Source organism: Crocuta crocuta, unplaced genomic scaffold (genome assembly GCF_008692635.1).
Source record: "Crocuta crocuta isolate KB4526 unplaced genomic scaffold, BGI_CrCroc_1.0 scaffold116, whole genome shotgun sequence".
Taxonomy (NCBI): domain Eukaryota; kingdom Metazoa; phylum Chordata; class Mammalia; order Carnivora; family Hyaenidae; genus Crocuta; species Crocuta crocuta.
The window spans coordinates 3,391,991-3,499,278 of NW_027531562.1; the positions used below are offsets into that span (position 1 = coordinate 3,391,991).

Here is a 107,288-nt window from a genome sequence, read left to right on the forward strand (position 1 = left end):
AGCAAGGTGAAGCAAAGAACAATAGCGAATAGGGTTTTAAGGAGTAAGGGATGGGGGTGTTACAGTACATGTAGCATCATCACATAAGCACCAATTACAATTACAGCTTTGACCATTCAGTGTCTGTGAGGTGTTCATTACTTTTGGTGGGACCCAATCATGACTTTTGAGAATCCTTTGAAAATGACCAATTGTGAGGTGAGTTCAAAGGGCCCACGTGGGGTTCAGACAAGCAGTCAGGAATTGGCTAGTTTGTATCTGCAGTTTCCAGCCTTGACTCAGACCATAGGAATGTTTCTTTTTCTTTTTGATTAACTGAACTGAGGGCCGTCTGAGGATGGCTTTAGCCTTGAACAGTCTGAGGCTTTTCCTGGGACTGGGACTGGGGCTACGTGCAGCCCGAGGTTGCTCTTAATGGAGGCCTTAATTTTTGGCTCTTCAAGCAGAAACTCATTTGTGTGTGAACTGGATAACTTACAGAAATAACAATGCAAAGCATATTTTAGTAGCACAAAAAGTAGTCCAAAAGCAATCTAATCAGTTTTAATCTCACAAAGATGTATAGTTGTAGACTTAGTGTAACTGTCAACATAATAAAAATCAATGAAAATTCTGGTCTCTAACAGACTGGAAGGTGTTGAATTGTGGCTTGTATTCTCTGGGCACATCTCAGTTCTGAATCCGTGTCCACTTCAGCATCAGATTTTAACAGTTCTTTGAAACAGAATTTGTTTCCTCAAAACCAGTTAGACTGGTAGATTGTCCAGAATTTGTCAACTATTTCATGTTTTTTTTTTCCCCTGGCAAATGGCAGAAAGTTCTCTTGAATTGTCTTAAACCAAAAAGTGAACTTAATGACACAGGTAATTAGAAAGGAAAAAAAAAAAAAGAGCTTCAGGTATGTCTTGATTCTGCCAGTCTATGTTTATGGTCACAAAAAATACTTAAGGAACAAAATATATTTTTGTTTAAAAAGTTGACGGTTCACTAAACTTAATCTGGAAAACCTAGTTCTTCTTAATGTTTAAATTCAATTTACAAATGAGATTTACTTTACAGATGTATCTAACAGGTTTTTCATCTTAGACCTTTAAGTTCATTTCTAGAAGTCCATTTGGGTTCTTTAAAAATATTTTCTATATTAAAAAATGTTCTACCTTCTTGGATATATGTAATATAGTTATAATAATTGTTTTAATGTCTCTATTCTGTCATCTGTGGCATTTCTGGGTCTGTTTCTGTTGAAATGTTCTCATGATGAGCTTTATTGCCTGTGTCTTATCTGGTAAGGTTTGACTGGACTGCAGACACTTTGTTGAGTGTTTAGATTATTTCTCTGTTCTTGAGCTTTTTTGCACATGGTTAATTGTAATGGTTTGATCCTTTTGGGTTTTGCTTTTAAGGTTTGTTACTTGGGACCAGAACAGTATTTAGTCTAGGGCTTAGCTTCCCCAGCACTGAGGCAAAAGCCTGAACTTTGCCAATCCTGGTCCCACTTGGTCAAAGATTGTTCTTCCTGCCTGTGATCCTTATAGGTGGTTCCTTCCCTAGCCTCAGGTGGATTCTTCCCTACCTGCACGGATGGGCATTCATCTGACCCTCTGTGGATGGATCTCTAGAGCTTTCCTCTCATGTAGCTCTCGACTCCCCATTATTCTGCCTTGTGACTGCTAGCTACCTTGACTTCCCTAGATGCCCAGCTTTGTCTCAGCAACGCCAGGAGCCCTCTCCCTCAGCCCTGCCTGTGCTGCAGCCTGGGAAAAAAAAATCTCACCAGGAAGATGGGGCAGTTGGATTCATCTTGTTTGCTTTCCTTCTCTTAGGGATCATTGTCCTGTGCTTCCTGATGTTCAATGTCTGAGAATCATTATTTCTTCTATTTTGGTTGGCATTTCTTTGGCTCTTTTAGGATATTTAAATCATCCACTGGATTTTGTATCTCTTTCAATGCTTTGCTGCTGGCTGCAACACTCAAGTTACACTAGTGAAAGACCCGGGAGTTCCAGTGATGTCGTCTCTAAGTGCTGCACTGTCTTCATTCTCAGGTGTCTTGTGGCCATATCTGTAGTCTCATTTTAAGGCCCTCCAGTTTAAGTCTAGCAGATGGTTGCTCTCTTGTGCCTTTCAAATAGTGACCTCAGCAGGAATCTAATAGTTTCTCATTGGGTGGGTTTGACTGCTCAGCTATCCCTTTATCAATTTTTGCTGTTGTCAGGAATAGTTAGCTCCACCGGAGACATGAATGAAGAAGACAAGTTCAGGGTAACAAAAATCAGGGAGAATGATGCTGATCTGCAAATCAGTATTTTAGTCACTAGGCCAAAATCCTTCAGAAGATCTTAGAGTTCTTGTGGCCATCTCTGGATTTTTAGGATACCATGTCATCTTGGTACATGGAACTTGCTTTTTTAGTACCATCAGCTGTTCCTATTGAAACTGAGCCACGTTGATGGGGGCTGATGCTGGATAATTTAGAACCATCCCGAGGTTTCTATTGTAAAAGCAGCTATAAATATTTAAAGTCTGGTACATACTCCTCAACATTCAGGGATCTCTTTGGATATCAGTTTGTGAAATTCCAGGATTCTGTAGAACCCAGAGTAATTGAACAAAGTGAAGTTGAATAGTTTCTAGTTCTGCTTAGTTTATGTTTGTTTTGATGTGGTCACTACAACAACTGAGAAATTCAGGTTCTCGCTTTATTCCCATGTCACATCAGTGCCATCTCTTCAGCCTCTAGAGACAGGTTGCTCTGTGCCTTGCAATTTTAACACAACCAGAAAACTTATGTAAGTGTCCACCATCTGACCTGGATATATTTAACTAAATTTAAATCTTCACAGCTTCAAATTCTTTTGAATATTACCTAAAAACTGTAAGTTTTAAGGTCATGATTTTGATCCTACTAGGATGAGTTGGTCTTAAAATTCGTCACAGTACAATGTTACCTGACGGAGATGAAACAGAAGCTTCTGTTTCAGGACAAATTTTGTTTTGACTTGAATTTCCTTTCAATCTTTTTTTTTTTTTGCCTTTTCCTTTTAGTTTAGGGCCCCATCTATGCCAAGCGAATGGACCTCTCTCATGTTTATGCCAAACTACTCCAATTCTCTCAGTCAGGTGGCTATTCCTGCCAGTTCATGTGTGTGAGCTCAGTAGTAAGATGGTTGTTTTGTTGAACATCCCGAGCTGGCTGGCATTACTCTGAAGGCTCCACGTTAGATGCCCCTACTCTGCACTACTCATTCCACACAGAAGAACAGAGAGGTAGAGTGGCTGACTCAGGTTGATCGTGAGGTGTGGTTTGGCAAGACTTCAAGCCTCCTGCTTCCTCAGCTAGGCAATTTCAAGTAGTGGAAAGAGAATGGATTTGGAGCAGACAGATGTGTATTCCATCTTTGGCTCTACCATATATCGGCTATGACTTTGAGCAGGGTGTTTAACTTCCTGAGCTTTGTTTCCATCTATAAAATTGGTGCTATACCATGTATGTTAGTGCTGTTGTGAAGATTAACTGATGTAACTTTTGTAAATCACCTGGCACAGCATTTTCCTTTCCTATTGACCTCTATTCTTGATCTGTGCTTCAGCGTGGCAGTAGTCAATTCCTCTGAGAATCACCCCTGGGGGTGGATAAAATTGGTTTCTGACTCAGCCAAGCTGGGGGTTTGTGGGACACACCTCCTGAGCTGCCAGCCCAAGAGAGCATCAACAGTGACCCAGACTAGGACAGCAGGGCTAGGCTTTGGACAGTTTGAGCAAAGTCAGGGTTTCCCCAGATTTTTTTAAAGGCCCCAAATCTTTATAGGCTCCACAGAAAGGTTCTGTCACAGAACCTCAGAAATGACCTTCTTTTACATGACCCTGAGGCAAACCTGAAAAAAAAAATGCATCGAGGAGACTATTTCTTATTTTTGGCTGTAAACACAACATAAGAGAGACTACCTCCTGTGTCGTTCATGCAGTTTTAACCTAAAAAATATTTTCTGAACATACATTAAAGTCTAACTTCTCTGTTACTAAGGAAACTGGGACACATTACTTTATCGTCTCTGGAGTTTATCCTCGATTACCATTGTTGTCTCTCTAACAAACATTTTCTCCTTAAGCCCTGACCAGGCACCACTTTGAACACTTTGGCAGACAATGTGGTGCTAGGACTGAATGTCTGGGTTCCCTACATATTCTTTGAAGTTCTAACTCCCAATGTAATAGTGTTTAGAGGTGGGGCCTTTGAGGGGTAAGAGGGTTTGCATGAGGTCACAGGGGTGGAGCCCCATGATATATTAGTGCTCTTACATGAGGCAAAGGGACTAGGACTCGCTACTAGGTGAAGATACACAAAGATGTCTGTCTGTCTGCAAACCGGAAAGAGGGTCCTCACCAGACCGACGTTTTGGCACTTTCATCTTGGATTTCCTAACCTCTCAAGTTACGTGAAATTTGTTCAAGCCACTGGTCTGTTGTAGTTTGTGATAGTAGCCCAAAAAGACTTGACTTTGTTACACCCCAGGACAAAGTTGGGTCACTACCCAAAGAGAATTCTTTTTCTTGGCCTATGCTTTATACTATGGCACTGACTCCTGAGGGGTAGGAATACAGAAAGTCTGTATTGTGAATTTGGGTGTTTGTTTTATCTATTATCTGGATGTTTATCTATAACATTACAGATTCTTCTCAGTGAGGCTCATTAGGAGCAAAAGCTCCCTGGCCTTGAGAACAGTAAGAGTTTTTTTTCTCTGAAGCAATTGGCTTACTTTTATCTTAAAGCTGATTTTCATGATTGAAAAAACATTCCTTCTTGGTGCTGCATACCAGGAAGGTTTGAACCAAATTTAAGACTTAATTTTGTGTACTTTTTAGATCTTCATGGGATAAATGTTTTGTATTTATCCACTCTACATGTTGTTATTTGTTGCCATTACATAAACAAGGGATTTTATGTGATAAAATGTACATGAGCGTGCTAGAGGAAGAGAGACTTCACAGTACCCACTTAAAGCCTCGAGGCAACATGGGAGGCCAGAAAACCATGGGGAGTAATTTTACCATTAAAGTGCATACTAGAAAAAAACATGCATACAGGTAGGAGATTCATTAACCAAAGTAACATTTGCCTTTTTTTTTTTTTGAGGATGCAAGTGAATGAGAGGCAGAGAGAGAGCAGTGGGATTCAAACTCATGTACCATGAGATCACCACCTGAGCTAAAGTCAGATGCTTAACTGACTGAGCCACTCAGGTACTTTTTTTTTTTTATAATATTTGCATATTTCTTATTTTCAGTGGCTTCAAACATAAAAAATCTGTTATATTAATATTTTAACATATTCAGGCAGAACTTTTCCTTCCTATTTTCTCATTTGTCAAACATAATAGAAAAGAGAATGTACAGTGTTAAAAATTTATTTCTGAAAGGCTTTATTCTTTTAATCAGTATACATTATATTAAGTATAGAATTTCTTTAAAAATTAACTCTAAGTTTCAATGTTAGGACACTGATACGAAGAAGAAAACATCTGGCTCTTTTGACTTTTCTCTTTACATTTATCCAAGTAGTTCCTCATATTAAGGTTCTTCTATGTTATTTTTGTCCAAGTTGTGACAGCTAAAACAAAACATAAAAATAGCTTTATTTTAGTCACAAAAGAAATACACCTTATTTCATTCACTGCATTTGTATCTAGAAGAAGAAATTTTCCTCAAAGTTCACCACCAACTGAAATTCATTTAAAACTGAATAGTAATAAATGCTGTCATGATTTAAAAAAATGTATCAACATTAGAGGTGCAAATTCAACTAATGGAAAATAAACATTGAGCATAAAATCAATATTAACTCAGTATGAAAATGTAAAGAAAAATTTCATGTGCAACTTCACTGCTGACAGTTTACTTTTCCACATATTTTAAATAAGTTGTTATTTCTAAAACATTGTTAAAAAGAAAAAAGGCATTCAAATTCTAGAAGGCTGGGTAAACTCCTACTGGACGAATTCTTTCCAGGGACAGCAATTATAAACTGTAAACAACACACACAAGCCAACTGCCTGAGGGCAGGGGAGAGCAACTGCAAGCTGGTGGGTTCTGTAACAGAGGTAACACTTGGAAGGAAAGACCCACACTGGTTGAGTTCCCTGGTTCAGTGGCTCTTACCCAGAGGATGGGGACAACTAAAGCCACTGAAGGTGAGGAGGAGACCCCAGAAATGAGAGGTCCAGAGTGCAGGGGCCCTCTGCACATAAACTTTTCCGGTATCTATGGTGAAACCCGGAACCATGCACAAATTAGAGACTAAGACGCAAGATGTGAGCTGATGTCCAAGCGACAGAGTTTGACACATGAGTTTTATCAAATTAACTGCTAAAAGCCCAAATCAACACTCCTCAGGGAAAGAGAATTCAGTTTCCAAAACAACAGCAGCAATGTTAAGGATACAATCTAAAATTAATATATGAAAGAACAGAAAAAACCAGACCCACTCTCTAGTGGGACAGACAGGGAAGAGAGTGAGCTAAATGGACTTTGTGTTGAAATTTATAGACAAGGGTTTAACAGCACCTATGACAACTATCCTCAATTAAACAATGGAAAATATGCTCACAATACAATGACAGAAAATTCAACCAGAAAAACAAAAACTATTCTTAAAAAAAAAAACAACCCAAGTGAAAATCTGAGAGCTGGTCAACACAACATTATTCAAATGGTAGAAAGGAGATGATAAGAAAGCAGAGTGAATCTGGAGATGATTCGCTTGTTATATTTGAGCCACACAGTGGGTAGAGATTACTAAAAAAATAAAAACAAAACACCCCCCCACCCTGAATCCTCAGAGATTTGTGGCAGAATATAAAATGTCGAACATATAGGTGACTGGAGTCCCAAAAAAGAGAGGACAAAATTGGACATAGAAATATTTGATGAAAAGCACAGCAAAAAATTCCCTAAATTTGGTGAGGATACAAACATACAGATTCAAGAAACTCAGTGATCCCCAAACAAATACAAAAGAAGTTATATATAAATACATCATAACTGTTGAAAACCAAAGATAATGAGGAAATCTTGAAAGTAGCCAGAGAAAAATAACCTATTACATATAAAATTGATCTGAATACTACTGACTTCTTATCAGAAACAATGACGATTGTGGAATAATGTCTTTAAAATTTTGAAAAACTATCAATCCAGAATTATATATTCAGCAAAGATATTTAAGAGGTGAAATAACCTTTTCATATAAAAGAAAATTAAGTGAATTCACTGCTAGCATACCTGAGCAGCAATAAATGTTAAAAGAAGTTTTGCAGTCAACAGATGGAAATCAAAATCTACTAGAGGTGGGGATGAAGAACACTGGAAATTCTATTTGTGTAAATGCGAAAGATTTCTTTATGATATAGATAACTGATGTGCAAATGATGACACTGTCTACTGTGGCTTAATGATGTATGAAGACGTAAAATATGTGACAATCACAGAATAAATGCTGAGGGAATGGGTCTATGTACTATTTCTAATCCAAGTGGTACAATATTAACTCTGGTTTATGAGAAGTTAAAGATGTGTATATGATCTCTAGAGCAACTGCTAACTTAGTAATACAGAGATACAACTAAAATAAAAAAGTGTTCAAATAATACAAAGGAAGGTAGGAAAGGAGGAAGGCCAAACAGGAGACTAATAGAATGCAAACCGTACAATGGTAAACCTAAACCCAATCATAACAATAACTACATTTGATGTTAACAGAGTAACAGACACTAATTAAAAGGCAGAGATTATCAGAATGGTTTAAAAGAAAAAAAAGTTTCCAACCATATCCTATCTACAAGATAAACACCTTAAATAAAAATTCATAAGCAATCTGAAGCAACCAGATGGAAAAGTTATGCAAACCGTAAGACTAGTGGCTGTATTCATGTCAGATAAAGTAGACTTCAAGATAAAGAGTATTACCAGATACGTAAAGGAATATTGCATAATAAAAGGATCCATTCATCAGGAAGACACAACAATCCTAAATCTGTATGTACCTAACAACAGAGCTTAACAATCAGTTGACCTAGTACTTAAAGGAGAGAGTGACAGAACTGAAAGGGGAAAGAAACAATTTCACAAAAATAATTGGAGATTTTAATACTAATCTTTCAGTAGCTGAGAGAACTAAACTAAAAGAGCCCCACAAAACCACACATCAGTAAAGACACAGAGGACTTAAGTAACGGTGTCAACTACCATGACCAAAATGAAATTTGTAGAACCCTTTGTACCACTTCTGCATAATGCACGTTCTTTTTAAAGTGCAGATGGAGTACTCAGTGAGAGAGACCATAAAAGAGATTTAGGTAAATTTAGAAACAGTCAAATCATGTGCAGAATGTTCTTAGACTACAAGGGAATTAAATTAGAAATCAATAAGAAGATATTTAGAAAACCCATAAACACTTTAAAATAGATTTCTAAATTACACATGAGCTAAAGAAGAGAAAACCATCAATATTTGAAATTTTAGCAAGAGTTTTTAATTTTATGGCTTTAAATGCTTATTTTAAAAAGGAAAAACTGAAGAATTTAATATCCCAAGGTAATCAAAACAAAAGAAAGAAACCAATGAATACAGAAAATCAGCATAAACATCTGCTTCATTAAAAAGATTAACTGATAATCCTCTAGTTAACCCAAGAAAAAAAATAATCCATTTAGTTTTGCCTATTCTAGAACATTACATAATCTAAGGTGGAAATATCAAAAATATCAAGACTTGTTGGGGGATTAAATATGGACAAAGACTGACTGGGGAAGACCATAAAGGAACTCTGTGGTAAGATGGTTCCATAGCTTATTTGGCTTATTCAGGTGAAGACATCTGACAACCCAGGAATGTACACTTAAGATCTGTGTTTTTCTGGTACAGCCCCTCTGGAAAACAGTGTGGAGGTTCCTCAGGAAACTAACAGTAGAACTCCCCTATGACCCAGCAATAGCACTGCTAGGAATTTACCCAAGGGATACAGAAATGCTGAGGCATAGGAGCACATGTACCCCAATGTTCATAGCAGCACTCTCCACAATAGCCAAAACATGGAAAGAGCCTAAGTGTCCATCAACAGATGAATGGATCAAGAAGATGTGGTTTATCTATACCATGGAATACTACATGGCAATGAGAAAGAATGAAATCTGGCCATGTGTAGCAACATGGATGGACCTTGAGGGTGTTATGCTGAGCGAAATAAGTCAGGCAGAGAAGGACAAATATCATATGTTTGCACGTATAGGAGGATTAGGAGGAACTTGACGGAGGAACAAGGGGGAGAAGAAGGGCGGAAATGGTGGGGGAAAGGGAGAGAGGCAAACCATGAGAGACTCTTGAATGCTGACAAAAACTGAGGACTGATGGATGTGGGGGGGAGGGGGGATGGGCATAGAGGAGGACACTTATGGGGATGAGCACTGAGTGTTATGTGGAAACTAATTTGACAATAAACTATTTGTAAAAAAAATAAATCAATAACCGAGAAAAAAAAAAATCTGTGTTTTTCACCATTGTAAATTTTATGTCCAAAGGGTACAAAACTAAAACCCCTAGACAATGAGGTATTAAAGGGGAAGTGCACTGATACCTAAAATTTACTTTGAAATTAATGAAGTTGTACTAAAGAATAGAAAGAACAATAGATAAATGAGTCAGTATCTTATAAAGCAAGTACAGTAAAATGTTACTGGGGCACGTACATGTATTCACTGTATCATCTTGAACTTTTCTGTATTCTATCAGCAGGCAACTAACTACATTATGGTTAAAAATACAAGAACCACATGATCAGGATGAAAGTTGTGCTGGGAAATAACGCTAGTAATAGTCGATAAAAGTGAGAACAGGGTGCTGTTACAATTTTTATGGCAGCCAAGGCAAAGGTGAGTGAACATTATTGGTTAGCTTAGTGAACATTCCCAACAGTTAAGCTTATTAAAAAAGTTAATTAGGAACACTAGCAGGAACAATACTAAAAGAATGTATAGCTTCTGTACATCTCAGCTACTACTGTCATTAACTTTCAAGTGAATGTAATTCCTCTGAATTTTCTGCACACAACTATCCCCCCACCCTCATCTAGAAAGTTACTTAATTTCTCAGCCCAATTTGTGATATGGTTGGCAAAGTCCGATATACAGACAGTATATAAGAAAATGATGAACTGGATTTTGCATGATTGAGTATACTACTTGCAATTTTAAAATTTCTGAATTTATCTTCTCATAGATGTGGGAAAATGGAAATAATTTTATCACAGCTTTCTTTACAGTAGACCATGGAAAAACCTTACATTTTTATAGTTCTATGGTTTTTGGCTTCAGCTGGTTCAAATGAATATGATCATTGTCTTGCTCTTTTAAAAAATATCAACATCAAGTTATGGTATGTTACAAGCAACAAACTAACAAGGTACACACTACCTGTTTTATGAACTGTGTAGCATTAAAAAGTTCACTGCAGCCATATAAAATGTGTTTGCCTTGCTTCCCCTGTAAAAATAAGAGACAGAACTCAGATACAAGTGCGTAACAAGTTATACTTTTTTTTTTTTAATTTTTTAATGTTTTATTTATTTCTAGGAGAGAGAGAGAGACAGCGTGAGCAGGGGAGGGTCAGAGAGACAGGGAGTCACAGACTGAAACAGGCTCCAGGCTCTGAGCTGGCAGTCAGCACAGAGCCCGACGCGGGGCTCGAACCCACGAACCGCGAGATCATGACCTAAGCGAAAGTCGGACGCTTAACTGACTAAGCCACCCAGGTGCCCCACAAGTTATACTTTCAATATTACCAAGATGAGTGATTAAGCCTAATTAAGACTTTCTGTTATTTCTTAAAGACCTTTTTTGGGACAAGGGAAGGGGTTGTTGAATTTTACTGTACACTTCTAAAATTGCAAGGAATAAAGTGACTGCCACATTTCAAAGGAATGATTATCTTTAAAATCTAAGGCCAACATTCTTCCAACAGAGGATCTGTATCACCTGAAGAAAACATCGCTAGTTTTGTTATGCTAGTAGTAGGATATGATACAAGTACGGCAGGAATGGTCACTGCAGTCTCATTTGTACAATATAGTATTTACAATAATTTCATTCCTAACTTCGGCAGAATACTATAACCTAATTACAGCAGTCAAAACTTCTACTAAATAATTCTGTAAGTCCTTAATCCTGAAATTATATGTATTGTATACTTGAAGAAAAGTTCACTTATTCTCTAATATAAAAAGTTTATTCCATAACAAAGCAAATATAATCTGGTTGGTTGAATAAATCTTCTAGCTGGCCATCTCTGAGAACAACAACAAAAAAAGTCACACCTCACTCTCAATTTTTTCAAAATGAGATGTTACACGCAACAATTACACATGATTGGTCATGTAACTGGGTCATATAATGTCAGGATCTACTCAAGACATTAATAAAAACACAGGTCGCAGCATAGGATAAAGAAAGCACAAGGCAACATTAGAGGGGTCCAAATACTCTAGGCACAGGCCTCAGGATCCCATCTCAGAACACATTTTATTTTCAATTGTGAATCACTGAGTTACAGTGTAGATACCCTGGTTGCAGGGAAGCCCAGTCTTCTCCAAGGAGGGGTCTTTATACCTCTCTGATCATGTAACCAAAGTCAGGCTGCATAACCAGGTGCAAAGAGCAGATGCAAGAAAGATGACAAATGAGGTACAAATCATCAATATTCTATTTCTTTTTTTTTTTTAATATTTTTTATTTATTTCTAGGAGAGAGAGAGACAGCACGAGCAGGGGAGGGTCAGAGAGAGAGGGAGATACAGACTCTGAAATAGGCTCCGGGCTCTGAGCTGGCAGTCAGCACAGAGCCCGACACGGGGCTCAAACTCACGAACAGCGAGATCATGACCTAAGCGAAAGTCAGACGCTTAACCGACTAAGCCACCCAGGCGCCCCATCAATATTCTATTTCTATTAAGCAGTGCTGACAAGCTAGTGTAAGTTGTCCTCGATGTATCTTGGACTCTCGCATAGGCCTATATTAATCACTAGTTAGGACATTTCATTCACAGACGGCAAAATGTTAGCACCACGGCTTCGAAGACTCACCAAGAAATAAACTAGCAAAGGAGATAAATCGTGTATTTAGTACAGACTCCCTGCACCATCCCATTCCCCCCTTCATCAAACTTTTATTACTCATAATTTTTCTTTTTGTATCTTCTACAGCATTTACAGACTAACATTAACACCAAAATACTAATTGTCTGTATCATCCAATGAGGAATAGGTTTAAACATTGCAGTTTGCCAGTATTTCAGTGCATCTTACTCTTAATTATGCATAACTTGATACTTCCTCCTTTCATTATGTAAGTGCTATATGGTATAAGAGTGATTTATTTAATGAAATTAATTGTAAGAAAACTTGCAGAAATATTAAAAGATGAGAATGCCTGATCATGCCAGTTTTATTCAAAATTGCCGCTAGCTCTAGTGACCAGTCATCTTGCTGAACACGAAAGTCTTCTAAACCAGGGGCCAAATTCTGGGTGAAAATGACTCTCTGAAAAAGCCAGTAAGTGAATAAATACAAAAGAGTAAAGCTAACATTATCTCTGTACCTTGTAAGAGGCCCAGAGCAGGAGAATAATACTCTGAACTGTATTTACAGATGCCCACAAGACCTGCAGAAACTGCCTCCTTCATTTGAAGCTGAAGGTCCAAGATGTGTTCCAGAAGTTTAAAGAATGATTTAATCTGCAGTTACCCATGTCGTATGTTGTGATGATGCTAATAACATCTAGGGAATAAACCCTTACAGTAATTCTAATCCTCCTTTTTCTTTAACGGGTTCTTTATATTCTAGAAGATCCCTCTGCGGAGGCAAAATTAGGATAGTATTTCCACTAAAATGCATACAAAATAATCTGCTTAACAGCAGAGCCAAAGACCAGTGTGTAACTATTAACCTAAGTGATGACCTGTTAAGAAAGGTGCTTGGATACAGGAACTTGAAATGTCTGCTGCCTGCCAGACTAGTCATAGTATCCTGTGTCCTTCTGCCTCTACACCATTTTTTGTGGGTGGGGAGTAATAATCAAGGAAAAACTACTTAGTAAACTGAAACCAAGTAAAAGATAAAGGGCTTACATACCTATCACTGGTAGTGTGTTCTTCTGATGAATGTGACTGGTCAAAAAACTAGACTTAGTTAATAACTTACACAGAATCAAATTAAGACATTTCACAAAATTAAAATTTCTATAGTAGAAAGGGGTAAGTTGTCAAGCTTATACATGATTAAAAACAAGTCTGCAGTATTTGGTAGACTACCATGTTTCTTTAAAATTATGCCTGCATTTCACTCTACTCCACAAATGATTAATATTCTGGTGTTTATCCTTCTTGTTTTTCTTTTCTATAAATGTTAAAAAAAAAAAAAGATGCAGAAAGAAGAATGCCGGTAAGTGTTATTAAGAAAGCTTAACTAAGACTGGGGTGTGGGGAGTGTATAAGGATGGATTAATTTCAGCTGGTCTATTGCAGCCCTGTTGTTACCCCCGGGAACACCTGGAACACTCGTGTTGCTAACCCTTTGCCAAACCTGAATGAAATAGATCAACTAGTGATTAATATGGTCCCCTGCAAGGGTCACAGACAGATTAGGGGACAACTTCAAGTGGCTTGTCAACACTGTTTACAGAAATTCTACAGATTGATGGTTTGCACCTGGTTCCTGTTATGTTTCCTTGATTTCTGCTTTTGAGCCTGCTCATGCAGCCTGGTTTTGGCTATAGGGCCAGAGTGAGGTATAAAAGCTCTTTCCTTGTACAAGATGGAGGTTCCCCAGAGACCACGGCATCTTACACAGATCCTGGTGGTTCACACTGTGAAGTATGTGCTCTGCAAATGAAATAGGGTCCCAGGAACTGTGCCTGATAGTTTTGAAGCTCTGTGACATTTGTCTTGTTTTTCCTTCTTGTACCAAAATCTCCACCTTTTTAAAGCCTTATGTAACCTAGAACATAAGGAATGATCATTATTTAATGTTAAGTGAATAAATGAAGATTACAAAATGTCATTCCAACAACTGATAATTCTGTTGCCCCTACATTTTAAATGGCATTTTTGCTCTTCCTAATCCTTTTGCTTAGTTGTCTGTCTCTCCCTGCTGCTGCTGTCAGCTTTGAATAGCACTCTACTGCTAATTTGCTACCTTCTGTTTGCTGAAAAACCAGACATTCCAAGTGTGTTGCTGATTTAAGTCAACAAGATGGGAGAAGAGTGATTATTCAGGTAAATGGATTTGCTAAATCATTTCACCAAGGTAGACTTTTTGGAAGAGGAGCTTATTTGAGCTCTCTAAACATTTAAAATCAAACTAAGACAGATAGCTGCCAAATACATTACATCAATAAGATACATTATTTTCCAGATCAAGTAAAATTTCAGGCCAGAAATGTGATAGGAATAGGAAAGCAATGACCATATGGGCATTTTTCCCTATATGAGAACTTTTAACCTACCTCTAGAAAAAGGACTGAGCATCAAAAGAGCGGCCAGAGAAGGCCAGTATTCTAGACACAGAACTGTGAAACATCAAATGCTTAAGAAATTAAAAGGCCAACATGTACCTTTATATAGTCAACAAGATTTTGATATTCAATGTAGTTGCCTCCTCCCACCACAAAAACAATTGCCTAAAAATGCAAACAGAAAAAAGATATAGGTAAGTTGAAAGAAATAGTATTTTAACTTTGAAGCAACATGGTTTTTAATTTGGAGCATATCCACAACTTAAGTAAAAAAAAAAATACAAGCTGGCAAGAGGTCACATCCTAAGCACCGATGCTACTATCAATTTTAAAAAAATGTGTCTCCAAAAAGTGTATAGAAAAAAATAAACCTCATCTTCATGAAGCAATAGCAAATAAATCTAAAGGGCTTTCTCTAAAGGGCTTTTTAGAATTTGACATTATTTACTGCAGGTAGGAAAAACAAAATTATCATTTATATAATCTCCAATATATGTTCTTTACTGTATTTTTATTGAGAAGATTGTTGTATTTCAAATGAAAAGACAGTCACAGTATCTTCACAACTTTTGCCACAGTCTTAGACTTCTTTTTCTGTGAATTACCTAATTTTGTATCAGCTTTTTAAGTTTCTATTTAAATTCCAGTTAACATACAGTGTAATATTAGTTTCAGGTGTACAATATAGTAATTCAACACTTCCTTACATCACCCAGTGGTCATCATAGCAAGTGCTCTTCTGAATCCCCATCACCTATCCATTCATCAGTCAATAGACATTGGACACTCACATCAAAAGATGCTCCACATCACGCATCATCAGGGAAATACAAATCGAAACTACAATGAGATATCACTTTACACCTGTCAGAATGGCTAAAATCAACAACACAAACAACAGGTACTGAAGTGAGGATGTGGAGAAAAGGGAACCCTCCTACACTGTTGGTGGGAATGCAAACCGGTGCAGCTACTCTGGAAATGTGTGGAGGTTCCTCAAAAAGTTAAAAACAGAAACTACCCTATGATCCCTGAGCAATTATACCTCTAGGAGTTTACCCAAAGAATACAAAAACACGAATTCAAAGGGATACATACACCCCAATGTTTACAGCAGCATTGCCTACAATAGCCAAACTATGGAAACGGTCCAAGTGTCCATCCACTGTGTCAATTATTATTAAGCTTAAACTCTTAAGCAGTTTTATAAATCATGAAAATATGGTTACTAACAATTTTTTAAAAAGATTCTTGGGTACAAAGAATTGGAATTATCAAGATTACCAGAAAGTAACTGTAATAAAGCCATGTTTAAGATGGAGATAATTCTTCAAAACCGGTCATCTTCCTTCCTTTCTAGAGGCAGATAATTTTTATATAGAACTTACCTCTTGGAATGGATTTTTGTTCCTTGGAACAGAGCTGTAACAAAGAAAAACGATACTGAAAATTTCACCCAAGGCATTATGGATAAAAGACATATGGGAAATACATGCATATATACACACACTAAATACAAAAATGTATTTACTTCTTCCTCCTTCACTTTCTTTGAGGGTGGGTCCTTTAGTTTTGTGTATCCAAACAGTAAATGCAAAAGAACATGCTAGAAGTAGTTTATGTGTCAGTATCTAAATGGGAGTAGGGCAATCTGTTAACTTTAAAATAAAATTTGAGGGGCACCTGGGTGCCACAGTCGGCTGAGTGTCTGACTCTTGGTTTTGGCTCAGGTCATGATCTCACGTTTCATCAGTTTGAGCCCGACACTGGGATTCCCACAGTCAGTGCACAGCCTGCTTGGGATGCTCTTTCTCTGTCTCAAAATAAATAAACTTAAAAAAAAAATTCTAGGAGAAAACTGAGGAGATGGAAACACTGAGCAGCAAGCAGCAGCTCTTGTAAGGAATAAAATCTGGGTATAAGGTAAGTTGAGAAGGTACATATTTTAGTGGTAAATTACATAAAATTTTACCATACTCAACATAATTTCAGTTTGTCAGTATCTACATTTGTGAAAAAACTATGTCAACATGTGGGGCAAGGATAACAATTTAGTGGGGAGATGGGAGGAGGGATTTCCATTTTGCTGCTCTTTGTATTTATGCATACCACTATTTATCATTACATATATTAACCGCCATTTCTATATTCTGTTTTATAAAGACTTATTTGGTGTCCAAGGGATCTTTTAATAAAGGTATTTTTCAAAGCTTTTGTGCATCAGATATATATTTGTTTTCAGTGCTAAAACAGGCTATACAAAGACAGCTTAGATTTTTGAAAATCCCAACCAAGAGGAGAGAGCTATTATACCTTCCTTAATTACTGAAAGGCTGATTTCACAGCTCTTTCATCTTTTCTTCATTTCTATGTCCTGTCTGAATATTCTATTAAAAGAGCCAGAAATCCACCTGACTGAAACACCTCATCAGTGTTTAACTTCCTTCTGGAGTACCTTAAGTTTCTCTGAGAGTAGACATGGAATGAGGAGAGGGGAGATGTAAATAACATAGTGTTACTAGTTATTAATAACCAAGATTAATTGTGACAAAATAGCTCAGAAGAAAGCTGAATCTATTAAAAATGAAACTGAGCTCTGTCTTATCAATGCTAATACTCCTTATTATCCATAAACTACAGGTAGAATTAAGAGTTTCTCAGTAAGTTTCTAAGAAGCAAAATGTATCTACCTGTTAGCCATATGCAAATACAAGGAAGACTAAAATGTAAGCTGTAAACTGGAGAATATCACAATAGGAAAAGAGTTGTAAATCCACTCTTTCCAAGTGTACAAATTAGTGGTTTTTAGTATACTTACAGAGTTGTACAACCCTCACCACAGTCTAATTTCAGAACATTTTTGTCTCCTCCAAAAGAAGACCTATGCCTATTAGTTGTCACTTCTCATTCTCTCCCTTCTATAATTTATTCTTTGTTAAATTCTTTTGCCAAGGCTATTAACTGCTGCTTTTGCAACTGTGGTAATATTTCTTGTAAGCTAAGAAAAGGATCTTTTAAGTTACCAAAACAATCTAATCAACATCTATCTAGTGACTAGATTATTTATTCTATCTACAAAGATGTAAAAGCTTGGAATAAAGCAGAAACAAAGTTCTAAAGATCCCAAACATAAGATGCAGGCAAGAAACCAGTTTCACCCACATTTTGGTGCTAAAGAAGATCATTTTAAGAAGGTTTTTTTTCTCCTAATTCTGCCTATTCTTTCTCTATGTCTTGTAGGCTATTTTTCAAACTACCATGAATTATACCTTGAAAAATATCAATAATGAAGTAAACAAGTACTTTTCATGCCATGTTTGTTATAAAATAAGAGAAATTATTTGTGGAGTGTTTCATTGCCATGAAGTATTTGCAACAATCCACAGGGGCTTGGATTTTATGGACCAGTTAAAAACAGAACAAAACAAATCAACAACTGGTATTCAACATAAGGTTCCCAGCTTTGCTTTGGTTCAATAAGAATACTCATTTAAGGGGTGCCAGGGTGGCCCGTTGGTTAAGCGTCCGACTTCGGTTCAGGCCATGATCTCACAGTTCATGGGTTCGAGCCCCACATTGGACTCTGTGCTGACAGCTCAGACCTGGAGCCTGTTTCAGATTCTGGATCTCCCTCTCTCTCTGACCATCCTCTGCTCATGCTGTCTCTCTCTCTCAGAAACAAATTTAAAAAAAAAAAAAAAGAATATTCATTTGAAAACCCATTATTCAAATTCCCCTCCTCCACACACTTTGTAATATTGCCATCTCGTCATTAAGAAAAACCAAAACAACTAATATGTAATTTTTTTTTGGTGTGTAAGTGTATATACTTGAAAGGAAAAGAACCAAAATGCCAAAATGTTAAGTACGATTAGCAGCGGTTATCTCTAGGTAATGAGATTATCATACTGCTACTTACCAGTTTTCTATATAGTTTTAATATTTAATAAGCAATTACTCATTTATTACAAAAAAAATCAATTTTTCCATTCATGGTGGGGTGGGAAACCTATAAACAAATTACACAAGAGCTGCTTACCTGTCATTGCCCCGTAGCATTTTGGGATCAAAATATCTATAGTCATCAGTCTCCTATTAAAAAGACAAACAGAATTTCATTTCTCTTTATAGTTTGGCTTTGAGTATTTTATTTAATTAAGCACTTAATATGGTAATTAATTAAATAAATCTGTCACCACCACCAACTGAACGCTTACTACATGTGAAACATTATTCTAAATGTTTTTTTTTTAAATGTTTACTTATTTTTGCGAGAAACAGACAGACAGAATGTGAGTGAGGGAGAGCTAAAGAGAGGGAGACACAGAATCCAAAGCAGGCTCCAGGCTCCGAGCTGTCAGCACAGAACCCAATGCGGGACTTCAATCTGCGAGTCATGAGATTAAAAGATTTTTTAAGAAGATTTTTTTTTAAGAAGATCTTCTTTTTAAGAAGATCTTTTTCTTAGAAGATTCTAATAAGAATTCAATGAGATGTGAAAAATGTTTTGAGTGGTTCCTGGCACATAAAAAGCATGCAATAAAGGTTAGCTATTATCTTTATTATCATTATTATTCATCATCCCAACTTCAAGATTAGGGTCATGTAACAAAAAATCTTAAACTTAACTTCTTTATTAACCCCTTGTGGATTTGGCATCTGCCTAAAATTCTGCATTTATTCATATTTTTAATCTTTATTAGTGTTTGGGATAATACCTCCCACACATTTACAGCTTATTATGAATTACTGTTCTCTAAGATAACTAGTTATAACTATATAATTCTCTTAGGCTTTCAAGCTTTTCAAGAAGAGCTATTTCTTCATATATTCTAGGCTGTTTTAACAAAGTCTACTGCTACTACACTGTATACCATTTTCTATCATTTCCTAGACAGAAGAATCCAATCCTTGATATCTTATCATTACAGACAATTATTGTCTCATTACTTTCATAATTATAGTTACCCCTTTTGGGGATTTTTTTTATTACACTCTTTGTTTCCACATAGGCAGATTTTTAAATATGTTTTTGTTAATTCCCTTTACTATTATTATAACCATGTTTTAACAATTGCAAAAAGTGACACATTGGTCTGAAGGTTCTATCTTTCTTAGCATGAGGTCCTAAGCCTTGCTGCCAAGTGTACAGAGGCCCAGATCAATCCAAACTAGGGATTGGATGCTGCCTTTCTTGATTCTAGACTCTTGTGATAACTGCATTCCAGCTGCCACAGAAACAGGATGGGCTGTTTTATGAAACAGACTGTTATGATTTTCACATTCCCTTAGCTTAGAAACGCAGTAAATGCTAACAGTATTTACCCATTTGTCTATTCATACAACAATTTCTCTCTCTCAATTTACTTTTCACCCCAAAACAATTTGGTACTATCTGAACACATGCACTTAAAAATTTCACTTCTCTCCCAATTTTCATAAAGTTAAATTGCTCTGGTACTCTTTATACTACATCAATTGATGCCCACTAGTTCTTTGTCAATTACAGAAACTTGCTCCTTAGGATATATTTTATCTAAATTTAATTATATAAGAAGAATATAATCTACATTTAATTTGGATGAGAGCTGGCCAGAACAGTTACAGCAGCAGAGAAAACCAATTCTCATTATCTGTGATAATGACTAAAAACAAAAAGGGTCTTTGAGAAGAGCATCGACTCTTTCTTTCCCTCATAGAGTCTGCTGTGATTAAGCCCACAATGAACACAGATTTTATTATCTTTGATAAACTGACGAATTTACAAGCACAATGTTACATGCTACTCACAGGATTTGTCTTCATCTCCATGAGATTGTCTAAAATACGAGTAACAGGTAGATTCTGTAGAAAAAATAAGTATTTTGTTAAATATCCGAAGAATAACCAAAGTTGTTCTCTATTAACAAAACAACCGAATCAGTCCACATTTAAGTATGCTCACTTTTTGATTTAACACATTCTAAAATTAAGTATTCTGTGAATGGTGTCATAGATGTAAATATCCTTGGTACTACTCAAGTTTCCAGGAAAAAAAAAAAAACATTAATTCTAAATCAAAAGGTCCTTTTAATGTGAAAGTGTAACCAGGTTTTAGACAAACACATTTGGGCTTTTCACTTTGTTGGGTGTTTGCTTTTTGCTTGTAATTGCAAACTTTTGACCAAATAAGAATCACATTTCCCCCCCTTTCTTTTCTGCAGATAGTAAGAGTTTCTTTAAACAGAGTAACTTAGGTTGCCTGGGTGGCTCAATCAGTTGAGTGGCTGACTTTGGCTCCAGTCAAGATCTCACGGTCCCTGAGTTTGAGCCCCACGTCAGTCCGTGTTGTCAGCAGAGCCCACTTTGGATCCTCTGTCTCCCTCTCTTTCTGCCCCTTCCCCACTCATGCTTTTTCTCAATAAACATCAAAAAAAAAAAAGTAACTTAAAGTTTGAAAATGTATGAGATAAAAGAATTTCAAGAGTCTCTCATTTCTAATGTATATTCTAAGCCAAAAAGATACTTGTGCTCTTCAAAAAATGGGGAAATGGATACACACAAATTTTATTGACCATTTTTGTTTTGCTTGGGAAAAATTCCAAATTTCCAATGACATACTGCACTGTCTTCTTATAGAGTAAATTCCACTTTTTTTTTTTTAAATGTTTTATTTATTTCTAAGAGAGAGAGACAGCGTGAGCAGGGGAGGGTCAGAGAGAGAGGGAGTCATAGACTGAAACAGGCTCCAGGCTCTGAGCTGGCAGTCAGCACAGAGCCCGACGCGGGGCTCGAACCCACGAACCACGAGATCATGACCTAAGCAAAGTCGGACGCTTAACCGACTAAGCCACCCAGGCGCCCCGAGTAAATTCCACTTTGAACATGTAATGTTTAACACTGGTACTGGCAGAAGACTGCCTCCTGACATGCCCACATGCCTTGGGATAAGAAATAGTATTGTTACATTTTAACCTGATGATTTTTATCATTATTTTGAACATAACAACACATGGAATACAGAAAATTTATTAAGTGACACTTATGCCTGTTCAAAATGCTTTCCTACTAGGATGATATTCTGCCTACTTTGATCTGATAAATTCCTTTGTGAATTGTACAGGATGCTCTGTAAAGAATATTTTGAATCTTAGAGACTTCATACAACAAAGGCAATATTAAATCTGATTACTTAAGTAAATGAAGATAATAAACACATTACTATTTTCTAAGTGTTTTGCTTTCTTTAGGTCATGAAACATTTTGTTACTAAAATGGATTATCATTATGGAAAATGCTGCTTTTCCCAGACAGAAAATATGCATTTCTTTCTTCTTTCTCTAGATTAGCAAGTAAAAAACCTTTTAAGACGATCTTACCAAATAAAATTAAAGCGATTTCATTATTTCCTATTTGTGTTGGCCAGGAACTTTTTAATATAAACAAAAGCACCAAAGGTTCAATCTAACTAAATGTACTTCCCGAATTCTATAGTTTAGAATTAAAAAAAAATAAGGTGGCTCAAAATTTTACCTTTTTTTGTTTCAAATACAATTGACTTTATTCATGCAGAAATAAGTCTAAACCATGACTTTCTCTGAAGAATGACTGGGAGCAGATTTAAATCTATAAAAATGCTTTCTCCAAAAGAAAGAGCTTCAGTTATATATTTTTTCTGAGTAACAATAACAAAAGATGATGAAGTACTTTGCAAAATAAGAGGAGGGAATAATTTTTTAAAAACATCTGGAGCAAGAACACATTAAAATTATAAAATTTTACTAAATTAATTTCATGCCAATTTCTTAACTTACATACAATTCTCCATTGAGCTCCCTGAACTGCACTACTAGGTCTGTAAAACGGAGAAAAATTCAGGAAAGATGTTATAAAATGACTAAAACCTTAAGAGTCATAGTACTGTTATATTTGTGAAAATAATTGGAAATTTGAGTATTTATATCAATATCCTCTGATAAATCCTCAGTATAAAAATGAGATTTTTCTAAAAGGTATAACTAAATTTTGCTTTCTATTTTATAGTTCTGCAATACCTAAAGACAAGCCTGCCAGTCAACGGGTCATTAAATAACGTAAGAAAAATTTCTTCCTAGCAGAATAGTTTAAAAGTTCATGAGCTCAGGGACAGTTCTTTGTTTTTGTCTGGTCTTTCCAACTATGTAACACCCAAAGAATCATTTACCACTGCTGCACCAGAGAATATTCACATATTGTCAATGATTAAGGAAAACTTAAAGTGTAGAGAATGATAAAGGAAAGACATAATCAGTACAACTACTAAGATCTTTGTCACCAAATAATGCTCTACCCAGGTTCTGTTCTTTGCCTACATGAAGGCTTGAATTGAGTTAATCATTAAAAAAAAAATCAATATTAATAATAATTTACATACAAGACCAATAAACTTTTACTGATTGAAAAATACTGACCTGTGGCAGCTTACTGGCAAAGAGAAAACATCAGAAAGAAACCATACAATTTTCTATGTTCAACAAATGTTACCTTCTTATTCATCTTTAGAAACACAAATTCTGTAGTTCAATAAAAGATATAAATGAAATATAAATAAGTAAGAAACTCATTAACTGTTTAAAAAACTCCCAAGCACAGGGAGGCCTGGGTGGCTCAGTCTGTTAAGTGTCTGACTTCGGCTCAGGTCGTGGTCTCGCAGTTTGGGGTTGGTAGCCCCTCGTCGGGCTCTGTGCTGACAGCTGAGAGCCTGGAAGCCTGCTTCGGATTCTGCGTCTCCCTCTCTCTCTGCTCCTCCCCTGCTCACACTCTCTTTCTCTCAAAAACAAACAGTTAAAAAAAATTCCCAAGCATATTTTTCAATGTTTTTGGAAACCGTTTTAGAAATGAAATGTAAAATATTATTGTGTAGGTTAGCAACCAAATCTTTATTAGCAGAGAGCCTCACTATAGATTTGAGAGATAAAAGTCTCACACACATGGATATCCTAAATTAAGGATCACTATTTCTAAAATCCTCAAATTTAGATACATAAACTAGAAATTTTATTTGGAGAAAAAAATTTAAAAAGTGGTTTCTAAAAACCCTTATTGGTTTTACGACCACAGTCATGTTTTATGATTTTAGTCACTGGAAAAGTCTGAAAAAAAACAATGTTAATCTTATCTCTGATGATGTAACTGCTTAAAAACAAACTGAAATAAAATAGGCACAGGAATTAGAAAACAATCTAAGTGAAGAAATACAGCTTTATACCGAAAACCGTTAAAAAAATTTTTTTTTCCTGTAGTTCTCCTAGATTAGCCACTTGTTGCCTTCTATTGCCAACTGGTCTATGGTAACTATTTCTAATTCTCCCCCGGCAGCCTTGGCCTTAGGATGATATTCTGATGCTGAAGTCAGCACTGAGGTTGCAACAAGAGCTGCTGCTGTCTTGATTATCAAAACCCCCGGGGAATAAAAACCAATTTGTGGACTTCCTTGAAGAGAATGCTTATTTTATTTTTTTAAAAGTAGGCTTCATGCCCAACACAGAGCCTAGCACGGGGCTTGAACTCATGACCGTGGGATGAAGACCTAAGCTGAGATCAAGAGTCATACAACTTAACTGACTGAGCCACCAGGTGCCCCAAAAATCCTTATCTTGGAAACTATATTAGCCAAGTGACGAATCAGATGAAATGTGTGGATACCAGAAACACACTGGAAATGAGGAATTATCAATGATAAAAGGGATGGAAAGCTGTCAGTGAAGTAAAGATAGGAAAAGAGAGAAGTAATAAGATGGATCATCTACTTCCAAAAGTTTAAAATTATATACCAAAAAGGGATCTATGGATGAATACAATATCGACATCAATGTCTTACAGATGAGGAAATAATAAAATATAAAGGGGTATTTTTTCCAAAATCACAGCATAGTAATGACAATAAAATCAAGAAAATAAGATTATATGGACCCAGTAACATCCAGTCCTCTATCACTCAGCTTCGACAATTATCAACTCATGGAAAATCTTGTCTACTCTCACCTAGTCCCCACTTTCCTAGGTTGTTTTAAATAAGACCCCAATATAAAATCATTTCAGTCATCAATATTTCAATACATATTTCCAAAATATAAGAACTCATAAAAAAACTATAACACTACTAGCACAACTAGAATAATAATTTCTTAATACAGTAATATCCAGTCAATGTTAAAATTTCCCTATTTCAAACATTTATTTAGTTTTCTCATTCAAATCATAACCTTAAGGGGGTGCCTGGATGGCTTAGTCGGTTAAGCCTCCGACTTTTGCTTAGGTCATGATCTCGCGGTTCGTGGGTTTGAGCCCCGCGTCGGGCTCTGTGCTGACTGCCAGCTCAGAGCCTGGAGCCGGTTTCAGAGTCTGTCTCCTTTTCTCTCTGACCCTCCCCTGCTCATGCTGTCTCTCTCTCTCTCTCTCCTAGAAATAAATAAAAACATTAAAAAAAAAAATCATAACCTTAAGGGTCATACACTGTAATTAGATGATACATCTTTTAATTTATTTTTAAACTACTGGTTTCTACTGCTTGCAATTTGTTAATTCACTTTTTTTAATGTTTTATTTATTTCTGAGAGAGAGAGAGAGACAGACAGACAGACAGCGTGAGTAGGGGAGGGTCAGAGAGAGAAGGAGATACAGAATCTGAATAGGCTCCAGGCTCTGAGCTAGCTGTCAGCACAGAGCCCAACACAGGGCTCGAACCCATGAACCGTGAGATCATGACGACTTTCGCTTTCGGATGCTTAATAGACTGAGCCACCCAGGCACCCCTTGTTAATTCACTTTTTAAAAGAGGGATTATTTTAGCAAACAATCCAAAATGAAATAGAATACTTCTAAATTATGCAACTTTGTGCTATATTATTCATCACCTCTTGTACAATTATCCTCACACAAATAAATTCCAAATCTGTGAATATCATTCAAATGGTTTTATGTGATAGCTGATACTTGTGATGCAGAAAACTTACGTTGCCCAAGAAACAAAGTATAAAAAACTCTAATAAGCAACACAGAAAACTGAACATGAGACATCCTATTCTCTTTATTTATAATTTAAAACATTTATTCAGATTTTTAAAATGCAAAATAATAGAGATTTTAAGAGTCATAAAGTACTCAAAACTTTACAAGTGTGAGAGTGAGAGTTTATCTCTAGCAGTCTCTTCTCTGGCTATCTCTTTCCTCTTAGTTCCCAAACTGACCCAGATCTCCCACTGCAGTACTGCGAAGTTTTAGAACATTAGGACGATGTTATCCAGGTGGGGATATCTTTCTTACTGTTCTTTCATAAGTGTCCTGAGTAATTTTCTCTTTAACAAGTGCTAGGTTAAACTGTAAAGTACAATACATTAATCTCTAATGTGCCCAACTTCCTACTTTGTACCTTCTCACCTTCTGCAGAAGAAAGATAAACTGACTCAGGGAAGTACTGTAAACTAGTAAAAGAGTGGATTAAGTACTTACTAGTGGCTCTTTACCGGAAATGAAAAGAATTCCTAAGAGAGATAATGACGCTAAAAAGCATTCCCAAGTAATTAGGAGATAATGCAATTTGGAACGTATCTTAAGTAAAGTTTGGAAAGTCAAGAGCCTTTTAACTAAATAAAGCAAATTAGAATTTTTTCACTGTTCTTTATTTATACTACATGTTTTTTATAATAAAATGCTACTCAAAGAACTGAATACTTACTGTGTGCAAAGTGCTATGGAAAATTCTAAGATGGGTAAAATAAAATTCCTTGCTCTCAAGTATCTTATCAAGACCCTTATCAAGAAGTAAAACATTCTATGTCAATTATATCTCAATAAAACTGGAGGGTGAACAGAGTAAAATATAACATCAATATAAAATAGTCCATGTAAATATTGTAAGAAAAAGTATGACGAAAGCTCAGAGAAAGAAAAGATCAACTTTTTTCTGAAAACAAGTAAAGACTATTCACGTTTGAATAACCAATAACTAACTCTCTTAAAACTCTGGCCTTTAAAATCTTTCACATTATAAACTGAAATATTTATGTACAAAATGTCTTAGACTTTCCTTCAACTATCTCAGGAAAAATAAGTAAAATAAAAATATGTAATAGGAATAATGAAACAAGAATGACAGGTGTTGAGTACTGAAGCTTGGTGAAGGGTTCAGGGAAGATTCCTATATTAATGTTTATTTGAAAATTTCCATGCTGTCAAGTAAAGAAACAAATCCTAATTGAAAACAAATGAAATTAATGATGACTCTCTGAAGCAGAAAACTTATATATTAGAATAACAGAAAAAAAAACAAAAATCACTAAAAAGTGTCTTCTGTATAAAACTAAGGCTGTTATTCCAAAATGAAGTATAAAATGAAGCTAGTTTCATTACCCCAAAACATACATTGTATTTAAAATATTTTATGGTAGGGGCGCCTGGGTGGCTTAGTCGGTTAAGCGTCCGACTTTCGCTTAGGTCATGATCTTGCGGTTCGTGGGTTCGAGCCCCGCGTCGGGCTCTGTGCTGACTGCCAGCTCAGAGCCTGGAGCCTGTTTCAGTCTGTGACTCCCTCTCTCTCTGACCCTCCCCTGCTCATGCTGTCTCTCTCTCTCTCTCCTAGAAATAAATAAAACATTTAAAAAAAAAATTTATGGTAATTTACACAGACCTTTAAGTTCATTTGCTTACTCTCTTAATATTTGTTAAAATTGACAATTATATTAGGTAGAAGTTTATTATTCTAAATAAGGTAAGTTCATTTTTTCAGTTAATGTACTTTTATAAACCTGACAGTAGTTAAAGGGAAATGAAAGTGTCAATAAAGTCCAAATGAACAACAACAACAAAGCCTAAAATAACAGAGCCCTGAACTACACATGTGAAAAACCATATTTTTTAATTTTTTTTTTTTTTTAATTTATTTCTGAGAGAGAGACAGTGTGAGCAGGGGAGGGATAGAGAAAAAGGAAGACCCAGAATCTGAAACAGGCTCAAGGCTCTGAGCTGGCTGTTAGCAGAGAGCTGGATGCGGGGCTCGAACCCACGAACCGTGAGATCATGACCTGAGCCAAAGCAGGACGTTTAACCGACAGAGCCACCCAGGCGCCCCAAAACCATCTTATTTTTTAAATATGGCAGAAAAAGACCCCTTGATTTTACTTTATTCCAAATATTTTTAACTTGAATATATCTAGAAGGTATTCTAGGTAAGCAATCAACCTGTCAACATTTATGTTCAAAAGTTACCAGAATGTTTTCTAACAAGTATACTCACTTGCTGTTTCAATACCAGGTTCTTCACTCCTTCCATCACAAACTGTGATCCAGTATTCATGACTCGTGATAAGAGACTAGGGACAAAAGAAGAGGATCATGAGAAGTATAAATTATCTTTCCAATCTGTTACAGATAAACTATTTGCCTATTACACATGACATGCTGATGCTCACTGTACCTACCACTTTTATTCTCAATAAATGTGACTCAAGAATTTTTGCTTCTAGAGATCCTGGCTGTAATTTTATCTAACAGTAAAACAGTGATAAAAGATTCTATCAATAATTATTAATAAAATATAAAAATAAAAGCTGCCCTCAAATATCTTAGTTTATTTTTTAAAGTGTATTTTTTTGAGAGAGAGAGAGAGAGCGAGCGAGCGAGAGAGAGAGCAAGCAAGCATGAGTGGGGGGCAGGTGCAGAAAAATGGAGAGAGAGAATCCCAAGCAGGCTCTGTGCTAACAGCACAGAGCACAACACAGGGCTCCATCTTATGACCTGAGATGAAATCAAAAGTTGGACCAACTGACCTATCCAGGCGACCCTCAAATTAAACATTTTTCCATTAGGATTTGTTCACTTCATGTCTGTGTGTCACATTTTGGGAATTCTCACAATATTTTAAACATTTTCATTATTATTGTATTGGTTATGGTGATCTGCAATCAGTCATCTTTGCTGTCACTACTGTAATTATTTTGGGGTTCCACAATCCTTGCTCATGTAAGCTAGCAAACTTAACTGATAAATATGGTGGTGTGTTTTGAATGCTCCATCAACTGCCTGTTTCCCAGTCTGTCACCCTCTCCTGGTGCCTCCTACTCCCTGAGATACAACAATATTGAAATAAGGACAATTAATAGCTCTATAATGGCCTGTATGTGTTCAGGTGAAAGAAAGAGTTACATGTCTCTCACTTCATTTTTCTGATGTCTAATCTTATTTGTTACTCTAAAAAATCTCCTTTTTGACTGGACTCTGAGAGGTAGAAAGACGTTCTCAGAGGACAGCTTCTGTCCCTTGACAATCTGTTCCTGGAGGTTTTCTTAGGCCTCCTTTACTCTCTTGGCCAAAAGTTGAGCATATTCTGTAGCCTCTTCCTTCTTTTTCTTAGTATGCGGTTTCTTCGGGGCACTACACTGACATTTGTGTTGCAGGCCATGGGGAGCACCAAGACTGTTGAAACTTGAGCACTTTGGTTCCTGGTTTCTTACCGTCTCTGTTTAGGGGCTTTCTCACAACATACTGGTGGATATCATCTTCTTTAGAGAGACTGAGAATTTTGTGGATTCTGCTAGCTCTTTTGAGTCCCAGGTGATGAGGCACAGTAATATCAATGAGTCCAGGAATATACCACCCCCCTTTTTTTATAATGACCAAGTTGAGAACCCTGAGACTGGCACCCACAATGCAACCTTGAACAGATTTGTACTTTCCTTCCCCAGTCCTCCGTGGTCTGTAGCAGAAATGACTCTTACTCAGCAGCAGGCAGACAAAGCCATGGGTCAAAACACCCTGCTCACTGGGAATCCTTGTTTGTCACTGCCCACACTTATTCCGACTATAATTCTCCTTCATCCAGAGCATCAGCAGGAATTTCTGTGGCCATATGCTTCTCATATACGGTATAAACTCTGTGTCTGCTGTCTAGTTCAACAAGTTTCTGGCAGCCTGTAGCTGGGAAAGAAATGTTCAGCTTTATCCTAAAGCAGCCTGTCTACCACCTCTGAGGCACCACAAAAAAGAGCCCATGTCTCTCACTTTAAATCAGAAGTTAGAAATAATTTAGTGAGGAAGAAGGCATGTCATTTTTTAGCAATAAACTATGTAAAAAACTCATTAAGATTTTTATTTATTTTGAGAGAAGGTGCTTGCACATGGGGAGGAGTAGGGGGGGGTGAGGGGCAGAAAGAGAAGAGAGAGTATCCCAAGCAGGCTCTGTGCTATCAGCGCTGAGCCTCACACGGGGCTCGATCCTATAAACCATGACATCATGACCTGAGCCAAAATCAAGAGTTGGATGCTCAATCGACTGAGGAACCCAGGCACCCGAGCAATAAACTATGTTTAAATTAAGATATGTACATTTTTAAAGACAAAATGCTATTAGACCCTTAATAGACTACAGTGCAGTACAAATGTAACTTACATGCATAGGAAACCAAAAAATCAATTTTGAATTGCTTTATTATGATATTTGCTTTACTGCAGTGGTCAGGAACTGAACCCCCAATATCTTTGAGCTATGCCTATGGGTTTTAGGCAAATTATAATTTGAAGAGAACTCCCTGCTTTCCTGATTGCCTTAATATTAAAACAATAAAATTAAAGATAGTAAATTAAGGTAACTTGTTTTAAGAATTCACCACACCAACATGCTGAAAATATGTATGAGTGTGAGTATTATGAGTAAGTCAAAAAGTTACTGTATTCTCTACATCACAGCAGTTAGACCCAGTCCTGTGTCTCTACGATCTCTCCACAATACATAAACTCTATCAAATAAAAATGTGCAACACAACACACCTGGTGAATTTTACCTCAAGTATGAAGAAATGTTTAGTTTGAGTATTTAGCAACAAAAATAACACCACTAAATGACCTGCACATTGGGCATACATTTGTGGCTCAGTCAATCTCTCACCTGGGATCAAGGGATGCTTTGTGGGACAGAATGGTATTCCTGTATTATCATATCAGAAGGCTAGGGATATCCTTCAAATCATCAAGATTTTCTTACAACACATTTTATTAAAATTATCAACTGTGAAATCCACAAGAAATCTTTAGGCTTTTAATATTCAGTTAAGATTTTAACACACGAAACTGAAAGTCTACTAAATATATCAGAGTAATTTTCTAAATAAATTTCCTTTTCCCTATCTTGCCTTTACTCCTCTGTGAAAGGAATGGATGGACAAGATGGAAATCCTGTTTTTAGCAGAAACAAGGAAAGTAATCTCTGTTAGAATGAAGGGTTCAGAGGCAATTCCCTGGTACCAGGCAACTCTGAGGGAGTGCTAAGCTACATAGCACTGTATGAAGGAAGGCTGGTTGGATTCATTTTGTCAAAGGACTTAAAATACTTGCCTTAGGCTAAATGTCTTTGCTTTATGCAAACTGTTCCATTAAAACCAGAAGCTCAAGGTGAATCTAGTATAAAACTGTTTTCCTCTAGGCTGTACACTTTTATTCTAAAACTTTAGGAATTTGAAACCAGCATGGTATAAAAAAGAGTAGTTAGAATTACCTTGTTTAGTTACTTTGAAAATCATGCACACTATAGGATTCTCTGGAGTCAGGAGTCAGAACTAGATCTGGAGACTCCTTCCCTGTCATTTAATAGTATGCCTACATCTAACTCAAAGCCAAGTCTTGAGTGCCTAGCTCCCAATCTATACTGCTTATCAGCAGTGATATAAAAGTAGTTTTAACCTTCATATAACTTCTGAAAATGAAAGATGTAATGTTTTAACAAGGAAGCAAAAGAAGTCAATAGCTCATACCATGTAAAATATATTAATTTGCACTTAATTTATTTAAAATACTTATTTTAAAAAGCATTGTTTTTAATTATTACGTTTTATGTTTGTTTTTTGAGAGAGAGAGAGAGAGAGAGAGCGAGTGAGCAAGCTGGGGAGGGGCAGAAAAAGGAGGAGGGAGAAATCCCAAGCACACTCCATGCTCTCAGTATAGAGCCCGATGGAGGGCTCAAACTCCCAAACTAGGAGATCATGACCTGAGCTGAAACTAAGAGCCGGGCGCTTAACCAAATGAGCCACCCAGGCACCCTAAAGCGTCAGTGTGTTTTTAGGGCTTGAGAGTTTAATTATGGTCTGGAGTACCGACTTACTCAAACAGAATTATTAAAAATACTTACCCCATTGGTTTAGTAGTAGTGTTACCATAGCTGGCAGGAGCTGAGGCCATCTTGGCAAAAGCCCTATGAAAAAAAAAATGCTATATTGAAAAGTTGATTATGAGAGCAACATTCAGCAGCACTGTATTGAAAACTCTATGACTTTTACTATGCAGACATTTCTGAAAAGAGAAATCATCTTTCAACTATATAATACAAACTTTCAGTATAATTAGCACTGAAACAATGATATAAGTGTTGACTATATGATATGTAATCATGTAAAATGTTGTCCAAGTACAGTACAATTAGTACTAAAACACTGAGATTCTTTTCTTTTAAGTTTATGTATTTTGAGAGAAAGAGAGAGCACAAGCAGGGGAGAGGCGGGAGAAGGAAGGGGGAGAGAGGGAGAAGGGGAAGAGAGAAAGGGCGAGATAGAGAATGAATGAATCCCAAGCAGGTTCTGGACCACCAACACAGAGCCCAACGCAGGGCTCAACGCAGGGCTCAAACCCACGAACTGCAAGATAGTGACCTGAGCAGAAGCCAGAAGTTCAACTGACTGAGTCACCCAGATACCCTTGAGATTCTTTAAAATAAAACACAAATGCATTCACTTCCCAAACATCAAGACTTCTTCCTTTTATTATATCTGGTCACTAGCATGAAACAGACTTGCTGCCTTAAAAGAACAATCATGAACTGATTAAATTTAGTCTCTTTATTGGTCTCCACATTCCATATTCCCTCATTCCCAAGCACATGCCTTTGCTCATGCTGTCCTTTGAGGGATAAATGGACTGCCTTCTTCTCCAACAGAAATTGTATATTTCCTTTTAAGATTGCTCAAAACTACTTTTTTCTTTTTTTAGATTTTTTAATGTTTACTTTTGAAAGAGAAAGAGAGACAGAGCACAAGCATGGAAGGGGCAGACAAAGAGAGGGAGACACAGAATCCGAAGCAGGGTCCAGGCTCTGAGCTGTCAGCACAGAGCCTGATATGAGGCTCGAAGCCACAAACTGTAAGATCATGACCTGAGCCAAAGTTGGATGCTTAACCAACTCAGCCACCCAGGTGCCCCCAAATCACTTTTTTTTTATTAACACCATTCTAATTCTGCTACCCAATGATTTTTCCTTTTTAGAGGAACACACACTTTTATACCCAATTGCCTGTAGTCATTTATTTTCAAATCTTTCTAAATGTCCAGAATTCTCTTTAACTAAACTATAAAAGTTTTGAAGTCTGGTCAAAAAGATGGCACTTCGATGTGTTTTTAAAAATATTTCCCTTCTGGGAATATGTTCACTATAGAGATCTGAGAAAATAGAATGATCCACTTTGAGGATCATTATCAGGAGTTTTGTGTATATTCCTCTAATGTCTAATGTCTAATATGTATGGACATACATATATATGACATACATACTTTTAAAAACAAAGTTAACATGCTGAAAAACTATTCTGTAACATATTTTAATAGCATACCAGAAACATTTTTGCATGACTCAATATTATGATTCTGAATTATTTCAATTGTTTTTGTAAAAGAAAAAAGCCTACCTAAGTATGAGAAAATCTTATGAGAGTAAAAAAAGGAATGGAAATTACTAACATGTGATAATTGAAATGTTAAAAACACTCTATTTTGATTGGGACAAAACTCACCAATAATACCATTAGAGAAATCCCAAATACAAAAATCACAACCTTATTCAGAAAGGAGGATGTAAATCAAATGTTTTCAGAAGTAGACTAGAATTTCTGCCTTCAACAAATATTTATTTTTCACTATAATCAACTATATCTAAACAATATTAAAGAATTAAATAAAAAATGGTATTTGTTAATGGTTAAACATCATGCAAACACTAAATAGTACCAGTGAAGAAAATTTAATGAACACTATTAAAAAAACCTTTTTTTTAAATGTTTATTTATTTTTGAGAGAGAGAGAGAGAAAGCAGGATAAGGGCAGAGAGAAAGGGAGGCAGAGAATCCCAAGGAGGCTTCTCCAGTGCAAAGCCCAACTTGGGGCTTAAGCTTACCAACTGTGATACCATGACCTGAGCCAAAGGAGGACATTCAACTGACTAAGCCACCGAGGTGCTCCAAGAAACACTATAATTATTTAAGAAAATGGACTGGTGAAATGAGTTAACAGAAAACTAAAATATAAAACTGTATAATAATAATTTCAAATAAAAAAATGTAATGTACATATAAAAAACTATACATTACTGTTTAATTGTAGACTCTGGATGATAAGATTACAGGTGAATTTTTATTTCCTTTCTAACAGAGTTTTCTAAAATTTTCTTCAAAAAGCTGGTATTACTCTTATAATTAGAAAAAAAATGCTAGAAATTACATACTTTATAACCATATAAAATGATGTCCAAGACTGGCTTTACTCTTATAACAATAAATGTTTGATTTAAGGAGTTCCCCACAAATCATAATGTAAAGAACAACGACATATGCCACACATTCAATGTGTAAAGGTATATATTATAAAAATTTGGAAAAGGTAGTTTTCAGTTTCTCTTTTTAAACAGAGGTCTACTGTATATTTTCTTCTTATTGCAAGAACATAGTCAAATAAAAAGAAATTTGAAAAAGCAAGGGCACCTGGCTTGCTCAGTCAATAGAGCATGTAACTCTTGACCTTGGAGTCATGAATTCCACACTTACGTTGATGGTAGATATGACTTGAAAACAATAGCAACAATAACAACAACAAAAAGAGGCACCTGACTAGCTCTGTTGGTGTGCATGGTTCTTGATTTCTAGGTTGTAAGTTTGAGCCTCATGTTGGGTGTAGAAGATTACTTAACAATAAAATACTAGGGGTGCCTGGGTGGCTCAGTTGGTTAAGTGCCAGACTCCTGATTTCTACTCAGGTCATGATCTCACTGTTTGTGGGATTGAGCGCTGCGTCGGGCTCCATGTGCTGATGGCATGTAGCCTGCTTGGGAACCTCTCTCCCTCTCTGCTCCTCCACCACTTGTTCACTCATAATAAATAAATAAATAAAGATTAAAAATAAAATCATTAAAAAAACATATTTGAAAAAGTACTCAAACTTAAAACCTCAGAGATAACCACTGTTAACAACTTGGCATACAGTTTGCATACAGTTGGCATACAGTTGAGCTTGGAAAGTATATTCAGTATTGTAGTCTTCAACCAATCATTTTAAGAAATATTTTTTAAGTTTATTTATTAATTTTGGGAGAGAGGGAGAGTGGAGAGAGAGAGGAGAGAGAGAAAGAACTCCAAGCAGGCTTTACACTATCAGCACAGGGCCCAACATGGGGGTTTGACTCCAAACTGAGATCGTGACCTGAGTGGAAATCAATAGTCAGATGCTTAACTGACTGAGCCACCAGGCACTGCACCCCATTTTAAGAAATATTTTGACAGTAAGGTTTGTTGTAAAAAATTTGGAAAATAAAGATAAGCACACGAAAGGAAGGAATTCTACCACCTGGAGTTACCCACTATTAACATTTTAATATAATGTCAAGCTATGTAATTGTATGTGTATAGATACGTGTTAAGATATACATACACATACAGAAATGGATGGATAACAGAGATGATAAGGTAAAAACTGTCATCTAAGTTTTGGCTCAAATATCACCTACTCAGAGACTTTTTGTGATCTTCTCAACAAATTTAACTTTTACTCCCAAGTTAAGATCTTATCACTCGGTGTTATTTTTATCACTGAGTATCATTTAATATTGTTCTGTCATTTGTTGGCTTATTTGTTGATTTATTTTCCCCTCCACACAAATGTAAATTCAATGACTGAAGGGGACTTCCACATGTTCACTATTATATTTCCAAAATCTAGAAGAGTCCCTAGGCACAAAGAGAGAAATTAATCGTTGTAAACTATTTTTTCACTATCATATACAGACATTTTCCAGTGTCATTAGTTTTCCTCAACATGATTTTTAATTTTCAATTGTATCTTATGGAAATGCTTACTGTTCGACATTTAAGTTAGCTGCTTCTAAGATTTTACAATTCCAATTATTTCTTTGGAATAAATCCTTAGAAGTATGTAAAGATTTAGAAAAAAAATTTTAAGTTATTTTATTTTATTTTTGAGAGAGAGACAGAAAATGAGCAGGGGAGGGGCAGAGAGAGAGGGAGACACAGGATCTGAAGCAGGCTCCAGGCTCTCAGCTGTCAGCAGAGAGCCGGACGCAGGGCTCGAACTCATGAACTGTAAGATCATGACCTAAGCGAAAGTCAGTGCTCAACTGACTGAGCCACCCAGGGGCCCTGCGAATTTTTTTTAAAAAATTATTTTTATACATCGAGCAAAATGGTGACAGTTTATATTTTAATAGCAGAATATATGCTCACCAATTAATCTGCCTGTATCCTTGGAACAGCACTTTACTATATCTATGCACTCTGTTCATCTGAACTTCTCTATCAGTGAAATTAAAATTTTCTTTTAATGTTTTTGAGACAGTTGACCCAAAACATTTCAGTCTTTATCATTCTTACCGAATCAGGGAAGAAAATATCAACTTCTCTAGGAAAAAAAGACATCACCATTTTTTGTAATTTTAGATTATGGATAGGGAAGGCCAGATAGGGAAATATTTATGTCATTAAATTAAAAAAAATTACTAAGGCACTGTTCAACTTTCTTAGTAACATTCTTATCTTCTTGGGACTTCCATTGTACTCTCTTATATAAGAAGAAAATAAAACTTACTTCCACTGTTTGATATATTGTAAGGGATTAAGGTTGCATCCTGCATCAGTTAATGCTTTTTTGTATTGCTCCAAATCAGCCTGAAATAAGCAAAGAACGATATAAAAAATTTTATTTTTGTGAAAGAGAAGACCACTTTGTTATTATTTTATGAATTAAAAAGTTAGATGAAAGGCATGAGTTTGAATTCCAGGCACCCAAATATAATGGAATCATATTTTGAGTATATAAGTTAGCACTGAGATAAAAATCACATCTAATGAAAATTGCCTTTGATAGATTCCCAAATCACCTATCCAGTACTCTGTCATCCCTCAGTGAGTCAGTTTTTTCTCCACTTTTGAAGTTGCCTTTCCTCAGGATAAGCACTAAATGAAACATTTGGCTTGACCAAGAATATTTCAGAACCAGAAGCACACGGGGCATGACACTGACTGAGGGGAAATGCAGATTCAGGTTTTTCCCTCTCATATGCACTCCAGTGGTCCAAATGCACTGAGAATCAGGTGTCCTACACTTTTTAAACTGTTGTTTTCTCTTTCTTGCTCTTTTTGTTTCCTGATGAGTAAGTCCAATTGAATTCCTATAATTTATAGGAGGCTACCATGATAGTGACTCCATTATAAAACTTTTACAAGATAAATTTTTTTAATATTTACTAATTTTTGAAGGAGAAAGAGACAGAATAAGAGCAGGGGAGGGGCAGAGAGAGAGACACACAGAGCTGGAAGCAGGCTCCAAGCTCCGAGCTGTCAGCACAGAGCCTGACACAGGGCTTGAACTCACCAACCATGAGATCATGACCTAAGCTGAACTTGGACACTTAACCTACTGAGCCATCCAGGGCCCCTTACAAGACAGAAATTTAAAGCTCACCTTCAACCAGAGAGGTTTACTACTTTGCAGTTTTGAGGCTATCCAGGCTGACATCAGGAGTCATAATTTGCTTTAAGCCTCTTAATGATTGCTTAAACTTATGAAAAGACATAGTCCTTATCAAAAATAAACGAAAATAATATGGTCAAATTAATACTGAACTAAGTTTTAAAATCATAAATTCTGAAGAAAATATTATAAATAGGCTATAAGCCTTTTTATACATAAGCCATATATATGTGTAAGAATCCCCTAAGATATAGGTATGAGTTGCTTCTAAAAAGAAAACTACACTTTCTTACTAAAGTATAAGATGTATCCCAGAATAAAGCAGAATTGGCCTAAAGCAAACACTGGGTTTAGCTTACTGATTTAACATGCCAAAGATTTTTGACAAAAAGATGCATTATGATCTATCAGACTTCTAAAAATACATGCTATCGGCAAAGGAAAGAAGTTTATAACTACCTTGTCATCCTATATATCTTCTCCAAAGTTCTAATGCTTGTTGCTCACCAGTAAAATTTTACTGAGTTAATAGCAGAGAGTTAGCAGGTCTCTAATCTGGCAACAACACTGACACTAAAATTGCCATTTGCCTTCAAAGTCAATTACCTATAAATACTTAAAATATTTTTTCTTCTAAAGCAACTGATGGCCCATCACAGAAAAAGAAAAGAACAAAATTATCCACAATCCACTTTCCCAGTGAGAAAAAAAATCTTCTAGAAAGGGAAATTTGTCATTTTCTCATTTTGAGACATTTATTGATATAAAAGTTATTTGACTGCAATACAAAAATCTCTCAATTTTATTTTATTTAAAAAATTTTTTTGAAATGTCTTTATTTTGAGAGACAGAGAGTGAACAGGGGAGGGACAGATAGGGAGACACAGAATGTGAAGCAGGCTCCAGGTTCTGAGCTGTCAGCACAGAGCCCGATGCAGGACCCGAACCCACAGACTATGAGATCATGATCTGAGCCGAAGTTGGATGCTTAACCGAGTGAGCCACCCAGGCACCCCTCAATTTTATTTTTTATATGAATCATATGACAGATATAAATCTGAAGTGTAATCTAATTAAATTATAATATTTACATAGCTTTTTGGAATTTTGGTTATTTTCCTCTAATTGACTTGGTATGTTCTATAATGGACATTAATTTTTAAATAAACTTAAAATATTACCATATTTTTACTTTAGGTTAAAGATAAACTCACGGGAAAGCATTAGTGGCTATAGCTTAAAGACATGGAGCTTTTAAGATTATCACATAATAAGAAATAAGGCCAATCTTTCAAAAAGCATAGCAAACTTGGTTAACTTATTTTATAATAGCTATCTTCCAGAAATAAGAATGTTGGGCACTTGAATTCAATTCATATTCTAACAACTTAAAAATGGTCAGACATTTCATGAATGGGTAGTTCTCTTGGTGACAATAAATATTGCTATAAAACTCAGCAGTAAATAGAACCAGCCTTACCAAACTGTTTTTTTTTTTTTTAAAGAAAGGAATGAGGTAGTTATTTGGTCACAGTGATCTGTCTTCCATTTTTGAAACAAACAAATATCTCCCCTTCTACCAATAACTGAACAAAGAGGACATACCTCAGAGGGTGCTTGCTGTGCACTTATATAATAAATAAGAAACAGCCTCATTTTATCTTCTGGAGTTCCTGCTACATAGGGGGAAAAAAAAATCTTTCAGAATTCTGGTTAAGTGTTATAGTCAACACAAGTTGACTATAAAATTTAAGGCATATATAAGCATGATTATAATATTTAAGGCATATATAAAAAATTTAAGCCATATATAAATATGATGAGATAAAATGTGGTTCTTGATTCAAGGTTATAGGCACGTTAATTATGACTAAGTAAAATACAGATATGGAAAAAGATTAAATGTTGTAAAGGAATGGGATATAGGAGTATCTCCATTCTCTCTTCCAAAATGTCTGTAAGAGATGTACCTTTTAGATATAAACTCAGAAAGAAAGGTACAGGTAGGATAATCATACAATTCTAAAACAGTATACTTCTGAAATGGAAAAAGGATGTCAGTACTAATCATATAAAGGCAACAAATATAAAAATGAGACTGTCCTGGGAAACAGCTATATGGTCATTCTAAGTGTTAGGATATGAAACCTAAGTATGATATACTTCTCAAAGGTGGGACCACAAAATATATAGGTCTCCTCTTTCTCGAGGGTATTCTATCACTATATAAGATTTGAGTAAAGAATATACTTAAATTAAAATAAACACCATTGTATTATGCAAAATATATTTGACTGAAACTATACAAAATGTAAGATATCAAAGAAATTTCTTGCTTGCAGTGAGTTTGAACTGCTATTCCCATTACCCAGAGCCCAAAACTACAGAGAAACTCTAGTTTCATTCTCCACTCTGCTACGGGGTGTACACTGGTGCAAAGTGATGAGGCACTGGTCACAGACTCACCACCAACAAATAACAATACATACTCTCATTTCAAAGTGTGTCCTAATACTCAAGAACTTGGCACTGTTATACTTCTTATAGAATAAAAACTAGGAAAATTTTTTCAAAATGTGACTAATGAACCATCAATTTTTAAATATGGTTTAGAATCCAGATAACCATTCTCAAATTATCCTTAACTCCCTGAATATGACAAAGAATGGTAATAAAGATCAATGATGGGTTCTCCAAAGTTCTGATGTTTACAAATAAATACTGTATCTTGGACACTGATTATTAGGTTATGAAATTCAGGGTCTTGTTTAAATCCTAGGAGAAAGCTGCTATTTTTGTTTAAGCAGGTAGTTAGTCTGGCTGGCTATCTGTGGGTTGTGGTTCCATCATCGATTTCTATTTTCAAAACCTGCAGTGCTACTGGGATCTGTCCAACCATCTAGTGGCCAGTGTGGAAACTGGGAAATCATATAGCCCTTCAACTCTTAGTCTTAGGAACATTGTTTAGGATCAGATTCACTATGTGCAGCTTAGGGGTGAGCCCAGGAATTCATAAACAACTTTATTAGCCTGCTTTCCTGAGCTCCTTCTTCTCTGCAATCTCCCTGGTACTTTCCAATTCCCTTGGCTTTCCCTTTTTGGTACTTCAGCCAGAAAGCTTTGGCTTTAGTTATCCTGTTCCATTGTGCATTCCCTGCAACTATGACTAAGCAGCTAGAGGACAAAGAGAAAAAAGAGCAACCAGGCTTGTTGTACGCTCTTGGGACCACCACTCCAAAAAGGAGAAAGGCTCCCCTCTGAGTTTTAGGGGCCCGCAGATCCATGTTACCATTTTTAATACCCTCAGCATCTACCATAGGCTTTCTAAAAGATGGCACTTACCTGCTTAGAGAACAGTTCCTACTCTTCTTTGAGAAGAAACATATTTTTAGTTGCTACAGTGTTAATAAATGTTCCTGAAATTACTCAGGTTTTAAGAATCAGATGATGGTAAGAAGTGGAGAGCATCCTGATGCTTATGATGATATTAATCATCGAGGAATCAATTGGTTATTATAAAAATGTATCCTTTACAAATTGTAGCAAGTACTCTAGGACTCTACAACAACAGCCTGGATCCTCCTGTCACACCTAAGTTTCCACTATAACTGTTTCCAATTTTATTTTATGTATTTTTAAAAAATGTTTATTTATTTTGAGACAGAGACAGCACGAGTGAGACAGGAGCAGCAAGAGAAGGAGAGAAAGAATCCCAAGCAGGCTCTGCACTGCTGGTGCTGAGCCTGATGTGGGGCTCGAACCCACAAAGCCATAAGATCATGAGCTGAGCCAAAACCAAGAGTCAGACGCTCAACCGACTGAGCCTCCCAGGTGCCCCTGTTTCCAATTTAAAGTCAGTTTCCTCACTGAGTGCTCTGATAGGTCTTAGAAAAAGTTTTAACTAGAATTCATAAAGCTTTTTTTCTCTCTCAACAATTTGAGAGGAAGTAGGTGACCTGCTGTCCCATTACTCCCAAACATCAGACATCCTCCAGTATAATAAGCTCAATATAGTAACTATCAAAATCAGAAATATTAGCATTAATATATTAGTAACATCTAATCCTCAGATGACATTTCAGGTTTTGCTGTTTGTCTCTATATCATTCTTTATGACAAAAGGATCAATTTCAGAATCATGTGGTAAATACAGCGGTCAGGCATTACATACAGCTGTCTTCTGTATGTAGACAGCTCCTCAGTCTTCCCTTGACTTGCGTGGCCTTGGTGTTTTTGAAGATTACAGGCAGCATTTTTTGTTTATTGGTTCCTCATGATCAGATTCAAGTTATATGTCTTTGGCAGAAATATCACAAAAGAATACTGTATTTTTTGTCTTGTATCCCCTGGGTGGGGCATTATTTCAGTATCCACATTACTGATTATGTACACACTGTGATTACTTAATAAGGGATCTATCATGCTTCTCTCCACTAAAAAGTTAGTTTTTTTCTCTTTGTAATTAACAAGTATTTTGTAGACAGGTAATCTGAAACTATTCTGGAAAATTTCTATTTATTCATTTATTATTATATCTCTTTGGATTCATGTCTTCTTATTTCATTCATTCATATATATATGTATATATGAATATATATACATACATATATATGGGTTTTTATCTGTTATCATTATTTATTTTGATGTTCATATTGTCCTGTATTTGATCAGTGGGAGTCCCTTCAGGCTGGCTCCTGTGTTCTTTTGACATATCCCAATNCTACCCACTGGGGGCCTCTTCAAGCTGACTTCTGGGGCCTTTTGACTTGTCTCATCACTTTCTGAGTACTTGTTTTCTGACAAAACAAAATGTTCCAGGTTCATTTTGTACTTTCTTTTTTTACCTCAGCCCTGGAATCAACTACTTCTCCGAGTCCTAGTAGAAAATGGTATTTATAAGCTAAAATCTTAACACTGGGGCACTGCTGCTCCCAGCCCTGCTCAGTTGAATGAATACATACATATATATACACACACACACACACATATATATGTACACACACGTTATCTATATTTATTTCTGTATCTGACAAATATATAGTGAAAACACAAACTCTACAATACTTCCAATTCCAACCCCACATTACATAGCTCATAATTTTCTGCCTTTCTATATTTATAAATTCCTTCTCTGACAAGAGGAAACCTGGTGCCATTTGTACCATCTGACATATATACTTATTTATCCTATCTCTGCAGCCAACCCCTTGCCTGTATGGATGCCTTCTCACTCCATTTGGGCTCTGGTTCCCTACAACAGACTTGCTCACATGCCTGGCCACACTTCTCACCCCACTTGGGCTGATGCTGGGTTGCTACTGTGTATGGTCACCCTCCTCAATCTGTTAGGGCTCTTACAGCCCATGCTTTCACATGTGGATTCTCTGCTCAATTCACTGGGACTCTGATGCTTCATGGTATTTCACCAACCTTTCCTGTATCCCACATGTGGATGCCCTTCTCACCCTGCTTGGGTTCCAACAACTTGTTTTGTGCTAAAGTGGCACCAGACTTCGACTTTACATGATTGCCTACCTTGTTCTCTCATAGTTAATGTCCTTAAAAATAAACTGAGAAACTAAAGGGAAAGAAAAGAGAAAGGTTCTGATTGTTTTTTAAGATATTATTATTTGCTTCAACTTTACTCAAAACTTATTATAAATAATAAGGAAAAGCTCTGAAATGATGGGCTTATATATTTTGCATTTTTTCATTGTAAAGTGCAAATACCTCCAAAAATACTATGTTCTCACTACAAATCTAGCTTCTTAAAAGTGTGAGCAATACCTAAAGTTTCTTAGAAGTTTCTGGGAAAAGAATCTTTAATTACAATTTGGTATTTATTAGTTTTCAATTTGGAATAAAGTCTAAAAGTTATACCAGAGTCTAACTCAAAAACCATCATCATTCAGCTAGATAACTTGTATGCAAAATATAAGCTGAATAGCTTATATACTTTTTATTCATGTTGGAAAAGCAGTTCACTTAGATTTGAATTGAAAATTATTCTGAAATTATCACCAAGTCTCTAGGGTTTAGATAATTTTAGAGGATAAAACCTATGTAGATCCCATGATCATTATAATTGAAAGGAATAATTAAAACCCATTTTCTAAGTACAAAAGAGTCATATCTTGTTTTAAGAAAATCTAACACACAAATCTTTAGTTAAATGTAAATATGAAAGGGGTTGATTAAGGAGTTTCTTTAAAAGCAAATTCACTAAATACTTAAAACAGAATTCAGTTTTAGATATATCTTTTTAAGATACTCTTTAGGGTTAAATCAAAGTAATTAGAAAGTGTATCATTTAGAGACACATGCTTTGAATGTTATACTTCCAAGTCTTCCTAAACTCAGCAGAATTTGAGATATATCACTTTATTTTTCTTCCAGATATAGCGCTTTAAATAAATGAAAGTACCAAGTTCTTAAATACCATCAAAGAGAAGTTCAGTGAAATAAAATGCAAATCATTTCCCCACTTCAGGAACTGCTATGCTACAAACTTCTCAAGAATAAATAGCTCATTTAATATTCTCATTATTGGCATGGATTACCAGAAAAATAATAATTCTATTCAGCTTTTACTTATACTGAACATGCTGGATGCATCAGCTGTGAAACTTAACATTAACCTCAAATTATGGTACATACCATCAGGGTCTGATATTATATCTAGAAGAGACTTATCCAGAGTAGTTTTGCTCATTATTTTTTCTTCATATTCAAAATATACATCTAGTTTTCTTGCCTGTTTCAAAATAAATATTAGATTAGACTACATCAAGTAATAAAGACATACTAGGGGCCTTTCAGCTTACAAGTTTCTATTTTCTATGATCAGTTTTTAAAAACAAGTTTTCATTTACTGAATGAATTTATTTTCAAGTTTCTTACTTCTGATCATACACTTAGTTTAAAAAATTACAGATTGACTATTTCACCATATCTGACTTATAAATTCAGAATTAACTCTGCATGTCATATATATATATTAGCAAAGATAAAAATCACACCAATATCAATTACTGTATTTATTAGTAACTAGCAAATAAATCATTGTATTCCATGCAAATTAATGTTAGGTGGTCATGTTATGTTTACTTTTTTAGTGCACGAATCCACACATTTTCAACTTAAACTGGACGGAAAATTACCCTTATTAAATTATTTTCAGTGGTTTTTAAATAAAGCTAACTTCTTCATTAATTTTCCTACTTAATACTCTGAAATTTTAGGTAATGAAAAGGTAGTCAAAGTTAGCTTTCCTATAGGATACCTTTTCTGATTTAAAAGTTATTAGAATTATCCAAAGGAACTTAAAATGTTAGAATCCTCCAAAGTAAATACAAATTATCACTATCATCTACTAAATTATGCTCCAATAATACAGAAGAGAAAAGAACATGATTTCTATTGGAAGTGTTAAGAATCTGAGAGTAGGAACCGTTCATGAAATAAATTAGAATTCTCAGAGATACCAATGAAGAACCAAAATATAAACACAGAACATAAATATATTGAGCTAAGATGACAGAACAAAATAAACATTTAACCAATTGTAGAGAAGGAAGTGACGAATTTTTACTTGAGATTTCAAAGTGACTTGGGACAGGAATAGAGTTCATTTCAGTGAAAGGGATCAGAGCATGGCACAGTGGAGAAGTCTGAATGGCAGGCTAAGGAGTGATTTCATATATAAGGCCACAGAAAATCAGAGTTCCTCAATCCCACTCCCCCACAGTGGCACACAAGGCCAGTTTTATACAGCTGAAATACTTTAAAAATCAAAACAACATAAAAAGGTATTTTGAGACCTGTCCTCACCCTTGTTCTCTTCTACCCCTATTCCTATGGATATTTACTTCAATTATTTCCTCTACAGTCGTCTAGTTCTTTTATGCAAAATGTAAGCAAACAGGGTCTATATCCTAATATCCATCTGCTTTCTGACACAAAAGGAATATACTATACTCTTTTGTTCCTTGCTTTAACTCAACAATATATTCTACATCAGTACACAGATAATTCTCGTCAGTCAACTCTTGTAAAAGTATAATAAACTCTCTAAAGATTTTCCTTTTTTATAAACCCTTCAGTCCTTCATATTCTTCAGACTCCCTGATACAGGAACTATTTTCGCTACTGTGTAATGTTACTCTGAATACTACAGATGAAGAGGTGAAGTCCTAGGAATGGAAAAATTTAATATCAAAAAAGGACAAAAACGAATGGAAAAGAGATCCTAGGAAAGAGACCATGGTAGTGGCTGTGGGAACAGAAAGAAAGAGACACATTTAATAATTAACATGTGAATGGATATGGGAATCAAAATAGTGAAAAAAGTCAAAGACAACTACAGGGGAACTAAAATGATGGTAGTAGAAGCTATATTAACGTGAACTAAATATGAGACTGGTAAAGGCTAATTATCTCTAGAGTAAAGCCTGGAAAGAGAGTAGGGGGTGGAAGATATAAAATAAGGTGTTAAACTGACTTCCAGGCCCTCAAGATCTGCTCTAGCCAACCTTTTGTTTCACCCACCACTATTCACTTAGTCACATCAAATACCTCAATGACTTCTCATTAAACACTGTATACCTGCCGTCCTCTAGGTATAAGCTTGGGTTATTCTCTTAGCTTAAGAATATATTCCTCTTCTATTACCTGAGCACTGAATTCTACTTATTCTTTAGGGACCAGCTCCTTGCAAGTCTTTTTAATCTCTATTCTTTTCCCCCTTCTACTCCATCAATCTCCTTTTTGGCTGGAAGAATTTATTACTGCCTTAAATGTGTACCATCAGCATTTTACACACCTCTCCATGATAACAATCTTCACACTATATTACTCTCCTTTGTTTACATGCTACTCTTCTAAAACGGTAAATTCCCTAGACTGTGTTTAGTCATTTAACCCTAGGAATGTAACATAGCTCATAACAAGTACTTGACAAGGTCTTTATTGAATTTCTCAATTAAAAGCAGGACGTATACAGATCAAGTAGTCATCTTTAGAAGACATGAAAGTAGATGAATGAACTTCTAGGAGTGAAAAATGTAAAGAATCCAGTCTTTACTGATTTAATATGTAAAATTAAGTAGGTTAAATGCCACAGTGGACTATATAATGTCTGTACCTGCAGAAAGAACAAACATTGTTCACTGATTTTTGTGCTACAGACATTAGATTCATTTTGCTCTGTCTTCATGTATTAACTTATTCACACTTAAATTTCTAATAAGCAATGTAAATAGAATCTAAAAGTGTTAGTTTAATTGCTAGTGAGTAGGGAGTTTCTTTTGGAGGTGATGAAAATGTTATAAAAGTACATTTTGGTTGTGAATGCTGTAACTATACTACAAAAAACACTGAACTGTACACTTTAGACAAGTTAACTGTATGGTATGTGAACTATACCTTGATAAAGCATGAAAGAAAAGTAACTTAGCATTTCAATATACTGATTCCCATGAAGGAGAGAAAAGAGTGGAGATTTTCTAACTTGCATAAGAGAACTAGTATATGTTCAGGATCTATTTATGCAAGGCACTTTACTTACAGCTATCACTTTCAAATGTTTTTAAACAGAGAACCTCAGGACCCTCTTTCTCAAATCAAATCTTCTGCAGAACCCTAAACATAAAATAGATACAAGTGACCCATTAAATGCCTCTATAGTGATCTAGGGTGCCAGAGAACAGTGTTTGAAAACTACTAACTTAGATAATGTCATTTAATTCTCCAAAGTAACACTGTGAACTAGGAATTATTAGTCCCATTTTAAAGATGAAGAAACAGACACACAGAAACATATATTTATTCAAGGTTACCAGAGTAGAAGTAGTAGAGAGTTGAGATTCAAATCCAGGTCAGACTCCAATGTACACCACAGATAAAGAGTAGGGAAAATTATATTTTCCTCAAGTATAATTTATTGCTTCTTTTGTATATGCTTTATGAAAGAAAGTATATTTGTCAATTAGTACATATTTGGGTTTTTTTTTTGTAATACACATAATATATGTATATGTGGCAAAAGGTTATTTTGGCCAGATATATAATATCTAGAAGTTCTTTCTCAATCTCTTAAAGTAAAGGAAAATACTAAGAGAAACAATTTCTGTAATCCCAAAGATTAATTATTCTTATATGAGTTCAAAGGAGAACACAATTTGGATAACAATAGTTACATAAAAAACAAATTAAAAATATAAAACAAAGTAATAAGGTCAAGATAATAAACAGATTTTTGGTAACTTCAATAAATATCAAGAATAAACAGTAAGAAAGGAATATTACAGAGACCCAGAGGACTACGCATGGAATACAACTTTTATCTAGTGAACATAATCTGAAAGCCATGAATTTCTTAAAAGTCTCTTTAAAAGGGCTAAGGGAGGAATGTGATTTTTAAAAAATCCTAGTGTTTTTCTCCCAATTTCAGAGAAATTAAAAAATCAGGCTGACGTCTTTTACTTTTTAGTATACTACCTCAACATTTATATTAACATAACCCCCACACATAACTTTTTTGACTACGAAAGCCTACTGGATTGAAAAGAACAAAGGGGAGCCCTTTTAAAAACTAGCTTGTCCCTTCATTCACAATAATGGAGAACTCTTCAGAGTCATCTGCGATGTACAAGTGGTATGCATACTTTCTCTTTTGAAAATCCATTACCGACATTTGTCAGATGACCTACACAGGGCATGCAATGAATTTCTTTCTCTTTCCTACAACTGCAAGGGATTTTTCCTTCTCTTAACCATTCTTCTGTACATTCCAGCTACCAACATGACCATTCTGGTACTCCCTACTCACTGCTAGCTACAATTCTCATTTCTTACCTCAGTCTATGAGTGGTTGATGACAAAGTCTAGAATCGTATTTCTTGACCTTCCCTCTTTTTCAAGCCCCAATTCTATCCCCTAGCACAAGTCAGCAGTGAAAGTAAAGGCAAAAAGGGATTAGAGTTATAATTCTTTTTACTATTAAGAATCTCAATATTCCTCTCCTACTTCTCACAGGAGAGAAAAGGGATGATACGCTCTTCTCTGTTGAAAGACAATACTAGGAATATTCTACATAATAAATTAAATATGGTTTGTAGGACAAGGATCTATCACATTTTACCTACACTAAAGCACAGCCTAAGCTAAAATAAACTTTGAACTGTATTTTTAGGATATAACCTATGCCTAAGTTGAAGATCATTTATACCCCAGCTTTTCCTGTTCTTTCTTCTTCACCTGTTTAATCCCTTTCATTTTTAGAGCTGTATTTACATATTTCATCCGCCAGGTGGCAGCACTCATACACTGTATTATAACAGTCTGCAGTTGTTGGTCACTGGAATATGAACTCCTTGTTACTATTTATTTATTATTGTGTGCCTTGTGCCCTCCCTGCAAGATAACTGGAATTCTCCAAATCTCAAGTGCTTTTTATAATATTACAAAATAGCATGTTAATTTATTTTCCGTTATCTAGGTGTGCATTTTGCTACACTTCATACTGGTAGGTTTGAATGATTTGCCATCGTAAAAAATTATGTGGTGCAAAAACCAGATAATACATTAAACTGTATTTGAAGGTCTTCTATAACACAGGTGGATGAATATATTTACTCCGGAGTACTTGTTCATATGACAGAGCGAATAAGAAATCTTGAACAAAATTCATCCTTATACTTCTACCTCATTTCTATGCAGTGATGGACACTGCACTGTCAGGGTGAGGAACCTGGTTAGGATCTTCAATTTTTACAACAGGCTATCAATTTTATTACTTGTTTATCTTATTTCTAAACAGATGCATTTTTCTCTCAACCAATCTCACTGAATTTCTAGCATTTTAGGTCCAAGTCAGAGTATATAATTTCAACTTCTCTGCTTATCTAACCCCCTACCAAAAGATCAACTAAATAAAGTAGTAACATAATACTTAAAGAATATGCAATCTTTCCATTCTAGACACTATAAACTCTACATTGGAAACTCACAAAACACCCTCACTGAATTTTATTTTAGTATTACACCTTTGACTTTCATTAAAGTTACTATATAAAATCTGAGTGTAAAACTGATAACAATATGCTGTATCATTATATCACTCAATTTATTCTAGATAATGCCCAGCATGAACAATGTATTTTGTACTATGATGCTAAGCAACACTTCTCTTAGAATAAAAACTATACTACTTAAATAAATAAAAACAATTCAAGGGGTGCCTGGCTAGCTCAGTCAGTAGAGCATGTGTCTCTTGATCTGTGGATAAGTTCAAGCCCCACACTGGGAGCAGAGCTTACTTAAAATAAGTAAATAAATAAATAAATAAATAAATAAATATTAAAAGAAAAAAAGAATAAAAAAAGAATTCTCTTTCTGTTGTTTTTTAAACTTAATTACATCTTTTAATCTTGGTTGCCTGAAAATTCAAAGCCAAATTTGAGAATTATCATTATAACTATATAGCAATTATTCTCAGTTTTTATTTCATTATTTTTGTTCTATGTGCTATTTGTGAAAGCTGCTTTAAATCTGTTTTAGAATACAGATGCAACTTTAATCTACGAATTATACTGTCTAATGACTCCTGAAAATGAATTCTGACTAAAGTATTCTATATAATAAAAAAATTAAATGTACATGAAGCAATCTTTATAGATTTATATGAAAAGTATTAACAATAAAAACATTACCAACCTTATTAAAATGAACCCTAAAAATTGATTTGTTAATATTTCTGGAAAAATATTTACATGGCATTTATAAACTATAAGCCTTATTTTACTATAATTCTCAGAAGCATTTAGTTTTAATTTATACCAACAGTGTGTTGAACTCTTAAAATATATACCCAGAAAAATAAAACCAAATTTAAGTAAGAAGAAGTAATAAAAATTAGAGCAGAAATCAATGAAATTATAAACAAGAAATCAACAGAGAAAATCAATAGAACCAAAAGCTGGCTCTTCAAAAAGATCAATAAAATTGTTAAATATCTAGCTAGGATAACTAAGAAAAAAGGAGAGAAAACACAAATGAAAAATGTCACAAATAAAAGACAAGCTATTATTACTGATCCTATGACATCATCAGGCTAATGAATAAGTATTTTGAACAGCTCTATTCCCACAAACCTGGCAGTCTACATGAAACGAGCTACTTCTTTAAAAGACACAGTCCACCAAAACTCACTAAAATAGATAATTTGAATAGGTCTGTATCGATTAAAGAAATTGATCAATAGTGAATACTCTTCCAAAGCAGAAAGCATAAGATCTAGGTAGGTTCACTAGTTAATTCTACTAACTTTTTAAGGGAAAAATTTAACAATTCTCTGCAATCTCTTTTAGGAAACAGAATGCAAATAATGAGAAACTAGATGCTTTCCTGCTAAGATCAGGAATGAGTCAAGGATGCCCCCTCTCAAACTACTATTTAACACTGTACTGGAAGCCCTAGCCGATGCAATAAATAAGAGAAGGAAATCAAAGATATAGAGATTGGGAATGAAGAAAAAAAAACTGTCTTCATTTGTAGATGACACAATCGTCAAAGTGGAAAATTTCAAAAAAAAAAAAAAATTTCTGGAACTAATAAGCAACTATAGCAAAGTTGCATGATACAAGGTTAATAATGAAAAGTCAATGTCTCTAGTAAGAAAAAGGCAAGGATGTCCCCTCTTGCACTTTTCCAACATCATAATGGAGGTCCTAGCTAATGCAACTAACAAAGAAAAGGAGATAGAAGGAATTTAAGGACTGGGAAGGAAAATATAAATCTGTTTTTGTTCACAGATGACATGCTTGTCTATGTAGAAAATACCCAAACAAACAGCAACAAAAACTCTAGAAACTAATAAGTGATTATAGAAAAGTTGCAGGATGCAAGGTTAATATACACAAGCCAACTGCATTCTGATAAGCTAGTAATGAACAACTGAAATCAGAAATTAAGCAAAAATATTTTCATTAGTACTAAAACATAAGTAAATGAAATAACTATAAATCTAACAAAATACATACAAGATCTGTATGAGGAAAACTACAAAACTCTGATTTAAAAAATCAAAGAACTAAATACATGGAGAGATAGTCCATGTTCTTCCCAACTTGACCTATAGATTCAACACAATCTCCATTAAACTACCAGCAAGTTGTCTTGTGGCTATCAACAAATTCATTTTTTTAAAATATTTTTTTATTTATTTCTAGGAGAGAGAGAGAGAGAGAGACAGCATGAGCAGGGGAGGGTCAGAGAGAGAGGGAGACACAGACTCTGAAACAGGCTCCAGGCTCCGAGCTGGCAGTCAGCACAGAGCCCGACGCAGGGCTCGAACCCACGAACCGAGAGATCATGACCTAAGCGAAAGTCGGACGCTCAACCGACTAAGCCACCCAGGCGCCCCATCAACAAATTCATTTTAAGGTTTATATGGAGACAAGAAAGACCCAGAATAGCCAAAACAATATTGAAGGAGAAGAAAACAGATGGGAGGACTGACAATACCTGATTTTACAACTTAAAATAAAGCTACAATACTTAGCCATGTGCTACTAGCTGAAAAGTAGGCAAGGGACAGAAAAGAGTGCAGAAATAGACCCACATAAATACAGTCAACTCATCTTTGACAGGACAACAAAAATAACTGAATGGAGAAAGGACAGTCTTTTCAACAAACGGTGCTGGAACAACCGGACATCTACATGTAAAAGAAAAAAAAAATCAATCTAGACACAGACCTTAACTTTCACAAAAATTTAGTAAAATGAATCACAGACTAAATGTAAAATGCAAAACTATAAAACTCCTAGAAGATAACACAGAAGAAAATTCAGATGACCTTGGATATAGTGAAGACTCTTTAGGTACAACACCAAAGGCATGATCCATGAAAGAAAAATATCAGTAAGCTGTACTTAATTAAAATTAAAAGCTTCTGTTCTGTGAAAAACACTGTCAAGAGAATGAGAAGACAAGCCACAGAACCAGAGAAAATATTTACAAAAGATACATCCATTAAATGACTTTTTCCTCAAAAAATACAAGAATGCTTAAAACTGAACAATAAGAAAATAAACAGCCCAGTTGAAGTTAGACACCTCACCAAAGAAGATCCAGATGACAAGGAACCATATGAAAAGATGATCCACACTGTATGTCATTAGGGAACTGCAAATTAAAGCAATGTGACACCACTATACATATTAGAATGGCTGAAATCCAACATGGACAACATCAAACGCTGGTAAGGATGTGAAGCAACAAGAACTCTCATTCATTGCTGGTAGAGAGCAGAGCCACTTTGGAAAGCGGTTTGGCAGTGGGTAGTTTTGCTACAAATCTAAACATACTCTTACCATATGATCCAGCAACGAACCTCCTTGGTAATTACCCAAAGGAACTGAAAACATATCCACTCAAAAATCTTCACGGGGACATTTACAACATCTTTATTTACAACTGCCAAAAGTTGAAAGCAATCAAAATGTCCTTCAATAGCTGATTGGATAAACAAACTGGTATATCCAGAAAATGAATGTTAACGATGAAAAGACCTGGAGAGATCTTAAACGTACATCATTAAGACAAAGATGCCAAACTGAAAAGACTACATACTTCAGAATTCCAACTATAAGGCATTCTGAAAAAGACAATATGGTAGAGAAAGTAGAAAGGGGTGACTGACAGGAACTCAGGGGAAGGGAAGTAGGGATGAGTAGGCAGAGCACAGATGATTTTTAGTGCAGTGAAACTAATCTGCATGATCCTGTAATATGAGTATGTGTCATTATACATTTGTCAAAACCAACAGAATGTACAACTAGAAGAGTGAACCCTAATGAAAACTATGGACTTTAGTTAATAACAATGTATTAATATTCACTTATGAATTGTGATAAATGTACCACACTAATGCAAAATGTTAATAATAGGGGAAACTGGGCGTCGGTGATAAAGAGGTATATGGAAATTCTCTGTACTTTTCACTTATTTTTTTCTACAAATGTAAAATACCCCCAAAAACAGTCTATTAGTTATAAAGCAAAATCCAAAACACATGCATATAGTGGTAAACAAACATAAGGGTCACATTTAATAGTGTTACAAAATCTTGGGAAAATCTGTGTAGCTTTAAATAATAATACCTTTCACTATTACTTCTTCATAGGTGTTAAGTAAAATGACTCAATACAATACAGAGAGGATTTTGCATGCACTTAAAAAAAAGATATGCTTAACACTCTTATACCTGTAGTGAATACACAGAGTACCTAATAAATTTGTGTGTGTGTATTAACATTTGCTATCAAAGTCAGTATGTAACTCTAGCATGGAATTTGATTTCTGAGGTACTAATCAGTACTTCCACATAACTGACGTTTAAAAAAACCCATTGCTCTAAAATCACGTTTGTTTTAAGAAACAATTTAAAAGCTGACCATTAAACTTCCACTTCATTTTTAAGCATTCATGGACATAAAAGACAAGAGGATACAGTAAATTTTATTTCTGACTTTATGTGACCAAGGAAGAAACCTCACTATTAATTTGTGCAATCTATTTAGAACTCCGACCCAAGGTTCCTTCTGGTTTATTTCATGTTCCACAGAAGTTTCAGGAAGGACTATGGAAAACAGGGGCCAGAAATTTTTTACGGGCAATTTCTGATTTTGACTTTAATTAATTATTCTCTCTTTGGCTATTCTATGTGCTTTTATTGTAAGTTACCTCAAATTCTGTAGAACAAGCTGAGGTATAAACAAATGTGAGAAATTTATGGAAAAAAATAAGAAATGCACGTGCTTTTAGACATTTTACTCCTCATCTCAATTCACTTTACTCTGCATTTATTCTGCTTCATACTTCTATAAGGGGGGGGGGGGGGGTGCCTGTNAGCATATCCTGTTTCTTACTTTTCTAGGTCACTTTAAATCTAAAGCCAAAAAATTCACATTACCAAAATTAATCACTGGCTTTCACAATGACTTAAACAAAAGCCTGTTTTTGTTTTGCTATTTTTTATTATTCTCAAGTGAAATTAACATACAGTGTTACATTAGTTTAGGTATACAATATGATGATTCAACAATTCTATCATTACTCAGTCTTCATCATGGTAGGTGTATGCTTACTATCCTTTACTTATTTCACTCATCCCCCCACAAACTTCTCCTCTGGCAACTACTAGTTTATTCTCCGTATTTAATAGTCTGTTTTGTCTTTTTTTTATTTGCTTAAAATCTACATATGAGCAGAAATTACATGGTATTTTTCTTTCTTTGACTTACTTCAATTAGTATTATACCCTCTAGGTCCACCCATATTGTTGCAAATGGCAAGATTTCATTTTTTTTTAATGTTTTATTTATTTCTAGGGGAGAGAGAGAGACAGCGTGAACAGGGGAGGGTCAGAGAGAGAGGGAGTCACAGACTGAAACAGGNGGTATGTGTGTATCTTCTGGTATCTTCTTTATGCATTCATCTCTTAATGGACACTTGGTTGTTTCTATATCTTCACTACTGTAAACAATGCTGCAATAAATGCAGGGATAAAACTGTCCCTCCAAATTAGTGTTTTTGTTTTCTCTGGGTGAATACTCAGTAGTGGAATTACTGGCTCATAGTGTAATTATATTTTTAATTTTTTGAGGAACCTCCATACTGTTTTCCTCAATGGCTGCACAAATTTGCATTCCCACCAACAGTGCACAAGGGTTCCCTTTTCTCTACATTCTCACCAATACTAGCTGTTTCTTGTGGTTTTGATTTTAGCCATTCTGACAAGTAGGAGGTGCTCTGTCATTGTGGTTTTAATTAGCATTTCCCTGATAATGAGTGATGTTGAGTATCTTTTCATGAATCTATTGGCCATTTGTGTATCCTCTTTGGAAAAATGTTTGTTCAGGTCCCCTGCCTATTTTTAAATCAGATTATTTGGGTTTTTTGGTGTTGACTTGTGTAAGGTCTTTATATATTTTGAATACTAACACTATACCAGATATGTCATTTGGAAGTATTTTCTCTCATTCAATAGGTTGCCTTGTTGTTTTGTTGATAGTTTCCTTTGTGGTGCAGCAGTTTTTTATTTTTATGTTTCTTCAGGTAAGGGAAACAAAAGCAAAATTAAACTAATGGAACTACACACACACATACACAAATCTCTTTTTTTAAAAAAGATTTGAAATAGATGAACACTAAGCTCTGTTGGAATTTTTCACTTCTATTGCAATATAACTGACCTATAATACAAAATTTGTTAAGTTTTAACATATGTATGTGCCCATGAAATCATGAACACTATCCAGATAATGAATCTACCATTCATTCCTAGAAAAGTTTCCCTGTTATAATGCCTCCCTTTTGGTCCTCTAACACTCCATTCCAGGTACCTGGGCAAGCAGTGATACGCAATTTGTCACTACAGATTAGCTTGTATTTTTACGAATTTCATGTAAATGCAATCACAGATCATGTACTCTTCTTTTAAAATACTGTTTTTTGATGTTTATTTTTGAGGGGAGGGGGAGAAGAGTGTGAGGAGAGGAGGGGCAGAGAGAGAGAGGCAAACACAGAATCCACAGCAGGCTCCAGGCTTTGAGCTGTCAGCACAGAGTCCAACACAGGGCCTGAACCCACGAACCATGAGATCATGGCCTGAGCTGAAGTTGGACACTTAACCAACTGAGCCACTCAGGTGCCCCTATGTACTCTCCTTTAATGTGGCTTCCCTCAGTGTATTTGAGATTCATCCATATTGCTGTATGTGACAATAGTACTTTCCTTTTATTTCTTAATAGTATTCCATTGTACAGATATACTATAATTTATTTATCCAATTCAGTTGTTGGTGGATATTGGGTTTTGTTTCCAGTTTTTGGTTATTACAATGAAGCTGCTGTGTACATTAAACGACAAGCTTTCATTTGTTTTGGGTAAATGCAAACATTCACTTGGTAAGTATGCCGAGCAAGAAATCACTCTAAAGAGATCAGTTAAAATACACCCAGAGAAATGTTCTCATTTCTAGTACAGTAAAATTTCTTCCCTACTGTGATCAGGGGAGTAGCAGTCAGTTAATCAAAGTCTATTAATGTAAAGAATAACAACAACAAAATTTGTGTTGTGTATAAATACACATTTTAAACACTGCCTTTTAACTGAAGACCTAAAACATACAATTGTCTGCCAGTCTTGTTGTAGGTACAAGACCTTTTGAGTACAGAGGTTTCACTAAGTTTTTTTTTCTTCCTTGCATAAAGCACACCTGTAACGATCACCTATAATGTCCAGTTTCAGTTTCTTTATAGTGGAACCAAAAAAGTTACAGACATTTGCAAAGCAAGTTTAGTGTTTCTCAAAATTTCCTAATCTTTTAATTTTTTTTTTACTACTAATTTTAATGTTTATTTTATTTTTGAGAGACAAAGAGAACAAGAGAGTGGGAGAGGGGCCAAGAAAGAGGGGGACAGAAGATCTGAAGTGGTCTCTGTGCTGACAGCAGACAGCCTGATGCTGGGCTCAAAATCTGAGCCATGAGATTATTACCAGAGCTGAAGTCAGACACTCAATTGATTGAGCCACGCAGGCACCCCTTTTTACTACTAATTTAAACAACAGTTAAATCATTATCTTCAGTAAGTCTTTCTAAGGTGTACAACTTAGTATTAAAGAAACAATCCTCTTTTCCTACTCAAACAATAGACATAAGTAGATTGGAATCAAATACAAGTAACTCTTAGGTAAGCAAAAAACTCAACTTGTGAAGTATATTAGCTGCCAGTTGTACGCATGTCATAATGTGGCCAGCAGGTGCTATGTTTTATAAAAAGAATAGAGGGCATCAGTTAGTTTGGTGTGCTGACTAGTGGAGATCAATTAAGGGAGCTCCTACTTTATTTTTAAAACTTATCTTCCCCTAGAAAAGATAAAGAAGTTGGGCCCAAGAAAAGTAGAAAGGATCCTCCTCCCCCTGAAGGAGACGCTGTAGTTAAAACCTAGTATTGCTAACAAGGGCTAAGTCTTTTTCAGAGTATAAACCTAAGGCAGTACACGTTTGCTTGACCAGATGAAGTCTGTAGATCTACTTCAATACCTCTTAACTTTCTCTACAAAAAGCAGGAAAACAAAAATGAGAATTCAGTACCAATGACGCCTCAATGCCTAACAGCTTATTAACAGCTTGTTTTTTGCCAGCTGTATCGGGATGGAGTGTTCAGATGTTAGAGCTCTTCCTTCAGGTGGGAGCATTAAGGGGAAAGAGCACATAATGCCATTTCTATTTCTCATCCACTATGACTTACACATAGGTTATCTTTTCCTTTTCCTAGGTACTTGTTAAAGAGTACTTAATTAAGTTTGACTTTGCAGGTGGGACAAAAATAATTGAAATAAAGTTTGTCTATAAATTAAATAATTTAGGTAATCCCAGGAGCAAGCAAGCGGTTTTGTATTAGAAATGAAATTTGTATTACAAATGAAAGAGTTGATAAAAAAGATATTTAAAATATGGATTACTCAAAACAAAGGAGAATTCAACAACTTACTCTTTAACTCTACTAGACCAAAGTTAACCACCCAACCCACTTATCAATAAACACAGGTAATAATATTTGCCAGAGTTGTTGTAAACTGGTGTGCTGTTTCTGGCTTTCCACAAAAACACCGATTGACAGATAACTGCCACAACTTCTAAAGAAATTATTTTCTTCTAGTATTCTGCTCCAGAAAATGATCTAATGAAATGTAAGAAGCAGCTATTATCTAAACATCCCCAAAGAAGAAATATGCAAAACTGCAATGAAGACAAATACCAAAAGATATGTTCTGAGATCTCTTCATAAATATCTGCTGCTTAGGTGAATAAAAGTTTGTGAAAAAATGAAGCTCAGTCAATAAATTCTAGTGATAAGAGCAAGAGATCATGAAGGAAAATACTTAGTAACTTTATATTAACATTATAGCTAGAGGTAGATGGTGTAGCTCAGTAAAAGTACAAATAAACATGTCATTTAAAAGTAAATACTATAAAGTTGGAAATTAGTAATTATGGAAAACCTTAAAAAGAAATTTTATAACTAGGAGTAATGAGAAATAATGGGAATAGAATTTATGTGCTAATTTTGACAAGAAATACCTTAAAGGAGACAGTCAACATTACAAAGACTCTTCATGGAAAACATTCCAATTTTTCTATACTAAAAGAATTTTTTACATCAAAATATTCCTTAGAGTATGTAGCTTATTAAATCCAACTATATATAATTCATAGGTAAATATTTAAGATAAACATGCTCCTTTATCAATGATATTTAAAAATGTTCTGATTGATTGGTTTCTTAGAATGACTCCGAAGGAGGAACAGTGTATTCTACAGGGGACATCATTTTCCTTCTGCAAATGAAATGTCCTTTATAGCACCGTTTCTTTCAATAAGATCCTGTTAAGAGTGTCTTCCTTGAATTACAGCATAACAGTCATCCCCAAATGTGTAGCTTTAATGTAAAATCACTTAACACACTGAATAACAAATTAGTTTTTTTAGCATAAAATGTTCTGCCAATCAATGGTCCTAGAAGGAACAATTTCTTTTATAAAGAAAACCAAATTACCAGGTCTTAAAGCAGAATTACGTGGGTCATGCACAGGGGCATGTTGAAGTACTTCAGACAGATGGCCTCTATTACCACAAACTGATTTTGAAAAACTCATATAAAATTATTAGTGTAACATTATAAACAAACATCATAAAGAATTTACAGTATATTTTGCCATAAAAAAGAAACAACCCACAGTTCTTCATCTAGACAGCTATAATAACTGTCTTCCAATTCCACACTTATTTCCAGAACTCACCCATCATTCAGACTCATTTCCCATTTAAAACATAAATCACATCATGTCATTAATCTCCAATGACTTCGCATCACACTTAAATTCCTATTTCTCTTGATCCCATAGTCTATCACTTTTTCCTCCTTACTATACGCACATTAATTTTACTTTATGTTCTTAAACACACCAACTTTGTTTCTTGTCTTAAGGCCTTGCACCTTTTAGTCCTTCTGCCTGGAATGCCTGGCCCTGAAATTTTCACTAAATGCCTCCTTGTGACTGAGGTCTCAACTCAAACATCCCCTTATCAAAGGTGATTTCCCTAACCACTTACTCCTAACCACTGAAGGCAGCCCTCTCAGATGTTCTCTATCACCTCATATCACCCTGTTTTTGTTGTTTTCATATCACCTAAATGACTGAAGTTATCTTGTTTTCTAATTTGGGTACTTTATTTATTGGTACTATAATATAAACTCAAAGAGACTAGAGAACTCATTATTTATCACAGAATTTTCAGCGCTTAGCACAACACACAGTCACTCCATAGACATGACTGAGTAAATCAATCACGTCAGCTAAAATTTTAAACCATAAGCTCTAGTCTCTGACTTGGAGTGATTAATATAAATTTGTAGCAGGATAATGTTTGTAAAGTTTTAAGAATAGGATGAAACTATGCTTTCCATAGTATAATAATTAGTTACTTTGGTTTACACAACTCAAATTTGGTAATTTTACTGGTATTACAGCTATGAGAACTGAGGTCAGAGAGTAAAACGTAAGAATCAGGAAAATTTACTAATGAAAAAATAAATAAAAAGAAATTAAAGTAAAAGGAAATCCACAGAACAGTTTAAATCTTAGAGACCACATGGGACTATTAACTGTTATGATTTTTTAGAATTTGTTTTTACTTGTCCACTTACTTGAACGTAGCACCTGGCACACAGCTAGTACTCAAAAAATACTAGTTTAATGGATAAGATCCTCAGTACATAATTATAGGTTAATAGATATAAACCAGAATTTATATTTTGTTTTGATGCAATAAGTTTTTTAAAACTTGTTACATTAGATTCAGTTTTCACCAGCAAAGCCCTTTCTCTCCTACTGAAGGATATTCTCAATATAGCTCTCTGTTGTATTTCACATGATATATATTATCTCCACAGGAGACAATAACCTCAGGTAAACAGATCTGTATAGCCTTTCCCCATTTTTCAGAGATGCTATGTATGAAAGGTAAAATATCAGCAGAGTCATCTATAAACTGCACAATTATGTTTCTATCCCTATAGAAATCAATACCAATACCAATATTGAGATGTGGAACAAAAAGAAATTATACAGGTTTAAATTCCATGATGCACAATGTCCATTATCTATCTATATTAGTTCCTTCCTATTCTCTGACTTAAATCATTAAAAATGAAAAATGTTTAAGTCCCTTTTCTATAAATTCAGGGTGTTACCAGTATCTCTGACAAGCAGTAAACATATTTGGCTTTTTTACACTGCTTTTTCAAATATATCATATCACATGGAAAGCAAGGGTCAACAATAACCACGACCTAGTGTATGGTCAATCTATCACTGAAATTCTGCTCCACATCCAAGAATAAGGGACAGCAGAATACTGAAGGACTGATATGGGGTAATCATGAACAAAGTAATGAGATAAAAGAACTATGATAACAACATATAGAAGATACGATCTATTTATTTCAAAATCACAGTACAACAGGAGACAGTAAGAACTTTTAACACTAAAAGACTCTTCTAAAACTCATCTAAAACTAAAAGTTAATGGATATTTTACACAGTACTATAGTAAAAGGGGTGGCTAAATCTCTACTGATGGTTAGACACGGGTCTACCATTAACAGGGTAAGTGTAGAGACAGCACTGAAGCAATATGGAGACAACATAATAGAAATATCACAGATATAACTTTTATTTACTAAATGTGTGACCTTTGCAAATCACTAATTTTTCTGGATTTTTAAACTTCCTCATCTGCAAAAAATGAAGGTAACAATGTTGCCTTTGATAATTTTATCTCGGTATTATAGTGAAGCCTCAATGAGATAATGAATATGAAATCATCTTAAAAAGTGTAAAAACCTACATAAATAGAATACATAAATACTGGGGGAAGGTTAAATTTACCTTTATATGTTCTAAAACAGCAGTGGCAACATTTGTGTGGAGATCAATAAGTCTTTTTTTTTCAAGGAGTTCTGGCAAAGAACTACAAGTATCAAAAAATTAAAAATTAACCGTTAGAATTTACAAGAAAATAACATAGATCTTAATAAAATACACACCTAGGTATTTACTCTGAGGAAACAAATAGTGATAAAATGACAAATTAAACTGATATCAAGCAAAGTTAATCTCTAGGCTTTAATGCATACAATATTCACTACCTTAATGCAAGTGTACCTTAATATAAGTTTAATCAACCAAAGTTAATCTCTACGCTTTAACACATACAATACTCACTACTTTAATACAAGTGAAATGCTTCTTAGTTTAAAGTAATCTCCCTCCCAAATATCATTATTCCACCATTTCACTTTCTGATTCCAAAATCTGGAGGTTTAGAGTAAAATCAGATTAATGGAAATATGATTTTACCTATACATTTAAAACACATTTTCTCTCTCCTTGATGGTATTTCAAGTACCAGAAAGAAACTGCTTAACCTTTAGTTAACAAAATAATAGCAGCAATGATAAAATAAGTTGCATTATTTTATCATCCATACTATCTTCTTGGTAAGATTATCCCCATTATACAATTCTAACTAGTGAAAGAAGCAAATGATCTGTTATATAAAAGAGGTAACTTAAATCAGCTTGAACATATTAAAGAGGAAATTTAGTTTTTTATATTTAAAGGTCTATGCCATTACCTATCATTTCCTATCATTAAAAATATTATCCAAACTTTTAGCCTTCAAGATAGATCTTATCAACAGAACACTTCAAGGGCATATACTGCCTACTTACCTAACAGCTGATGTTAGCTTAGCGGTATTGTCGGAAAGCATACTTATGGCTCCTTCATCTTCCCCTTCTAGTCCCTGAGAAGGAAAAAAAGATCCCAGAAGCATAAAAATCAATATATTCCTCAGATTATTGATAAACACTAAGATCTGAGTCACCTAGAGTAATGATTCTTCTCCTCTAAGAAACAAACACCCATCTCAAAGAGTTACATTAGAGTTCTGGTTACCGCCAGTCTAATATATAATATAAGTGGACGCATGACCATGGAGCAGTGGGTATTTTCAAATAAGGAAATAGGTGCAGAGGCTTGGCACAGGTCATGAAATAATAAACAGTAGAGCCGCACGCTGAGGTCAGATCACATCATAGTAGAGTGCACAGCAGTGGAACACAGATCTCTAACATGAAGCCACATTCTATATTTTTTCAGATTATAAATTCAGATTAGTCTTTGAAAAAAGTTTGATCTTCTCAGTATTTACATTTCTTTTGAAAAAGATATGTAAGTTGACAATACTTTTTTGTTATTAAAATAATGAATGGTTCAAAGTTTCATGAGGGAAAAAAGTTAACCTCTTCCTCCTTCCAGATGTCCTACTTTCGTATAATTCTAAGATAGCAAACAGAATCTTACCATTATGCTTTTAAGTCGTTTAACTTCATCTTCTTGTGCTCGGTAAGATTCTAATTCTTGCTGAACTGATTCTGCAACTTCTGGGAATGGACTGAAACAGGATTGAACAAGATGAACTATGAATATGACATTAAACTATTGCTTTTTGTGTGAATTCTGAAATATATAACATGAGGATTTATTTTTATTTTAAATGCACCTATGGGATTTGAATATTTTTTTATATATAGCATAGGCAGAAAACATTCAGAATAAATACAACTTTATATCCTCCTACTATCTATAAGTATCATTTGTTTAAAATGCATATAATACTTGTACATCTAAGCAAACTTAAATTTTATTTCTATTATTTTCATTAGCCATATCACATTTTTCTTTACCTATACGCTGTTAGGAAAAAAATTAAAATATTTAAGTGACTGAAAAACAAAGAGGGGTCGTGGTATGCCAAACATCAATTAAATATTACCAACCAAATTAACACAGATTATCAAAGTGTTCATATAAATTACACGTATTTAAAAGATATTACATGCAAGTAATTGTGGAAAAAATGCTTTAATTCTGTACGATTACTATCTTAGAACACTGTTAGTAAAAACAGAATACAGGCCATAAATTTGCTGGTCTAATGTGTGATGTCTTCTTCCAGGCAAATGCGGTCTAACAGTAGTATGCGTAGACTTGAGACTCAAGTGATCTGGAATCATTGAGCAGCTTTCACATGGCACTAATCTTGAATAATTGTAAATAAATATATGTTTGACCACGAAATAGTTCCTAACATAAACAACTTCATATACAACTTTAGCAGAGGCCAGAAGCTTTGCTTCCTTCAAAAAAAGAAAAGGCAACGAGCAGCAATGAAACAAAAGCCCTTTGCCTTTACAACTGGTAACACTTCGGTAAGGATCAGCGCATTTCATCCAATGGAGACTGAGAGAAATGACCAAAGTCCCTGAAAGTATTTTGAGGAAAACACTCCAGTTTTACATGACAACTGTAGGCACAAACCTCAGCTTCAGCAAACTATGCTGGTAGAAAATAACACTGAGCATGTTAAAATGTGCTGATTGCATTAGATAATCCTGAAGTCTCCAGTATCTTCTGGCCTTAGCGCTAACAAACAATAACTGCTGACATTTATGGAGTGCTCACTGTATGCCAAACACAAGGCTAGAAATCTCTGTTTCTCATCTAATCTAACCACAGACTTGGTGAGGTACACACTATCAGTAAGTAATTAAGACTAGGGCCTTTAGGATCTGCCAGGACTGGCCTTTACTCTTGCTTTTACCAGTGATAACTAGTTGACTCTGTACAAGTTACTTCTTTATATTTTTCACTTTGTCTTCAAAACAACCTTCTGAAATAGGGCAACAGGTAGAATTATCATTCCTACATTTTGTTGATGAGAAAAATGAAGCTCAGAAAGATTTACGTTACTTGTTTTACTGTACACAATCTCCCAGCATATTTGCATCTATATTATTATTACTAGATTTCTCTAATAATGTAGTACAATTTTTAGAATAAGAGTTACTCAGGGCTAATAATTACTTACAAACAAAGAATTAAAGGTCTTACTATTCAACTGACTTCTTAGATTATTTCTAAAAATATAAAGAAAATATTCAAATCTTCCATATTTGAATGAAGAGATTTTTTTCTTAACCTTTTTTTCTATTAGGAAATGTGAGTCTTTTTGAAGTTTATTTATTTTGATTGAGAGAGTGAGATAGAGTGTGGTAAGGGCAGAGAGAGGGAGAGGAAGAATCCCAAGCAGGCTCTGTACTGTCAGCACAGAGCCCCATGTGGGGTTCTATCTCACAAACCATGAGATCATGAGCTGAGCAGAAACCAGGAGTCAGATGCTCAACCAACTGAGCCATTCAGTCACCCCCCCTCAAAAATGTAAATCTTCCAGTTAACTTTAAAATATTTTGCATCTTCTATAAATAATGTAAAAATAATTTCTTGTACTTTGTCATTATGGAAAAAAATATAGACTGTGGAATTCTGAAGAGATTCAGCTGACTGAATCAATCCTATTATCTTACTTCTCTTGAAACATAAATGAGGCCAAAAGGAAGAGCCATATCAAGAACACGGACACATATATAGGTACAATAATCCTTGAAATACTCAAAATAATAATAATAATAATAACAATAAACATTATACATCTGTAATTGTTGATGAGCAGCATTCTTTTTCTCAGAGAAAGGAATATTTGGTTTGTTTAGAATGACTTCCCTAGCCATAAGGACCACTAGATAACTTTTATAACAATTACTAAGCCCATTAAATACCCTAAAATTTAAAGGGACATAGCAACACATGGGATCTATATCTATACCTCTAATGATAAATCACACAGCAAATTATTATTTTTAATGTACTTTAAATAAATCTGATTTTCAGGCTTAGTCATTCTCTCTCCACAGATACCTAAAACTGTATGAAGGCAGACATGGAACAAAGAGGGAAGATCACACTTCAATGTTTTCCTGTCACAAAAACCTATTTTATTTATTTTTAATCTTTTAATTTTTTTCAATGTTTATTTACTTTTGAGAGAAAGAGAGAGAGAGACAGGGCGTGAGAGCAAGGGGCAGAGAGAGAGAGGGAGACAAAGAATCCAAGCAGGCTCCAGGCTCCGAGCTGCCAGCTCAGAGCCCAACACGGGGTTAAAACTCACAAACTGTGAGATCATGACCTGAGCTGAAGTTGGTCGCTTAACCGACTGAGCCACCCAGGCGCCCCACAAAACCCTGTTTTAATGAAAGGCAGAAATGGCCTTGTACAGGGTCAATGGACAGCAACAAAATTTAGAAAAACTATCTATAAAATCTACAAAAATCATATGCTATGGCCTTAATGAACAGGCAAGTGGTCCCTAAAAAACTAACAAAAACAACCTAGGAATCAGGAAGAAATCAAGCAATAAAGATCTATCTCTACAGACTATTTAATTATGGCTCCTACCCATTGTGTAGATGAACTATCAAGATCTTTTTGATTTTTTAAATCAAATTCACTAAGTCAGATAACATCTTCTTTTCTTTTTAAGGGGTGAGTCTTTCACTTACTGATGTTTTTCTTACTTACCTTCCTTTATGTTTCTGCCAAAATTTATCAACTGGAGTTAAATCATAAGACTTCTTGTTTTTTCTCTTTGGTCGAGCACCAGCTGGAGAATTTTCTACTCCTGAAGATTCTTCCAAATTAACTCTGTTTAAATGGAAATCCTAAGAAAAAGTAATCCTTTTTAAGTAACAGTTTAAGAACTATAACATTTCTTAAAAATAGGAAAATAGTCCACACAGATTCTTGCTGCCTTTTCTAATATATCTCATAAGGACAAAATACACACCTGAAATTTAAAGACTTCCTTTTAATGTTTTGCTACACAAAATGTACTTTCAAATGTTTACATATTTTAATTAAAATAGTATATGTAACTGATTAAAACTTCAAAAAATATATAAAAATCATGTTAAGGTTGTGTATCATCCTAGAAAAATATTTTGGCATATGGCAGCATAGATATATCCTTTTAAAGAAAAGAATTAGATTACATCATGCATATTTTGTACCTTGCTTTTCTCATTTAATAAGGAATTTTATTCTTTTAAAATAACATATTCTTTTTCTAAGTCTATTTATTTTGAGAGAGAGAGAGAGAGAGAGAGTGAGTGTGTGTGAGCACAGGAGGGGGAAGGGCAGAGAGGGGAAGAGAGAGAATACCAAGCAGGCTTTGTGCTGTCAACATATAGCCTGACATGCGGTTCAGTCTCAAGAACTATGAGGTCATGTCTGAGGCAAAATCAAGTGTCAGAAGCTTAACCAGGTAAGCCACCCAGGTGCCCCAATAATGTATTTTAGAGTTTTTTCTCTACCTCTGTATTTACAGCTATCTCATTTTTACCATGGTTATACAGTAGACCAACATTTGGACATATCCATTTATTTAAGCAGGCCTACTAATGCTTAGTTGCTTCCAGTAACAAACATAATCTTAAATATAATTTTTAAACTTTTAGAGTCTTAACATTCTGATCCGTTGACTGATGGGCTTCATTAAAAAAATTACAATGGAAGCTACAATAATAACAGCATTCCTTTTCATACAAATTCTACGAGCTATTCAGACCAGTACATAGTTATAAACTTTTCTGCCTAGAACTAATTTTACTCATGTGAGGCTTAAATTTTTGTTTTTCAGAAAATGTACACACAAAGAACAAAATAAAATTATTCTTTTTCTATCCTCCCCCTCCTTCTTGCATTAGACCCAGATGGTTCCTTCAAGTAATAGCAGTATTTTATGGTTCAACTCTACTTGGAAGAATAAGCTAAGGACAAAATATGGCTATCAAGTAAATGAGTAAATGAATGATGAGTAAAAAAGAAATTATATGGAGAAATTATATAACATGACTGCATTATTATCATCTTGGTTCTAAGACAGAAGGTGTTTTTTTTTTTAATGTTTATTTATTTTTGAGAGAGAGACAGAGCACCAACAGGGGAGGAGCAGAGAGAGACACACACAAAGAATCCAAAGCAGGCTCCAGGCTCTGAGCTGTTAGCACAGAGGCCAACGTGGTGCTCAAACCCATGAACTGTGAGATCATGACCTGAGATGAAGTTGGACGCTTAAATGACTGAGCCACCCAGGTACCCCTTGAAGTTTTTAATTAAAATTAAACTCTTAGGTCTTAGCAGATTAATATACTGATTACAACCTACTCTCTTTTATTTTTTTAAATTTAAATTCCAAGTTAGTTTAGTGTAATAATGATTTCAGGGTACATGAATGATTCATCACTTACATACAGCATCCAGTGTTCATCCCAAATGCCCTCCTTAACACCCATTACCCATTTGGCCCATCCCTCCACTGAACACCCCTCCAGCAACCCTCAGTTTGTTCTCTATATTTAAGAGTCTCTTGGAGCAATTGGGTGGTTCAGTCAGTTAAGCGTATGACTTTGGCTTGGTCATCATCTCACAGTTTGTGGGTTTAAGCCCTGCATTGGGCTTTGTGCTGACAGCTCAGAGCCTGGAGCCTGCTTCATATTCTGTCTCCCTCTTTTTCTGTCCCTCCCCCACTCATGTTCTGTTTCTCTCTGTCTCAATAATAAAAAAAATAAACATTTAAAAATTTTTAATTAAAAAAAGAGTCTCTTATGGTTTGTTTCCCTCTGTTTTTATTTTTGCTTCCCTTCCTTTATGTTCATCTGTTTTGTATCTTAAGTTCTGCATATGAATGAAATCATATGATATTTGTCTGTCTCTGAATTATTTCACTTAGCATAATACACTCTAGTTACAATCATGTTGTTGCAAATAGCAAGGCTTCATTCTTTTTGATTGCCGAGTAATATTCCTGTGTGTGTGTGTGTGTGTGTGTGTGTGTGTGTGTGTGTGTGTGTGTAATCTGGCTACTGTCAACAGTGCTGCTATAAACATCAGGCTGAATGTGCCTCTTTGAATTAGCATTTTTTAATCCTTTGGATAAATACCTAGTAGTGCAACTGCTGGGTCATAGGGTAGTTCTATTTTTAAGTTTCTGGGGAACCTTCATGCTGTCTTCCAGAGTGGTTGTACCAGTTAGCATTTGCACCAGCAGTGCAAAAGGGTCCCCCTTTCTCCTCATCTTCACCAATATCTGTTGCTTCCTAGTTAATTTTAGTCAGTCTACTTAACCTCCTCTTGATAAAAGTAGATCAACAATACAGGGTCTAGTACATTAAACCATACCCTGCAACTTCCTATGTTTTGAGAAATAACATAATAATGGTAAGAATACTTTCACTGTTTGCATTAACAGTCAGGCAAATAAGAAAAATTCTGGTATTAAAAATTGGGAAATTAGAACATTCTGTGCTGTAGTCATTAAAGAAACTGAACATTTATATACAAATACAAGACAACAGATTTACTTTTAACAGGTAGAGTCTAACCTGTTGCCTCTGATATTCATATTTCCTTAACTTAGAAGACTGGAACACTGGTGTCCCCAATCACGGGTTTTAAATAAATAACACTGAGAAGTGCTAAAAACATGGATAAGTCTTTAGCAGTCTTGGTTCTCTTTTACAACTTAAAGGAGACCAGCAGATCCAAAAAGAGCTAAAGTTAACAAAATTACATTTTGATGAAATAGGTGACACCCATTTATGCGGAGCTAAGATTTATATTCACATGAGAAAAATAGCAAAGTAAAATAAAATTAACTTTTATTTTGTCAAAGAATTGAGACAAATCTAATCAAGTGTCTAGATCTATCAGTTTACAGAAAATATTGGGGATAGAGAATCATATCATGTCAAACTGATTTCCGTAAGAAGCAAACAAACACAGAAATGTAGGAAATTCTTTAGAAAATGATTCCTATTCCTTCAACCAAAAAATGGCAATAAAAAATGGAGAGAGGAATTACTGTAAACTGAGAAACTTAAAGATGTATCAACTAATGCAATGTAGAGATACTAATCGGACCCCTGTTTGAACAAACCAGTTGTAAAGATGCATCTTTGATGGGCGCCTGGGTGGCTCAGTCGGTTAAGCATCCAGCTTTGGCTCAGGTCATGATCTCATGGTTCGTGGGTTTGAGCCCTGCATCGGGCTCTGTGCTGACAGCTCGGAGCCTGGAGACTGTTTCAGTTTCTGTATCTCTGTCTCACTCTGACCCTCCCCTGCTCATGTAGTCTCTCTCTCTCTCTCAGAAATAAAAATAAAAACATTTAAAAAAAATTAAAAGAAAGATGCATCTTTGAAACAATTAGGAATTGCTGAACACAGAAACAGTATGAAATACTACCAAAGAATAATTGTTAATTTTGTTAGGTATGATAATAAAATTATGCTATTTTTTTAAAAGATAAATGCTGAAGTATTTATGCATAGATCATATAATGCCTGGGATTAGATGCATATTGCCTGGGAAACTGAGTGATGCACATGGGGTTAATTATAGTATTCTGTAACTTTGTGTTTTTGTATGAAATATTCCCTGATAAAAATCTTAAAATTTTATTCACAAAAATGAATACAATCCACAATTTTTTGCCCCTTGCCACAGTGATTGTGAAAGTACGTGTTGAGATGGGGCCTCATCACCCTTAATTTGGGAGTTCCTCCTTGCGCATCCACATTGGACATGAAACAAAGAATACTGTGAACAAAAATAGATATTTATTATTTTAATACGTGGAGGTTCAAGGGTTCTTTAATACTGAACAGCACTACCTAATATATCCTAATTCAGATGCCAAGGTATTCTGTACAGATTCAGCAATGCCAGTGACACTCTGATAAGCTAGTTCATTCTTATTAAAGCAAAATTCCTTCTTACTCTAGGAATCATGGGCTAGAAAAACTCCTAGAGATACACCGCTGACTATATGCAACATTTACAATTTATTCATTCTCTAAACGAGTAAAGAACTTGAGACGTAACGATTTAGAAGCAGGATGTCTAATACAATTGATACTGATCACATGTGGCTACTGATTGTCTGGAAAGTGACTAGTCTGAATTGAGATGTAATACAGGTACAAAATACACCAAATTTTTAAGACTTAATATATAAAGAGAGTATGAAATACTTTTAAATTGATTACGTATTAAAATGATAATAATTTGCGCCCCAATGTTTATAGCAGCACTATCAACAATAGCCAAAGTATGGGAAGAGTCCATACGTCCATGAATGGATAAAGAAGATGTGGTATGTATATACAATGGAATATTACTCGGCAATCAAAAAGAATGAAATCTTGCCATTTGCAACTATGTGGATGGAACTAGAGGGTATTACGCTAAATGAAATTAGTCAGAGAAAGACAAATATCATATGATTTCACTCCTATGAGAACTTTAAGATACAAAACAGACAAACATAAGGGAAGGGAAGCAAAAATAATACAAAAAAAGGGAGGGGGACAAAAACATAAGAAACTCTTAAATCTGGAGAAAAAACAGAGGGTTACTGGAGGGGTTGTGGGAGGGGGGAAGGGCTAAATGGGCAAGGGGCATTAAGGAATCTACTCCTGAAATCACTGTTGTACTATATGCTAACTTGGATGTAAATTAAAAAAAAAAAAAAATTATAAAAAAAGAAGTTGCCACACAAAATTTCAATAACAAAAAAATGCTAATAATTTGGATTTATAGTTATGTAAAATATATTATAATAAATTTCATCTATTTCTTTTTATGTTTTTAATGTGGCTATGGGAAAATCTAAAATTACATCTGTAGTTTACACTTCATTTCTGTGAGATAGCACTGTTTTTAGAAACTCTGAACTTTGGTCACTGATGACAAGAAGGGAGAAAAGAAAAATAAGTGAAGACATTAAGACAAAAGAAAGAAAAAAACCTAACTTAGAATAGTTCTAAGAAACATTTAATTGAAAAAGAAAATCTTTCTACAATGCTCCATCATAAACATAAATGTCTCAAAATCTTATGTACTAAGCAAGTGCGCTGTAAGGGGAAAAAATGGTAGCAACCTAAAGCTAGATTAGTAAATGTAAGTAATACATACTCTTCTTTCCCTTAAATAAATTTTTTTAAGTTTACTTATTTATTTTACGAGAGAAAAGAGAGAGCATGGGAGGGGCAGAGAGAGGGGGAGACAGAATCCTAAGCCAGGCTCCACGCTGATGGCATGTTCAACATGGGCTTGAACTCATGAAATGTGAAATTATGACCTGAGTTGAAATCAAGAGTTAGATGTTTGGGGTGCATCTGGGTGGCTCAGTCAGTTAGGCGTCCGACTTTTGGTTTTGGCTCTGGTCATGATCGTATGGTTTGTGAGATCAAGCCCTGTGTTGGGCTCTGCAATGATAGCACAGAGCCTGCTTGGGATTCTCTCTCTCCCTCTCTCTCTACCCCTCCTGCAATAGTGCATGCTCTCTCTCTCTTTCAAAATAAATAAATAAATTTTTTAAAAAATCAGAGCACTAAAAACAAGAGTCAGATTCTTAACCAACTGAGCCACCCAGGTGCCCCTCCCTTAAATAAAATTTTAATCCAAGTTCAGAAATAGCAATGAATACAGAAATACACTCAAACGATCTCATTTTTAAAAATGAATGAAATCAAGGATGATTTCTCGGCTTTTATATAGTCTACACACCTTTAGTAAAAGCTTCCTATGAACAACTTAGATTGAGTAAAAGTTTACATTATTCTTGACTTTCAGGCAAATGCCTAAAATTAATCCAATTTAGTGCTGTCCAAGATGTTTTGTGTTAATAAAGACTACAGAATCAACACAGCATCAATCTTCAAAGCATAAAACTTTGAACTGCATTTAGGCATCCATTATACTGTAATCACACATCTTTAAAAAAAATGAGTGCTTCTAAAATGCTTTTCTAATAATCTTTTAAAAGTATGTATTTGGAAACTACTTCCTTTTTTTAAGTAGATAAAAAACCCTTTACATATTAGTATAACTTGTGATTTAATGTTTCAAATATTAAGAGTCAGTAGCAGAGACCAAAGACACAAAAAGGGCATCTAAGATATGAAAAAATAAAGCCCAAGTAAAGAACAAGATACTAAGATGAAATAATGCCCGTCTCCCTTTGCTCAATGGGAACTACTCACCGCAAACAATTATATCCACCCTTCCGATAACCAAGGTATAATAAAAAGTAAACATGACTTTGTATTATTAATTGTGCTTCTTATATCCCAGTAAAAGGAAGGGGCACTGTAAGGCTTTTCACTAGAAGAGTATATTTCCTATATTAAATGCCAACAATCTTTCTGGCACACAGGGAAGCTGTCTGAATTTTCAGTCATTTCCAAGGTCTAAATATATAAATACTATCAGTGTTCCAGATTTTCAGACAAAGATATTTAATATAGAAAGCAAGATCCAGGTGCGCCTGGGTGGCTTAGTCGGTTAAGCGTCCGACTTTCACTTAGGTCATGATCTCGCGGTTCATGGGTTCGAGCCCCGCGTCGGGCTCTGTGCTGACTGCCAGCTCAGAGCCTGGAGCCTATTTCAGAGTCTGTGTCTCCCTCTCTCTCTGACCCTCCCCTGCTCACGCTGTCTCTCTCTCTCCTAGAAATAAATAAAAAAATATTAAAAAAAAAAAAAAGAAAGCAAGCTCCAATTTCAGGTTAACCATTCCTATCTAGAACTTTTACTCCATCTTGTGGAGGTAAAGGGAATAATTACTAAGAATGTTAAAAATTCCAAGGAAGCTTCAAAAGCAGCAGTTTTAATTAAAAAAAAAAAGACATAACAATTTATGATATCCCAGTTATAGTTTTTTCACATTTAGAAACTGCATTAAAATTAATGAACAGGTGAAGGGGGGGTGATGGGTATGGAGGAGGGCATTTGTGGAGATGAGGACTGGGTGTTATATGGAAACCAACTTGACAATAAACTATTTAAAAAAAATTAATGAACAGGAGTTACCATATGATCCGGTAATCGCACAATTGGGTATTTACCCAAAGAATATGAAAACACTAATTCCAAAGGATATATGCACCACTATGTTTACTCAGCATTATTTACAATATTCAAATTATGGAAAGAGCCCACTGTCCACCAACAAATGAACAGACAAGGAAGATATGGTATATATATACAATGGATTAGTCAAACAAAAAGAATGAAATCTTGCATTTGCAACAATACAGATGGATTAGAGAGCATAGTGCTAAGTGAAATATGTTAGAGAAAGAATGAATTCAAATACCTTATGATTTCACCCATATGTGGAATTTAAGAAACAAAACAAATGAACTAAGGAAATAAAAAAGACAAACCAAAGAAGAGACTCTGGACTATAGAGAACAAAGAGACGGTAACCCGAGAGGAGGTAGGTGAGGGGGGATGGGTTAAATAGGTGAAGGGGATTAAGAGTACACTTATCTTAATAAGCAGTGAGTAATATATAGAATTGCTGAAACTATACTGTACAACTGAAACCATAACACTGTATGTTAACTGTACTGGAATTAAACTTTTATTAAAAAAATCTTAAATTAAAAAAGAAAATTAATGAACAGGATTAAGTCAATACCAATCTCTTTAAAAAAACTATTTTCATAAGATCTAAATGTTCTCATAGTAATGTTGAACAAAGACTGCTTAAAGGTAATATGGAATCTGAGAACTTAGCCTAAGATAGTTAACTAGACAAGTGCTCTATTATTTGTAAAAACAACAAACAAAAAAACACTAAAACCAAGAATAACCCAAAAGTCCAGAGGAATCCATTACTCCAACCTCCATGCAATCAGGGGTAGTATTTGTTCTGTTTACTATATACCCCAATGACTAGCATGGAACAGACACTTAAAAATATTTTTTTGAGGGGCACCAGGGTGGCTTGGTCTGTTGAGCATCTGACTTTGGGTCAGGTCATGATCTCACCATTCATAAGTTCAAGCCCCACATCACGCCTTCTGCTGTGAGCAGAGAGCCCACTTCAGATCCTCTGTCCCCTCTCTCTGCTCCTCCTCCACTCATGCTCTCTCTCTCATAAATAAATATTTTAAAAAATACTTTTTTGAACTGATCCCACCCAAAAGCCAGGACACCAACATACAAATCTAATTTGAGATAATCAAAACTATCTCATCATGCCCATCTCTGTCTGGCTCCCTATACTATCCCTCTTAGATCCATCTGTCAGTCTTAACCAATTCCTAAAACCCTTCTCTCATACCCTCTGGAACTCACTCAGTCCAATAGCCAAATCTCCTATTCTGAACATCTACTCGTAACTTCCACTGTACTTTCTTGCTCTAAATGAACTCCAACTGGTTGGACCCAGGATTGAAACAATGGTCTTCCTTGCTACTCCCAGATTCTTAATGTGACCTCTTTCGTAAAACCACTCCACCCTTGAAATTCCTGCTATTAGTCTATGACAGCAGTTCTCACTCAGAGGCAATTTGGCCCCTCTTTATAGCCTGGTTATGGCACTGTGTGTAAACGCTTTGGTTGTCACAACTGAGAAAGTGCTATTGACATCTAGAGGGTAAAGGCCAGGGATGCTGCTAAACATCCCACAATGCACAGGGCAGCCCTCCACAGCAAAAAGTTATCAGGTCCAAAATGTCAATGCTGGGGCACCTGGGTGGCTCAGTTGGTTAAGTGTCCGACTTCAGCTCAGGTCATGATCTCGTGGTTCGTGGGTTCGAGCCTCACGTAGGGCTCTGTGCTGACAGCTCAGAGCCTGGAGCTTGTTTCGGGTTCTGTGTGCGTCTCTCTCTCTACCCCTCTTCCACTCATCCTCTGTCTCTCTCTGTCTCAAAAGTAAATAAACTATTAAAAAATTTAAAAAACAAAAAAACAAAATGTCAATGCCAAGGTTGAGAAATCTTGGTCTATACCCATCCTGACCATTAATGCCTCCTACAGACCTGCAGGACACTCTCATGTCCTGGACCAACTTCTCTCTTTTGATCATTTCCATTGATACACAAACGTGCTCTAATTTTTCTCATTTAAAAATCTTTTTTTACCTCACCCTTTCAGCAACCACAACTTTTCTCAATTCTCCTATACAGCAAAAACTCTCACAATTTGTCTATATTCATTCTGTCTCTTCTTTCAATCGTCTTAAACCCACTTCAGTGCTTTGCCCCTACACTACAGAAGCTGCTTTTACCAAAGTTACTAATAACCTTGATGTTGCCACACACACTGATGACTTCTTAGTCCTGAGCATTTGTCTAAATTCCTGCCTCCTCTCTAAAAACAGTTAATTCACTGCCTTCCAAAACAACACAGATCTACTTCTCCTATCTCACTACTGATTATACTGTTAGTTCCTATTCTACACCCTGACCTCTAAACGTTGAAAAATGCCTCTGAGTTCAGTTCTTGGAATCTTCTCTCTTCTATCTATATTCATCCCCTTATTGACCTCATTTTATCTCTTGGCTTTAAATACCATCTATATATGGACTACTCCTAAATTTATTTCTCTAGACCAGGTGTTCTTCTTGAACTCCACTCATACATCTATCTATCATACATCTATACATTTCAATAGTTTAACAGACATCTCACATTTAACATGTCTGAAACTTAACATCTGATCTCCCCCCTCCCCCCCCAAATTTCTCCTTCCATGTCTTTCCTATCTCAGTAAATAACATCTGTCCATTTGCAAAGGGAATACTCTGGACTTACCTTTGACTCCTCTCTTTCTCTTAGATCCCATATCCAATCATCACCAAATCCTATACTCTACATTCCAAAGATAATCACGACCCTCACCATTTCCATCCTGTTGTAGGCCATTATTATCTCTTGCTAAGATAACTGCAATACCCTCCTATTGGTCTCTTGACTCTTCATATGCCCCCCCCCCAAGGAATTTCTTTTCAACACAGCAGCTAGAGTGATACCCTTAAAATGTATATCAGATGTCACCTCATTTACTCAGAACTGCATGTGGCTCCCCATTTTCCTCAAATTAAAAGTCAATATCCCAACAATTGTCTATAATGTCCTATGCTACATTACTTCCCATATACTATTTAACTTCATCCCTTGCTATTTACCCCCTGCCTTACTTTGTTCTGGTCATCTTGGCTGCCTTGTTATCTTTTAAACATGTTAGGCATCTTTCTGCTTAGAATGCTGTTTTCCCATATAGATATGTAATTCACTACCTTACCTCCTTTAGATCTTTTCTCAAATGTTTTGTCACAGAGTAGGCCCTCTAGTAGTAGTTGAATTCTTTAGCCTCTTACATGACCTCCTAACTAGTTTCCATGTTTCCTTACTCAAGGTTTAATTCAGTAGTCCCTTTGATTCTTCTTGCCCTCTCTAGTGAATGAGAGTTGCCTACTATTTCATCAACACTCATCCTACAGTCTAAAATGACACAGGACTCTAGGAGGAGCACCTGGGTTGCTCAGTTGGTTAAGTAGCTGACTCTTGATCTCAGAGTCCCTGAGACCAAGACCTGCAAATCCCCAAGAGGGGATTTTCTCTCTCCCTCTCTCAAAATAAATAGAAACTTTATTTAGTAGATGAATATATGTGTGTGAACATAAATACAGATTTTTGCTTCAGGCATGATTTTACATATGTGGAATTAGTTCTGAAAACATATGATATAATATAAAAATTACGATTTCCTTTTACCATAAAATGAGGCTAGGTGATTCCCAGGAGAAAGGGAGAATTACAGCTTTCCTGCCCAGGTAGAAATATATTATTTATTTACTTTCTCAGTATGGCAAAAAATTAAATAAATAAATAAAATATTTGGTATGAAATATTTTTTAGAAGTCACTCATTTTCCTCCATTTCTTTCTTCTCCATCTCTGGCAACAATACAAATGATTAATCTTGTACTTTAAAGATCATAAATTTGGAACTTTAAACCTCAGTACTTCACTATTCTCCATCATCCACATCCAGTAATACCAAATCCCATCACTTTTTCTTTCATATTTCTCAGCTCCATCCTTCTCATCTGTGTTTTGGCAGCCATGACATTAATTTTAAATTAAAAGGACCACTGAATGTTACTACACTTTAGTAAAAAGTAGTATATTTAGCCTCTTACCAGTACATCATGCACCAAGGCTTGATATGTCCAAGTATGGTGTAAAGGAGTTGCCAAATCTATGTTTCTGTCAACAAGGACTAATAAAGGCCTTTGGAAGCTGTAAACACATTTAAAAAATTATGTAACTCTTGATAACAGTATCTACCTCTCCATTTTTCTAATACTTTTCAGTATATATCATTTTGATATGAACAGTAAGTATGCTAATATTGACATTCCATATGGTTTGCTCTAAAAATTTTTTTAGCATAGTCAGTCAAGTAAAGTAATGCTTTGGACTACTCAGAGCCTGTATATAATGCTAGATTATAAGTCTTGGGGAACTGTCTTAAAGGAAATAATCTATACAACTACTTTTACAGAATAATTGTATAGTTATCGAAGTAAGAAAGTTGCTTCTACTCAGACCTGTACTTCACACTTCTGGAAAAAAAGAACAGTTATTGTCAGCTTCAGGGAAAATTATCAGAGTAGGATCTTACAAACGTACACAAATGTTTGACAGTTTCAAATAACATACAACTTTTTTTTCTGTAAACACAAATTGAAAAAAGCAGACTCTAGAGAAGAGCCTCATGAAACCCTTTCCCATTACAATATATAAAACTAAAGCATTAAGCCGAAATGGTACCTAATTATATTATTATTCACCTACCAGCCACTTCATATATTAATGATCTGCAACAGACCTAAACAGAGGGGAGGCACCAAGTCATCTGGTTGCCACTTTGGCACTACTATATCACGAGTATACATCAATTTTCACAAGCTACTGTTATCTGATCAATTATTCATGTTTCTCCGGATAGAGACCTTTGACCACTTTAGTAGCTCATTATACTGCACTGATTATAAATGCACTGCACTGACTATAAAACTCTGCAATAAATAAGTAGGAGTGGCACAGTTACCACCTACTCTCATTCATTACTCCAGAGATAGGTGAAAGGCAAGGAAGGATTGTCTATGGCAAAGTTTCTTAATTCAGCACTCCTAAGATTTGGGGTTGGGTCATTCCTCAAATATGGGGCTTGTTCTGTGCACCTTAGGATGTGCAGCAGCATCCTATAGTGTAGCCCACTAGATTCCAGTAGCATCTACCCAGTTGTGACAGCCAAACATGTCTCCAGACATTGGCAAATTCTTATGGAGAATCATTAACTTACAATTGGATTCAAATATTTTTTAACAACAGTCAGTAAGGCTGCTGACTCCTAATTAAAATAATTTAGAAATTCATCCAATAAATTAAAAATAACTGTTATAAATTATTTATTTATTTATTATTATATATATTATATTATATATGTTTCTAAGGCTTTTATGAGAGCACTTATAAGAAGGGAACTGTTAAGTAAGATATGCTATAGTGGTTCTTTCTATTGAAATAAAAATTAGATGAGAATGTGGTGTTTCTGCTCTCTTTAAAGAGAAACATTTTGAAGAATACTTAAGGCCAACAATGAAATCACAGAAGAGTTTAAAATAATGCAGAAGCTGAGACAGTTGAACAAACAACTGAAACACAATGTTAGTATAAACTGCAAGTTATAGGATAGCACAGAAGACCAGAGAACCGATCTAAATTAACTTGAAGTCTATGGAAAGTTACCATGGAATTATTATTCCTGGAGGGCATTATACTAAGTAACAGTTTATTTTCACAGGCTTTATTAATTCACCTAAAAGTGGGGGTAGGAATGAATTTTCCAAAATAGTGTCCCTTCCACTTGACATAATTCTCAGCCATCTGTGTGGGTTTCTTTACTTCTTACACCAATATTGCCCATTAACTTTAATAACCAAGTATTTCAAGGCAAAAATGTAAATGAGATGATAGCTCAAAACATACAAAAGCATCACAAGTTTGTCACTTAGTTTTTTCATTACTAAGAGGCTTAATGATATTCGAAATAAAATGGCTTCTGACCTTCAAAGCCATATAACCAGAAAAATTTCTCTTACAGATGACAAAAATGCAAAAGACAAAACTCTAACAACAGAACATAAATTAAATAAAATATTCCACTTGTGTTTCAAGAAAAATCTGAGTCAAAACCATGATAGTGGTTACCCAATTAGAAAGAAACAAATTTCAATTACAAGTATAAGCGTATTTTATAACATAAGAAAATAACCCAAGAAACTCTACCAATGTTTCTTTTCAAGTCTTACATTAACATAATACCTGAATTGGCCAGCTCCAAGTGTGTCACCTGTAAAAAGACTGTTTCTTGCATCTCTGAGATTTTCTCGAAGCTTCTTATCTAGTTTCTGAAAAATCAAATTTGATAATAACTTTTAAAAAAACAACTTCACAGAATTTTGTTCAGGATAATACATAGTATGTTCTTAGTTTCATAATTAAGAAACTTGGAATTTCTTTACAAAACAGCAATTCTAAAATCTAAATATTTTAGCTTCTTTACTATTCAGTATCATAACTTGGACTTAAAAAGACCAATGCCTTTTCTATTCTGACTCAGTCCTGATTTCACTACCAATCACTTTTCATTCACTATTTTTACTTTAGGTACAGGAACAATTTGCAATAATGAGCTACCATCTTTCCCCAATCAGGACTCTGTATTTACTGAGTGATGATGCAAGAGGCTCCAGAATAGAGATGAAATATGTGAAAGGAAGCAGACCATCAGTCAATGATTCATTTTGGCTAAGAAAACTAAAAATGTCAGTGTATCTTCCATTTTTCCCAACCACTTACCCTGTTTCCTTTTCACTAATTCAGTAACTTCTCTAATCCCTTATTTTTCAATTTTTAAAGCAAACTTTTGAGTGCTCAATTTAATCCAATATAGTGGGACAGCAAAATTCACTTCATTTTAAAAATGTCAATAGACATTTGTTACATGAAGTTAAATATAAAACGATTTGGAGGATCAAATACATGTGTAATACTACTTGTAGACACAAAGTGGAAAGATGAACATATGTTTTAGTAAACAAGAAACAGCTGAAACAGCACATCAGAATAAATAATTTCTCTCAATCATGTAAAGTACATAATGATTACTTTTTATTTTTGGTGGAATCCCAATGTTGAAAAATAAAAATACTTGCTTTTGATATTTAGTATATAACCCACAGCAACCATATACATGTAATACTAACAAAAACACTTGAGTTACTTATTGAAAACAAATGATACATTACTATTTATCACCAATGGATATCTGCATGAACTCACCACTGCTACCATTTCCGCTGCTGTTCCTCTTGAACATCTGATTATAGGAACAGCACCTATTTTAACAATAGTTGGCAATGATTTCAGCTCTTAGTAATTAAAGTGGATACTTATAAAATACCCAAGCATCAAAAATACAATAATAGTATACAATTTCAGGCTACAGGCCCAACAAGACTTATTATCTCAAGAGTAAAAGCAAGGTTTTTTTTTTAAAAAAAAATCAGGGGTGCCTGGATGGCTCAGTCAGAGAAGTGCCTGACTTCGGCTCAGGTCATGATCTCACGGTTTGTGGGTTTGAGCCCCGCATCGGGCTCTATGCTGACAGCAAGCTCAGAGCCTGGAGCCTGTTTCAGATTCTGTGTCTCCCTCTCTCTCAAAAATAAATAAAAACATTAAAAAAATTTTTTTAAATCAGGGAGTCAAAAAAAGACTATTTTTTTTATATGGCATTGGCCAATCAGTGTGACCAGAGATTTTTTTTTCATGAATTAACTAAATCGACATATGACTCCCTACAGACAGGTTCAAAGAGTGTGCTCACAGGATTCACTTTAATTTGATTTAAAGAAAAAGAGTGAAAAGAGCTTAGTTAATTTAGTGGTTTGTTATTATTCTTTATTTTACAAATTAACAATTAAGGGTTACAGTCTTAAAAAAATTTTAAAGATAACACGTTCTTCACATAACATGAAAAGCTCCTAAAAGGTGGCCTCAGTTCATTATTGAATCAGCTCTATTAGACCTCTTAATTTCTCTCTTTATTACTCCAAGTTTTATAAAAGGCTGAAATCCTAAAGTCATAAAAAAAAATCCAATTGCACTGAAAAACTCAGAAAACTGAGAACACTGTCATCTTTATATGCTGAAACTGTTGCATTTTAGATTCTATACAAAGCATGTTCAGTCAACTGGAAAAGTAAAAATGTAGATTAGCAAAATTTTTAAAGTTCTTTTCTTCTAATGACTAATTATATATGCTTGTTATAAAAATTCAAATTATATTAGAAATATATAAAGTTAACTCTCTTTGATTCCAGCACCCTAAAAAAATCCCTACTAAGAATTCATGAAGACATGGATGTCTTTAGGTTATTTTCTACGTAGTCTTATCAAGTGCATTTATGAAGAGTACAAAAAACAAAAATAGGATATTATACATACTGTTCTTAAATTTGCTTTTTTTCATTTAACAGCTTCATGTTGACACCCTCCTATGTTAGACTGGCAGGAATTTCAATTTTTCTTTTGAAAAAATAACTTTCTGACACTGTATATAATAAAGGCGGCTCTAATACTTCAGGTGTCTTTATACTTAACTGCTCTTTTTCAATCTACCTTTATCATGAAAATATAACTATCATCAGGGTAAAACAATCTTATATTCAAAAATACCCTAACATTCAGCACAATTTTGGAGAATGTGTAGGATGGCAAAATAGGAAGGTTAATTATGTCTGTTTAATGACTGAAAGTTACACATACACGTGCTTTGTTTAAAACAGTAACCACCCCATTTGAAGGTACTTGAAAGCAGGCAGAAGGTGGAGGAAGGTAAAACTCTTGAAAGAAGAGATATATTTGAAAAATGAGACACACTTTTAACCAGCTTTCCTTCTGAAACTACCTTCTAGTTTGCAAGGTCCAGGGGAGAAAGAGCTCGGGGAGAAAACATAAGACCTAATGAGCTAAGGAATCAGACTGGAGTTCAGGGCTGGAAATTATAGAAGAAAATCCCTAAAAGGAGGGATCTCAAAATTTAAATGCAAATTCTCAAACTTGTCTATATCTTAAATTACTTTTCATGGTATCTCTGTTTTGCTTAATCTCCTTTGTGAAATGGAGAAACTTTAGTGTGAGGATCATTTTAACTGTGATGTTTTCAGTGTCTGCAAAATTAAAATTGCAATTAGAAGGTTTTTTTAGATACCTACTTTATTTAAAGAAACTATTTTTAGAGAGAGAGAATGCAAGTGGGGAAAGGAGCAGAGGGAGGCAACGAAGGAAGAGGACAGAGTGAGAATGAGATAGAAATAGAGACAGAGACAGAGACAGAGAGAGAGAGAGAGAGAAAGAGAGAGAGAGAATCTTAAGCAAGCTCCACGTTCATCCCACAACGCTGGGGTCATGACCTGAGATGAACCCAAAAGTTGGACATTCAACCAACTGAGCCACCCAGGTGCCTGGTATTTTGAAGGTTTCTGAGCACATCTATTAGTAATAATAAAGCATAAAATCACACATTAGATACTGAATGCAAAGTAGCTGTAAGTGAATTTAGAAGTACCAAAGAAATATTTAAAATTCTGAGTATAGTAGATTAATATTATATGTAAATTTACTGTTTTCTGGAACCTTCAAAGTGTGCTTTAATAGTTACATTTATCTCTCTTCTTAAAAGTATTATTTGAAATTTTTCCTAATGTAATATTAAAAGAAACTTAGCAGGCACATAGGTAAAGTCACCATCAAACCATTCAAATATATTAGAAAGTTATAATTACCAAAGACATCTAGGCAAAGAACCCAATAGAGCTGTTAAATGCTAACTCAAGAGGAGTAAGTACATCAAATTATTAGAAAGATTATGGTTTTATACAGTACAGAATGTATATTTTATCCCAGATATGGAGAGTACAGAAATCCAGACAAGAGGATCTTGTAACAGATTAAAAGAAGTTGCCAAATAATTTATTTTGAAGAAATAGCCACGAAGATTTGAAAACTTACCCAGTGTAACAAAAAAGCAGAAGAGGCTGTCAACAATCGTGTCCATAACAGTTTCCATTTCTGTGTCTGTGATATCTGGCCTGTTAATGGCTAAAGTAACAAATGGAGAAAAAACGTACCAGAACTTATGTCTTTGATAACATTGGTAATATTCAAACAAGTAAAACTTTTTATCCATTAAGCTTTTAAGTATCTATTAAAAATTATACTATCTCAAAAAAAGACAATACTCCAGTATCAGTAGCAGTGACCAGTATCGATAGAGTAGTATTAAGAAAAAAATCCACCGCATAAAGTATACAAAATTTTTGCCAGAGCACATAAAAAATATCATATTCCATAATTTTATTCACAAACACTAGATGGCCAGAAACTATTGATCTTTATTATGCAACTTTTGCCAGAAAAGGACAATGCAAATCAATTATTGCAAGACCAGCGTCACATATACTTTTCTTTGTATTATAGTAAGTTAAAATGAATTTCTTTTCTGATGTACTACACTGTACTTAAGTGGTTCCTTAACTTTAGTAGGCCTAAGAATCATTCTAGAAATATGAGAGAAGAGAAAGTTTCTCTGGAAGCTATTAAAAATTCAAGATTCTTAGCAATTTCCCCCAGAGAGTCAATTCAATAGAATTGGAAAATTCTAAGAAATCTGCCATTTTTTTAAAATATTTACTTATTTTTGAGAGAGAGAGGAGGAGGGAGGGAGGGGGAGGGCAGAAACAGAAGAGGACAGAGGATCTGAACCGAGCACGGTGCTCACAGCAGAGAGCCTGACGTGGGGTTCAAACTCATGAACGCTGTGAGATCATGATATGAGCTCAAGTCAGGCGCTTAACCAAATGAGCCACCCAGGCACCTCAAGCCTGCAATTTTGACAAGCACCTCANAATACCTAGGCCTAGTATCTGACAAGTAGATGCTCAGTAAATATTTGTTGAGAGACTGACTGGACTAAAATATCTATATAATATTTTTAATTTCACAACACTCCAAATATGAAAACAAACAAAATTTAACACAACTTGTGATTATCACGAGAGGAAAGCAGAATCCAACTGGATAAACTGAAATATTTAAAGAAAATATGAACCATGCAGAGAACATAAAAATAATAAAGAATTCAACCAGGTACTACGAAATCTAGATGAGGGAATGTGCTTCTAATGTTGCAGATTGTCATTCAATCATTCAAATCATATTATAAAAACGGACAGAAGATACAATGTAAATTCAAGCAAGATCAATCCAGGGAAATACTCAACTCGTTCTGTCAATCACTGGTACAGGTAAAATCCAAATTGAAGCCACCAGCCCTTAGATCCTATATACTGGTCTCACACCTCTAAATGAGAACTGACCCAAAGAGTAAAAAAAAAAAAAAAAAAAAATNGAAGATAAATCTGCTTCCTCTATTGAATAAACTCCCAGTCCAAGAAAAGTAGGTTATATTAATAAAATCCATGATAGTAACATACTCATGTTTGGGATAATCTGTTTAACATGATCACATAAAGCACTTGTAACGTCTGAGAGGATCTGGCACATCATTACAAAATGGTTAAGAGCACTGTCTCTGGATTGAGTGCCTTGGTTTAGTAACCTGGTTCTGCCATTTCCATATCAAGTTACTCAATATCAGTGCTCAATTATAAGTACATGAATGTGAAATGAATTCAGACTCACTATAAATTTAATTATTTGTAAAATTATTTAAATATTATATTTATAAAGTTGCCTGGTCTCATTTTAAAGTACTTAAAAAAGAAAATACTAAATTTATAAATTCAGTTTAAACTGTTTAAGGGAAATCAGCAAACCAAGTTTGCATACTAAGCTTGTTAATCGGGACTGATTAAAATCTAGCCTGTTTAATCTGAGTTAACTGATCAAAAAAGTTAAGGTGTGTGGCTGGGTTCTTTGCTTTTTTTTTGTTTTTAATGGAACACTTCATGCATGTGCAGATGATCCTTGCACAGGGGCCCTATTAATCTCTGTATGGTTCTAATTTTAGTCTATGTGTTGCTGAAGTGAGCACAAGGTGCTTTTATATAACCAGATTTACAAATAATATAACAATTGATAAGGTTAGCTTAAAGTTAGCTGAAGGAAAACTGGGCTTTCAACCTGTAACTTTAAAAACTTAAGTAGCTAATTAATTTAAAACTCAGTTAATTGTAAATAGATTTATATAAATAACAAGTACTGTCTAAAATCTCTTAGGTGGGCAATTCAGCAAATGCTTCCACCTTTTAGGGATGTTGTTTAATTTCATCAAGAAAGCATGCTACAGAGCTCAGTAAAACCAAAAAATTGATGTTCCCTTCTCTCATGGAGCTTAACATCTGGTCCAATATTTCATAATAGGTTATCACTGGCATTTTGGGAAGACAATTTTCAGTTATGAGCATGGTTTACACACTGCAGAACATCTAGCATACCTAGTTCCTGCTCACTGAATGCTGCTTAGTGTGACAATCAAAAACACCCTTCTACATTTCCAAATGTCCTCTTAGATGGACATACTCTCCACTTAAGAACCACTGTAATTTTAATTAGCTGCAAACGTCTCCATCTTTAAATAGCAAATTAATGATTCTTTCAATAAACTGAATAATCATATATCCTATAGTATGGGTTTTCCTTTAAAATATTCCATATAAATTATCAAGGGGCAGGTAAGTTTCAGTTAAGCAAGATGAGTAAATTTTAGAGGTCTGTTATACAAAACTGTACCTATGGTAAACAATACTGTATTGTACACTTGAAAAGGTTAAGGGAGTAGAACTCATTTTAAGTGTTTCACACACAGGAAAAGGAACATAGACAATAAAATGTGGTATGGGTGTTGTGTGGTTGTGTGTATGTATGCATGTATGGTCTGTTAGTTTTAATCTACATAAAGAAATGGTATGTTTACAAAAGTGGGAATGCAAACAAGCTCCAGAGATGGTTAGACAGCATTTGATCAATATTCAATCTACCAATGTTCAATCTACTGGTACATAAACAAGGTATAAGAATAAAGGGAGTCTAACAATGTATATTTGAGAATCGGACCTTACTTCATTCCTTAAGCTACAGCAGCTGTTGACACCTTGACAAACAATATTAACTAACCTTTTGTGAGTACCTCTTATGTGCCAGCAACATTTCTAGGCATTTTATGCACACTAATCCATTTAATTCCCACAAAAACTCTGTGAGGTAAATATTATTATTATCCTCACTTTACAGATGAGGTAACTAAAGCACAAAGAAGCAGAGTAACTTATTTTTATCTAAGAGTCAAACTAGTAGAAATTCATTGAATGCTACTACTAAAATACTGTCTTACTTGCCATGAATAAACCATTCATGTAAGCTGTTATGGCGCAGGTACCTTAAAAGTCAGAGGACTGGTACTTCATTAAGCTTACAAAACACATCTAGTACATGTTTTTATATGTGACATAATTCAGCCTAAGACTTGTTTTCTTTGCGTGCTTTAAAAAATCTTTTACAGTTGTACTGCTGGAAACAAAACTGGTTTTTGAGTGTACTAAATGTGCTATTTTTTTTTTACAGTACATCACTCATTTTAACGAATTACAATATTCCTGTTTTTACATACCACGATATGAAACAAGCTCCTTATTTTGATTACATAATACAAACATATCATCTTCCAAAGTAATAAAATTGAGATACTGATCAAAAACCTGGAAATAAAAGAAAAGGTTTATAAATCAATTTTATAATATTTTTAAAAATTTTATTTATTTATTTTAAGAGAGAAAGAAAATGAGCGGCGTGGGGACAGAGGTTTTAAAGCAGGCTCCACACTTACAGCAGAGAGCCCAATGTGGGACTCAAACTCACAAACCGTGAAATCAAGAGTTGCATGCTCCACTGACTCAGCCAGCCAGGCACCCCAATTTTACAATATTGAAAGCACATTTAGCTTGACTTAATTAACCAATGGTAAAAATGAAAAATTATCATTATATTCAATAACTAAAGATTACACCAGGTTACAAATTGCCTCACTGGGTAAGAATGAGGACTTGATATATATATTTTTTGATGTTTTATTTATTTCTGAGAGAGAGAGAGAGAAACAGCATGAACAGGGGACGGTCAGAGAGAGAGGGAGATACAGAACCTGAAGCAGGCTCCAGGCTCTGAACTAGCCGTCAGCACAGAGCCCAGCGTGGGACTCAAACCCACGAACCGTGGGATCATGACCTGAGACGGAGTCGGACGTTTAACTAACTGAGCCACCCAGGTGCCCCGAGTTGATATTAAAAAGGAATATAAACAAAGACTTTGGTCAATAAATTATCAAGGAGGAGAGTAGTATTTTCAGAAAACAAAATTTAGGAAGATAAAAAGACTTTTTTCAAAAACTGTGCTTGGGATGGGACTGTATATCAGTTTTGAAGAAAAAAATCAAAATTTTAATTTTTATATTAATTTTAATCACACTTTCCTAAGAAAATCACAGTAACTATTTTTCTACCATGAACACTTATTAAGTGGGAAAAAAGTTACACTAGTTCTTTAGAAGGGCACATCAGGAGAAAAATTAAGAAAATTCTTGAAATATAGTGAATTTAAACAAATTGAAAACCATTCTTATTATTTTATGTAAAATTAAATTAATAATAAACTTTGAAAAGAAAGAACAGTAAGACATAAGCTTCAAAAACTAATCAGAAGTAGTAATAGGCAGATTAAATCTTAGAATAAAAACACAGTGGGGAAAAAATGGGAAGAAAATACATATTTGTTTTATCTTTTATTTGCCCTGTATGATTCCCTAGAATTTCATGTCTTATCCAAATTCAACCAGCACAGGTAGTAAGTACTATAACCAAGAAAAGATTTTAAAGATTTATTCACAACTAAGCTGAACCTATCTAAACAGTAACTATGATGTAGAACTGCTGGACTGTTGTAAATTCCTCCCCTCATATAATATGCAATATAACTTTGTTGGATCCTTTCTCCTAAGTAAGATCTGAAGATAATATGGTGACTATAGTGACTATAAATAAAATAATGTCAACATATTTTTAGTATAATTTATAACAACCCAACTGTGAAACTATTTCTAAGTTGAGCTAAAAAGATTATACAAATCCTATGGGGCACCTGGGTGGCTTAGTCGGTTAAGCGTCCGACTTTCGCTTAGGTCATGATCTCGCGGTTCGTGGGTTCGAGCCCCGCGTCGGGCTCTGTGCTGACTGCCAGCTCAGAGCCTGGAGCCTGTTTCAGAGTCTGTGACTCCCTCTCTCTCTGACCCTCCCCTGCTCACGCTCTCTCTCTCTCTCCTAGAAGTAAATAAAACATTAAAAAAAAAAAAATTAAAAAAAAAAAAAGATTATACAAATCCTAAACAAAAAACAAAGACTGATTAAGCATTTTATTTTTATCTTTCAAATTCATCAAATAATAGGTACCTTTAGTTTGGTTTATTTTGCCTGGTTCAAATTAAAGATTATTTACATTATCAAAGTTCTTTCTAAAAGTAGTGAATCTAAATATTCTTAGGTTGATCTGGTCCTTTGTAAATGAGAAACTTATGTCAATTAACAGGTTTCAGAATACACTAAGTTCTACATTAACAAAATGTCAGCCAATCAAAGTCTCTTACCTTGGCTACTTGTGTTACTGCACTAGCAGCTAATGCTGCATTTGCAATATCTTCCAGTTTACTTCTCGAAATAGCAGAAATAAAATTTAAATAATATGATTCATAGAGTTGATTTCGCAGATCCTATAAATACAATGAATACTTCATTCTTATGTGCAAGTATAAAAGATGACCACAGATAAAATCATTTAAGTAACTATAAGAGCAAGATTTTGGAGGATAATACACATATTTAGTGGACAGATTACATAAATGACAATAAAAAATTCAAGAGAAGAAAGTTATGTAGAAGTACGAGTTACTTGGTGTCAGATATAGTGGACCTACATAATAATAATTAAAGCTATGACACAATTCTATTTTCAATAAAATTCTATTAATTATAATATGATGCAACACTGCTTTGAAATAGTGTATCTGCATCTTTCTTAAAAATATGCAGAAATGGCTCTCTCATATAGTAAAATGCTCATTATATTTTGCAGATTGCTCTGATCATGTAATAATACAACATACTTCCTTCACTGTTCAGACATAATTCCAATGAAGTATTACTTCTCAATCACCCAAAAATACTATAATTTAAGATATGCAAATTCTTAAATAAATTTACTTATCTTCTTAAACTCTAGGAAAAAACAGATATGTGAATAACCATCCAGGCATACCTTGGATATACTGAACGTTCAGTTCCAGACCACCACAATAAAGAAAACACTGTAATAAAATGAGTCAAAAATAATTTTCTGGTTTTCCAGTGTCTATGAAAATTATGTTCACACTATATTGTAGTCTATTAAGTGTGCAACAGCCTTATGTCTAAAAGAGTACATACCTTAATTAAAAAATACTTCATTGCTAAAAAATTTGAGCTTTCAGCGAATTATCACTGATCAGAGATCACCGTAACAAATATAGTAAGAATTTGAAATAGTGTACAAAAAAGAAGAATTTGAAATAGTGTGATAATTACCAAAATATGACACAGAGACAGAAAGTAAGCTAATGTTATTGGAAAAATGGCACTATTAGACTTGCTTGACACAGGTTTGTGACAAACTTTCTAAAAAAGTGAAGAATCTGTGATGCATAATAAACAAGGTATGCCTGCATTTCTTTAAATCTAAGATAATGTCGACTGAAAGAGGCACCGTTATATTATGAAACACCAAGGAAGAATTAATGCTGCCAATAAAATTCTATAACACACCATCAACTTTAAGATGCATCTGGTATTGGAGATGTTTAAGTGTGAAAAACTGAGGGTTTCAAGACTATGTGATGAAGGTAGCCGGCAGGGCAGTGGGTTTAACAAAGTTTGGGACGTTGGTTAAAAGATAAAGGACCAAGAATTATAGTGACTGAGAAAATATGTATGTTGAGAATTTGGGAGTCATGTTTTTCACTGTCAGAAAACGGAATTACAAATTTGTAAAGGAAAAAAAACAACTAGGATAAATCCTGTATTTCTGAAATAAAACAGTTTTGGATATTATATATCTGTCTAGAGAGATAAGGATGAAAACTTCTAGAGTTAAATACAGATATAAAAGTATCTGTGTGTACACACACACACACTTCTTAGTTCTGTCCACTGAAAGAGATTAAAAACCTCTAACACTCTAGTAATAATGAGCACACCTTATTCTCAGTTGCTGATTTGTAAATACCATTCTCTACAAAAAGCAACCTGAGCTCCTTACACAAATGGCTAATCCTGGGCTAGGACAGAGAAAGTAGAAGACGAGACTGAACAATCTTGTGTGTGAAAGTAAAGAAGTGGTCAAACAATGATGGAGATACTTAAAAGGACACAGAAGTTGAGCAAAATATGACACAGAGACAGAAAGTAAGCTAATGTTATTGGAAAAATGGCACTATTAGACTTGCTTGACACAGGTTTGTGACAAACACTCACTTTCTAAAAAAGTGAAGAATCTGTGTAAGGGTGTAAGATCAACATATAAAAGTCAACTGGTATCTATGCACTTGCAATGAGTAATCCTAAAAACAGAATTAAGAAAACAATTCCATTCACAATAGCATTAAAAACTACGAGGGAATAAATTTAACAGAAGCGCACAACTATTGTTTGCACACTATAAAATATTACTGAAAGACATTAAAGAAGATCTAAATAAATGGAAAGATATTCCATGTTCATGAATCATCTAACTGTAAAGATGACAATACTCTCCAAACTGATTTACAGATTCAATGCAACCCCTATCAGATCCAAGTGTCAGATAGTTTCCTTAAAGAAATTCACAACCTAATTCTAAAATTAATATGAAAATTCAAGGGACCTAGAAAAGCCAAAACAATCTAGAAAACAAAGTGCAAAGCTGGAAGACACAATTTCTCAATTTCAAATCTTGCTACAGAGCAAGAGTAGTCAAGACAGTGCGGTACTGGCATAGGACAAACAGAGATCAATGGAATAGACCTGAGAGTCGAGAAATAAACCAATGTATCTGTTACTAATTAATTTTCAATAAAGCTGCCAAGACCATTGGCTGGGGAAAGAATAATCTCTTCAACAAATGATGCTGGAACACCTGGATAGTCACATGCAAAAGAATGAAGTTAGACATCTGTCTCTTATCATATATAAAAACTAACTCAGCTTGCACTCTCTCAAAAAATTAAAAAATAAAAAAATTAACAGTAATTATTCAACACAGTAATTCCCTAGGTATTTATGGACATAAGGAAAATGACAACACATGTATACACAGAGTTGTACAAATATGTTTATGGTAGCATTATTCATAATAGCCAGGAAGTAGAAGGGACTAACAAATCATACCGCTTTAAAAAATGACACAGTCAGGTTTATGCAAGATAAAAGAGAAAGCTGGGCATCTTTAGCTACATAGGACATACAATATGTGACCTTTATCAACAATTTAAATACAGCTGACTCTTGAACAATGCAGGGATTAGGTCACTGATACTGTGCACAGTTGAAAGTTCTTGTATAACTTCTGATTCCCCAAGAATTTAACTAGTAGTGTATGGTTGACCACAGCCTTACTGTAACAGTCAAATTAACACATATTTTGCATGTTATACATATTATACATGGTGTGCTTACAATAAAACTAGAGAAAAAGGTGGAGAAAAATTGTGAGACAAAATATATTTACGGTACTGTACTCACCTATAAGTGGACCTGCACAGTTCAAACCCATGTTGTTCAAGGGTCAACAGTAATTTCATTCAATGGTCAGTAACAAGTAAAGATGTTTGTGAGTTTGTGGAAGACACTATTAACTACTTATCTAATATCATTTTTCCCCATCTTCTTTGCAAAAAGAATCCAGATTCTGTCTGGGGTTACAACACACTCATATAAATATTTCTTTTGCAACCTTCTTTGAAGTTAATTTTATCCAGTGAAACAAATAAATGAGTCTTCTGGGAGTTTCCGGGAAAGCTTAGCTTTCCTGATCAAAGTGAACAGTTAGGATTGGCGTAGTTCATTTCTCCCTTCACGCTTTGAACATAGATGTGGTATCTACAGCTGTAGGTGCCACACAGTATCCAGGAAGCAACGATCAAGATAATGAAAAGTGAGAAGCCAAAGACAACAGATCAGAAAGACAGAAGGAGCCTGGGTCTTTCATTACTTTATAAAATTATTATACCACATAGGGGAAGGGAAGGGAAAATAAAATAAGATAAAAACAGAGGGAGGCAAACCATAAGAGAGCCTTAACTATGGAGAACAAACGGTGAGTTGCTGAAGGAGAGGTGGGTAGGTGGATGAGCTAAATGGGTGATAAGCATTAAGGAGGGCACTTGTGATGAGCACTGAGTGTTCTATATAAGCGATGAATCACTAAGTTCTACTCCTGAAACCATCACTACACTATGTGTTAACTTGAATTTAAATAAAATCTTGGAAGGCAAAAAACAAAAAACCCAACTACCATACCAGCTTGGACTTCCTGCTTCCAGACTTCCTATTATTTTAGAAAAATAAAACTCTATTCTTACAGTTAATATAATTAGATTTCATGGTATTTAAGCCAGACTAAGGGTTAATAATTTTAAATCTTTCAGTCTATTTAAACTTCAAAGATAGTCTCAAAAATCACAGTGGGAAAGTGGGTAAGGCAATTTCTGGTTTTTCACACTGGACATCTAAGTAACTTTTTAAGGAAAAAAACTGTTTATGGGAATGCAAACTTGTGCCGTTACTCTAGAAATCAGTATGGAGGTTCCTCAAAAAATTAAAAATAAAACTACTCTATGACCCAGAAATTGCACTATTAAGTATTTACCTAAAGGATATAAAAATGCTGATTCTAAGAGACATACATATCCCAATATTTGGCTATCAACAATATCCAAAGTATGGAAAGGGCCCAAATGTCCATCGAGATTTTTTTTTAACGTTTATTTTTCAGACAGAGAGAGGCAGAGTGCGAGCTAGGGACGGGCAGAGAGAAAGGAAGACACAGAATCTGAAACAGGCTCCAGGCTCTGAGCTAGCTGTCAGCACAGAACCCGATGCGGGGCTCGAACCCACGAACTGTGAGATCGTGACCTGAGCTGAAATTGGACGCTCAACCAACTGAGCCACCCAGGCGCCCCCATCGACATTTTATCCATGAATGGATAAAGAAGACATGGTATATATATTCAATAGAATATTACTCGGTGATCAAAAAGAATGAAATCTTGCCACTTACAACACTGTGGATGGAACTAGAATGTATTATGCTAAGGGAAATTACTTCAGTCAGAGAAAGACAAATATATGACTTCACTCATATGTGAAATTTAAGATACAAAACAGGTGAATACAAGGGAAGGGAAGCAAAAATAATATAAAAACAGAGAGGGAGACAACCCATAAGACACTCTTAAATACAGAGAACAAACTGAGGGTTGCTGGAGGGGTGTTGGATGGGGACAAAGGCTAAAGGGGAGAGGGGCATTAAGGAAGACACTGGTTGGGATGAGCACCAGGTGTAATACGTAAGTGATCAATCACTGAATTATATTCCTGAAAAAAAATTTTCTGATTAAAAAAATTATTTAATTTAAAAAACCTGTTTCTACATATAAGAACTCTTATTACCTGGCACATTCTGTCAATATTTTCTTCAGTTGGCATTACAAAGTACACCGCAGGAACATCTGGAATAGGATCTCGATCAGAGTGTAAAAGCCTAAAGAACATAAAATTCATTTTTTTTTCTTAGTCATTTATCTAAAACATACTTTAAAACAGTAGTTCTCAAACCAAGGATGAATCAGTTCATGGACAACGACCAATACACTTAAAAGCTCTTGCTGCAATTAATCATTTAACCCAGGCTTCTCCTTGTATCAGTACTAACATTAGTTTTTAGTAGGATCCTAATCTCAGTCTTCATTTTTTCTATTACAATCACCTTTATTTCTAATATCAATATTCTTCCTGAATAAGAACTAAAGCACATTCAATACCAATTTTATTTTCATTTTTCATAGAAATATGGTTACGGGAGTGTGAGTGGGAGGAAAAACTCAGTTCTCCAAGAGAGGGAAAACAGAACGCCGGAGAAGTCTTTAAAAACAATGAAAAAATGTAACCATAAGTAAAATGAAATATTTTTATTTCTTTTTTTAATGTTTATTTTTGAGAGAGAAAGAGAGCAGGGAAGGGGCAGAGAAAGACGGAGACAGATTTGTTTTATTTATCAAACATACCAGAAATAATATAATCAAATATATTCAGTAGTTAAGAAGATAACACAGATAGCTACTACAGTGGTTAACGGTCACTATCCCATAGATACTTAAATCTTCTGTATTAATGATAAGCTTAGATATGCCTCTCTTTAAAAATTTAAATTGAAGGAAAAAATTTTCAGAGATGAAAGAGAACTTAAGACAACCACTTTTTTTCCTTCATATACAAGAGTAAACTAGTCTGTACGAAAAGATGTGAGAGAAAATAAACTGAAATTATACAGCCTCAGACCGAATTATTTTTAACTTTTAAGTAAATAGTTAAATATTGTTTTATACAAGTACTGTAACCTATTATTATTTTCTGTATAAATCATGTCCCTTAATAATTGGATTTCAGGGTAGCCAAAGATATCCTTTAGCAATGTATCTGAAAACAAATGTCATTATTAGAAACGTGTTAAAACTCACAGATGCAGAGTGATTCCCATGTCTCTCAGCTCTTTTACTGACAGCAGTGGAGAAATGATATCTTGCCCAAATCTGTCATAAATGAGCACCTGGTTTAAAAACAAGTGTTTTTGAATCATTATCACTAAACAGTTGATAGAGATCTAATATTAAGACAATATTGAAGTATATTTCAATAAACCATGAATGCTAAATTTTTATACTTACCTCAATTTAATATTTTCTTTCATTGACCAAAACGTTCACTTATGTCACAATCTAGCATGATCACTTATTAATATGACATAAATTTATTCTCATAAAATATTTTCTAGAATAAACATACTGGAAACTACAAAATATTCATCTTGGGCTATAATAAAGGACCTTTAATATTCAGCAAACTCACATACACTTCCCTGAGTTTACTTCTATCCTTTCTAAAAAGAGAAGTAAAAATAGTCTCTCTCAAAACTAATGGGTAACAAGTTCCAAGACTGTAAAGAAAATGTGGTAATTTAAGCATCTCAGGCTAGTAAGATGCTCATTTAAAAAACTAAGTCCTTACGCCTGGTGGCTCAGTTGATTAAGCATCTGACTTCAGCTCAGGTCATGATCTTGTGTTTCTTTTTTTTTTTTTTTTAATGTTTTTATTTATTTCTAGGAGAGAGAGAGAGAGACAGTGTGAGCAGGAGAGGGTCAGAGAGAGAGAGTCACAGACTGAAACAGGCTCCAGGCTCTGAGCTGGCAGTCAGCACAGAGCCCGACGCGGGGCTCGAACCCACGAACCGCAAGATCATGACCTAAGCGAAAGTCGGACGCTTAACCGACTAAGCCACCCAGGCGCCCCCATGATCTTGTGTTTCTTGGGTTTAAGCCCTGCATCAGGCTCTGTGCTGACAGCTCAGAGCTCTGAAGCAGGCTTCAGATTCTGTGTCTCCCTCTCTCTCTGCTCCTCCCCTGTGTGCACTCTGCCTCTCTCTCAGGAAATGAATAAACATAAATAATTTTAAAAAATTAAGTCCCTAAAGAGTACATGCTAACCTTATTTTGACAAATACATTTCTTCACATTCTAAAATATTAAAACTGACATCTTTGAGGAGTAGAAAGAACTCTGCATCTTCTAACTTAAAATTAGTTTTAGAGTTAAGGCAAAAAATAGAAATTTCAACTAGTGTTTCTTTACAACTACATCAATAACTCTTTATGGAGTAAGAAATTGCTAATGATGTATCAAACATGCTGTCATAAAACAATGTTTTTCCTATATGCCAGCATCTCCTTTAGAAAAGCTAAAACTCTGTGGGTGCCTAGGTGGCTCAGTTGGTTAAACGTCCGTCCGGCTTCAGCTCAGGTCATGATCTTACTGTTCATGAGTTTGAGACCCACGCTGGGCTCTGTGCTGACAGCTCAGAGTCTAGAGCCTGCTTCAAAGTCTGTGTCTCCCTCTCTTTCTGCCCCTTACCTGCTCACACTCTGTCTCTCTCTCTCATAAATAAAATAAAAACATTAAAAAAAAAAAAAAGCTAAAACTATTCCGCTTTAGTTGTAAGAGGTTGGGTGTTTCAATTCTCATAAATACCTTCCCTCTTTAAATCTTAATATATCTGTATTATTAATCTTGTGATACTTAAGTAATGTGTAGGGAAAGAATTGACACAAATCAGTACTCAAAAAATTCTCAAGCTATGTAATTCAAAAGCTTAATAAAGGCTTTAGGAACAGTACACAAGCATCATTTATGTAAAGAGCAATAACAGGATGCCCACAAATAAACATGAAAAGCAACAAAAATTAGGGGATGTTGTGAAGCTTAACCTAGGAATTCAATACAGATGACTTTAAACCACCTTTAGAGTTAACCAAAGGACTTAGGACTTGAGTTTTCAAAAGACCCAAAATAGTTACCAAGTTGACCTGTTTTCGATTATTAGCAAAAAAGAAATATAAAGTGACTATAAACTAATAAGTTTAAATCTAAGTAGTTGTATTCTAATCTCTCTGAAGAAATAAAGTATGAAGTTTAGAATGAACAAGCTTAAAGGACAGGAATTTTTAAAGGTCCTCCATCATTTCTCACAGGAGAAATATTAGAGATTGCTTTCTGGTTCAATTAACAATTTTACTGACATCTTTATAGATCATAAATTAATAAACCAGCATTCTGGTTTACAAATCACTGTCCCATGAGTTGGTTAAAGCTGGCATTGTGGTTTAGAGATCACTCTCCCTGAGTCTGACTAACCCTGAACAAGCTTGCAAGATCCAAATTCTGGACTTGCAAAGGTAAGGAACAAAACATCAACCAGATGAAAAACCTACTAGTGAAGGGCCATCCAAGAGATCAGCTGGATTCCCTAGATACATATTACTATCCTTGCCTGTCTCCCTACATTAAATGTTTATTAAAAAGATTCACATTAAGAAACGATGTTAAATAAAAATAAACTCTCCATGCGTAACAACTAAAATGTGCTACTGTTCAGCATTAACAAGATATTCCCTCCAATCATCTCCAAAAAGGACCCAGAAAAAAGAGACTGTCCGCACTAAAATAAAGTCTCTTACCTTCCATACTGGTTCTCCAGTGCTGTTTTTAACATGAGGCACATTGAAATTCAGCATACGCTTCAAAGCCACTGGTAATGAAAACAATCATTAAATATTATCATTATTTTTCAGGATTTCATTCCCCAACCACCATTTATTACTTACCACCTCAAAACAAAATGCACAAATCACTCTAGTAAAACCGATTAATCAAATGAATAGATATGTAAAAGCAGATCAGACTGTATAAGACCATTCCATCAACAGCTAATTGGGCAAGTGTTTGGGGAGATTTTCTGTCCCCAGATGACAATGTGAAAAATGTTCAGGAAGAATCCTTTTCCATTCCTCCAGAGAAGCCCACACTACTTTTTTTAAGTTTTAAAAAATTTTAATTTCAGTATAGTTAATATATAGTGTTATACTAGTTGCAAATATGCAATATAGTAATCCAACAATTCTGTACATTACTCAGTGCTCATCATGTATTCTCTTTAATACCCATCACCTATTTTACTCCTCTCCCAATTCATCTCCCCTCTGATAACTATCAATTTGTTCTCTATAGTTAAGAGTCTCTCTCTATAGTTAGGTTTCTCTCTTTCACTCTTTCTTTTTTTTCCCTTTGGTTGTTTTGTTTCTTAAATTCCACATGGGTGAAATCATACGGTATTTGTCTTTCTCGGACTTATTTCAGTCAGCTGTCTAGCTCCATCCATGTTGTTGCAAATGATAAAGGGTTGGCATCTAACATATATAAAGAACTTATATAAGATTTAACAACCAAAAAACAAATAATCCAATTAAAAAATGGGCAGAAGACATGAAGAGACATTTCCCCACACTACATTTTATATAGATGCAAAAAGAAATTTTATAAACTACAAATCTGCACTGGTCTCAATAGATAACTGGTATTGTTGTCTATTTACTACTGTCTGACTGAAAGCACAGATTAGCATCACTCTTTCGAAAAACTAAGATTATGCAGGATACACTTAAGTGGTTCGTATATAAAACCTTCATACAGTAGGTCTATGTTTTAGTTATCTTGTAGTACATTTTATGACCAATTTATCTCATCAGATTCAGTGAAAAGTTACAGTGTTTAATATTATATGCTCCATGGAAAAAGTGAGACTTTCCCAAAGATATGGTAGAAAACTCCTGGTAAGAAAATATACAATTTCTAAAATCAAAGCAATTATGCTCTATATGTTATTGAGATATTTAGTGCTCATCTGTTCATGTGTTATAGAAGACTCAGAAATATTTTCTAAGGAAAATCAAAATCTCACTATACTTCTATGTGAAGTTGAAAAGGCCAAATATTCAAGGAAGAGTATTAGGTAATTTAATGTTTAAGACTGGCAACCCTGGAAACTATTTGGTTGATTTTTAAAAACATTTGGGGGGCCTGGGTGGCTCAACTGGTTAAGCTTCAAACTTCAACTCAGGTCATGATTTCATGGTTCCTGGATCTGAGCTCACATTGGGCTCTGTGCTGACAGCTCAGAGCTTGGAGCCTGCTTTGGATTCTTTATCTCCCTTTTTCTCTGCTCCTCCCCCACTCAATGCTCTCTGTCTCTCTTGCAAAAATACATAAACATTTAAAAAAAATAAAAAATAAAAACAAATAAAAGCATTTGGATTATGTTTTATTAATACAAAATAATNATATATATGTATTCTATATATAGTATATACCAATTAACTATATAGTATTCAGATCACCAGTGTATCAATTTTTGGTAGACTGATCCACTCACTAGAAAAACTTCTATTAAATCTTACCTTACAGATGTTGTATTATACAAAAAATACATAAACAAGCAAAAAAAATCACTTGGGTACTTAAAATTGAAATAACACAGGAGGCATACAAGGTGCTGCAGAATTAAATCTCCCACTGATCTGTCAGCAAGTTCTTCCACCTCCAAGCAGTATTAGCCATCCCTGGGTGCCACCCTGGCACCCATAGCCCAACAAAGAAAAAATCTTGTTTCGAGGAACATCGGTTCACATTATTGACACAGGACAACTAGGAAAACCACAGTCCAGGCTGCATGTGAGTCCCAGGTGTATCATGTTCTCTAGAGCTAGGCCTTACTTTATACTGAAAAAGGCCAGTAGTGGCAAATATTCCCACATCTGCCTTCTGAGCCCCATCTAGATGAGTTTCCTCAACTGTGATCCTTGGTTATCTTGTTAACAGATTCTGACACAGTGGATTTGTTAATAAATAGAGGGCCTGTGTTCAAAGAATGTGTAAGAATATAATTTTAGTTTCATCAGAGTAACTCTCCTATAGGCTTAAATCATTGCTTTTAAAGAAAATGCTAAACTAGTTTTCTTTACTGGTCCTAAACGTATCAGTTCTAGAGTTGGTTAATGTAGTTTCACCATAACCTGAAATGTTTTCTTTACTCATCTGCTATATATTCAACCATAATTTACTATTCATTCAACAAATGTTTAGTGATTGTTTACCATATGCTGGGTACTGCTCCAGCCGTTGGCACTAAACACAGCAAACTGAATAAAAAATACTCATCCTCAATGAACTTCCATTTTAGTTGGGGTAGAAAAACAACAGATTAAAATAAACACACGGCATATGAGATTATATTAAGTGCTATGGAAAAAAACAAAGGGAAGGGGGAGACGTACAGTGTAGTTTTATTTTTACTTATTTTTATTAAAAAACTTTTTTAGTGTTTATTAATTTCGAGTGAGAGAGAAAGAAAGAGAGAGAGGGAGGGGGAGGGAGGGAGAGAGAGAGAGGGAGAGAGAGAGAGAGAGAGAAGGAAGGAAGGACAGAGAGAGAGAGAGGAAGAGAGAGAATCCCAAGCAGGCTCCATGCTGTCAGCGCAGAGCCCAGTGTGGGGCTAAACTTAAACAGTGAGATCACGACCTGAGCTGAGATCAAGAGTCAGATCCTTAACCAACTGAGCCACCCAGGTGCCCCTGCAGTGTAATTTTAAATAGAGTAGTCAAGAAAGGCCTCCTGAGAAGGTAATTTGAGTAAAGATGAGGGAGTGAGCCATGCAGATATTTCTGAAAGAATATCCAGAAAGAGGTAACAAATAAAAAGGCTCTCCAGTGGGAGCATTCTGGTGTGTTCAAGCAAAGGGGAGAGTACAGGGAGTCAGGCCAGAAAGCTAAGCGGGGAATATATCACATAAGGCCTTGAGACCACTTTAAGATTATTTTGGCTTCTACCAGAATTGAAATGGGAAGCTGTTGGACAGTTGGGGGCAAATATGTGACAAGGTCACTTTGCTACTGTGTGGCAAAAAAAAAAAAAAATGAAGGGGAACAGGAATATAAAAGCAAAACTAAATAAGAGGTTACTGCAGAAATTCATGGTGTTCTGGACCTGAGTGATACCAATGCCAACAGTCAGACTGTGAATATATTTTCAGGGTAGAGTTGAGAATATTTACTCACAGATCTGATATGAGATATGAAAAACAGAAATCAAGAAATCTTAAAGATTTCTGACCTGTGCAACTAAGTACAAGAATGGAGTTGCTATTAATTGATATGGGGTAGATGGAGTTCAGAGAAAAAGGTCTAGGCCGGAGATATAAACTTGGAGATCGTGAGCATATAGATGGTGTCTAAAGCCAAGAGGCTACATGAGGTCACTGTAAGAAAGAAAGCAATGGATCTGCATCTTGCCAAGGTTGAGAAGTGGGAGTGTTGAGCAAGAACCTTCAACAGAGAGGCATGCACGAAGGGCAATGGCAGGTAACACAGGATGCTGTCTGTTGCATTAAAGGTAAGAATAAAGGTGGGGACTGATTCAGGTGACCTTTAAAAGATAAATATTCTTCAAGCAGGCATAAGAAAAAACAACCACGCTAGTTAGTTATCCTCTCTATACCTTAGTTTCCTCATCTGTAAAATGGAGCCAACACACATAAAATCACTTAAAAACAATGCTTAACAATACTAAATACTCAACATTAGCTATTATCTATCCAAATAGATTGCAAATTCCTGGGTTTCAGAGAGTTTTTAGGGTAAAGTATTTTGAGAATTGATTTTGAGTTACTTCTGAAAACATTCTCAGTGGTCATCAGGGAAAGGTTTACTTCTGCTACTCTAGTACACATATACGGGTTTACCTTTGTCTGAAAATATAACTAGAGTACTAATTGATTAATATGGCATAACCTAACTAGTTGTAATGTGAAATCTTACTATAATGAAGTTTATTTCCACAGAATCTAAATTATATTAGGTTTCAGTATTCTACAAAGTTTCTGCATATCAAAATTACTACCATAAAATTTTATTTTTCAAAAAGCTCCTTTGTATTGGTTAAGTCTTCCTTGGTATGTTATTTCATTTTAATATGTAATATGACCTAATTCACTGAGCTTCATTTAGCTATCAGAACCATACTGCAAAGACAAGTAGGGCTTCTATCTGCTTACTGGTAAAACGTATCACAGGTGTTCCCCAAATCCTACTTATTTACATTATGCCTAATTTCACCTGATAGCTTATACTAAATTTGTCTAATGGGAAAAGCAGAGCACAATTCCATATGCACTCTGTGTCATTACTAAAGTCCAATCATTCATTTTTTTTCTTTGAATGTCAAAGGAAGGAATCAAGCACAGCTGAAATCCCTTTTGTAAGACATTTTAATTGTAACCATTTATTTTCCAGTTCAGATTAACATGCAAAAGAACATAAATACAAGGGAAAGAATTTCCAATTGTGCACACTCTTGATGGTTTGTTTCTATCAGCTCCTCAGAATTCATCACCTGCCAACTTTCAGGACAATTCACTAACATGAACAAACCATTAGTTTGTAGCTAACAGGTATAAACGATGTTGTCATCAGAAATTTACAAAAAATAAAGAAAAACAAAATATCTAAAATGGAAAAAATATCAAAGCTAAAGGGATGAAATGTGTACCTTATAAGAAAAACATTTCACGGTACAAACAGAAGCTGTATGACTGCTCTATCGAGAATGAAACTAATAGTTTTAAAATACCAATCTGTCAAACGGTTAAAATGACAAAGCTACTAATTCATTTGTTTTTCGCCATTCTTCAATTCCATTCAACAAACTTAAGAAGGAAATCTTTATCACTAGGCATTTCTCTTCAGGTACCCCCAAAAGACTGGTCCAAAAAAGAGAAACAGCAGAATGGGGGATGCTCCAAAAAAATACCTAAATTTTCTAACTGTAGAGAAACTGCCCCCAACCTTACAACTAGGAGAAAACTGAACCATGCACAGAAACAAACCCGGAGACTTCAGAGTTGGCAACACAGGGGAATACTTGGGATGGCCTTCTGGGCCCAGTAGAAAAGGGACAAGAGCAGTGCCGTAGCAACCCAGAAGCCCCCTTTCCTCAACCACAATTGAGAGGCCGCGTTCTCGAGCTATTGCATCTCTTCCCTAAAAACTCAAAAGGGGAGGGGCTCTCGATGCTCTGGGAACTGGACAGAGGTTCGGGAGGTCCGTCTCAGAGCTGCACACACCGCGGCCGAGGGAGGGCGACAAGCAAAAGAGAATATCCCCACCAGAGGCACAAAACCGCAGGGAGAAGGGAGAAAGACGTACCTGTTTGTCTCTCTCGAATACTAGCCGCTGCAGCCGCCGCCATCTTGACTCCCACCACCCACTGCCCGGTTGGCGAAAAGAACCCGAAGATTACGTGGCCGCCGCGACTGCCCCGGAAGCAATGCCCAGAGGGGCGGGCCCAAAGGAGGTTCCTGGTGGCCGGATCCCGCCTCCTTTAGCTCTTTTCAGAAGTTGGAGACGCAGTGGGGTTAGTACCTAAACACCTAAACACCTGGTGGATTAGTACCTGAGTACCTGGTAGTATTTACTTTCCGTATGCGGAATAGTATGAACTTTTATCCTGTCTAATCAAGCCACAGCTTCCGTAGCTGCGCTGAATAGAATTTTTAGGGTATGAGCGTGGTGTAATGCTAAGAACCTAATTAAATACTAAACTGGTCGTTTACAGTTCTCTTAAGTGGTGAGAATGCTATAGGAGGGTTTAAAGATCACTGGACTAAAGTAAATGAAGCTCCAGGAACAAAATAGACGTTTAAATACTGGCTCCTTTCTCTGTTTCCCAGTGCAGGAGAGGTCTCCCCTTTGACTCTTTCTCGGAAATAGGCAGATTTGGAGCACTGCTCAATCTCATCTTTTAAGCAAAATGGTCTAGTTTTATGGTGTTTTGCATACATGAACACAGGAGCTAGGAAGATGCAAAATGGCAAACTGGTATTCTCTTTTCCTTTTAGTAACTGCAAAAATCACATGGCGGGGGTCGTATGGTTAGTGGACAGCTGGTTTTTATTGTACACTTGAAACCACGTGATGACGTATCCAATATTGACGTTATTTTATGTAATTAACTTTTGTCTTTATCAAGGTATAATTAACAAATTTGAAAAATAAAGTTTACATTGTGATGATCTGATATATATACTGTGAAGTGTTCCCCCCATCTAGTTATCACATTCATTACCTTCACATAGTTATCTTTGTTTGGGTGACATTTAAAATCTGCTCAGTAAATTTCAATTATACAATACACTTATCAACTGTAGTCATCATGTTATATATTAGGTCTCAGACCTTATTCATCTTCTAGCTAAAAATTTGTTACTCCATCAAATGACCTACATGTATAATCTTAAAAAAAAAAATAAGTCAAATTCATGGAAACAGAGAAGAGTGATTACCAGGGACTAGTGGGCCGGGAAAATAGGAAGAGGTTGATAGAAGGTTATGAACCTACATTCTTTACCTTTAAGAATTGCATCCTCTTAGGTTTCATAGCTAATTGGCATATTCACTAAGAAATAAACTGGAACATCTCCTATTTTATTCAGTATTACTTTGAAGGAATTGCCAATGATCTAGGTGTACTGTAATTAAACAGAAATAACAATTCCTACCCTAGGGGAAAGTTGTACTTCATTGTTTGTCTTCATGGAATGTAGAATATATAGCCTTTACCGTCTTCCAGTATCTGAGACCCCCAATCTTGTTCATTTGTATACTTTCACTTTCAAATGCAAATCTACCAGTTAACCATTTCAGTTCTATCACAGACTTCTTCCCAAGACAGAGTCACAGAAATGATACAAAGTATCCTGACCAAGCAGTGCACATAAGGTGAACAAAAACATATAAAATACTATAGTCCACAGAATGATTACAGTAGACAGAAAATAGACTGTTAAGGCTGAGATTGAGAAAGGAATTTGTTACCCATTTTTAGAATCAGAAAGAATCAAACTATGGCTTTAGAGTGTTAACTTCTAATTTACTGTAGCCTGGCTCTACCTATCCAGATTTTCTGCTTAAATAATTTATTCTGGCAAACTATTATTTTACTTTAGGAATTAGTTTTAAGTTTAACACAGAATATCTCAGAATGGCTTATTCAAGAGGTTCTCAGGTGTCAGTCTGAGAGGATTACAGGATCTCTCAAATATGAAAAGGATCTTGTATCTAGTACTGTCAGAATCTTAACCTCAAAAAATCCTAACAAGTTATTTAATTCAGTTCATATATGCACTTCACATTTAGTAGAATGAACATGTTTAAGAAAGTTCATTGTAATTATCATGTTTTCTGGTTACATCTGAAATTGTTAAAAAAAAAAAAAAAACGGGAAAATAGGCTGACCCTCACCTAGCATAATACCTGGAAAAGCTAAGAGTCAAAATGAGAGCTTGAAAATTGGGTCTTTTCAAAACAATCCAATTTTTCTTAACTACAAACACATTCAAGTAATCCATTATTCAGTGTGTTCTTATATTCTGTATTGCATTACTTGAAGCATAAAACTTTATATTGCATTACTTAAAGCATGAACAGTAGTTTAATAGCCTATTGTAAAACTAACAATGAAGCATGTGATAATCCCTATATAAAAGATACATTATCATAAAAGAATCTTGTTCTAATCATTTTTAAAAATTTTTTTAACATTTATTCATTTTTTAGAGACAGAATGTGAGTGAGGGAGGAGCAGAGAGAGAGGGAGACACAGAATCCAAAGCAGGCTCCAGGCTCTGAGCTGTCAGCCTGACACAGGGCTTGACCTCATGGACTAGACCACGAGGTCATGACCTGAGCTGAAGTCGGACGCTTAACCAACTGAGCCACCCAGGCGTCCCTGTTCTAATAATTTTCTTATGATAAATACTAAAGGGAAAGTCATGGAGAAAACTTATTATAATCTTCTTTACTTAGCATTCAGTAATGAGTATAAAATATAAAAGTTCCAATAGATTACACAAATTTAGGGAAAAAATTACTAAAACTTTTAGGATAAAGTAGAAGCCAAAGTGAATTCTCAGGTTAGTAATCAAATGAAAGCTTTTTACTTGACCCAAACAAACAATGGCTTGTTCATAATATGGAAATTAAATATTACAAAGTATAAAATCATAACCCAGTTTCTGATATTCTAAAGAAATTTTAACCTTAAATACTAAAACACTAAAGTGACTAAGTACAAGAATAGTAAAGAATTGTACAAAAGGTCTTCAGATGAAGTTCCCATAACAAAAGTCTTAAAAAATGTCTAAAAACAATGAATTTAAAACTAACCAAAGACCATTAGCAGAATAGGTGACTATGATTTTCCTCAATATTGAGACCAATAGAAAACAAACTTGAAATATATGGCATTTTGATGATTCAAACAGTTAAGAAATACAAATACACATTTATAAGGTTTCATAGCATAATGATGAAATTCAATGTCAGTGAGAGTTGTGCACTGGCTATAACAATGAATAGAAAAAGGAAAAAGAACAATCACAATATCAACTATTTGACATAGTAACACTGCAGAAAATAAATATAGGATTCTCTACTATGCCTTTACTATACAGATTAGCCTAAAAATCAAATTAATGAAACATCCTTAAACCCAGAAGATGCTCTGCAGTGAGTGTACTTCACTTTAAAACGTGAATATCCTAAATTATTATTTACATCATACCTTATCTGTAAGTCCCTGTCTACACATAACATAGTGAAATGAGGAACTGAAATATTGTTTCTAGTTATCGCCAACCAAGGATATTGCTTCCCCACTACCCTACCTTACCCAAAAACTGTGTGAAGTTTCATTACTTTTAATCATTACTTTTAATTACCACTGCAGGACAAATTAACACTATAAATGGCCAGAAAATAGCTTTAATTAGGTTTTTTGGGTCATATTGGTTTAAAGGTTTGTAAGTTTTATAAAATCTAGGTAGGGCTGAGAAATATCCAATTTATCATCACATTTAGATTAAAAGTTATATGGAAAATTTGAAGTTTATATTAGATATCCAAGCTTTTGTTAATCTTTTAATTACTTTTGATCATTTAATAATTCAAGACAAAGCCATGCCTTGTATAAAGTTCTTAAAAACTTCAAGTTAAAATGAAACTAATTTGCTGGGTCTGTCAGTAAGTGTAACGAAGGAAATTATATTAAGATTATGTTTTAGTTTTCCTTTGGTATTAAGAGATATATTACCAGTATCAAATCAATTCTGTTATTTTCCTTTAAAAAATAACAATAATTACAGGATGTCTTGGGGTGATTATGACAACAGTTGATA

At 35.0% G+C, this 107,288-nt stretch overlaps 1 protein-coding gene and 1 non-coding gene across 2 annotated transcripts; both read right to left on the minus strand.

Moving 5' to 3' along the window:
• Positions 1-5,389: 5,389 nt before the first annotated feature.
• On the minus strand, positions 5,390-103,350 carry SCFD1 (sec1 family domain containing 1). Its single transcript, XM_077772741.1, has 25 exons — positions 103,261-103,350; positions 97,684-97,754; positions 95,135-95,223; positions 94,068-94,158; positions 88,976-89,098; positions 86,951-87,038; positions 83,332-83,421; positions 80,602-80,657; positions 79,582-79,667; positions 77,391-77,490; positions 65,917-66,056; positions 62,803-62,893; positions 62,169-62,242; positions 61,324-61,405; positions 43,960-44,056; positions 38,908-38,978; positions 36,418-36,497; positions 31,691-31,753; positions 27,809-27,884; positions 20,347-20,400; positions 18,596-18,648; positions 15,945-15,978; positions 14,656-14,721; positions 10,465-10,533; positions 5,390-5,608 (listed from the first exon to the last, which is right to left on the minus strand). Exons 1-25 carry the CDS (start codon positions 103,301-103,303, stop codon positions 5,585-5,587), a joined length of 1,911 nt encoding a protein of 636 aa, XP_077628867.1. The 5' UTR covers positions 103,304-103,350; the 3' UTR covers positions 5,390-5,584.
• Positions 85,272-85,375, minus strand: LOC144238837 (U6 spliceosomal RNA). The gene has a single exon (XR_013337222.1). It is a non-coding gene; the product is annotated as a U6 spliceosomal RNA (small nuclear RNA).
• Positions 103,351-107,288: the final 3,938 nt, after the last annotated feature.

Coding starts and splice junctions, on each gene's coding strand:
- SCFD1 (XM_077772741.1), bottom strand. CDS start 103,303: ATGGCGGCGGCTGCAGCGGCTAGTATTCGAGAGAGACAAACAG. Junction 95,224..97,683: donor CTGGAGAACCAGTATGGAAG/GTAAGAGACTTT, acceptor TTTTTAAACCAG/GTGCTCATTTATGACAGATT. Junction 80,658..83,331: donor CTGCTTTTTTGTTACACTGG/GTAAGTTTTCAA, acceptor TTGTTAAAATAG/GTGCTGTTCCTATAATCAGA.